The sequence below is a fragment of the Schistocerca gregaria genome, chromosome X, assembly GCF_023897955.1.
Source record: "Schistocerca gregaria isolate iqSchGreg1 chromosome X, iqSchGreg1.2, whole genome shotgun sequence".
In the NCBI taxonomy this organism is placed as follows: domain Eukaryota; kingdom Metazoa; phylum Arthropoda; class Insecta; order Orthoptera; family Acrididae; genus Schistocerca; species Schistocerca gregaria.
In genome coordinates, this window is record NC_064931.1 from 786332782 (window position 1) to 786476960 (window position 144179).

Below are 144179 nucleotides of genomic sequence, written 5' to 3' on the forward strand. Positions count from 1 at the left end.
TCTATCCTGTGCAAGCTGCTTCATCTCCCAGTACCTACTGCAACCTACATCCTTCTGAATCTGCTTAGTGTACTCATCTCTCGGTCTCCCTCTACGATTTTTACCCTCCACACTGCCCTCCAATGCTAAATTTGTGATCCCTTGATGCCTCAAAACATGTCCTACCAACCGATCCCTTCTTCTAGTCAAGTTGTGCCACAAACTTCTCTTCTCCCCAATCCTATTCAATACCTCCTCATTAGTTACGTGCTCTATCCACCTTATCTTCAGTATTCTTCTGTAGCACCACATTTCGAAAGCTTCTATTCTCTTCTTGTCCAAACTAGTTATCGTCCATGTTTCACTTCCATACATGGCTACACTCCAAACAAATACTTTCAGAAACGACTTCCTGATACATAAATCGATATTCGATGTTAACAAATTTCTCTTCTTCAGAAACGCTTTCCTTGCCATTGCCAGTCTACATTTTATATCCTCTCTACTTCGACCATCATCAGTTATTTTACTTCCTAAATAGCAAAACTCCTTTACTACTTTAAGTGTCTCATTTCCTAGTCTAATTCCCTCAGCATCACCCGATTTAATTTGACTACATTCCATTATTCTCGTTTTGCTTTTGTTAATGTTCATCTTATATCCTCCTTTCAAGACACTGTCCATTCCATTCAACTGCTCTTCCAAGTCCTTTGCCGTCTCTGACAGAATTACAATGTCATCGGCGAACCTCAAAGTTTTTACTTCGTCTCCATGAATTTTAATACCTACTCCAAATTTTTCTTTCGTTTCCTTTACTGCTTGCTCAATATACAGATTGAATAACATCGGGGAGAGGCTACAACCCTGTCTCACTCCTTTCCCAACCACTGCTTCCCTTTCATGCCCCTCGACTCTTATGACTGCCATCTGGTTTCTGTACAAATTATAAATAGCCTTTCGCTCCCTGTATTTTACCCCTGCCACCTTTAGAATTTGAAAAAGAGTATTCCAGTCAACATTGTCAAAAGCTTTCTCTAAGTCTACAAATGCTAGAAACGTAGGTTTGCCTTTTCTTAATCTTTCTTCTAAGATAAGTCGTAAGGTCAGTATTGCCTCACGTGTTCCAACATTTCGACGGAATCCAAACTGATCCTCCCCGAGGTCTGCATCTACCAGTTTTTCCATTCGTCTGTAAAGAATTCGCGTTAGTATTTTGCAGCCGTGGCTTATTAAACTGATAGTTCGGTAATTTTCACATCTGTCAGCACCTGCTTTCTTTGGGATTGGAATTATTATATTCTTCTTGAAGTCTGAGGGTATTTCGCTTGTCTCATACATCTTGCTCACCAGCTGATAGAGTTTTGTCAGGACTGGTTGTCCCAAGGCCGTCAGTAGTTCTAATGGAATGTTGTCTACTCCGGGGGCCTTGTTTCGACTCAGGTCTTTCAGTGCTCTGTCAAACTCTTCACGCAGTATCGTATCTCCCATTTCGTCTTCATCTACATCCTCTTCCATTTCCATAATATTGTCCTCAAGTACATCGCCCTTGTATAAACCTTCTATATACTCCTTCCACCTTTCTGCCTTCCCTTCTTTGCTTAGAACTGGGCTGCCATCTGAGCTCTTGATATTCATACACGTGGTTCTCTTCTCTCCAAAGGTCTCTTTAATTTTCCTGTAGGCAGTATCTATCTTACCCCTAGTGAGATAAGCTTCTACATCCTTACATTTGTCCTCTAGCCATCCCTGTTTAGCCAATTTGCACTTCCTGTCGATCTCATTTTTGAGACGTTTGTATTCCTTTTTGCCTGCTTCATTTACTGCATTTTTATATTTTCTCCTTTCATCAATTAAATTCAATATTTCTTCTGTTACCCAAGGATTTCTAGCAGCCCTCGTCTTTGTACCTACTTTATCCTCTGCTGCCTTCACTACTACATCCCTCAGAGCTACCCATTCTTCTTCTACTGTATTTTTTTTCCCCTGTTCCTGTCAATTGTTCCCTTATGCTCTCCCTGAAACTCTGTACAACCTCTGGTTCTTTCAGTTTATCCAGGTCCCATCTCCTTAATTTCCCACATTTTTGCAGTTTTTTCAGTTTTAATCTACAGGTCATAACCAATAGATTGTGGTCAGAGTCCACATCTGCCCCTGGAAATGTCTTACAACTTAAAACCTGGTTCCTAAATCTCTGTCTTACCATTATATAATCTATCTGATACCTTTTAGTATCTCCAGGGTTCTTCCACGTATACAACCTTCTTTCATGATTCTTAAACCAAGTGTTAGCTATGATTAAGTTGTGCTCTGTGCAAAATTCTACTAGGCGGCTTCCTCTTTCATTTCTTAGCCCCAATCCATATTCACCTACTATGTTTCCTTCTCTCCCTTTTCCTACACTCGAATTCCAGTCACCCATTACTATTAAATTTTCGTCTCCCTTCACTATCTGAATAATTTCTTTTATTTCATCGTACATTTCTTCAATTTCTTCATCATCTGCAGAGCTAGTTGGCATATAAACTTGTACTACTGTAGTAGGTGTGGGCTTCGTATCTATCTTGGCCACAATAATGCGTTCACTATGCTGTTTATAGTAACTTACCCGCATTCCTATTTTGCTATTCATTATTAAACCTACTCCTGCATTACCCCTATTTGATTTTGTGTTTATAACCCTGTAGTCACCTGACCAGCAGTCTTGTTCCTCCTGCCACCGAACTTCACTAATTCCCACTATATCTAACTTTAACCTATCCATTTCCCTTTTTAAATTTTCTAACCTACCTGCCCGATTAAGGGATCTGACATTCCACGCTCCGATCCGTAGAACGCCAGTTTTCTTTCTCCTGATAACGACATCCTCCTGAGTAGTCCCCGCCCGGAGATCCGAATGGGGGACTATTTTACCTCCGGAATATTTTACCCAAGAGGATGCCATCATCATTTAATCATACAGTAAAGCTGCATGTCCTCGGGAAAAATTACGGCTGTAGTTTCCCCTTGCTTTCAGCCGTTCGCAGTACCAGCACAGCAAGGCCGTTTTGGTTAATGTTGCAAGGCCAGATCAGTCAATCATCCAGACTGTTGCCCCTGCAACTACTGAAAAGGCTGCTGCCCCTCTTCAGGAACCACACGTTTGTCTGGCCTCTCAACAGATACCCCTCCGTTGTGGTTGCACCTACGGTACGGCCATCTGTATCGCTGAGGCACGCAAGCCTCCCCACCAACGGCAAGGTCCATGGTTCATGGGGGGGGGGGGTTTATTTACTAGCGAAAATATGTAAATGCAAATACATCAAACAATACTTATAAGGAAATAAAATCTCTGTTTAACTTATTCATTATGTTTTTTCATAGATAACTAATAGTGTTATAAATAACTGTATTTTTCTCCTTCATTAGAGCTGACTTTTTTCCTCAAAATGTTATTTAATGAAAATTGTTTCAACAACATGTGTTGTTATTAATATATAGTGTAGGCATCAGCTCTGTTCTGTTATTCTAAAACGAAATTTTTCTCTTTTCTGTACCTGATCCCATTTATGAAACAACACTCGATGGAAAAAATATCCACATCCTCATGGAACATTTGCAGTTTGCCACAAAGGCAAAGCACAATAATAAAATGAATAGGATAGAGGGCTATTGACTCATAACATACAATTTCAAATCATTGACTTAATGTAAAAGAGACTCATCAAAACACAAAAACTAGTTTACAATTTTTCTTATAATATCGTTAATACACTGAAGCGTGAAAGAAACTGGTATAGACATACGTATTCAAATACAGAAATTCCAAGATGCTACACCAGGCGGGTGTAAAATGAATGTGCACAACGGAAAATACTGAATGCAAAAATGAAGATTTGGCCCTGTCTGACAACCCCCTGAAGCAGATTTTAGGCTCTCTTAGTGGTGATATTATTTCCCCCTTCTTGCTCTTTAACATATAAATTACATCACAAACATAAATGAATGATTAAGGGAACTAGTAATAATGATAATGTTGTTTCCGCTTATACTTTCATGGTAGTTTAAAACCGCTTTATATATTATAAATCTTTATGTATCAATGTCCAATGGGCATAAAGATTTATAAATGAATTTGCTAACTATTCTTACTGATCAATTGCCCAGATCTGTCCCTTTTTATGGCTACGCTATCTAGTATAAATAACACAAGATGACTGACATCTTCTATGTACCAAACACTAGAAAACAATACTTTCACAGATGATCTACAGTGGTGTGCAACCTGAGTGGAAATAAAACTTATGTGTTCACAACTATTTAGCTTTATAGCCCCAATAAACCGAAGCAATTAGCAGTATCGTCATATGTACTGCATCTGGTGCGTCAGGGTGATGGTTCTCATACATGTCTGGGACAATGAAAAAACTCCAGCCACAAAATAAAAACTCATTCAAACACCAGGATGGCAGAAGGTGGTCCTCTTACTAGTATAATCTAATACTACCTTCTCCTCTCTGTGTTCTACAGAGGAGAAACGATGACTCCCAGCCACAAGGGGGGAGCTCAGATAACGTCTCAACTTGAGTATAGGCAGAAGAAATGCTCTCAATCAGTGAACACTGCATACTCAATGACGACTCTCTACCCAGAGGCGAAGTCCAGAATCTTGTAAGTTAGCAACAGTACAATGCCTAAACGTTCTAACTATTAAATCCATTGAGAGCAAAGACAGCAAGTCCGTCTGTACCAACAAATGCTGATACTGAGCGACCGTCAAACACGGGCGCTGAAAACAGAAGACCTCTTTCTATTCACCACTGGCTTCCCAGCAAAACTTGGCTCCCCTCCCTCATAAATGCAGAAGGCGAATCATATTCTCGAAACCACACAATATTCTCCCTCTCTACAGATTCTTCCGAAAGCCGACCAATTATATTTTAGTCTTTTGTCGTCCAATGCGGAAAGATTGCGAAGAAATACCTTTCCTCATTAATTAGGAATCTGTACAATGGTACGCTTCTCAGAGTAAAAGTCTTCGGAAATAACCCAGCCAGCGTGATTTCCGAGGTACCACTTCCTTGTTCCTCTCTGCTGCATCCAAGATTTTCAGAGTTTCTGAAGTATTATCTGGTTATCCTTCCAGTCCCACTACAATACTGGCCGGCCGCCGCTGTATTGTTCTTCAGCACTCAGGTGCCCCGTCTGTCTGTCTTGGCTACTTCCTGTTTCAAGCAGGACCAACACACCTGTGCAGGCTTTTCCACCCAGGGAGTGAGTTATGCCTGCCATTTCATTTCCACAGGCGTTCCAACCTCTTTTAGTATAGACAATCATTCATTATAACGTTTTGATAGTAAAGACATTCCATCACCTTTCATGCAATCAGCATTAACAACAGTTTACAAGGTGTACATGACAACGTCAGTCTTCTTAAAATATTCACGTATACGATGTACAACCTATCAAATGATACCTAATTACGCTTGTAAATTATGGCAAAGTATGTAAGTGGGTGCTTGTAAGGTGCGAAATTATAGCCACCTTACAAGTTATGTAAACAGCCAGAATGCTGTGCTGCAGTCAGCTACGCTTATATAAGACAACAAGCGTCTGGTGCAGTTACAGGTTGGTTACTGCTGCTACAATGGCAGGTTATCAAGATTTAAGTGAGTTTGAACAAGGTGTTATAGTTGGCGCATGAGTGATGGGAGAATGCATCTCCGAGGTAGCAATGAAGTGGGAATTTTCCTGTACAACCATTTCACTAGTTTACCACAAATATCAGGAATCCGATGAAACATCAAATCTCCGACATCGCTGCAGCCAGAAAAAGATCCTGCAAGAACAGGCCCAACGACGACTGAAGAGAATCATTCAACATGACAGAAGTGCAACCCTTCCACAAACTGCTGCTAATTCACTGCTGGGCCGTGAACAAGTGTCTGTGTGTGAACCATTCAATAAAACATCATAGATATGGGCTTTTGGAGCTGAAAGCCCAATTGTGTACTATTGATAGCTGCATGACACAAAGCTTAACACCTTTCCTGGGCCTGTCAACACCAACATTAGATGATTGATGACTGAAAACATGTTGCCTGTTCAGAACAGTCTCATTTCAAATTGCATCGAGCAGATGGACATGTACGGGTTTGGAGACAATCTCATGAATCCATGGACCCTGCATGTCAACAGAAGACTGTTCAAGCTGCTGGAAGCTCTGTAATGGTGTGGGGCATGTGCAATTGGAGTGATATGGGACCTTTTATACGTCTAGATACGACTCTGACAGTTGACACGTATGTAAGTATCCTGTCCGATCATCTGCATCCATTCATGTCCATTGTACATTCCGACAGACTCGAGCACTTCCAGCAGCACAATTCAATACCCCACACGTCCAGAATTGCTACAGAGTGGCTTCAGGAACACTCTTCTGAGTTTAAACACTTCCGCTGACCACCAAATTCCCCAACATGAACATTATTGAGGATATATCAGATGCCTTGCGGCGTGCTGTTGATAAGAGATCTCCTGCCCCTCGTACTCTTACAGATTTATGGACAGAATTGCAAGATTCATGGTGTCAGTTCCCTCCAACACTACTTCAGACATTATTCAAATCCATGCCACATTGTGTTGTGGCACTTCTGGATGCTCGTGGGAGCACTATACGATATTAGGCAGGTGTACCAGTTTCTTTGGCTCTTCAGTGTATAATTTGCTGTACAATATAATTAACAAATTAAGCAATTAGTAATTGGTCTTAGAAAATAAGAACCTTTTAAAACTTAAAAGTCCTAAGTACTTGCTACGAAAGGGTATCAGATAGATTATATAATGGTAAGACAGAGATTTAGGAACCAGGTTTTAAATTGTAAGGCATTTCCACGGGAAGATGTGGACTCTGATCACAATCTATTGGTTATGAACTGTAGATTAAAACTGAAGAAACTGCAAAAAGGTGGGAATTTAAGTAGATGGGACCTGGATAAACTGACTAAACCAGAGGTTGTACAGGGAGAGCATAAGGGAACAATTGACAGGAATGGGGGAAAGAAATACAGTAGAAGAAGAATGGGTAGCTCTGAGGGATGAAGTAGTGAAGGCAGCAGAGGATCAAGTACGTAAAAAGACGAGGGCTAGTAGAAATCCTTGGGTAACAGAAGAAATATTGAATTTAATTGATGAAGCGTATCACACTAGGTGTAAGATAGGTACTGCCTACAGGAAAATTAGAGAGACCTTTTGAGAAAAGAGAGCCACTTGTATGAATATCAAAAGCTCAGATGGAAACCCAGTTCTAAGCAAAGAAGGGAAAGTAGAAAGGTGGAAGGAGTATATAGAGGGCAATGTTCTTGAGTACAATATTATGGAAATGGAAGAGGATGTAGATGAAGATGAAATGGGAGATACGATACTGCGTGAAGAGTTGGACAGAGCACTGAAAGACCTGAGTCTAAACAAGGCTCCGGGAGTAGACAATATTCCATTAGAACTACTGACGGCCTTGGAAGAGCCAGTCCTGACAAAACTCTACCATCTGGTGATCAAGATGTATGAGACAGGCGGAATACCCTCAGACTTCAAGAAGAATATAATAATTCCAATTCCAAAGAAAACAGGTGTTGACAGATTTGAAAATTACCGAACTATCAGTTTAATATGCCACAGATGCAAAATATTAACGCGAATTCTTTACACGCAAATGGAAAAACTGGTAGAAGCAGACGTCGGGGAAGATCAGTTTGGATTCTATAGGAATATTGGAACACGTGAGGCAATACTGACCTTACGACTTATCTTAGAAGCTAGATTAAGGAAAGGCAAACCTACGTTTCTAGCATTTGTAGACCTAGAGAAAGCTTTTGACAATGTTGACTGGAATTCTCTCTTTCAAATTCTAAAGGTGGCAGGGTTAAAATACAGGGAGCGAAATGCTATTTACAATGTGTCCAGAAACCAGATGGCAGTTATAAGAGTCGAGGGGCATGAAAGGGAAGCAGTGGTTGGGAAGGGAGTGAGATAGAGTTGTAGCCTATGTATGTAATAGAGGTGGGCCAAACGGTTATTCTGGAGTAACCGTTATCACAGTTCCAGTTATTCTCTGATAACCGTTATTGTTAATGGGTATTAATAACTGCCAAGTTATTTTTCGCTAGCGAGTACCGAATACTCCGAGAGTTAAATAACGACAAAGTTAGAAACCATCATTTTAGTTATCAGTATAACTGTGAGTAGTGTGAAATGGCAGGAATGTCGTATAAATCGTGTCATAACCTTAGCTTATTAACTCCGAGTACATTTTAGTTGATGTTAGAACGATTATTAGTGTTTCATATTATATGTTTATAGGTTATCGGTCGCTATTAGAAATATTATCTTCGCAGCTGCAACAGAAAGTACGTGGAACTTCGCCACAGCACTGTTTAAGTAAAATGTTAACAATGTGCGTTTTTAAGTGTGAAGTAATATGTAAACTGAGTACTGTAGGTTGAATTCGAAGCTTAGTTTCTTGTGCTGCACAAATAATAGAATAAAGTGTACAGCCTTGTAATACAACAAAAAGTGTACGTAATGTGACAGATTCGTTTACTCCTGTGCTGTAAAAGGTAGTGAGGAATGTGTGAGTACGCTAATCCAAGTTTTATGTGAGATTTGGAAACTGCTCGATTTCTCCAGATACAGCATGTTTATAACATATGAAGACATGCTGATCGAAAAGGCTGACAGTGTTAAATTTCTGGGACTACAACTCGATAATAAATTCAGTTTGGAAGGGCATACCACATTTTTTCACTCTATTATTTTATAAGGGAGCATATTCTGTGGTAACTGATTAAACGCAGCAAAAGTTTTTTTGCATGTAAAGTTGTGTAATAAAAATCGTTTGTGGTATACATTCAAGAACATCATGTAGGAACCTGTTCAAGGAACTTTGTATTCTAACCACTGCTTCCTAGTGTATTTATTCCTTAATGAAATTTGTTAGAAGTATTTCCAACCAATAGCTCAATACATAATATCAGTACCGTACTAGAAATAGGAACAGCAATCTACATAAAGACCTAAAATCACTTACCTTGGTCCAAAAGGAGTCCAATATTCAGGAACATGCATTTTCATCAACTGCCAGTGTCGCCCTAACCGCCGTCTGCTTCACGTCTGCTGTGCAGCGAGCTACCTTAATTTAAGTATTAACATTATTTTTTCTTGTCACTTCTTCTTCCGTGTGTTTTTGCTTTTAGGAAGCTTTAATTGTCGAGTGCTAGTAATAGTGTTCCATAGATTTCGTGTTTGTTTTGAATACAATCAGAGAGAGCCCCTCTAGTCAGCCTCAGTGCCAGTAGTGCTAGTGTTTGTTTTCAATACAGTCCAGAGACAGGTAGTGCTATTTTCATTGTTTTCTAAAAGAAGTGGTTAGCAATCACAGTTTAGTCAATAATCAGCCGCCTTTAGTGAATTAGCAGTCTAGTTAAAAGTTGATTAAGTCTCTTCAGTAAATTGATTCCTTAAGATGGATAGGATGTGTGACTGCTGTGTACGGACGCAGGAGGAGCTGGCCACTCTTCGCGAACAGCTGAGCGTGTTGATGGCCGCGGTCAGCCGTCTTCAGGCTGCTGCCTCGGAGTGTGGCGGCAGTGGGGAGTCTGGTGCGTCGCAAGGTACACCCTAGGTGTTACATGCTTCACCCACTGTCCCTGCTGTCGAGACATCTTCGCGGGTACCGGGCGCGGTTGGGCCACCCTCTCCCCAAGGGGAGTGGCGGGTTCAGCGGCGTTCGCGGCGCACGAGGCAGAGGGTCAATGTGGAGGCTGGCCGTGTGGCATCGCCCGCTCTGCCTGTGAGTGGACATGTGGCTGCTCCTTCAGCAAGATCCGAGCAGGCACACGGGTGGAGGGGTTTATTAGTTATTGGGAGCTCCAACGTTAGGCAGGTGATGGAGCCCCTTAGGGAAATAGCGGAATGGTCGGGGAAGAAGGCCAGTGTTCACTCTGCTTGCCGGAGGGTCTCATCCGAGATGTGGAGGAGGCCCTACCGGCGGCGATAGAGAGCACTGGGTACACCCGACTGCAAATTTTTGCTCATGTCGGCACCAATGACTCCTGCCGTCTGGGTTCAGAGGTCATCCTCAGTTCGTACAGGCGGTTGGCGGAGTTGGTGAAGGCGGAAAGCCTCGCTCGCGGGGTGGAATCAGAGCTAACTACTGTAGTATCGTTCCCAGAACCGATCGCGGTCCTCTGGTTTGGAGCCGAGTGGAAGGCTTAAACCAGAGGCTCAGACGATTCTGCGGAGAGCTGGGGTGCAAATTTCTCGACCTCCGCTATCGGGTGGAGAAATGTAGGGTCCCCCTGAATAGGTCAGGCGTGCACTACACGCGGGAAGCGGCTACGAGGGTAGCGGAGTACGTGTGGAGTACACATGGGGTTTTTTTTAGGTTAGAGAATTCCCTCCCTAGGCCCGTCAAGACGCCTCCTGAGACGCGGCAAGGCAGGAGTTGGCAAAATGCAACAGGGAATAACAATATTAATGTGCTAATAGTAAATTGCAGGAGCGTCTATAGAAAGGTCCCAGAACTGCTCTCATTAATAAACGGTCACAACGCCCATATAGTACTAGTGACAGAAAGTTGGCTGAAACCAGATGTAAACAGTAATGATATCCTAAACTCAGATTGGAATGTATACCGCAGAGACAGGCTGGACAGTGAAGGGGGAGGCGTGTTTATAGCGATAAGAAGTGCAATAGTATCGAAGGAAGTTGACGGAGATTCGAATTGTGAAATGATTTGGGTGAAGGTCACTGTTAAAGCAGGCTCAGACATGGTAATTGGATGTCTCTATATGCCCCCGGGCTCAGCAGCTGTTGTGGCTCAGCACCTGAAGAATAATTTGGAAAATATTTCGAGTAGATTTCCCCACCATGTTATAGTTCTGGGTGGAGATTTTAATTTGCCGGATATAGACTGGGAGACTCAAATGTTCATAACGGGTGGCAGGGACAAAGAATCCAGTGAAATATTTTTAAGTGCTTTATTTGAAAACTACCTTGAGCAGTTAAACAGAGAACCGACTCGTGGCGATAACATATTAGACCTTCTGGTGACAAACAGACCCGAACTATTTGAATCAGTTAATGCAGAACAGGGAATCAGCGATCATAAAGCGGTTACTGCATCGATGATTTCAGCCGTAAATAGAAATATTAAAAAAGGTAGGAAGATTTTTCTGTTTAGCAAAAGTGACAAAAAGCAGATTACAGAGTACCTGACGGCACAACACAAAAGTTTTGTCTCAAGTACAGATAGTGTTGAGGATCAGTGGACAAAGTTCAAAACCATCGTACAATATGCGTTAGATGAGTATGTGCCAAGCAAGATCGTAAGAGATGGAAAAGAGCCACCGTTGTACAACAACCGAGCTAGAAAACTGCCGCAGAAGCAAAGGGAACTTCACAGCAAACATAAACATAGCCAAAGCCTTGCAGACAAACAAAAAATAACGCGAAGCAAAATGTAGTGTGAGGAGGGTTATGCGAGAGGCTTTCAGTGAATTCGAAAGTAAAGTTCTATGTACTGACATGGCAGAAAATCCTAAGAAATTTTGGTCCTATGTCAAAGCGGTAGGTGGATCAAAACAAAATGTCCAGACACTCTGTGACCAAAATGGTACTGAAACAGAGGATGACAGACTAAAGGCCGAAATACTAAATGTCTTCTTCCAAAGCTGTTTCACAGAGGAAGACTGCACTGTGCTTCCTTCTCTAGATTGTCGCACAGTTGACAAAATGGTTGATATCGAAATAGACGACAGAGGGATAGAGAAACAATTAAAATCGCTCAAAAGAGGAAAGGCTGCTGGTCCTGATGGGATACCAGTTCGATTTTACACAGAGTACGCGAAGGAACTTGCCCCCCTTCTTGCAGCGGTGTACCGTAGGTCTCTAGAAGAACGAAGCGTTCCAAAGGATTGGAAAAGGGCACAGGTCATCCCCGTTTTCAAGAAGGGACGTCGAACAGATGTGCAGAACTATAGAGACCTATATCTCTAACGTCGATCAGTTGTAGAATTTTGGAACACGTATTATGTTCGAGTATAATGTCTTTTCTGGAGACTAGAAATCTACTCTGTAGGAATCAGCACGGGTTTCGAAAAAGACGGTCGTGTGAAACCCAGCTCGCGCCATTCGTCCACGAGACTCAGAGGGCCTTAGACACGGGTTCACAGGTAGATGCCGTGTTTCTTGACTTCCGCAAGGCGTTTGACACAGTTCTCCACAGTAGTTTAATGAACAAAGTAAGAGCATACGGACTATCAGATCAATTGTGTGATTGGATTGAGGAGTTCCTAGATAACAGAAAGCAGCATGTCATTCTCAATGGAGAGAAGTCTTCCGAAGTAAGAGTGATTTCAGGTGTGCCGTAGGGGAGTGTCATAGGACCGTTGCTATTCACAATATACATAAATGACCTGGTGGATGACATCGGAAGTTCACTGAGGCTTTTTGCAGATGATGCTGTGGTGTATCGAGAGGTTGCAACAATGGAAAATTGTACTGAAATGCAGGAGGATCTGCAGCGAATTGACGCATGGTGCACGGAATGGCAATTGAATCTTAATGTAGACAAGTGTAATGTTATGCGAATACATAGGAAGATAGGTCCCTTATCATTTAGCTACAAAATAGCAGGTCAGCAACTGGAAGCAGTTAATTCCATAAATTATCTGGGAGTACGCATTAGGAGTGATTTAAAATGGAATGATCATATAAAGTTGATCGTCGGTAAAGCAGATACCAGACTCAGATTCATTGGAAGAATCCTAAGGAAATGCAATCCGACAACAAAGGAAGTAGGTTACAATACGCTTGTTCGCCCACTGCTTGAATACTGCTCAGCAGTGTGGGATCCGCACCAGATAGGGTTGATAGAAGAGATAGAGAAGATCCAACGGAGAGCAGCGCGCTTCGTTACAGGATCATTTAGTAATCGCGAAAGCGTTACGGAGATGATAAACTCCAGTGGAAGACTCTGCAAGAGAGACGCTCAGTAGCTCGGTACAGGCTTTTGTTAAAGTTTCGAGAACATACCTTCACCGAAGAGTCAGGCAGTATATTGCTCCCTCCTACGTATATCTCGCGAAGAGACAATGAGAATAAAATCAGAGAAATTAGAGCCCACACAGAAGCATACCGACAATCCTTCTTTCCACGTACAATACGAGACTGGAATAGAACGAAGAACCGATAGAGGTACGCAGGGTACCCTCCGCCACACACCGACAGGTGGCTTGCGGAGTATGGCTGTAGATGTAGATGTAGATGCCAGCAAGTCAGCAACCAATAAAAACTTGGTTTCAGATAAAGCACGGTTTACAGTGTGTTTGAAAGACTTTTTGATACAGAAATGCCTGATTCCACCCATCATCAATATGCCAGAAATGGCTATTTTAAGTGTGTCCATGACGTCAATGGACACATACACATGGCAACAAACACGAAGACACATACAAATAATACAATAACAGCAACCACCAAAAACCAACGGGACAACTTCGGGAAGCTGGTGGTTTTAGTAAAAAAAAAAACACCATGATCCCAAAACACAAAATGAAGAACGAAAGAAAAAAAGTATAGCATTTTGCTACATCAACAAAAATCTTCCCTTCAACACTATAGGTCAACCATAGGTGACCATACCAAAACACAAATACCCACAACTAAAAGCACGAAAATTGGAATAGGACATTTCCCTTGACCTACATAGGTAAACCTCAGATGACGATAGCAAAACATCAACACGTACAACTATGAAAATGGGAATCGGTCATTTCTGGTGACCTATATAGGTCCTCCACAGCTACTGATGCCAAAAAACCAACACCTACAACTGCAAAAAATAAAACCACAATCCCAAAAGTCTACAAATCAATCATCCCTACATAAATTAAATCGCATTCAATACTCCATAAATACACAAAACATCACAGCTAGAAAAAAAAATTAATTACAACCAGCAAATTCCGGCACTGCAAACCAGATAGGCCAGCTGCCCCCCCCCCCCCCGCCCACACACACACACAAATCAACTCATAAACACTGTGCTATAATGACATTCACACACCACAACACCTTTTTATGTCGAAGCAGGTTAGTGGAATCGGACGCTTCCATTGACCCCTTCTTCTACTCTGTAGAGGAATATCGTAACAGAGATTGAAAGACCAGGTTAGGTAAAAATTCTGCTATATTTCAGTTTTGACAGCACTTGGTTGCAACTGTCAAGATCGGGTATTCTGTGTATGATAAATTTATTAAAAGTGCGTAACTGTGTTTTATTCTCACAGTGTATCAATTCTGTAAATATTGGCAGTTACTGTAATATATTCACATATTTTGACAATCTCCTGACAAATGATGAGGATAATAATTATTATATTCAACTGTATTAGGTTATTCTTCCTGACATGTTATTTGTCATTCGCGATGGCCAGCGGCTATTTCCGAAGAAGTACATGAATATTTGTTCGCTCCAGTAACTATCGCCTCTGAAATATCACCGGGGTCTAAGACTGGAATCACTGTGTCAGGAACACAGACACACAGTTATTCCGTTACCCACTTCCAGGTTACCTGTAATGGTAGCCCGATAACTGCCAGAGAGCGAGAACTGTGAGCCAATAACGTTAACTGCCAGAGGAAAATACCGATCTCTGACAGTTATTTCCATAGTCGCTGGAATTCCTTATGGTACCTCTCTTCATACTGTCCGTCCAAGCTAAATTGACGTATGAGGCGGTGGCTTAAGGGAAAGACCGTACTGAACTGCAGCTCCTATCAGCCACCGCTCGGATATTAACTTTATTTAATTGTTTGTGCTAAAAGTAACGAAGACGCACGATATAGTACACAGTTCTTATCAGCAGATTGCGCGCAGTCTCACAGTTATTCCCATGGCCTATAGAACGCCAACCAAATGGTCTACCCTCCCCCTAGTTCCTACCCAGATCTCCAATGAGTTGACGGGAAACCGTAGTACGATCTTCGCTCAACAGATGGGGCGAGGCACTGTTGAAATTAGACAGTTATTGAAATAACTGCCTGTATCAAAGGAACGGTTATCGCAGTAACCGTTACTTCTCAGTAACCGGTTATTTCTATCAGTTACGTTATTTTTTGCCACCTCTATAGTGATGGGCTAAACTGCGATTTTCCGATATCAGTGATTTCTGTGAATGCTACTTTTCAGTATCTGCTATTCTTAACTGTGATTTGTCGCAGTTAAAGAGACGCAGTTAAGGAACGTAGGTCGCGTATCCCTCCGCCGCTGCTATTTCTGCGATTTCTGCTACTTCCTTGATTTCTGTGACTTCTGCTACTTCTGCGATTTCTGTGACTTCTGCGACTTACCACTGTATGAAAAAGTTACATCTGCCCACACAGAAAATTGCATCTCAACAAATCTGTCATTGGTAAGTAAGTTTTACGTTTGTTCTTCCGTTGGCTTTAATTATGTATTAAAGAAACAACCGTGAAAATATTAATAGTGTAATTAATATGTAAGTAGCCATACAGTAGCGTAATAGTTCGTGTTTAGAAAAAGAATTCTAACATATTGTTATGTTCACAGGCACCCACACTACATTTCAGTCACTCAGTAAATTGATAACTCAAAATATCATTGTCAACAGATCTGGAGAAATTGCCACTGCGTCTTTAGACCGTTTTCGTCAGACGAGAGGTTAGTTTCTAAGTGTTTCGATGGACTTAATTACTTCAGTGAGATCGTTCTTGCAAATGTGAAATATACCCCATTGAGTGGATTTCATAACAGCAAATATTAGCAATCTACTCTGTCAATTATATTGCTTGTAATTAGTGACAGAAATAATTGTTTAATAATCCTTGTGATTTTGCAGACACAGTTCTGACTCTTGATTACTGGTTGCTGTATGTATCTATCCACATCAAGGCTATTGAGAGAGACTCGTGAAGATTCAAGACAGCTCTTAGAGGATTTGCAGTTTAAAAGTGACAGAATTGTGAAATAAGTGTGCAGATGAGTGATTAAACTGTGTTTTATTGAAGTTGTTATGCGATTTTAAAGGAATAATGAATCTTAAATACAGTGATTGAATAATGAAAATCTCATTTTCCACATGTTTAAGCCGTCCTATACCCGTAATTTTCCGCCACATATTTACTGGTAAACACTAGTTGAAGAGTGACTTGCCGCCGCCCCCCCCCCCCCCCTCCTCCACAATCTTAGTGTGACACCGACCTGTAACATAGCCCGAGGTATAGAATATGCATTTTGAGGCTGTTGATATGAAAGTGGGAAGTACAGATCTTCCAGTTAAATCAGGAATAGCTTAAGTGCAGTACTTGAAAGTAACACAGGAAAAGCTTACTTATGTAGGTGGTTCGTGTGTGTGAAGTTGCCATGTAGAACACCAGGGGCAAAACTTTTATCCTGAGTCTTGAACTGTGCCGGAATAAAAGTGAGGCATTCATATGACTCAATAATGCTGTTTTCATTTCACTACACTTATACAGATGTCTGAGTTCTGCTGTGTTAACATTGCAAAGTCCTGTAGACATGTGGAGTATTAACCAAAATTGTCATATTGGAAGCAGAATCACATTTGTTACGTTACTTGATATTTTGAGGAGAAAAAGGCAATGTTGCTTCTTATTAATATAATACATTCAGAATCACAGCTGTGTTTGACCAATCATAACTGATGCTGAATGTGCATGTCGTCATATAATGTGAAGGGCTTATTTCAATAGTGGTACAAGTCCATTACCTCCACTTTTCTGTCTATAATGCTTCTGAAAATAATGATTCAAACAAACATTAATAAAGGTTCATTTCTAGCAAGAAGCCATATGCTTGAATATTTCTGGTATCTCAACTGTAGATTTTCAGCACTCATTTAACTTTACGACTCCGTATCTCAAAATGGACAAAAATGGACTTGTACCACTAATGAAATAAGTCTTTCATATGCACACACATCACACCGATCTCGTGAGGCACAAGGCTCTTATAACGAAGTACGTACGTCGTTCAACAGATGGCACTAGGAAAAGAATGTTAACTGCGCTTTTTAGTTGCTACTTATGACTCTTAGTTGCGATTTGTCACTGAAATCGCAGTTTGACTCGGTAGCGAATAGCATAGTATGAGCTTTGCTCAACAGATGGCACTGCTAACTGCGCTTTTTAGTTGCTACTTGCGACTCTTAGTTGCGACTTGTCACAGAAATCGCAGTTAAGACTCGATAGTGTGTTGCAGAGATGAGCTTAGTACGAACTTTGGCCAACAGATGGCTCTGTTAACCGCGCTTTTTAGTTGCTACTTGCGACTCTTAGTTGCGATTTGTCACTGAAATCGCAGAAAGCAGTATGGAATTCGGCCAATAGATGGCTCACGGCGTTTATTGTGAAATGCTACTTGCGACTGCTAACTGTGACTGAAATCGCAGTTAGATTTTGTAAAGTTGTTACTGTGATATCTGTGACTTCTCAATCACTGTGATTTCTAACAGATACGCGATTTCCTGCGCACCACTACACCTCTATTATGTAAGAGAACGCTCTTGTGATGATCGGAAAAGTGGCAGAACAAGGAAGATATATGAAGAAGGAAATGAAGAACGACTTACTAGACGCGGTGAGTGAAATAAGAAAATGTTTAGAATCTTTGAAAAACAAAACAAAAGCAAATAAGGTGGAGAATAGTAATCCTACAAGAGAGGTTAGGAACATCCAACAAGAGATGAGCGCGAGAGAAGACAGCTGCACTAGTGGACAACTAGCGACATCTATTGGAGAAACTCAGGAAACAGCACATAGCGGACAGTGGCCTGCTGGGCACCTACCGCCATCTATTGGCGAAACTCAGGAAACAGCACATAGCAGACAGAGACACCTACAGTATCTGAGAAGAACTTCAACGGAGACATCGGTATGGGCAGCTTTCTGCAAAAAGCAAAAAAAGACGGAAATGGGAGAACTGAGGCATAAAGTGGAGGAGATAACTGATTTCCTAAAAAACCAACTAGGGATATTAATACAAGGGCAAAGAAAGAAAACTCTAGAAAAGGAAAGCCACCTAGACGCAGAGAAAACCAAAACTGATGGAAACAACATACAAACTAAATACAACAACAAAGTTAAACCAGAGGGAACAACAATATACAGAAATCCTCTGCTCCAGCAACAAAATCATCTACAAGTCCAAATCAATGGTCATGAGGAACATAATAAAACCCGAAATCAGGTTAATGAACTAGAGAAACCGACTTGGAGTACTGTGGCAAGGAGGAGCTGGTACAGAAGAAACCAGAGTAATTATAAAACCATAATGGGTACCAAAAAAGACGAAGAAATGCAAGCAGCAGAAACAACAGCGTGGCTATACATTGGTAACTTAAAGAGAACCACCACAACTGCTACAGTAGTGAAATACCTTAACAAGAACGGAATACTAAGATAACTAGAATGTGAAGAACTGCGCACACTGGGCGACAAAAAAGCTTTCAAAGTAGGCACTCCGTTTGAAAAGGTACAAATTACACAAGAACCAGAATTCTGGCCAGAAAACATAAAAGTACGTCGATTTCGTTTCCCAAGACGATCAATGGAAGAGGGAGCAGATCTCAACTAAACTAAGAAGAAAACCAGAAGAGCAAGAAATAAAAGCAGTCATGTGGAATACAGAGGGAGTAAAAAGTGCTCTTAACCTAACACCAACATACATTCTGCAAAACTTGGATCTTGCAATTCTATCAGAAACCTTCCTGATAGACAGCTGGCAACATAAAGATTTCTAAAATTATCACCTAATGGCAAAGAAGGGAGAAAGAGGACGACCCATGGGAGGAATGTCTATCCTACTGAAGCCCTGGATGACGCCCACCAAAAAATTCATAAAACAAGAAAATAGTATGCTAATAGAAGGGGCAAACATAAATATAATTGCAGCTTATTTTAAACCCCACACAAATGCTGTAGAAATAATTGACGAATTAGTCACACTCATCAAACAATGCGACAGCAAACACACCATTATTGCAGGCGATCTCAACTGAAGAATAAACACAGAAAACTATGAAACAAAACTAGTCATTGAACCCTAGAAGAAGATGGTTTCACCCTACTTAACGACAGACAGATACCTACTACATACATTTGCCACAATGGGAAGAGCACCATTGATATCACATTAACAAGAGGACACATAGAAGGAAGTATTCAACCAATATGGCATGAGTCCATTACTCCTATACGAAAGCACATTCCAATGGAGATAAAAATAAATATCGTCACGTCACCGCCAGCAAGAAAGACCCACCAAATCACACAAAGAAAAATTGATATAGAAAAATTAACAAACTAGCAAGAACAATTAACACAAATAGAAACTTTCATAGAGGAAGGAGACCTTGAAAAAGCAACAGACCAAATAGGAGACCTCCAAAAAAATTCAGTGATACAAACAATCCCCAAAACAAGGACGGCCAAAAGATGGTTCGTTGCTGAATGCTACAGCAAAAGGATCACTGTTCTAAGAACCCTCCACAGACTAAGAAACCAGGCTGTACGCAGTAGAGAGGAGAATCTACAAAAAACTAACAGAAGAGAAGAAAAAAGAATACATAGACAGAGAAGCAAAAAGAGAAGTGGATGAAGCAGAGAAAGACCCATACATAGCAGCAAGACCAAGAAAAATGGCTCATACACCAAATATAGACCTGAAGGAATGGGAAGACCACTTCAGTAAGATACTAAACAAATCAGGACTCAAAACACCCCCAAAGAAAGAGAAACAACATCAAACTAAGGAAAAAGACAATACATGGGAACCCCTAAATGAAGATGACGTGAAAGAAGTAATAAAAGCTCTGAAGAACAAGAAAGCAGCAGCATCTGATAATATATATAATGAACATATAAAAGATGCAAAAGAGGCCCTCCAACACATATGAACCAAACTGTTTAACAAATGCCTGGAACTTGGAAGAATTCCGACACAATGGAGACACTCGACAATAAAAGTTCTCTACAAAGGTAGAGGAGAACCAATGGACCCAAACAAGTACAGAGGCATAGCCCTGGAAAATACTCAATTCAAGATGTTTTCAAAGACAATAACACAAAAAATCCAAGCCTCTGTGGACAGTCATCTCCCAGAACGACAAGTGGGTTTCAGATCTGGAAGATCAACACTTACAGCAGTCAGGCTTCTTCTAAACAGCATCGATGATGCGCTACAAAAGAAACAAATGTTCTACACAGTCTTCATAGACTTCACCAAAGCCTTTGACCTATTGGAGAGAAAGCTCATAGTCCGAAAACTGGAAAACACAATGGGAGAAGATAGTGTATGGGCAAGAATAATCAAGTCAATCCTCGATTACAACTTAATTACAATATCAGACAACCTCTCTTTTTCGAACCCCATTCTGCAATCGAACGGAGTCTTACATGGTGACCCAATGAGCCCTTTGCTGTACATTCTTGCCACTGAAGAAATACTCCGAATTGGAGAAAATAAAGAAGATGTGTATGTATATACATACACTGACTACATAGCCGTAGGTTCAACAGATATACAGAAGCTGCAGAGAACCATTGAGAAAATAGACAGATGGTGCAGTGAACACAAACTACACATAAACATAATAAAGAGAGAAATGGTAATTTTCAGAAAAGGAGGCAAAACACCCAAGAATGCGGAAATCAGTATCAGAAGACAAAAAATAAAAAATCTCATCAGACTTTAAATACCTGGGAGTGACATTGCAACCAACAGCCAAATGCTTAACAAAGCATACAACAGAACGTGCAGCCCAAGCAATAATAGCAATACAGGACATCAAAAACATCCACCTAGTCAGTCTAGAAACAGCCATGAAATTATTCAACACAAAAATCTTGCCAATCCTGGCCTATGGGATCGAGGTTATATGGGACCACCTGACAGAAAAAATCTAGAAACACTAGAAAAGGTAAAATCGACATATCTAAAAAGAGCACTAGGTCTCTCAAAGACAACAAGATCTAGACTAGTGTACCTGCTAGCGAGAGAGACATTCCTAATTGAAGACATCAGACTTCAATATTTGATGCCACACATCAACTCAAAGCAACTCAAGGTCATGGAGGACAAATGAGAAAAAAATGGCCAGAGTTTTATGGCACCAAAGCAATGACGAACCGCTCATGGACAGCACCAAACTTCGAACAGCAACATGTCGTAACTAGACTTTCTATTCACGGCTTTCATCATCTAATCTGCAAAAACCAAACTTATCACGACCTAACTGCAACACGTGTATGTGAACTGTGTTACGAAGCCTGTGAACGATATCACAGAGAACTGTGCAGTAAAAGAGTGAAATCGATAAATGAATATGCAAAAATGTAAAATGTAAATGTAAAATGTTAAGCAAAGTAACTGTATATGGCTATTTGGCTGCAATTTTATTAAATAAAACAGATGGCAGTTGTAAGAGTCGAGGGGCATGAAAGGGAAGCAGTGGTTGGGAAGGGAGTGAGATAGGGTTGTAGCCTATCCCTGATGTTTTTCAATCTGTATATTGAGCAAGCAGTCAGGGAAACAAAAGAAAAATTCGCAGAAGGAATTAAAATCCACAGAGAAGAAATAAAACTTTGAGGTTTGCCGGCAACATTGTAATTCTGTCAGAGACAGCAAAGGACTTGGAAGAGCAGTTGAACAGAATGGACAGTGTCTTGAAAGGAGGATATAAGATGAACATCAACAAAAGCAAAACGAGGATAATGGAATGTAGTCGAATTAAGTCACGTGATGCTGAGGGAATTAGATTAGGAAATCAGACACTTAAAGTAGTAAAGAAGTTTTGCTATTTGGGGAGCAAAATAACTGATGATGGTCGAAGTAGAGAGGATATAAAATGTAGACTGGCAATGGCAAGGAAAGTGTTTCTGAAGAAGAGAAATTTGTTAACATCGAGTATAGATTTAAGTGTCAGGAAGTTGTTTCTGAAAGTATTTGTATGGAGTGTAGCCATGTATGGAAGTGAAATATGGATGATAAATAGTTTGGACAAGAAGAGAATAGAAGCTTTCGAAGCTCCCTGGAAATCCTGGTTTCTGTGCCTGATCTGCATATCATTTAATTTTACTTGTTTTGCTTTAAACTACCTTAACTGAGTCTTTTCCGTCTTTAATTTTAACCCATTTAAACCAAACGACTCTGCCTTATTTAATCTATGATTGAATAAGTTCATATTTTCTGTTCTGAACTCTCGTTTGGTATAGGTTCCTTTCGGGCAAGGTTATATTGTTTTTGGTAATTCCATAAATAGAGCACAATGATCAGAAAGTCCTAAATGTAAACGAAACTCATTTGCCTCATTATAAGTTTAATTGGCTAAAGTAGTATCTACACATGTTGCTGACATTTCGTTTACTTGAGTAAAATCAGTGAAATTAGCACGGAAAGCCGATATTTCAATCATATCATTGAATTTTGTTGAGTTTCTGCCTCCACTGGTAAATCTATGATGAAATCAGCAGTAATTGTGACTCTTTTCTTGGTTTATTTTTGAAATTTATGTAATAGGTACTGGAATTTCGACAAAAAATATGTAGTTATTTCTGCACCTGGAGTTATATGCACAGATAAAATATCAATATTTTGGCCTAATTCTATACAGCAGCTTTCAAATATACATTCTTCATTAAGGGAATCGAAATCGAATCTTGCTTTATAACTCACTGATCGTTCCACAAGTTTGCGTGATCCCCCTTGAGTTAAATTACTCTCACAAAATCTACAGACAACAAGAGAATTACCAAGGTTATTTAAGATTTTGATACTGTCCTTTGTAAAGCAGTGTTCATTCATTTATAAGACCTTGACATTTGATATCTCTGACAAAATGATTAGCAAATAGTTAAGTTTTATTTCTCTGCCATTTTTTAGTTTGAATTTAACCCATTTATGTTCAAGTGCATTAAGAACATATTGTTACTTCTCTGAATATTCTTAACAGGGTCTGTTTTGAAACGCTATTTGTGTATTTTCGTTACAACTTCGCTATCAATTTTGACATCTACATCTCTGCATACAAGTTTCCCAAAATAAGTATGGTCTTTAGACACTGGACTAGCATTCGGGAGGACGACGGTTCAATCCCGCGTCCGGCCATCCTGATTTAGGTTTTCCGTGATTTCCCTAAATCGTTCCAGGTAAATGCCGGGATGGTTCCTTTCAAAGGTCACGGCCGACTTCCTTCTGCGTCCTTCCCTAATCCAATGAGATCGATGACCTCACTGTCTGGTCTCCTTCCCCAAACAACCCAAAAGTATGGTCTTACGAATATCGTAGTACATATTGCTGAATGTAGCCGATCCTATCCAGTTTAGATGCAGCCCATATTTATCACTAATAAATTTATTCGAAATCATGAAAACTGCACCAAGTCGGTGGCACTGCTCTCCGATTCGATTGTTTATCCTGCCTATGTATTTATCACTAACCGATTTTCTGTGTAGGATAGTACTTAAAATTATCTTTGATGCTGGGTACTCGTTTTTCGCTGTCTGGATTAGATTCAGTGCTTCGTTTACCATCTCTTCTTCACTACTGTTTCGTAGCGAGTTCGTCCCAGGTGGATGAAAACTACTTTAAAGTTTTCATTCTGATATATCTGCGAGAACGCATTATGTTTCATTGTCACCTTGTTCTTGAAGTGTTTGTTCATCCCTGGGCGGACATCAGTCTTATTATACACTACTGCAACGTCTTTAGTTAGTGAGTCGCCAATTATTAAGAAGTCATTTCCTGCCCTTTGTTTGTCACTTCCGTGATGCTTTCTTCCTTTCTCTTTTTACGTTACTGCAACCCACTTCTATTTATTTCTAGGTCTGGCATATTTTGTATTTCTTTCTCCACGATCTTCGTCATTATTAACACTTTTTCGGTTTGCGTATCTCTTTTAACACTTTGAATTTGACTGTTTTTTGGCCATTTTCCATCACTGATTCACTATTTTCACGAATCCACAAATTTTTTCATTTAATTATTTCGCGTTTTCTTGTTTCAAGATTACTATTTATTTTCTGGGAGTCTCAGTGTCACTACTCAGAAGCTCGATAATTTCGTCTTTCGAATTTATCATATTCAGAAGATCTTCGCGTTCATCACTAACACAGTTACATGACCACCGTCCACCTAATATCGTCATTTACGACTTAATTCACATTCTACCTATTTTCATGTAGCCAGAACTTATATTTCACACAGAGGATGCCTTTTATAACACTTTTTTGCATTTTTTACACGCTGAGTTGTTATGAAATTGCGTTTTAGTAGAGACTGAAGTGTCCCTGCACTGCCTTCCGGCATTAAGAAGATACAAAAGGCCAAAGTCCAATACTGTAACATGCGTACGTGTCGCGAAAGTCGGTTAACTTCCAATGTTCGCAGAAGACGCGTAGGTAAAAAATTTCTGTTCCCAGAAACACTGACGTCTGGTGGTCCGTTGACTGTAGTCTGAATTATATCATTTGAAATTCTTTGTTTAATGTTTTGACGTGACGTAACTTGACGTGACGGCCAGTATAAATTGGCCTTAATTGCAAAACTTCTTCATGTACCATTCTCTAAGTAATTCCATGTGTGGTAAATCCAAATCATTGTATATTATAGGATACAACAATCCTAAAAATGAATTTCCTGTGTTTTATGAGTTACGAGTATGCTAATAGTGAGCTCAAGACCTACGTAATTAATGCTTCTATTTGCAATTCAACGTAGTTTCTTACGGAAAAATCTTGTTAATATTCAACCTATGTCAGTACCAATAAGCTGTCTACAGAAAGAGACTGTAGATTATAACCTCCTCCAAGCAGATAAGAGTAAAAATACCTACTTGGTCCATGAAGGTTCGACTCTAACCTCCTTGCCAATATCTAATCTCCTTGCTCCCTGGCCTGCTGGAAGTTTACTTGTGCGATTATATCTTTGAAGAAAGCGACTGCTGTCGACGTCCAATCAAATTCGACCAGGTTGTGTTGTTCACGTAGCCGAAGAGGAAAGAAAAGACAGTCTGACCGTCGTGAAACATGGTGGCGGCAGGGTTGAGGTGGCTGTGCGTGGTGTTTGTCCTATTGTTGACGTCTGAGACTTTTGGGAATAATCGATTCAGGAGATTTGAATATAAATATAGTTTCAAGCCTCCATATTTGGCTCAGAAGGATGGATCTGTCCCGTTTTGGGAGTACGGCGGAAGTAAGTCAATAGGTTAAATTCGGTTGTAATGTGCGGTGTCTTCGGTTTTTTGAAACTTTCGATGAATAATTCATTTTGCCGCAAATAATACTTGTGTGCAGTGCAGCGATTGCATTACTACGTAAAAGAACCGGTTTCCATGGAAATGTCTTTCTGCTGTAATTGAAAAACATATGACAGCTGGGATGTTGCCGATTGTTGTATATTGTTTTTGTAGTTAGTTACATTCTAATTTTGGCAGGTTTCATTTTAACTATTTTAATATGAATTTACCTGTTTTGATTTCTGCTCTATTCCGTTACTTTGTAACAATTTTCGGAGCTGTATACCATTATACCGGTTGGGTAAACATTGTACGTCATTTCACTAATTTGAATTTTATTCAGAATGGCTTTTCATCGTATTGTTACGTAGCTATTTTGAAACATGGAATTAAGGTTAAGAACTAACTGACAGATGACAAATTTTGAGTGTTAACGCCGGAATTAAGTGACATGCACGTGACCATAGTACCTACGTGTTAATGTACGTTTATGTAGTTACAATTAAAAAGGTTTCATTAAAACTTTGGGAAAAAGTGTTTTTGCCAATAATTGTGGGCAGAAGATGGTGATACCAAGAAGTTGATATCCGTGTTCTCTTGAGACCTTACACAAAGAGTTGTCATTATTAACATGCTATTAAGTCTACAGTTACATTGTTTTGGTAACATTCTAGTTTAACTTAAATGACGAAAGTTCATAGTTTTTCTTGTGTGGATACGAGGATCTTTCCTTGTCTATGTTGATACTCTGATTTATTACTTGTGTTGTAAAATCTTGTCAATATACGTGAACATGATAGCGTTTGTATTACCTATTCGACAATACATTTTCTAGCATATGCTTTATACATCGATACAATTTTCTAGTTCTGTTACATTAGTCATATCTTTTACCTGTAATCAAAGTCAGAGCAAGTGCAGGTCTTTGACACTTGAGTAGTACATATGAAAGTGTGAAATTCTCATTCTTTAATTTTGAAAAGTGCTGTTTCTGGTCTTTTGGTATTTAAACATCACCATACGAACTGCTCTGTAATTTGGGACATTGCTCTTAAGGGAAAGTTTATCCTATGGACTAGGATGAAAACACTGGGCAGGCCAATTTCCTTCCCCATCGTTGACCCATCAGGGTTTGTCCTCCTCATCAGATAACCTTGTTGTTAGTGGGATATGAAACATTAATCATCCATCCTTTTAGAACCACAATGTTTTCATTTATTCATTTGGTGCTTCATACCATCATTTGTGAAATTTGTGGGGTAACTGATTTTGCACGTTAAATTTCTTTTGGGGTGTGCATGTGCTGTTCTGTAAACAGTATTTTTAAAAATACTAGGGCATGGTGATCATGATGCTATTGATATGCCAGCATCATATTCAGACTGTCTAGATAATAATTGAAGAGAGCAGTTGTTGGACTTCATTGGGATCTTTCCTTATTGCACCATATGTTGTTTGTCAACATTATTTCTGAAGATTATTTTCTCATTGGTTTCATCTTTTCTTTGCTTGCTACTGATGAAAATGCTTGGACACTCCATTTGATTTCAGTTAACAGTTCCTTAGTATTGTTTACCTGTTTCTTATTCTCTGATTACACTATTTATACCTTGGTTGATATGTGGTCTTTTACTAAGCACAATTTGTGCAGCAAATAAAGAGAAGAGTGAACAAAAACTTATTTGTTAATATTTTTAGACTTTTAAGCTATTTTAACCCCTTAACACATTGATTTATGTTCCAAAAAATATTTGTATGAAAAGCATCCTGTACAGAATGACATTACATATAGACATGTAAAGCTAGCTTTTAAAGCTCAAAATAATGAGTTTAAAATTTTGAAAATCACTAATAATCAAATCCTGAGTATATATTGCACTGGTCTGTGACTAAAATATCTTGAAACTGGAAGTCATTTTTTAGTTTCTATGTAGCTATGAAGTCCAGCCATGTATTTCATAAGTTTCTGATGAATATAAATCTTGACGGAGCTGGTTGGAACACAGTAAATGTATTTATCTTGTATTGCTGACAAGCAATTTTCACTCCTTTCGTCCTTTCAATCTCTACTGAAATCACTTTCTTAGCCACTAAATTGTCATACTCAGTCATTACACAAATTTTTTTAAAGCATTGCATAAACAGTAATACAAGAGAGGGACTGAAAGTATGTATCTTGTATCCAAAGTTGCACACAGTAAAGATGGTATCTGGTGGAACCCTCTCAACCAAAACATGGCAGTCGGGCTACAAATGTAATCCCAGGTGGTCTCAAGTGGCCAAACACTTAACTATCTGTGCTGAAATGTATATATGTGGGGTTTTAAATTTTTTGAGGCCTATTCTTAAGTTTCCCTAGTATACCAGGGACTTTGCCGAAGTAATAACAACTAGATAAGTTGGGGTTTTATGTTAAGGGGTTTATGACCTAATACTACATTCTTACTAATTTTTCTAAACAAATTTATTGCAGATGCCATTGCCAGTTCAGAAAATGTCAGAATAGCTCCATCAATGAAAAGTCAAAAAGGTAAGTCCATTTGAGACACATCTGTTAGTAATTAGTGTCAGACACACACTCATTTTTTCCTTTTTTTCACAGGAGCAATATGGACTAAATCAAAAACAAATTTTGATTGGTGGGAAGTAGATATTGTTTTCCGCATCACAGGAAGAGGTAGACTGGGTGCTGATGGGCTGGTAGGATGTTGTACTGTTTTTATACTCGTGCTGTTTAGTAATTGTTAAGTTACCTTTAATGAAGTGAAAAATCTGCAATTTCGTTTACTGTAAACCATATTAAATATGTAAACTGATGGTGTGGTTATTTTTATAAAACAGATAATGCATTTTCTATTCTTTCCTTGCAGGCTTTCTGGTTCACAGAGTCAAAAGGTGCCTATGATGGACCAGTTTTTGGCAGTTCTGATAAATGGGTTGGACTTGGTGTGTTCTTTGATTCATTTGACAATGATAATAAACACAATAACCCCTTCATTATGGGTGTACTCAATGATGGTACAAAGGAATTTGATCATCCTCAGTAAGTTTTATACTTCAGCTGTTGTAAACCTGCTGGTTCATAAAATTGATTAAATAACTAATAATGTTTATGTAATAAATGTGACAAGAAACAATTTGTGTAGCACCTCCAGAATAGTATGATAATGCAAACCGTTGGTTTTTCTACTTGGAGCACCCTTCCCTCACCACTGATGAGAAGTTACTTTAACTTTTGTTAGTTATCGTGTGCACAATATAAATTACCAGAGAAGTTGGACTAAAATAAGAAATTATATGAGTGAATGTGTTAATTGCTTTGTTTGAGAAATGGAAACTTAACTTGAATTTTGTGTTACATATAGCTGTAGGGCTTCAAAATTTAAACAGGGCATTATAGCTATTGAGGTCACTTTGTACAAGATAGACTGGAAGTCAAATTTGTTAAAAATTCTTTCAAGAATAGTGAGCATCCAGATAACAAGAAAGCACAGGTATATGTATAGAAGTGTTAATTTGTTTTTTCCTCATTTGCAGTGATGGAGCAACTCAGATGTTGAATGGATGTATGAGAGATTTCCGCAACAAGCCTTACCCGACAAGAGCTCGAATAGAGTATTACCTCAACTCACTCACTGTAAGTTTCTAATGCAGAAAACAGAGAAGCTGTTTCATTTCAGGTAACAAGAGTTGTCGTATTTTGAGAAGAATATTGCACATACTTCCAAGACAAATTTTGTAAATTTATGGAATTGCTACAGTTAAAACTGGTGTAAGAGACAAAAATATACATAAAAAGCTGGAACTCTCCAAAGCTATTATTGAGGGTTTAGATTTGACACCGACTTGTAACTTAGACATTCTTATACTCTCAATCTATTAAGTTCAGCATTTTCTCTTTGGATTTTGAATTTATTTGGCTACACTGCTGCTATTGGGGAACTCTGTACATGTGGTAACAGTAGTTTTGTTTTGTTCAATTTTACGGCCAAACTATATGCTTAACTAAAGATATTGCTTTGCACTTCATTTGACATTTGCTGGAGTGTATTTTATTTTCCTTACGCTTTGTGGAAGTAATCTGCTTGGTTCCAGAAGCCAGGGTTGTAGCCTGTACATTGCAATTATTTGAACAGGCACATACCCCTCTTCTCATGAAATATTGGTCTATTTACTTCTACTGTATGCCAAGACAAGGCTTACTCTTAGTTGCTTGAATTTTTTTTATGGAAGTGGTGGTATGAAGTAGTTAGTATATGTTCTGGAATGTATGCCTTTTTTCCTACACTTACAAGCTGTGGTTTAAAATTTAAACCCATCTGTGAAATGGAGATAACATTTCAGAGTTGTGAAATGAAGGTAATAGCATTACACACTTGAAAAGATGGCAACGACTTCTTAAGTAAATTTCTAGTTGGAGAATTCACAAAAGATGTAAAGTTGTATTGGGTCAGTTAAGAAATTTATCTACAACGTAATGCACAAAGGAGATCTCTGCAGAAGTTAACATAAACTTCAGTTCTACACCGTGGATGAATTACCCTTATTTGTTTGGGTGTTGCTGTATGTCATTAATGTGATTATAATCCATGGGATTAAGTAGCAAAGTGGTCTATTTGTACCTAAGGCTAAAACACTTTGTCCGGAAGTTCATGTATGAGAACCAGTGCTACAATGCAGAAGTTCACAATTGTTCTGTAGGATTTTACTGTCTATTAGTAGTACCTGAATTAATTCTTTAAAAGGCTCCAGAGACTAAATATTGTGAAGATTCGAGATAAGTGTTAACTATCTTAGATTACATTTTAAGTGTAAATTCTTAACTTTGTTCAGTACAGTAGTTACATATTTTAATCAGTCTCCAATGAGTTTTGTCTGAATTTCATTTACAACATGTCATGAATAAATAAGTGCTAAGGTGATGTCAGTTGGAGGCCCTGAAGGTTTTATAGACATATTGTCATAATATAGCAGAGAGTGGAATCCTAGCCTGCTCTGCTCATCTTCATTGTGCTGAGATGATTGAGCAGTCTTTAAACCAGAAAACTGTTGAAGTAATGATTAAACAGTGTTGTAAACAAAAATGCAAGTGGCTAGAGATAGAATTTCTATGCTGAAACACTGTTCTGTGGAAACTATTATTGTGGATAGTGCATAGTTTTATACATATATATTTTTTGCAGTTATGATTACAATATGCATGACATTACAATTCTGTGAATATAAATAAGTCCCACAAGCATGGTTTTTCTACTTCTTTTCTATATATTTAAATTCTGATATGTTCTTTGCAGGTCCTGATCCATAGTGGTATGACAAACAATGAACAGGAAATGGAAATCTGTTTCAGAGCCGATAATGTAGTCCTTCCCAAAAATGGTTACTTTGGTCTGTCTGCTGCAACAGGAGGGTTAGCAGGTACATTAGTTCATTATTTTATTGTCAGGTGTGGCACTTAATACTAAATACAAATGTAGCCTTGAATCTTTGCAAGAAATGATTTATTAAAGTGCACTGACTTAAAGATTTACCTAATAAGTGTGGAAGTTAGATTGCAAGGTGATGGGCAATAAAGTAAGTGTTGCCAGTGACTGTCAATCATAACTAAAAGTAAACTTCATTGTGGAGTGGGTTTAAAACTGTAGATCAGCCAAACTGTTATTGCTTGTAATAAATTAAAATGCTGCAGTTTCCATCCAAGTAGTAGGTTCCACATAGGCTGTGAACCACGTAAAAAGCAGTGACATGAGCAATATTGCAGTAGCAGCATTTCATAAGTATTTTGTGTGTTCAAGGAAATCACACTGAATTTACCCATTTATTTAACATTTGAAACAGTATATTCCAGTTTAAAACAGAATGTTTTCAATGTGCTTTACACTGGAGCAAGTATGATTCTCGAATGAGACATCGGATGTCATTGTGAACACGCCACAATATTTTGTCGGTGCAACTGGCTGAGATCTTCATGTGCAGTGAACCTGAACCACACCTGAAGATGTAGGTCAGTTGCACTAATGAAATATTGTGGAGTTTTCATGATGACATGAGATGAGATGTCTCACCGGAGAAACATATTAGCAACTAATCTGTCGGGAAAGCCTCAGGCAACAGTATGACAATCATTCACTATGTAGCTTGATTTTGAGAAAATCTTCTCACAAGGCAACAATGCTGCTGATGAGGTATATGTATAATGCGTGAATCCGGCTCGCTCAGCTCTCCCCTGTCGGAGGTCAGAGTCCTCCCGTGTGTGTGTGTGTGTGTGTGTGTGTGTGTGTGTGTGTGTGTGTGTGTGTTTTATGCTTAGCATGTTAGTTTAAGTTCGATTAAGTAGTGTGTAAGGCTAGGGACCGATGACCTCAGCAGTGCCCCATAGTCCCTTAGTGCAATTTTCCAATTTTTCTTGACAGTGATGTATCACAATGCTAGTACAGAAACAATGGTTTTTCATCCTTGTGAAGGTAGTCCTCCTCCAGATTGCAATCTTTTGTACAATGGCAGTAAATTTTCATAGGCCGAATGTATTATCAAAACATGTCTTAACAAAACTAAAATTTTTATTATAAGTACACTAAAAAAATCAGATTTGGTTTCAACAGTCATAAGATTCCAGGTCAGGTTTATTTCCTTAAGTTGAATTTCTCTTGGTATACCTAATGTCACACTGTTCTAATACGCAGTACATGTGAAACTTAAGACAACTGTCATATAGATTTACCTCAATATACCCTCGTGCTTTTATATGAGAGTTGTCATTGGTTTGACATGTATTGAATTTTATAATTGTGTATGACACTGGGTGTAGCAGAAAAATATTCAGCTTAAGAATCTGTGCTTCACTGGTTGCATGAAGTAACTTACTCTTTTGAAGTGCCTAAGATGGGGGAAAATACCTTGGATATCAGATGCAACATGCATTGTGCATAGAGCAGCAAGCCGCTCATATTAGAGTGTTATCATGTGTGTATGATTTGGAAAGTCATATGCTGAATTAATTTCCATTCTCACTATTTGCTGAAGAGGTGTTACTTTGCATCCATCTGAAGTGTGTATGGAGCAAAGTATCATTACTTGGTGGGGGGTGGCTGGAGCTGTAGGTCACCATAGGAACTGAATTGATCCAGTCTATTTTTATACTCTTTGGACTTCAGAAACACCGAAAATACCTTCAATGATCAGGTTTCACAATATTTTTACCGAGCACTGTTATTTGACATTAGTAGACTCCACTTAGTCAAAGCAAGAAGATAGAATCTGTCACCTGCTTACTAGTTATCTCAGGTATTGTCTTCTTGCTTTTTCAGTCTATGGCCTTGAGTTTGTTAATGTGGCTGTTGATTATGTGTATCCAGAAAAAGTGGAGGGTGGCTCATTTGCTATCGGCTATTGATTAGGTGTATCTAGAAAAGGTGGAGCTTGTGAGAACATAAAGGAAATTCTAGTTCTCCTGTGAAGGTGCGGAGAATTCTTTGTTAGCCACCAAGATGTTTTGGGAAATAAATGAATTGTTTGAGCTGGGAAAGCTGTCTGTATGGAACAAACTATAGCACAGTATGAAGTTTCCTTGCATTTGTTCTTCACTTTACATCCATTTGGGTGCTTAAAAGAAGTGTGGGTCATGGATTTGTAGAATTTGCATAGTATGCAGACTTCTCTCTAAACTATTAATGGGTACTAACACAGTTATTTTGTAGTAAGCAATTATCCAAAAACACTTGTTTGATGTATTATATGATACTTTCTTGCATATCATGCTTTGTGATTTTATCACATAGACATTGTTGCATATGGTGTTGATCACGTAGGTACAGTCACATAGGTACTTGGCCTAATAAAAAACAACAACCACCACCACCACTACTTTGCTCTCAGCATGTTATGTAGCTACAAACTCCAGATGGTTTCTTTCTTGCCTCTTCTTATTCGTTTCTTTTTGTGCTGCTTTCTTTCACTTTCAAGCAAGCTAAGGTATAGGATGGAATAACAACAATGGGAGAAGAATAGATTGCCCCTCGCCATAGAGGCTGTTATTAACTGTTGGATTGGAAGCATGGCGGTATTCCTGCCTGTCACAAGAGGCGACTAAAAGGAGTCTCAAACGTTTCAGCCTATATGTGATGGTCCCCTCTCGGATTTGACCTCCATATTTCCAAATTCTTCCGAAGAGCGAGCCAATTGGGGAAGGGCGCCTTACATGGTGCTGTGTGTTCATTGTGCATAGAGACCTTTAGCCAGCTTTCTCATCGTCGCATTGCTGTCCCGCTCATTCTCCATCTCTTAGGCGAGGATGCATTCCGGTGTGTGATTTCCACCATGCACTGTGCAGTGTTGCTTTTTGTGGAGATGACAACGATGGACTTCCTTGCACCTAATGTCCAGCACAGTAGCCAGTCCGTTTTGGTGGGGCTGCCATGTACCCTGTTTGTTGTAGCCCCCTGACAACACAGGGATCGCTCTGCTGATGCCTGCACCGTTAACTCCCCATGTATGCCAAGGAGTAGATGCCTATCTCCCTGGGGCATCGGTACTCGCGGCAATGGCCATCCTGCCAGCGGCAATGGCCATCCTGCCAGATGGCCCTTCCTGAGGCTGAGCGGCACTCGTGGGTAGGACCCTTGGTCAGGGTGGGTGGCATCAGGATGGATGACTCTCAATGAAGCGTGGTATATCATCTCTTGCTGGTGGCTAGCCACCAGCAGTCTCGAAGTGTTCTCGGGCTCAATTCTATGCTCAGAAATACGATCCCAAATCGTTCCCCTCCCTGGCCACACTGTGGGAGGAACGTAAGGCTCAGGATGGCAGTGGTTCCTAGTTTGTACGAGAGCTGATGGGGAGTCTTTCACGTCAACAATGCCTCAGTTCTTCATAGAGTATTTAGAGGACAAGTTTGGTTAGGTGGAGGGCTTGTCCAAAATGTGCTCTGAGGCAGTATTGATGATGGCATCCTCTACCCAGGTTACTTGCTTGTGACAAGTTGGGGGGGGGGGGTTGTTTGTTACTATCAGACCTCGAAGAGTTTAAATATGGTCCACGGTATTATTTTCCATAGGGACCTTCTTTTGCAGTCTGATGATGAGCTGCGTGCCAATTTAGTGTCGAGGTGTTCATTTCATCCGGACTGTTCATTGGGGTCCGATGGATAATCAGATTGCTACCGGTGCCTTCATCTTGGCCTCCAAGGGTGATACATTACTGGAGAAGGTCAAGGTGATGGTCTACCACTGTGATGTCGAGCCCTATATCCCTCCCCTGATGCAGTGCTGGAAGTTTGGACGTATGTCCTCCCACTGTACTTCCAGCCTCACATGCAGAGATTACGGACGGCCATAACATCCCAATACTCCATGTGCCCCGCCTCCCATCTGTGTCAACTGTGGAGAGTATCATTCACCTTGCTCGCCAGACTGCAGTATCTTACAGAAACAGCAGAAAATCATGGAATATAAGATCCTGGACAGATGGACCTATACTGAGGCTAAGAGGAAATACGAATGACTCCATCCTGTGCAAATGACTTCCTCATATGCTGCCGCTACAACCACCATGATAGCCCCACCAGTTAAGTGAATTTCAGTCGTCTCACCGAGCCGTACAACTCCACATGCCCCCTTGGCCAAGGGGCTCCTGCGCCACATACCTCGGGAGCAACACCCCCTCCCCACACCGCTCCCCACCCCACCCATCAGGGGGGTCCGTCCCAGCTTCTAAGCCGGAGAAGGGTCCAACTTCTAGAGCTCCTCTCCCTCGCAAGGGGTCTCTTGGGTCCCTCCCTTCCCAGGTTTCCACAAGTGGGAAGGATTACGCCCAGCAGTGGCATAAATGCTCACAAGCAGCTGGTCGTAGGGCTTCGTGATCCTCCTCCGTCCTGGACTCTGAATCAGTGAAACCCAAGGAGCAGCAAGAAAAGTCCAAGAAGAAGACCTCTAAGACGAAGGAACTTGCAGTGGCACCCACCCCACTGCAACCTACAAGCTCTGTGTCTGAGGGCGAGGTAGAGATTCTGGCATCCGCCGAGGACCTAGATCTTGCTGGACTTTCGGACACAATGGATGTCACTCGAACAGATACTCAATCGGTGGCAGCAGGTGACCTAGTGGTGTAATCTGCCTCCTCGGTCCCTTCACGCCTTTCTCACCCATGGAAAGTGTCATCGTCCAGTGGAACTGCAGCTGTTTTTTTCCACCATCTTGCTGAGCTCCGACAACTTCTCAGCCTTCACCCTTTCCTCTGAATTGCTCTTCAGGAAACTTGGTTTCCAGCTATGCGAACCCCCCCCCCCCCCCCCCCCCCTCGGTGGCTATCGGGGTTATTATAAGAACCGGGCAGCTTATTAGAGGGTTTCTGGTGGTGTCTGCATCTACATCCTTCACTCCCTTCACAGTGAGTCTGTCCTTCTACAAACACCTTCAGAGGCTGTAGCTGTTCGGGTGTGGACGCCTCAGGCTGTTACTGTATGCAGTCTCTATCTTCCACTGGGTGGTGGTGTCCTGCAACATGTCCTGGCTGCACTGATAGCCCAATTCCCACCACCTTTTCTGTTATTGGGCGACTTCAACAACTATAACAGAACACAGCATGTCATTCTCAATGGAGAGAAGTCTTCTGAAATAAGTGTGTTTTCAGGTGTGCCGCAGGGGAGTGTCATGGGACCGTTGCTATTCACAATATACATAAATGACCTGGTGGATGACATCGGAAGTTCACTGAGGCTTTTTGCAGATGATGCTGTGGTGTATCAAGAGGTTGCAACAATGAAAAATTCTACTGAAATGCAGGAGGATCTGCAGCGAATTGACGCATGGTGCAGGGAATGGCAATTGAATCTCAATGTAGACAAGTGTAATGTGCTGTGAATACATAGAAAGATAGATCCCTTATCATTTAGCTACAAAATAGCAGGTCAGCAACTGGAAGCAGTTAATTCCATAAATTATCTGGGAGTACGCATTCGGAGTGATTTCAAATGGAATGATCATCGGTAAAGCAGATGTCAGACTGAGATTCATTGGAAGAATCCTAAGGAAATGCAATCCGAAAACAAAGGAAGTAGGTTACAGTACCCTTGTTCGCCTACTGCTTGAATACTGCTCAGCAGTGTGGGATCCGTTCCAGATAGGGTTGATAGAAGAGATCGAGAAGATCCAACGGAGAGCAGCGCGCTTCGTTACAGGATCATTTAGTAATCGCGAAAGCGTTACGGAGATGATAGATAAACTCCAGTGGAAGACTCTGCAGGAGAGACGCTCAGTAGCTCGGTACGGACTGCTGTTAAAGTTTCGAGAACATACCTTCACCGAAGAGTCAAGCAGTATATTGCTCCCTCCTACGTATATCTCGCGAAAAGACCATGAGGATAAAATTAGAGATTAGAGCCCACACAGAAGCATACCGACAATCCTTCTTTCCATGAACAATAAGAGACTGGAATAGAAGGGAGAAGCGATAGAATTACTAAGGGTACCCTCCGCCACACACCGTCAGGTGTCTTGCGGAGTATGGATGTAGATGTAGATAACCCTATGTGGGGTGGATTGATGGCAACAGGCTGAGGTAGCATCGTTGAGCAAGTATTGGCACAGCTCAACCTTTCTCTTTTAAATAATGGTGCCTTCCCACATTTCAGTGTGGCACATGGCACGTACTCAGCCATCGGCCTTTTGAGTTGCAGGCGTAGCCTATTACTATCTGTCCAATGGAGTGTGCATGATGATTTGTATGGTAGTCACCACTTTCCGATCTTTCTGTCACTGCCACAACGTCACTCTTCTGGGTGCCCCTGCAGATGGGCTATGAATAAGGCTGACTGGGACTTGTTCACCTCCATTGCCACTATTGAGCCTCTTTCTAATGACACCATTGATGTGGTAGTTCACTCGGTCACCACCAGCATCATTACTGCTGCAGATTCTGCCATTCCCTGTTCTTCTGGGTCTCCTTGGTGGAGGACTGTGCCTTAGTGATTAAAGATCGCAGGCAGGCACTCCAGTGTCAAAAGTGGCATCCCTCTTTGGAACACCTCATCACCTTTAAACGGCTCCATGCGCGAGCCCGCCGCCTCATTTGCCAATGCAAGCAGGAGTGCTGGGAAAGGTATGTCTCCACCATTGGCCTCTGTACCTCTCCATCACAGCTTTGGGCCAAGATTAGGCAACTCTATTTCTATCGGACCCCTGTCAGTGTACCTGCACTTTCACTGAATGGAGCAGTCTGTACTGACTGACACAATTGCAAACTGCCCTGTGGAGCATTTTGCTCAGAGTTCTGCTTCTGCGAATTACCCACTGGCCTTCCGCTCCCTGAGAGAGCATTTGGAACGTCAGAGCCTTTCATTACACACGTGCCATCCTGAATCGTACAATGCTCCGTTCAGTGGGTGGGAATTCCAAAGTGCCCTAGCCGCTTGCCCTGATACGGCTCCAAAGCCAGATCGCACCCACTGTCAGATGCTCAAACACCTCTCAGTTGACTTCCATCGATGCCTCCTAGACGTTTTCAACCATATCTGGGTTGAGAGTGAGTTCCTGTCACAATCGCGGGAAAGCGTCGTAATCCCCGTGTTGAAACCTGGCAAGAGCCCACTGGAGGTGAACAGCTACCACCCCATTAGCCTCACCAATGTTCTTTGCAAGTTGCTCGAACGCATGGTGAGACGGAGGTTGACCGCGAACCTCTTGCTGTGGTGGAGACGCATCGGTTATTGGGATTGGTTTTCGATACCCAGTTGACTTGGCTGCCTTGTATTTGGCAGCTTAAACAAATGTGCTGGCGGCATCTTAACGCTCTTCGTTGCTTGAGTCACACCAGCTGAGGTGCTGATTGGTCTACCCTTCTACAGCTGTACCAGGTGTTAATCCAGTCCCGTCTAAATTATGAGAGCCTGGCTTACGGTTCGGCATCCCCTTCTGCTTTGCGGTTGCTTGACCGCATTCTTCACAGTGGAATCACTCTCCACTGGAGCTTTCCACACAAGCCCTGTCACTAGCATAATTGTGGAGGCTTGTGTCCCTCCATTGCGGATTCAGTGCCAAAAATTACTGGCCGCTACCCTGCTCATGTTTGTAGCTCGCCTGAGCATCCCAATTACCATCTGCTGTTCCCCAACTTCGTCGTCCATCTGCCAGAGCAGCAGCCCCGATCAGGGTGTACGATCTCAGTTCGTGTCTGGGCTCTTCTCTCTGGGTTTGAGGTTTTTCATGTTCCACCTCTTTTCCAGGCGCCTCTGCGTATATCCCAGTGGTGTGTGCCCCGCTCATGCCTTCGGCTTGATTTGCCACTGGGCACGAAGGACTCAATCCCTCCTGAGGCCCTCCACCACCACTTTATTTCAATCCTTGCCTCATTTCAAGGTTCTGATGTCTATACTGACGGTTCGATGGTTGCTGGCCATGTCGGTTACGCTCTTACTCTAGGGGGATCGTTATGAACAACACTCATTGCTGGCTGGCAGTGTTTTCAGTGCCGAGCTGGTCACCATCTCTCGCACCCTAGAGTATATCTGCTCCTGCTCAGGTGAGACCTTCGTTATCTGTAGTGACTCCGTGATCTTTGTGTGGACCCCGGGTCATGTAGGCATCCCGGGAAATGAACGTGTTGATACGCTGGCCAAATAGGCTGTTGGTGCACCAGCCTTGGAGGTTGGCTTTTCGGAGAGTGACCTGAGGTCAGTTTTGCGGCAGAAGGTACTTTGCACCTGGGGTGAAGAATGGTGTGCCCTTCCTTCATCCAACAGACTTCGGGCCATCAAGGAGGCTACCGGTGCATGGCGCTCCTCCTTGTGGGTCTCTCGCAAGGACTCTGTTGTCCTTTGCCAGCTGCTCATTGGCCACACCTGGATGACACACAGCTATTTATTGTGCTGCGAGAACCCAACTTTGTCGCTGTGAGTCAGCTTTGATAGTGGTCCACATCTTGTTAGACTGCCCGCTTTTAACTCCACCCAGGCAGACATTTGCGCTGCCTGATACGCTTCCTGCACTTTTATCAAATGACGTTGCGATGGCAGGTTTAGAGTTTTATATATTTATTTATTTTTCTCCTATGGTCAGCCAACCACTGTCTCACTCCGTGTGATTTTTATTTCCTTTTGTCTGGTCTCTGTCTGTGTCTTTCTTGTCCTGTGTTGTCTCTTGTCATCTCCATTGTTTGTTTTTATTCCTTGTGGGTGTTTAAAGTTCATGGAAAAAGGGACTGATGACCCTAGTAGTCTGGTCCCTTCAATGCCACAGACCAACCAGCTTGAAGCATGTCCGATTCAGAAGGTGACAAGGAAACATGGGGAAGCAGAGAAAGAAAACAATGTATACTGAGTAATGTAATGCAAGCAGTATAGCCTGATAGCTAAATATGTAGCAGTACAGTTAAATCCCTTTTTAATGAATATCTGAGGATCCAAAATTTTTTTTCCTTTAAATAGGGATTTTCCTTAACTGGAGGTTTTGTGAGGGTACATAGTGACAGTCATAATTCAAGCATGTTTAAGTGATATAAGTGCTATTTAATTACAGAATTACTAATATTATGTGATACTAATTTAAATGCAGTAAATACACAATTATTACAGTTTTCACAGAACACATTTTTCATTTTAAATATATGGTGTGTGGCTAGGGCCTACCGTCGGGTAGACTACTCGCCTGCTGCAAGTCTTTCTATTTGACACCACTTTGGCTACTTGCGCATCGATGGGGATGAAATGATGATTAGGACAACACCACCCAATCCCTGAGCGGAGGAAATCTCCGACTCAGCTGGGAATTGAATCCGGGCCCTTAGGATTGACAGTCTGTCGCGCTGACCACTCAGATACCGGGGGCAGACTTTCATTTTTTAAAAAAGCAGGAAGCCTTGTTTTGCCATTCCAGAACACTCTAATAACAGAAGTTGTTGCTCCAGTGTGTTGATAAGTTAAAATCGATTAATTTACATTGAAAGAGAAAAATACTTACCTGATAATATCAGTTCCTTGCACAGCAAGAGTGAAACTTTATGCAGTGCTCTCATTTGCCTCCTCATCCTCCCCCTCATTTCCAGGTGCTACTTGTGTTCCATTATAAGCATTTCATTTGCAGCAGTCTCAGGTACATGAGTCAGACCACCACAACAACAACAATGTTCTGGAATATTGCATTTTCAAAAATAGCAGTTTGTTTTTACTTCCTTCTGAAACAATGTCGTCTTGAAGCAATTGATGTACCATAGCCAGCCTTTGTGAAACAGTTTAACATAGTTTGTTACAGAGACAAACTTACACGCAGTCTGCACAAGGCTGAGCCTCATGGCTTCCTTCCTCTCAAAGAATTTCATTGATTTCTGAACAACTGCTACTCTGTATTTGGCTTTATTAGCGTGTATTATGCCCAGGTCCAGAGGCTGCAGATGACTTGTACAGTTTGGAGGAGGAGCACAACATTTCTTCAGCATAATGCAAATATTTATCTTAAAGATTGACATTGACATTGACATTGCGAATGATAGTCATCTTCTGCTGAACTGTAAACTTTCAACATTTGCAGTCTATAACTCCAAAAAAGTAAAATTGAAAACTGTCACTTGAGTAAACAAATAAACTACCCCTCCCTGCCCTCATGCCTGCTGCTGTTGCTTGCAGTGTGGCTTCGGCAGCTAGAGGCTGCAGTCGTGTGTGTGTGTGTGTGTGTGTGTGTGTGTGTGTGTGTGTGTGTGTGTGTGTGTGTGTGTGTGTGTGTGTGTGTGTCCCCGACAAAGGCCATGATTTCAGGCTCATTAAGCACATGTGCCGGTATAGCTAGAAGGCAAGTAGAGTTACATATGATGATTTACATGCATGTTGGCTGGTTGAATTTACCACCATTTACTGTGCCACATGACAAGAAATGACTTGTGTGAAATGAAATGGAAGGAAATCAAACTCTCACTTGAACGTATTGGGAATTGCACATAAACTGAATTTGAATTTGCAAAAGATTTCATGTTTATTCTTCAAAATTGAACATTTTCTGAAAATGGGGTTCACTGAAAGTGGGGAGAAATAGCATTGTTCTTATAGGAGTTTTACCAGGACCAATGGAAATATTCTTTAAAAGCAGAATTTCCTTAAAAGTGGCTTCATTAATTTAGGGTTTTACTAAATTTTATCTGTCTGCCTCTCAATGCTGCTTCTATGTAGCAGTTCTCATATCATTTGTTCCTTTCGCGTTCTTTTACATTAAAGAAATCTGTTACCTGTGATCCTCAACTAATTACTGAAATACTCAGGCAGTGAAGATGGCAATAAGCACCGCTTGGCTGTAGCCGCAACTAGACATTTACAAAACCTGCCACAGTGTGCAGTTCAGAAAACATCAGGTAAAAGTGTAAGACTGATCAACCCGGTATCTATAGTGCTCTTGAGAGAGAGAGAGAGAGAGAGAGAGAGAGAGAGAGAGAGAGAGAGAGAGAGAATGTTAATTGGGGAGATGTATAAAATGAGCCAAATGTTAATGATAAATGGAACGCATTTCTTTATAAATTTATAATCTCTCTTTTTGAACATTGTTGTCCCAAAAAATTACTAAATGCAACACCAAATAATTTTCGAAGAACATTGGCTGAATATAGGTTTTAAAATGTCTTCAGAAAGAAAAATAAATTTGTATGAGACAGCAAAGATTAGTAAAGACCCAGAAGTAATTTTACACTATAAAAATTATTGAACATTCTGTGAAAAGTTGTCAGAAAATTAAAAACAAATGAAAAATGTATATTCATAAGTGAAATTAACAACTCGGGCAATAAAATCAAATTAATATGGAATGTTGTTAGAAGAAAGACAGGAAAAGTAACCACTGGGTTAGGTAGTATTACTACTAAAGATGAGACCAACTTAACCAATAATACACAAATAGCTAATGTATTTAACAACCATTTCTTAAGTGTAAGTGGAAAAAATTTGAGAGAATAGTTCAAAAGAAAAAGCCAAGCAATACATGGAAAAGTCAGTTCTGAAAATTCCTTGTCAGATTTACATCAAACAACCTGTTGTGAAATAAGGTAAATCATTAAATCTTTGAAAAATAAATGTTACATGTACATGACATCTCTGACAAGATATGAAAACAATGTGGAGCAGTTACAGCTGATGTTTTGAGTCACATCTGTAATGCATCACTAACTCAAGGTATTTTCCCAGACAAGCTAAAATATGCCATTCCCAAACCTCTCTACAAAAAAGGGGACACCACAGATGTCAATAATTACCAGCCAGTTTCTTTGCTTACAGCATTTTAAAAAATCACCAAGAAAGTAATCTACTAAAGAGTGGTTAGCCATCTCAACAGTAGTGGGATACTTAGTAAATCACAGTTTGGATTTCAAAAATCCTGTTCTACTGAAACAGCAATATAAAATTATGCTGCCCACATAATAGTATCTAAATAGTAAAATGTCATCAATTTTCTGTGGCTTATCCAAAGTATTTGTCCGTGTGAACCTTGACATTATGGTACAGAAATTACAATTCTACAGTATAAATGGAACAGCATATGAGTGGTTTAAGTCACATCTACGGAATACGAAGTAAAAAATTTCTTTGTGGTTTAAGTGATTTAAGTTTCAGTTGCCCACTTTATCTAACTGCGGTAAAATTACATTAGGTGTTCCACAGGGGTTGATCATGGGTCCGCTTATGTTCTTGATGTATATGAATGACCTCCTTTTTTATCTGAAACAAGAAGCTGAATTGATACTGTTTGCTGATGATACAAGCATCATTATTAATCCAGTAAAAGAAGCTCCAATAGAAAATTATAGAAATAATGTCTTTGGAAAAGTTTTCTGCTTCTGAGTTTGCTCTGAGCTTCGAAAAAACACAATACATCCAATTTTCTACTGCAAAGAGTACAGTTCCTTCAAAAAAAATGTAACACGTCAACAGAAGTCAGTAGCCAGGATAGAGCATATTATGTTTTTGGGTGTGTGTATGTAGATGAGAATTGTAAGTGGAAAATTCATATTTTGGATCTCCTAAAGTGACTAGGTTCAGCAACTTTTGCAATCAGAATAATTGCTAATGTTGAGGATATAGAAATTAGCAAGCTAGAATACTCTGCATACTTTCACTCTCTTATATCATACAGAATATTATTTTGGGGTAACTCAACTCTTAGGCAAAAAGTATCCACTGCTCAAAAGAAAGTGGTTAGAATAATGTGTGGGACTCATAGTCGCACATCTTTTAGGCATCTGTTTAAAAGGTTAGGAATTCTTACAACAGCCTCACAGTGCATCTACTCGGTAGTGAAATATATTCTCAACATGGACCAGTTTAAAAGCAACAATGGCATTCATGATGACTTAACATTATCCTCTGCATAACGTATCTTTGGCACTGGAAGGGGTAAAATATGCTGCTGTAAAACTTTTCAATAAATTACCAGATGAAATAAAATGTCTGACAGATAGCAGTAATAGTTTAAAAAATAAATTGAAATCATATCTCCTTGACAACTCCTTCTATACCATAGATAAATTCTTGAATAGGAATTATAAGTGAATGGAGTAGGTTACTGTGAGATTGATCAGTGAAACATGTAACTAACTAGGTAACTTGTCCCCATATTTTACAATGCCCTGTGGTAACGTTTGAGGAGGTATTAAACGTAGTCCTAACCCCAGTTTGATCCTCCAGTAACCTTTGACAATGCCTTGCAGTCTTCATCATTTTTAAAACCACATCTACCCTTGGAAAATTAATGCAAGTCACTAACACATTTCTTACTCTCATATTAATTAATTTTATTTTTGCAGAAGTGCATTATGCCACTTTTATTACAAGACTAGTGACCTGCCCTGGCTCATGTCTGGCTTAGTAGTAATAAATTAGACAGACCGACCTTCCTCCTGAATCACTCCATTAGTGAAAACCATGTTAAAATCAGTGCAGTAGTTCCTAAGATTAGCCTTCACATAAAGACATAAAAGTGCAGTGGAAATTTAAATTTATAGTACGTATATAACAGCACACAACACATTAACAAGACTGACATCCTGAGCCAAGCCAACAGTACAGATGCAGTAGTTAATTAGGTTTATGTGTACAATAATCATAGTTATCTTCAGTTTTGTATCAGGCTTTACACCAAACGAAGTGGCACAGTAGTTAAAGCACAAGAAAACCATTTTACAAATAGGGATTCAAACCTCTACCCAGCCATTTATCTGTGGTTTTCTGATTCCTTAAGGCAAATGATAGGATGACCCCTTTGAAAAGAGCATGGCCGATTTCCTTCACTGTTCGTATCCAAACCAAACTTGATAGTTATTGGCTTTCTTGTGTCATTCAGCATTTCACTATCTTCATTCTGTTAAAGTTTCTTAAGACTCAGCTGCATGTATATACATATTTGTCATGATAGGGGAAACTGAAGAATATTGCTGAAGAACGGCATCTTTTGACCAACAGTATAAATTATCCAGAATGCATCAAAGCAAAAAAGGAATTGGGAAAGATTGCTTTCAGATTTTTTACTAACATCAATGGTTTACGTAAAATACATATGGCAACACTGGCGGTTACTCATTCCTCAGTTTCTAAAATTCCTTACTTTTTACTGTTTCGTGAAAATCCTTGTAAAAATATAAGTACTTGAGGATTAAAGGGAACTACTCACCGGCACATAGAAAAGATGGAAAAACTTGGTAGCTTTCAGAGTTCACACACACACACACACACACACACACACACACACACACACACACACAATCGTGCATGTGTGCCTGTGTCACGTCTCCCCCCCCCCCCCCCCCCCCTTCCCCCTCTTGCATGTTGCTGGGTAGACTTGGTAACATCAATGCCCTTTTTTGGTGGCATCAGTGTTGTTTTTCAGAGTGCGGACTGGTTGCGACGAGGGTAGTGTCGGGTGGGTTGGGTAGAGGGAGGTGAGTGACTGGGGGAGTGTGGCTAGCGGCTTGGAGGGAGGTGCCCTGTTTGCAGGCTAGGAATATGGACAAGTGTAATGTGCTGCGAATACATTGAAAGATAGATCCCTTATCATTTAGCTACAAAATAGCAGGTCAGCAACTTGAAGCAGTTAATTCCATAAATTATCTGGGAGTACGCATTAGGGGTGGTTTAAAATGGAATGATCATATAAAGTTGATTGTTGGTAAAGCAGATGCCAGACTGAGATTCATTGGAAGAATCCTAAGGAAATGCAATCTGAAAACAAAGGAAGTAGGTTACAGTACGCTTGTTTGCCCACTGCTTGAATACTGCTCAACAGTGTGGGATCCGTTCCAGATATGGTTGATAGAAGAGAGAGAGAAGATACAATGGAGAGCAGCGCGCTTCGTTACAGGATCATTTAGTAATCACGAAAGCGTTACGGAGATGACAGATAAACTCCAGTGGAAGACTCTGCAGGAGAGACGCTCAGTAGCTCGGTATGGGCTTTTGTTTGTTTAGAGAACATACCTTCACTGAGGAGTCAAGCAGTATATTGCTCCCTCCTACGTATATCTCGCGAAGAGACCATGAGGATAAAATCAGAGAGATCAGTCCACACATAAGCATACCGACAATCCTTCTTTCCACGAACACTGAGACTGGAATAGAAGGGAGAACCGATAGAGGTACTCAAGGTACCCTCCGCCACACACTGTCAGGTGGCTTGTGGAGTATGGATGTAGATGTACATAGGGGGCAGATATATGGGCTGGCATGATTTAGCTGATGGTGAGAAGAAACACATGCTGAAGGCGATGTGAATTAGGAGGGGTGACAGGATGGAAGAAGGGGACTGTTGGATGGAGGGTGCAGAGTCAGTGGGCTATCTGATACAGAGGCTAGGCTGATTACAGGAGCAGATGATGTGTTGTAAGGATAACCCATCTGCATAGTTCAGAGAATCTGGAGGGAAGGATCCATCTGGCTTGGGATGTGAATCAGCCATTGAAATGAAGCAAGTTGTGCTCAACTGCCTGTTGAGACACTGGGTGGTAAACTTCGTTCTTGACAACAGTTCGATAGTGACCATTCATCCTGGTGGATAGCTGGTCGATAGTCAAACCAACATAAAAGGCTGTGCACTGTTTCAGCAGAGTTGGTATATGACGTGGCTGCTTTCGTAAATGACCAGGGCTCTGCTGGTGTAGGACAAGCCTGTGACAGATGGTGCTGGGTGGGTGGTTTGGGCATGCCTTGCACCTTGGTGTGCCACAGGAATATGGTCCTTGTGAGGAGGAGTTGGGAACTAGTTTCATTGGGATGGACTATGATGTTGGTGGATGGCAGAACACCACTTTAGGAGGGGTGGGAAGGATCTTAGGTAGAGTGTCCCTCAGAGATATTGGGTGATGAGGGGGGGGGGGGGTGCTTCTTTGTAGCTGATTCTTGTGTGGTGGGAGGATTGGGGCTGTGTGGGAGGAAGGGATGACAGTTTTTCGAATACAGGTGACATGGTCATGCATGGCTTCTGTGACACCCTGGAGCTCCAGTTGCAACCATTACGGCTACGATGCACCATGTTCTGTGTAACACCTGTCTACAAGGTCAGTTAAACCACCTTCCAACAACCAACCAGTACATTTAAACTCTGAATTCATTTGTCCCACCTCACCAGTTCCTCCTGTCAGAACTTTCTTTCCTTCTTCATTCTCGCGTGTGATGGTATCTTACACACTTCCAACTACTGTCACGCCACAAAAGTCTTATTGCTCCTAGCACTACTTCTTCTGTCCTTTCCACTTGATGAACTCTTGCTATATTATCCAGTTCTCATTATAACCACCTTACACTTTCACTTGCCCGTTTCGCATGTAATTTCCCATTTCGGATCATCCATACCCCAATGGATCCCTTCTCCGTCTTCCTGCACCACTTCTGAAAAATATCTTTTTCCCTGGCTAAAACCCAGTCCAACACGTGTTTCAATCCCCAAGTGGCCTAACCATAAAAATCCCCTACGCTGGATGCAATCCCTCCTTTCGTAATGAACTTCGCCTTTTCAGGTTCTACCAGTCGCTATCCCTAGTGGAACTAGTACTCCAAAAATACCTCTCCTTGGCACAGATACCCTAGAACCACCTCTGTTTGCTTCACAAGATACTTTTATTGTACAGTCCTCACTACGTACACCTCAGCTTCGAAATAGAAACCCTTGCACTCCGAAACCTGGAGGACCATTCCAGATACCAACTCCATAAATTGTCCAATCCATTGACATCCTCCTCCTGTTATAGGGTATCACTATCCATAAACACCCATCCGTCTCACTGTGCGCTCCCTTTTTAGCCCTTCAAAGCACCCAGACCCAGCATGGTAGACTTGTTAAAATTAACCACATCTCCCAAAACTCCCTCCTAAAAACCCAGAACCCAAGCAAACCCAAAATACTGTTGCTAACATCTCCACCAAAAACTTGTCTTGACAAGTAGCTGCTCTCCTCCTCCCGATCTCTAAGGTGGAAACACTTATTTTTCACCAGTCTCTCTGACCAAAGCAAACCTAATGCCAACATTGAACAGTGTCTCACAGTTCATACCACCATTCAAGTGGGACCCTCCCCCCACCCCTCCCCTAACCATCCCATTCCTTACCTCCAACTTGGCCTCACCAACCATCTCTAGATGCATTTTGAAGAACACTGATCTTTCAGCAGAAGGAAAGACAAGCATACACAGCCTGAAAAGAGATCCAGACCTAATCATCATCCCTGACTTCCTGAACAAAATAATCTCAAATCGTTACTGAAATCCACAGGTCATTTCCAGAAGCTCTCACCTGAGTCCATCTCCCTCCTCACCACAACAATACCCCACACACCCACCTTCTACATGCTCCCCAAAATTCACAAACTCATCAGTCATGGATGCCCCATTGTATTGGGCTATTGTGCTCCCACTGAAAGAATTTCCACTATTTACCAACACCTCACCCAATTGCCTGAAACCTAGCCTCCCATGTCAAAGATAATGGCCACTTTCTTCACCAACTTTCCACCATCCCCACCCATTTACCTTCTGGATCCTTACTTGTCACTGTTGATGCCACATCTATATACCAACATCCTTTATACCGATGGACTTGCCACTACAGGACACTGCCTCTTTCAACATCCTTCAGTCTCTAAGGTGTTCCCTCGTGCCTTATACACCTTACCAATTATATCTTGACCCACTACTACTTTTCCTTTGAAGAGAAGGTTTACAAACAAATCTGTGACACAGTCATGGTTGCTCACGTGGCACCCTGCTATGTCAACCTGTTTTTGGGCCATCTAGGGAAAATCTTCCTAGTCTTCCAATAATCCCAACCTCTTGTTTGATTAAAGTTCATTGATGATATCTTCGTGATATGGACTCAGGGCCAAGGCACTCTATCTACATTGCTTCACATCAACACTTTTTCTCCCATCTGTTTGGCCAAGTTCTCCTCTACTGAACGTGCCACCTCACTGAACACTGACCTCCACCTCTCTGATGACTCAGTCCACACCTCTTTACATGAAACTCACTAACCACCAACAGTACCTGCATTTCGACAGCTGCCATCCATTCCACACCAAAAAATCCCTTTCGTACAACCTAGCCACCCATGGACGACACATCTACAGTGACAAGATCTCCCTTTTCCAGTATGCTGAAGGCTTCACAAAGGCCTTTAGACAGCCAATACCATCCCAACCTAGTCCACAACAAATTTCGCATGCCGTATCCTCTCACACCACCAATCCTCTCACCTCCCCCAATAATCAGCTACAAAGGAGTGCCCCCCTCATCACCTAGTATCACCCTGGACTGGAACAATTTAACTGGGGCTTTGATTATATCTCGTCCTGCCCTGAAATGAGGGACAGACTACCTGAGATCCTTACTACCTCCCCTACGGTGGTGTTCTGTTACCCACCCAACGAACGTACATGTCGTCTTAGTCCAGGGATGGGCAACCTTTGGTGACCTGTGGGCCTGATTGACATGCTCACCTAAGTTTGTGGGCCACCTCATCACATGACATGACAAATGTACTGCTAGTGCACAGTCAAAACTATAGTGACAGTGAAGTTAGTTTATGGAGCAATGCACTGATATGAATGGCACCCATTTCCCGACGCAGAAACAAATTATGCACTTTCGAAGGTATTTCCATTTTATGTTTAGTCCATCTTCAGATGTTCACCTTTATTTATGCATCAAGAACATCTTTTCTTATCTTAGGTTGTTTTACAATAGTAGTCTTACATATTTCTTTCCCAGAATTCTGTAATGCCGTTAGTAAAGAAACAATGTTCATGACCTGTAAATAAATATAAACATTTGAAGAATAGTTTTGATAACTGATCACTTGGGACCAGGCAAATTCGCGTTTTGTGATAAACATGAAATAGATACGAATTTTGCCTGAAAATGCGAAATTACTTAATAGACGCTGTTTCATAGTGAATTGATCCAGATGATCTATTTATCAGGGATAGTTTGAAATCGCTGTATTTTCTGCATACAGTATCGAAAATGTAAACATTTACTGGCATTGTACATCATCTGGCAAAGCCCAGTTTCGAAAGATAATGTGTGCAAGAACTTACTTGCAAAATACAGTGTATGAAAGCAACGATGTACCATTGTGCTCAATGATCTGGTGCCATTGCAGTATAGATGGTTGAATGGTCTGTTTAAGGTACATGTCGCACAATGCAACGTACTGCTCAGCCATGAGACCTAGCATTTTATAAGAAAGAAATGCCTTTGTTTGGTAGCTAAAGTTCAAAAGATGTTATAAAGCAGACAGTTTTAACATAGAAAATTAGGTGATGGATGTTTTGAACTGTAGTTGTATCTAATAGTGTTAGACGCCGAATCTGAACTAAGTTGTTAACAATAATCTTCTAACTTAAACAAGCAATTGGGTGTTAGCTGTCCCTGGATAATGCTTTGTGCTGTGCATTGCCCTTTTCATCTCTCTTTTTTTTAAATAAGTGTAGCTGCCAATCCTGGTCCATCACATATTTAGATTACGACCCTTACAACACCAGAAGAGTTCAGTGATCCCTGTGACAATGTGTTGATTCTGATGACAATGTGTTCTGATGTAGGCTGCTGCTCAGTGAAATAGGAGCAGGGTTGGGTTTGTTTCCCTGCACCGCTCCTTTCTCTGTGGTGGTTAAAATTGTAGTCTATTTAAGCTTGCGGCCATCTGCAGTGGTTGCCTATAGGGCCCTCCATCTGCTCTATAGGGATAGGAAAACCAAATCTGTAACATTTTTCAATGGCACCAAAATTCTTCCTCTAACGTTAAAATTGAGTTGCTGTAAGTTTGGTTCTACTTCTGTGCTAAGTGCCTTGTCGGTTCTACCTCTAGCATTATCAAGCATGGGTCGCAGGGCTATGAATGCCCACAAAAAGTCAAAATTAATAGTCTGCAAACTTTTTAATCTTCAGATTGGGTGGAAAAAGACAGTGTCCAGAAACACCTCATGTCAGAGACACATTCACTCAACTGGTGGAAAAATGCTGCTGCTTTTCAACAGAACAATCATTTTTGAAAGCTTAAATGCAGCCAAACGAAGAAAGTAAAGGCAATTTTGGAAAAAAAGTACTGAAATTTTTGTAAAAGCAAACATTCCAGTTAAAAACCAGCACTTCAACAGTCATTTTCAAAGAACTAATAATTTGTTCGTCTCCACTAGTGCAGTGTGACAATCTTTTAAATTTGTGCTTCTAGTCGTTTACAAACAAAGAAAATAGATGCTACATTTTCAAGTCCCCACTGATAACATAGGCACGGGTTATTTCTGTAAATCTTAAGAAAGAAGGTATCATTTTTATTAATTTTAAAAAGTTTAAAATTTCAAATTGTTTGAACGTAGCACATACCACCTGTATTACATAGAAGTGAAACTAAGAAAATGTGATCAACATAAGGATGGATTGTCAGATCGATAATGCTTGCCCTCATGCACTTAGTACCTATTTGTAATAGTGAGACTATTTTGGTTGGCATCAATCTTGTTTGTCAGTGTTTCCACTATTGACATATGAGAATACGCGCCCTGAGACTGTCATATTCACATATTGACAGTAATACTGAATATGTGAAGCACTGTTGACTTCCATGTGACATTTCTGTGTTCTGGGCGGAGTACAGTGGAAGCATTTTTGTTTTTCTTCCATGTGTTTCTTCTGTGGGCGACACTGAAACCAATCGCGGGCTGGATCTGGCCCGCAGAAGAGAGGTGGCCCACCTGTCTCCTAGTTCATCCCTGTACCCCTCCCACTCCCTGAAGCAGACTAATGTGCAAGACCTGCCCAATCTACTCACCCAACACCTCGTACTCCAGCCCTTTCACAGGCTTGTCCTACTTGATCAGATGCCATCACTTGTGAAAGCAGTCATGTCATATACCAACTCTGCTGTAGACACTGCTCAGCCTTTTATGTTTCTATGGCTACCAACTAGGAATGGCCACTGCCAAACTGTTGCCACGAACAAAGTTGTCAAACATGCTCAGTTTCAGTGGCTGCTTCACAACACGAGTCATCTGGATCCTTCTGTCCTCCACCAGCTTCTCAGAATATGCAGATGAGGGAGTTATCCTTACAATACAACCTCTGTTCCTGTGATTGTCCTGGCCTCAATCTTAAGTAACCCATTGCCCTTGTACCCTCCACCCAGTCTCCTCCCCCCCCCCCTTCCCCTCTTACACGAACACTAACACACTCCTAGCTGGCAATCCAGATGCCTCCCTCGGAGCTGTCAGGGCATTTTGTGTGTGTGTGTGTGTGTGTGTGTGTGTGTGTGTGTGTGTGTGTGTGTGTGTACACATTCTAACTTATGCTCAGTGTGAGTTCTCCTGTATTTTTCCTACCTTTATTTTGATGTCTAAAAACAATGAATTCATACTGTCCATACAGCACAGTACAATTACATTCTAAATTATGTAAAAGAACTTGTCAAAAATGTTCAAATAGTAACTTTAATCACACCTGCAATTCTTTATCTGTTTCTAATTAATTTCAACATCTTAATCTTATCCAAATAGTTTCATTCTTGATATCCCATAATTCATTCATCTACAAAAGTATTCACAAACTGAAACTGCAGGTGCTGGTCTTTTCCATGTATCATTGGAAGCAACTGTGGACAAGGTAGCTTCTGGAAGGAGGTCGTCCCTAATTGCCTTCTATGGGATTTTAACATCTACCCTCAGTAGGATGAACTTAACATTTGATGTATAACAATCCGAACTCATTCTGGAAGTTTCTCTCACTATTAGCCTATTGGCAGTGACTTGCAGCCATGGATGTGTCACCATAATTTTGTTCTTACAACCTGAAAGCAAAAGACAGGACCTAAGCATTCCAGGCTTGATTCTGAGATCAAAACATCTTGCTATTTTATTACAACCATTCCATAAGTGTTTAGAAAGTTACTCTGCCTGTATCATTCTGATCATAAGGCGGCTAGTTGAAAGGGCTGCCATGAATTCATTTTCATCATGCGGTGGTTTCTATGCAAGTAACTCGCTCATCTAATGTCCTTTGATATACAGATCATGCATATTGTGCTGTGCCCAAAAGTTTAATATTGTGGAAATATATGTATTTCATTAGCAGTTTGTTAATGATCTTGGATGCATTTTAGTAGTACAAATTGTACACATTGTTATAATGTTTGCTAATAACACTGAAATTTGTTTATATAGATGATCACGATGTTCTCCACTTCCTGACCACAAGCTTGCATCCTCCTGGGCAAGCACCTCCACCGCCCTCTCCAGCACGGGTCACTGACGAGGAGCAGAAGAAACTCAGTCAGGAATATGCAGATTATCAGAAGAAGTTGGAACAGCAGAAAGAAGAGTAAGTGTCTAAAAAAATGACTAGTAGTGTTTTAAGTCCATTACAGCATTTCGTGTTGTAGTTATAAGAGCAGTGTTTATTACTCTCATTATTTCACATGACTCTTGTTAAATTATAAAAACATTTGACAGTTGTGGAAATTGCCATACCTGAAGAAGCTGAAAGAATTGTACTAGCTCTCCCCATTCTTTTGAGTCTATACATTGTAAGTCCCAGAGCATTGCAGCCTTTCTTCTCTTCCTGTCCTGCAACACTATCCTATATTTATCACTTAAACGTCCAATGGATACTCTAGTCGATGTTGACTCAGCCTTGCCCCTCAGTCTCTGCTTTCGTAACTCTATTTTGCCTTTTGCTAATGACACACCCATTTTGGTTCATTTAACAAATGTCCTGTTATAAAGCTTGACCACCACATTAATTTTAAAATTTCTCTGTAAGTCACCCAGTACACAGTAGATGGTTGATGGGGGTTGGGGGTTATCAGGTTATCCCTGTGGTAGCCACCTGATTACAGGGAATATGCTGCTGGTGTATCTCCTCATCCTTCACAATGAATGCCCAGGGGTCTATTTTAAATGGAACATGGGACCAACTCTCGACAACTTCCATGCCAGGTGACCGTAGCTATAGAGGGATGACACCTAGTGGAAGACAGACCTTCCCTTCACACTTCACACCCCTCCCCAAGTGAGGTAGTGGTTGGCACCCTGACAGAATAGTTATAGTTAAGAGAATAAAGCTAAACCATGCTAGTGGTCATATTGCACCAGCAATTTCATCAGATAAATTTACCCTCATTAGCTATGAATCGAAATGAAAATCTACCAGACAAACAAGCAAAGACACGTGCTTAAACTCCCAAGACTGGTGGGCAGTCCTTCAGATCCCAAACCCTTATTTTTTGTAGAGAATTGATGTCAAATATGGTGAGGTCACTTCAATGTGGAAGGGATGCATGCTGATTAAAGCACCCTTCTCCTTTCCAGTCACGGGCATTGTTACGCTGCAACAAACTTCACGATATTACTTTATCTCCCCCCCCCCCCCCCCCCGCACACCCCCCTCCCCCCAAGAACAAAAATAATGAATGAACAAGGGTATAATATTCCTAGGGACCTTATATTTCAAACTAGTGAGAAATTATGTGCAGATTCGGAAAGTCAGTGTCCACTCTATCAGTTTTCTCTGATAAGGGCCCGAGGATAAGAATGTTGACAATGAAGAATTTATCATGGGTTTTGAGGGTGACTTTGTTACTGGAAAACGTTAAGATTATGGTCTAGCAGTGTGATTTAACGCCCATTGTACCCTCTACAATGAGGTGCTTAAAGTGTTTGAAATTGGGCCACATGTTCATTGAATAAACCAGTGTGGACAGAATGTCAGACAACCACAACATGAGGGTACCCTTTATGTAAAACCATCTCATTGCTCAGTTGCAGGGAGGATCACTCCCACCAATCACCAACCTGCCCTGTCACTGGAGGGGAACATAAAGTCAAAGAATTAAAGATCTTTGATTGTTTGACTATCTTAATTCATCCATTCATGTGAGGGAGAGGACTCTCCCCCTTTCCTTTACTGAGGTTCTCCTCAACCCATGTGATAAAGGGCAACCTACTCCCCCTGCCCATTCCAACCTTAACAGATGTTTGCTCCTTCCTTGTCCTGCTGCCTTAATTGCTGCAACCTCATACCCTAATGACAGGGACTTCAAATAGTGCAGATATTGGGCCACATGACAGGTTGGTCTACATCTGTTCATGACTCTTACCTCGATACTCCTACCGAAACCAAGTACTATAAGGAGGGCATGAAACCACAGATGATTGTGGGTCCAGCAGCCTCAATTGCCCTGAATCCTTCCTTCTGTAGTATCAAAATTGTAGAAGCAGATATCAACTGACAGGTGGTACTATCCCAAAATGATTCATTATTAAAAATTGGTATTTGACACACATGCAAACACAATCAAATGGAAATTTGATTGTTATTGTTGCCACCCTGTTGAATGGAAACAATCGCTCAGCCCATGATGGGGTGTGTAGACTGGTCTTTGAGCCATTTATAGTGACCAAATACCATGATGGGAGCTGTGGTGGTACAATATATAAAGGGCAGTCACATGAGAATGAGAAAGACAAAAAGTAACAGAACTTTTTATTATTTCAACAGTAATTACCATAACTGTGATGTTTATCGCACTTAGATACAAGAGACACTGTTTTCATCTGAAACAAATCAGTGGCCACAAATGTCTTTCCTCAGGGCTCCAAAATTATGGCAATTGCATTAAAAAAAAAAAAAATCAGTGCCTGGTCATATGTTGCCATGGTTGCTTAGAGTACCGTGCATAAGTTTCTCTGGTGAGCCCTTACACATGCTCCACCCAGTCCCGATCTCTTCCCATGAAAATTCCATAATTTGGAGCCCTGAGAAAAGACATTCATGGCTATGAAGTTGCTTCACATGAAGAGTTGCGTGCCTGGGTATAGTCACGGTCCCGTAGGCAGCCACTAACATTTTTCCATAAAGGCATTGACTGTCATGTCTCACAGTGGGAGAAACGTATTAACAATTATGACAGTTACATTTGAAATAAGTTTCCTTAAATGTGGTGGAAACTTTTGATAGATTGTAAATACTTTTGGATTAACCCTGTCACTGCTACAGATATTATCTTTGCATTCATTCTGAGGTGGCTTTTGTTATGGCTGTACTGATTGGCAAATGCCGGTGTCTGTGCTGATATACAGAATTCTGGCCAGTATGAAATGCTTATCATCCAGTTTTTCAAAAACTATTAGCTGAGAAAAATAATTTTTTGCCCATTCTACAGTCTGATGTCTTTACCTAATAAAGAACTGATATTCTTTCAGTTATCCATCATACTTCGTATGCTGCGTCAGACTGATAAAAAATTTACTCACAGTCGCGTTAGAGCTGCCCAGTAAACTGTAATTTGCTTTAATGTCAGCCCACAAAAGAAACTGGTGGTAGCTGGGAGATTACATTTATCTCACAGCACACCACCTCTCCCTATCACAGGAGACAGTTGTGAAGGGTGAATTCTTTCTCAACCTGAGAAATTGGTGGTAGCGTAGCTTTATCGGCTGCTACGACATCCTGAATCGTACTGATCTAGTATTTGCACTACATGCTTAAATTATGGATCTGACTGTTTCTAAATATGTTCTCTAAGTCTGACACGAGTTAAATTGTACTCAATTGCATCACACAGCAGAACATCTGAAAATAAAGCACATATGCACGTTTAAATTTGCATTTCCTCTACGTACCCTGCAAATCTGTTATCCAATTGCAATACATTAGCTCTGACCTTTCCTTGCAACGAAGGAATTGGTACCTAGCTGCCACCACATTATCTTTCTGGTCATAATACTTAGTAAATCTGCAACCTGATCTTTGGAATGTTCACTCAGAGTGGTGTCAGGAAATAATTTCTGAATGAGGTGAAACTGTGCACTTTCTACTGTTGACAAAAAGGAATGTAGTTTCACAGTACTTGGTACGTTGTGAGCAATTATGTGTGCTTCATACTGTTACAACCACTCGAGTCAGTCCCCATCTTTTTTTTATAACTGGCGAAAGGCGGTACGACACTTGGAGCTACAGTTGTTGTAGTTCGCACAGCATTAGTATCAGTTCACCAATAGCTGCTGTTCAGTATTGAGCAGAGATGCAATTTGTTGTGTCTGGAACTGAAACATTTGTGTTAGCTACGTTGCATCTATCGGCTCCAGCTGAGGCACCTGAGCATGGGGTGAGAGAGGTGGGTTGTTCATTTTGGAAGAGACAAATGCGATAAACGGACAAGGCAAGCAATAAAAATAAGCACACAAGCAAAGAAAATTTCTGCAATTCCCACCTGAAAACACTAAATAGAAAAGACACATTAAAATATGTAGACATGTCCCTGCTAAGAAAAGTCAAGGTAGAACTAAGGCGCCAGCAAAACACACAAGCCCACGACAAACCGAAAATGCTGTGGTGGCTCTGAAGCATTAACATATTGTTGCTATGGGAACAGTCCAACTTCGTGGCACCAAACGTTAAATACTGCCTAGTCGTTGAATATGGGGTGTCTAGGGAACCTACTTTCTTGGATCACCAGACAACAATTTAAGCAAATCGTATTAATGAGTTTTATTACAAAATGAGTAATTACAATACTTTAACTTCGTGTTAGATAGATGTGTCACAAGCAAAGAGCGACATGCAAAATAGACAAGCTTCTTCAGTATATAAAATTCCTAAGTCACTGCTATACAAGTGTCTAATCTTGATGCTGCTGTTCAACTGGCCACGAGCAGTCAGGCGCGGCCCTTACGTCCTCTCCACTTAGGGGTCACTGCCGTCACGTTGTTGTCCTGGAGAAGAGTCGGTTAGTGTGCTGTTGGCAGACCTCTTCTCACAGCCATCTCTTCTCTCTTGTTCCTGACTGGTGTGTCTGCACTTCACTTTACGCTGCAAGAAAATGACTTACTGGCTGTAGATTGCTTTGATTAGTCTTGGGGGATGTGTCTATCGCAGTCAACCATGTCACTGGAACTGCTATTCCCGTTCCACAGGACCATTCTGCTGTCAGCCAGTGTTATGGTGGACCAAAGACATTGCAACAGCTATTCAGAATTGTTGAAGGGCCCTGCAACATCTTCACAGATTACACTTGTAAGCTTCAATTGGTTTCATGCTGAGGCTTGCTGTCTAATTAAACACAACATGAAGGAATGCTGGATGCACTGCATCCCTTCCTTCGAAACACATGCCTCTTTATTCCAGGTTTGGAACACCAAACATCTCCTGTGTCTCCATCATAGTAGTATTTCTCCTCTTACTTGGCATGTTTTGAATGCACAAATGACTAGTTGAAGACATCTATCCTCTACCCCAGTCATGCTGAATTATGCAATGAAACTTTGTGACTGGGAAATGTTTTAGGCTCCTGACTTATCACATGGTATGGCCCCAGGCCCTGATTGAATTCATAATCATGTGACCCAACATCTTAATGTTACTCGGACTCCATCGCCTCAGTCTTTAGCTGTATTTGACTAGAAGTTAGATGAGGATAGTATCGTTATCCTAATCCTTAAACCAGGCAAAAATCCAATTCCCATATGTTTGCTGACAGATTAATCTCGCTAACATGCTCAGCAAACTTCTTGAAAGCATAGTAGCCCAACGATTGTGCTGGGACCTTGAATTGCATAGCCTTGTATGCCCCCATCAGCATGCCTTACAAGAGGGATAGAGGGATGATCCTCAACTGACCACCTGATTAGGTTGAAAACCGAAGTCTGACATGCCTCTTTTAAAATGCCAACAACTCACTGCAATCGTTCTTGACCTACATATGGCATACACCACCACTTGACGCCATCACATTTAACCTGCCTTTCATGACTAGGACTTCAGAGGCAACCTATCGATTTTTCTTCATTGCTTTTTATCTCACCAGTCATTTCGGATTAGAGCTGGTAAATCACATAGCTTTCCATGACTCCAAGAGAATGGCATTCTACAGAGGTCCATACTGAGTGTTACTCTTCCTCATTGCTGTCAATTATGTAGTTACCTCTTGCCGGACCACTGGCCACCCCTGCACTGTGTGTCAGCAACTTTTACATTCGGTATAGCTCCTAATCTGTAGCATTGACTGAATGGCAGCTCCTAGATGCCATCCAAACGGTCTCTGCTTGGGCCCTTTCTCAGGGTTTCCAATTCTTTCCCAAGAAAATGCGAGTCTTGCATTTCTATCGTTGTACCATGGCCCATCCTTACCCAAAACTGTAATTGGGTGCCCAGCACTTAGACGTTGTTGCAGAGTCCCAATTGTTGGGACTTCTCTTGGATAAAATAGTGACAGGGCTCCTCCATATTCGTCAGCTAAAGACTAGTTGCATGCAAAAGCTTAAAGCTTCCTTGCCTACACGTGTAGTGAATCTCGCTACTCTCCTCCATATTTACTGTGCATTGGTCTCGCCTCAGTCGGACTTTGGGCACCATGTTTATGGCTCAGTGGCACTTTAAGCTTTGAAATTGAGGGACCCTGTCCATCATAATGGTGTCTTCTAGACTAGCCCCATAGACAGGCTCCTTGCTGAAGCGGGAATCATCCTTCAGTTCCGGTGGTACCAACTTTTGCTCACCTATGCAGTCATCAGTCAGCAATATCCAAGTCATCCAATTTAGGAAATTCTTTTTGCATGCAAAGGGCATCGGCCCCCTGACACCCACTCTCAAGCAGGATTACCAGTAGGAATGACTTCAAAGCCCCTGCCAGGGAATCTGCCTAACCACATTTTAAATGTGCTGCTGGTAATTCCTGTAGAACATCCCGCCTCCGCTCCCCTTTGGTTAGTACCTGAACCATGATTTAGGACTGATTTAGTTCAAGAACATAATGTTACTGTCGCGTCGTGCATGACCTTCCAGTGTTTGCTCCTCTCAGTTCTTCAGAAGTTACCAACATGTTTTCATAATTTACACTGACTGCTTTAGAACTGTGGATGGAGCGAGATATACTTTCAAATCTCTCACTTTTCAGAACACCATTTGTTGATGGAATGTGTTGTGTGGCACTAATAGTAATTAAGAGCCCTACATTTTTATTAAGCACACTTCCTTAGACACGTTTTTACTTCGAAGTGACTTAATGAACAGTCTCATTGTAACCATGTGGTATTTGCTATTCATGACTTTCTCTCTGACTTTAGTCACACTGCCTGTTCAGTTGTCTTTCCTTGGGTTCCAAATCTTAGAGTACTACAGGGAGGGAACTGGCCAACCATTTGAATGGAGAAACAGTTACTCACCCTACATTTGCTTTCAGGGTGTATACGACCCGGGACAACCGGGAGATCCGGGAAAAATCCGTGAATTTTTTCATCCGGGAGAAAACCGGGAAAAACCTTGGATTATTTTAGAATTCCGGGAAGTTTTCATTGTTTTTGTTCTCAATTAAATTTTTATTATTTTGACTGGCAAGGACTGATACTCTAACAAAGGATATTACTGTATACCGCTATTTCAGAAAAATACTGCAACAATAAAATGTGAATGAGAGAAAAAACTAAAATGAAACTTAAATTGCAAAGGAAATGCTCCATATACAGCAACAAAACACAGTGCTCATACAAGCGACTACCAACAGCAATATGTGTCAAAGGTTTTAGGAAGACTATGCAATGTTCCGTAACAACAGATTGCCTTTGAGTGTGACGTCACAACTGTTTGCATTAGATTCGTTTTAGTAGTTAAGAGTGGGATCATGCACATGTGCAGTTGAGTAGTACCTTCTCCCGCTTCTGGCTACAGAAATGTCTGTTGGCTGTGTAAGCAGTCACAGCAAACTGCTAGATGCTACCGGGAAAAATTTTACTGGAGCGCCCAAGCTGACATATTATTGCATGCGCAGCAGGCCCAGTTCTAGGAGGCGGGGGGGTCAAATTCATGCTACTGAGGGGGGGGAAAAAAACATTGTTTCACAAAGCGACTAGCATCCAGCGCATGTTAGTCTATCGATTATTCATATGACTTTGAAATGCCCCCCCTGTCGGTTTTTGAACACATTCTAAGTTGATTTATGAATGAATTGTAAGTTGATACGTGAATGCGTGCATAATGTACATGATGTCTCCGTCGGGGGAATCCTTGTCGCATGTAGAAACAAACTTTCGTATAGACAAAAGGGGCTATACGAGCTGAGCGGAGTAAGGCCGAACCGATGAATGCCAACTGCTGTCTGATTGGGTTTGCGAATGATGAGCGTTGTTATAATTACTAGCTAACTCCATAGATTCAGACTACAGGAGTGGAAATAAACAAATAACAGGTAAGAAAGATTACGTATTGCCTTCACGGTGTGTCTAAGAAAATGAAATTTTGACAGAAATTTTTTGGCCAGATCGCTATTCTAGTAAGGGCCAGTTGTACAGTCCCCGGGTAGCAGCCGCTTTAAATTTTATTCTGGAAGAAGCACGGAAAACGCTTTGCACGAATATGTAGCAATGCCTAACCGGAGAATAATCGTGGGATAACTAAACCGGTGATTCTGGCAGAGTTAGTAGAGTTAACAAGCGAATAAGCCTTAACATTGGCAGGAATAGTTACAGAATTAGTGATAACAAGACTGTCTGTTAGAACGAGGAAGAAGAAGAGATGGGGACGTCACATAAATTATGGAACAATAGGACGATTCCAAATTTGTAGAAAAATTTCGTACTACTACTACTTTTCGATCTCGTACTTGAGAAACTGGAGCGTATGAATGAAATGTGAAACTATTTCCTAACGTAAGGCTTTCAGCTTGTAGTAGGCCTAATAGGCATTTGATACTTGTACTTTGTGAATTATATTCTGTTGTTACAAAAAAGATTGTCGGCCTGCTTAACTGGGAATATGGACATACAAATGTGAACTTCAAATGTGCACATTTTAGTATGAGTCTCGAAATTGATACTCTTGGAGTATCCTCTTATGTCTTCTTTCTTGTATGACGTAATGTACAATCTTTTAATGTTTTACAGTCGGCCGCAGTGGCCGAGCTGTTCTAGGCGCTTCAGTCTGGAAACGTGCGACTGCTACGGTCGCAGGTTCGATTCCTACCTCGGGAATGGATGTGTGTGATGTCATTAGGTTAGTTAGGTTTAAGTAGTTCTAAGTTCTAGGGGACTGATGACCACAGATGTTAAGTCCCATAGTGCTCAGAGCCATTTGAACCATTTAATGTTTTACACGTGCGCACCCTACGACATCGTAGCTGCGCAAGCGCGGTGACGCCTGTCATCTGGCGCTCTCTGGCAGCTGCAGAAACGAACCTATTTCTAACAGGTCACGGGAAAATATTCGGAATGGTGGTTTGAAAAGTGTTACCATCAATGTGCCATTCTGGCAGTTACAACAGAGCTATGTGTGATAATTTACGATGAATTTCTTAAATCAAAGAGCGTTTGACTGTCATTTAAAAATCAACTCCTTGATGACAAGTCATTTAGATGAATTTCGAGCCCAGAAGATCAGACAGTTAAGTCATTATTAAAAATTTTAAGATCACATTTGTGTGATATATCTTAAATTGTAATACGCGCATAAAAGACCAACAGTGTATGTGAAAGCTTAGCTTCTCTTGCAGCGTATTAATCTTACAGACCAATATTATATGTGGAAGCTTTGCGTTTCGTGTAGAAATACAATGTATATTAATTTAAACCTTTAACTTTTTTCTGATTGTGTGTTCGCGTTACTTAAGTGACGTTGCTATTGGCTGACATCATCATGTGTCCTAAGCTCTGAATACCCGCTGTCATCAGCTGGTGAGATCATGTGACACGAGATATGTCTGGCCTACAAAAGTGCATTGCAATCTCTATTTCATTGCTTCAGAAAGTAACATGCGGTGTTTGGTGGAATTTGAATTTATACTTTTGTAACACGAAAATATGCAGCGTGCATGTTGCTGCACATCAAAGATCTTTCCAAAACGAGTTTGTTTCCCTGTGTTTAGTTTTATAAAGCACCGGGAAATTCTACTCCTGCGTATAAAACCATAATCATTCAAAGGACTTGCACAGTTTTGAGAGAAAATATACTGTCAGTTAACAGGGAAAAGTATGTTTTCACCCGGGAGAACGTGTATTTTTAACCGGGAAATCCAGGAATTTATTTTCCTTGTCCATGTATACACCCTGGCTTTGACAATGCCAGGTGCGCATTCCTCTTGTATCACCTCCACATTGTCATATCAGATTAAACTAGTTTTATATTGTGTAATGAACCACCCAATGGCTGTGGTTGTGGAGCCTTACAGGCTGTAGCTCGCACCATCACAAAAAAGATCCCTGTGGTTACTGGTGTCAGAGGGGCACCTTTTTTAACTTGGAATCAGGAGTCGGGCACCCTGTTTTGAAAGAAGTCAAGATAACAGAAGAGCTCCACATAATGCTTGAGAATGCACATAAAAGTAAGATTACTGTAGTTCATCAAAATGTTTAGGAATTGAGAGAAAAGTAACATTTGCTTATTTCATCAAAATATTAGAGGATTGAGTAATAAAGTAGAATAGCTTTTTGTCTTTTTGGAAAATTTGAGAGAGCTCTGTAAAAGGTACATATGGTGTGACTGCCTGAGCACCACATAACTGCAGAGTTAGGTAAGCTACATAAGAAATATTACACTCCAGCAGCTTACTCATGTAGAAAATATATGGGAAAAAGGAGGAATTATTTATATTTAGACAGAATAAAAGTTACAAAACATTGAGACAAGTAGATTTTGTTTTGATGAGCACATAGAAGTGTGTGCTTGTGAATTAATACTGAAAAATAATTCACTTTAAATTGTTGTAGATCCTCACTGGGAAATTGTGAGCTGTTTGAGGAATCTGGAATCCTTACTGTGCTACCTGTCAGACAGCAGCAAACAGTTGTCTGTGTTGACTTCAGTGTAGATTTTCTAAAGGATTGTGATAGGAAAAATGCTGTGGAAACCTTATCTGGATCCTGCAATTTGATCTCGGTAATTACTTTCCAACATAGGTGAACAGACAGTGGATATCTAATTGGTAATGTTCTCAGTGATGAAGCTTAAAGCAAGAAAATGACTGTTTGCTCATTAACAAATGCTGTTTCTGATTCTGATGTGCAGTTAGCTAGGATAAAAGCATAGTGCCTTACAATGTGGATACTCATCAGTGGAAACCAGTTAGAATAATTGACACCAGAACAGATGTGTTCAGAATAATTAAAAGATCATCTGGGACAAAATTTATAATGAATGAAATGCTAACATAAAATTTCACCCTTTGGTGGGCGCACCTTTCATACTTCCATAAGTGATCGCGTTGCGCCTTTTACATCGCAAATAGTATTAGATTTTTAACCCAGGAAAAATAATATTTTATATAATTGCCAGTTGTATATATCACTTAATTGAACTGATTCACATGAAAAGAAAGTAACAAGGAACACATTATGAAATGCAGCATTCATAAACTCCCACTCCTGTTTATGATTGTGAATAAATTAGTCAACTTCCATCTGCAGCTCACTTTCACATTGCACACATTTTGTATCTGACACTTTGTCTATTGCATTTCATACATAGTGTTTTGATTCTGTTGTTTTTATGCCTCCCACATATGCAACAAATTCCAGGTTTTGTTGGCTTCTTGGTCTTCAATCTTCGTGCCTAAACTTGATCAGGAAAGTGTGAATATAGTTGGCAAGTGTCTCAAGTAATGCTCGTTGATTCAAATGTTCTTCCATTAAGTCCAGAGCATGATGTTTAAAAAAAGTTGGTCTTCTCTCTTTATTACCAGGATTGTTGAATTTGAAAATGTGTGCATTTATCTCAGCAATGTCTAGTTGTTTGTAGAAAGGTGCAAGTAGCCATCGCCGCGTTATTCTGGAAGTACTGTAGGATGAGCACATCTGATCTACAGTGTCTACTCCACCTTTGGTAGCATTGTAGTCCAAATTCACTCTCAATTTCTTAGACTCTTGACGTATTTAATTTGTGCTGTACATTGTCGATAGTCACAGCTTTGTTCTTTTTAGGAACAGTTGAGACCATACAAAAATCAGTCTTGAAAACTGAAGAGACATGACTGGACTTCTCGAGTGTTATTTGCTTGGAATATATGAGGTATTTCCTTCTTTTTTTCCATGGTTTCCAAGAAAGTCAAACCTTTCCTGAGATTTTCAGCCAGAAGGTAGCTACTGTAGTAATTATCAGTTGTAAGATTTCTGTTTGTTTTCTCAATTGGCGTCACTAATGTTTGCACAATGTCATCAGGCTTGTTAAACTTCAGGTAGGGTCCTGGCATCTGCTTACCACAGTAAATTTCAAAGTTCAGGGTGTAAAATCACACAAGGCATAAATCTTGAGCCCATATTTTGCAGGCTTATTAGGGATATACTGTACATATCTCCAGCATCCTCTGTAAGGATGCAACATCTTGTCAATAGTGACAAACTCGCTGGCATTGTAGTGAGCAAGGCAGTTCTTCACAAACTCATGATGGAAGTCCCGAATAGGTGTTAGTCACTTTTTTCTTTCATTCCGGGTACCCAGGTCGTCAAACCTAAGAGTTTGAAGCAGAAAGCAAAAGTGCAGCTTGTAAAATAATTTTTCCTGTACCATCTGCATCCTACAGTTCACAGCAATTTGTGTGTCCTTTCTTTATACCTACTAGATATAATGCACCTAAAAGAGCCTTTATCTCTGGTTTTGTGATGTCTCTGCAGTCTCATTCTCTTGAATATTGAACTTAAGCTCTTTTACTATTCTGGATGTATTGGTTTGTATTTCCCACAATGTTGTCAATCATCCCATCAGTAATAAATAGGTAAAATGCATCAATTTCTTTTTCTGTAATTTCAGCACTTGCTTTTGGACCTGGCCTCCTCTCTCGGCCTTGGTTTTAGAAGAAGGAAGCAGTTCACTTATCCAGATAGTTTCTTTGTCTTTTCCTACATAAAACCGATAATCACCTGTTTGTTTTCTCCCATCTTCAACCAGATAGTCATCTGTTTCCTCTGTTGATTGTACATTCACAGCTGTGGTTTCCTTCAATAACTTCCTCTTCCCACTCAGATTTACATGAATTTGACAATCTTGTAATTAGTTTTCTGACAATTCTCGCAATACTTTTTCATAGTCTTCAGGCCGTACAATTAGACGATGCCTGTCAGATGCCTTCTTTTTCTCCATTTCCACACTTTTGAGACCTAATGAGACACATGTTTTTATAAAAGTAATATATTCTTGAAAGCCAATATCAAAGATTGTAAAAAGTAATGAAAATTGCATATTGGAACTTCGAGTCGATTCGAATGTACATTATAAACTAATATAAAAGAAAGGTTGCCTTGAGGCGAAAGAAAACACGTGTAGAAATGTAGTAAGTGGTGACATCTGTTGAGAATAACAAATAAGTATCCAGATGTGGACACAACTGTAACGCTATATGTGATACTAACAGAAAACTAAATCTCAGGCTAACTGCCACAGTCGCTCCCACCGAAGGATTAATCTATTCTCTGATACACACATCATTATTTGGAAATAGCTTTCTGCATAAGTTAATCAAAAGGACATTAATTAGCCATGTAAAAAAGATGGACCACTAGAGGGATTAAACTATCTTTGTGAAAGGAAAAGGGGAATGTATCTTTTGGCAAGAACAAGTAGAGATACTGCAGTAGTTGCACACTATAAAAACTACTAAAGATTATTAAAAATCAAGGAAGATGCACGTCAGAAATCAGTAATTCTGACAACATACTTCAGGCTATATGGAATGGAGTGAAATGACAGGACAACCAGCCACAGAACAGCAGGGCAACATGACAATTGGATTAAATGGAAGGGCTATAAATGTAGTAGAAAACAAAGGGACAAACACTCAAAGACAAAAATCAGAACAGTATGTTGACGATGTAACTCCCATAAAATTCAATCTCATGAATGTATCGTCAACTTCTCCTTCTGAAATTTAGAACGTTATACAGTCTCTCAAAAATAAGTTCATTTGGTTTTGATGGGTGTTTTCAAGAAAATACTAAAGATCTGTTACCTTATAAGACCAGTCATATCTGAAATATGTAATACATCACTAACTCAAGGCATTTTTCTAGAGACTGAAATATGCCACTGATAAAGCCCTCTATAAGAAAGGTGATAGGAGATATGTCAATAACTGCAGACCTGTTTCACTACTGACACCATTTCCCAAAATTTTTAAGATAGAGATGTATTGTAGATTAGTATTTCACCTTAGCAACAATAATACCATCATTGAATCATAGTTGGGGTTTCAGAAAAGGTGCTATATTAAGAATGCCATTTACATGTTCACTCACCAAATTTTAGAAGCATTAAATAATAAAACAGTGCTAGTTGGCATTTTCTGTGACTCATCTGAGGCATTTGATTGTGTCACAGAATTTTTCTAAGGAAATTGAAGTTCTATGGGATTGGTGGTATAGCCAACCATTGGATAATGTCATATCTGACCAAAAGAATGCAAAAGTTGTACTTACTAATTCACACAATATAGTCTGGTGACGTAAGGATGACTGGGGAGAAATCACATACGAGGTTCCCCGAGGCACAATCTTAGGTCCACTATAGTTCCTCATATGTGTAAACGATCTTCTAATATACAAGAAGCAGATTTATTTCTTTTTGCAGAGGACACAAGTACTGTAATCAGACCATATGTACAAGAAACAAAAGAAATGGTAAACAATGTTTGTAAAAGTATCATTGAATGGTCTCACCCTCAATTTTAAAGGAGCAACATACCCAGGTCTGCCCACCTAGGGGTACTGCACCATTAAGTCCAGCACAGGGTGAGGAAATAACAAATAATATAGAAACTTCAAAATTCTTAGGTGTACATATTAACGAAAATTTAAACTGGAAAAAACACATTTTATAATTCTGAAAACAACTTAGCTCAGCAATTTTTGTATGTAAGAATGTTACAAATCTTGATCAGAGACAAATCAGCAACTTGACATAGGTTGCTTATTTTTATTCATTAATGTCATAGGGATTAATGTTTTGGGGTTCCTCAGCTTTAAAAAGTCTTCATTGCTCACAAAATACTGTAAGAATAATATGTAGTGCCCACACAAGATTATCTTGTGCTATCTGTTTGAGGAGCTGGGCATTGTGACTACTGCTTCAGAGTTACTTACTCAATCATTAAGTTTGTTGTAAATAATCCACTGCAGTTCAAAAGGAACACCAATTTATATAATTACGAGGGGTCACTCCAGAAATGCACACTATTTTTGTAAAAATACAGTTTTTGTTCTGCATGTGTGAAAGTTTTACAGTGTGTAGATACATCCTTCCCGCTTGTTTTCAAACTTGGTTCAACTTGTTCCCATTAGTGGCTCCATCACAGCATGTCTTCAAGATGGCTGCTACATTTGATGTTCATCAGAAGCAACATGTTGTCACAGAATTCCTGTGCTGTGAAAACGAGACAGTGGTAAATATCCACAAGAGGTTGAAAAAGGTGTATGGAGATGCTGCTGCCGATCGCAGTACAGTTAGTCAGTGGGCAAGCATGTTACGTGATGAAAGCGGGCACGGCAATATTGAGGATTGCCCTCGCGGGGGCAGGCCTCGTACTGCATACACTCCAGACAATGTGCAGAGAGTTAACGAATTGGTGACTGCTGACAGACGAATCACAGTGAATGAATTGTCATGATACGTTTTGATAGGGGAAGGAAATGTTTGTAGAATACTGGAAGTGTTGGTGTTTAAAAAAAGGTTTGTGCCAGGTGGGTTCCCAGAATGTTGACAGTGGCTAACAAAGAAACAAGAAAAATGGTAGGCAGCGAACTTTTGGAATGGTATGAGAATGGTGGAAATGAGTATCTTGGAAGAATTGTGACAGATGAAGAAACATGGCTCCATTTTTCACCAGAGACAAAGAGGCAATCAGTGTAGTGGCATCATGCAAATTCACCCAAGAAAAGAAATTCAGAACCACACCTTCTGCTGTAAAAGGTATGTCTATAGTGTTTTTCAGTTCTGAAGGACTCTTGCATGTGGACATGATGCCAAGTGGAACCACCATAAATTCTGATGCCTATGTGACGACACAGAAGAAACTTCAAGCTCGACTAAGTTGTTTGACCACATCTGCAAAAGCAGGATGTTTTGCTGTTGCATGACAATGTACGGCCACATGTCAGTCAAACCATGGAAGTGATGACAAAACTCAGATGGACAACACTGAAACACCCACCTTACAGTCATGACCTGGCTCCAAGTGGCTATCATCTCTTTGGGAAACTGAAAGACTCTCTTTGTGGAACAAGGTTTGAAGATGATGACTCCCTTGTGTACACTGCCAAACAGTGGCTCCAACAGGTTGGTCCAGAATTTTACCGTGTGGGTATACAGGTGCTGGTTCCAAGATGGTGTAAAGCAGTTGAGAGGGATGGAAATTATGTGGAGAAATGAAAATATTGTTCCTAAAGGATGCATCTACAAACTGTAGAACTTTCAAACATGTAGAATAAAAGATGAATTAAAAAAAGTGTGCATTTCGTTTGGAGTGACCTTTGTAAATACCAGAAGGAAAAATGAGATTCATTACTCAACATTAAGGTTGTCTGTAGCACAAAAAGGGGAGTACAGTGCTGCAACAAAAATTTTTCATCAATTACTCAGTGACATGTCTGACACAGTAAAGTAATGACAACTCCCTCTAAGTCTGCCGAAGAATTTCTGTCATTCTGTTCTGCTGGATAGGAATTACTGACTCACATGTGTATATTTGAATTTCATTAAAAACACCTTTAGAAATATTGTGCATGGAACCATGCATAGAAATTAATTTGCACTGTTAATTTAAGATGACTCTTTGCACATAATTATTATTTATCATGCAAACTAATCCACAGAACATGAAAAAATGAACAGCAGTCAACAGCTGGCTGTGGTGGTCTTGCGGTTCTAGGCGCTGCAGTCCGGAACCGCGGGGCTGCTACGGTCGCAGGTTCGCATCCTGCCTCGGGCATGGATGTTTGTGATGTCCTTAGGTTAGTTAGGTTTAAGTAGTTCTAAGTTCTAGGGGACTGATGACCTAAGATGTTAAGTCCCATAGTGCTCAGAGCCATTTGAACTATTTAGCAGTCAACAATGTTGGATTACTGCTACTGAATGGCAAAAGTCAACTAACATCACTCTGTGTGAAGTGTATAAGCTACTCTACATTTTCATCCTTTTTCCTTAACGTACTTCATAGACAAACAGTTCTCATAAAGGAAATGTACTAGTAATAACACTTCCTCGTTATTACCCATAAGATGATTTAAGAATTAAGGACACAAGCATTTGTTGGTTCCAGATTAATCATGAAATAATTTTTTCAATAAATCTTTTTTTACTCTGTATACTTTAAAATTAATGTTTTCCAGGTATCGCCGTGAGCACCCTGATGCAGTCAAGGACCGTGATCAATTCTCTGATGAGTGGTTTGAATCTGATAGCCAACGGGAATTGAGACAGATATTTGCAGGACAGAGCAAAATGTCTGAAATGATTCATGAGCTGAGTCGAAAACTGGATGAGGTGGTTGGCAGACAGGAAAGAGTTATGAGCCTTCTCTCTGGTATATCAACTGGCAAGTAACACTGATACCATTCCCTGTAATACTAGATATTAACACTACAATTGATACTTACATTTTCATTTGTGAGCAAATTAGGATGAACATTCCACTTATCTGGAACATTCTAACTTAATGTTGATGCTGATGATTATGTTGTAAAATTGGAGAATACATTGTAACTTAAGCACACTCCAGTGTCGTAGTTATATAAAATTTTTAAATGTTTGTTCATAGGAGGACAGGTGGCAGGGGGACAGCCACTACAAATAACTGACACTATCCGCCGCCATGAGGTGGATGCTGTCCTGTCCAATCAGAATACTATCATCAATGCTGCTCGGGAAATAAGGTAGGTGTGAAATGTGGATCTGTAGAAAAAGAAAGGATATGAGCATAATATGGTATTTTTTGACCTAGGATATAGGCAGCATAGGAAAGTTTTATAAAATATTTGATGTAAGAAACTTATTAGTAACAGACTATTTGATATATCCTAAAACACTTAAGCTTCAATATCAGAGGTATAGAATCTGTGATAGGAGGTGGTCAATTTTGACGAATATTTTACTTGCTTGTAGCTTTCCCATTAAAAAAAAAAAAGTCGCTGGAGGGACATGGCTAAATTGCAGTAAGAGGTTAGTGGTACCCATTATTCCAAATATCTTAGGAACTCCATATTTTGTTATCCAGTAGATCACCTTCATATTCTCATGGTTCCCTGCTAATTGATTCTGTATTGAACCAGTGATTGAACCGGAGTATATTGCACTGGAAGGATGTGCAAGAAAAAGTTCATGTAAGGGTCACTTAAGTAGGCAAAACATGAGAGAGGCAGTCCTTAGGACTCCCATGGTGTCTACAAAGTCTCAGTGCAAAGCAATATATGGCACCAAAGTATTGCAGTTCTTCTCAAGGTTGTAGGGTGGCCTTCAAAGAATGGCAAGTATTCAAAGATAAGATCATCCACAAACAACTGCAATGAAAGACAGTTCTCACTTTTTTGTTTTTGGACCACCAGCACAGATAACAGAATTAATCTGGGTTGCAGCAAGCCTTGATAATGTAACAGGATGCGGAATATTGACCTGATGTTTCCACACTAATTGCATTGGAGGTTACTTCTATGTACAGAGGTGCATGGTATGCGACCCATAAAGTTCACAATTGTGCCTATACACAAACTATCTCTCTTATTTGTTAGTGGGAGAGTTTTCAAAATGGTAACTGCCCCTCAAGAACATTTCAGAGACCTAGTTGTACCCACACCCCAATCATATTGACACATTTCTACTTGAGGAGGGGATTATTATTCATGACTAAACATTCTGTGCCTTAACAGTAGATGGGTTCTGCGAGTTGCATGTCTTTTAAAACTTCAATTTATGGTATCCTCAGCCATGGCTGGATAATTTGAGTTAATGTGTCCTAGTTACCTGGGGATGTTGGGCATGATGAGCGGATAAATGTGACAAAATGAGTCTGTGGCAAGGACTGCCAAGTTAAAACTCCACACTGTGTGACATTGGTGCTCCTGATAGCACAAAAATTGGCCATAGATTAGAATTAAAGTCCATTATCTGCATGATATGACAACACTGTGCAGATGTGTCTGGGGGAAGTGTTGTGCTCCACTCGCTCTATTGCAATGCTGCATCTGCCCATCATCTAGTGGTAAACATTGTAGACACAACTTCGTGAGTTCCAGTCCACTCATTCCTTTATTTTTTAACTTCATTTTGACTTTCTGCTAAAGGTATCAGTCTGATGGAACCTCAGAGATAACCTGCTTCACTTTCTAACCCACCGGTAATTGTAAAACTTTGCGAAAGAGCTCATGATTGTGCCAAGTTCAGAACAGTTTATGCTAGTGTTTCCTCTCCCTACAGCGGCTATTGGCAGCTGCCATCTGACCCCATGAATATGTCACGGTGCATCTTGGGCACGTTTATGCTCTCACACTGGCAAGCATAAAATTGTTTATTATTGTAGTTAGATTTTCTGCATAAAATCACTTAGATAGGTGAAGTAAATGCCGTGAAGTTATATAAAATGGTAAGTTATTGTGAGTATGTTTTATCAGTTGTAGTTTTCTTATAATCCTGTCAACAATCTTTAAGTGTTATAAAGTAGTCGCAAGTGGAAAAGGCCCAACATTTGTGACAATAACAGCTCCAATTTTTTCCCCTTGCAAATTAGTCACGCCCAACCTGTTAAACTGGTCACTTCTCAACGTAATCTTCCCGCAGTCATTACATTATTTTTCACAATGTTGACAGCATGATTCCATGGCTGTTGCAAATGCTTCTTTACGAGTCTAATTTGGTCACTGAAAAATCACTGATGCAGTAGTTTCACAACTACGGAATGTGTGGTAACTAGGGTGTATACGCCTCAGGAAATCCAGGAAAAATCTAGGGATTTTTTCATCCATGAGAAACCCAGGAAAAATGTGGGAATTTTTTAGAATTCCTGGAATATTTCATTGTTTTAGTTTCCAGTTATTTTTCAAATTGTGTGTGATTAGAACTGATAATCTAATAAAGAATTTCGCTTTAGCGCACTACTTCAGAATAATACTGCAGCAATAAAACATAAGTGAGAGAATAACACCGAAATAAAACTTCAATTGCAAAGAACTGCTTTCGATGCTTGTTTTTGTGAGCCTTGTTTCGATGACTGTGATGAAGACTATGCAATACAATAAACTGTTCTCAATGAGCATGACATCACAGTTGTTCACATTTCTAACAGGTCATGGGAATATATTCCGGATGGTGGTTTGGGAAGTGTTATTTAAAGCTAAATTTCTTTTTACTCAAGATGAATTATGTTACTTGCGAGAATGTGTGATGAATTTCTCAAATCGCACGCCCTTAGAATCTCATTCAAAACTAAACACTGAGGACCAGTTTCTTAGAAAAATTTTGGTTCCACAAGACCAGCCATTTATGCCATTATGTAAAATTTACTGGCACGTTTGTATTTGATATATTTTAAAGGTTGTTGTTGTTGTTGTTGTTGTGGTCTTCAGTCCTGAGACTGGTTTGATGCAGCTCTCCATGCTACTCTATCCTGTGCAAGCTTCTTCATCTCCCAGTACCTACTGCAACCTACATCCTTCAGAATCTGCTTAGTGTATTCATCTCTTGGTCTCCCTCTACAATTTTTACCCTCCATGCTGCCCTCCAGTGCAAAATTGGTGATCCCGTGATGCCTCAGAACATGTCCTACCAACCGATCCCTTCTTCTGGTCAAGTTGTGCCACAAACTTCTCTTCTCCCCAATCCTATTCAGTACTTCCTCATTAGTTACGTGATCCACCCATCTAATCTTCAGCATTCTTCTGTAGCACCACATTTCGAAAGCTTCTATTCTCTTCTTGTCCAAACTATTTATCGTCCATGTTTCACTTCCATACATGGCTACACTCCATACAAATACCTTCAGAAAGGACTTCCTGACACTTAAATCTATGCTCAATCTAACAAATTTCTTTTCTTCAGAAACACTTTCCTTGCCATTGCCAGTCTACATTTTATATCCTCTCTACTTCGACCATTGTCAGTTACTTTGCTCCCCAAATAGCAAAACTCCTTTACTACTTTAAGTGTCACATTTCCTAATCTAATTCCCTCAGCACCTCTCGACTTAATTCAACTACATTCCACTATCCTCGTTTTGCTTTTGTTGATGTTCATCTTATACCCTCCTTCCAAGACACTGTCTATTCCATTCAACTGCTCTTCCAAGTCCTCGGCAAACCTCAAAGTTTTTATTTCTTCTCCATGGGTTTTAATACCTACTCCGTTTTTTTCTTTTGTTTCCTTCACTGCTTGCTCAATATACAGATTGAATAAGATCAGGGAGAGACTACAACCCTGTCTCACTCCCTTCCCAACCACTGCTTCCCTTTCATGCCCCTCGACTCTTATAACTGCCATCTGGTTTCTGTACAAATTGTAAATAGCCTTTTGCTCCCTGTATTTTACCCCTGCCACCTTTAGAATTTGAAGGAGAGTATTCCAGTCAACGTTGTCAAAAGCTTTCTCTAAGTATACAAATGCTAGAAACGTAGGTTTTTTGTTGCTTAATCTAGCTTCTAAGGTAAGTCATAGGGTCAGTATTGCCTTAAGTGTTCCAACATTTCTACGGAATCCAAACTGATCTTCCCCGAGGTCGGCTTCTACTAGTTTTTCCATTCGTCTGTAAAGAATTCGCGTTAGTATTTTGCAGCTATGACTTATTAAACTGATAGTTCGGTAATTTTCACATCTGTCAACACCTGCTTTCTTTGGGATTGGAATTATTATATTCTTCTTGATGTGTGAGGGAATTTAACCTGTCTCATACATCTTACTCACCAGATGGTAGAGTTTTGTCAGGACTGGCTCTCCCAAGGCTGTCAGTAGTTCCAATGGAATGTTGTCTACTCCCGGGGCCTTGTTTCGACTCAGGTCTTTCAGTGCTCTGTCAAACTCTTCATGCAGTATCGTATCTCCCATTTCATCTTCACCTACATACTCCTCCATTTCCATAGTATTGTCCTCAGGAACATCGCCCTTGTACAGACCCTCTATATACTCCTTCCACCTTTCTGCTTTTTGCTTAGAACTGGGTTTCCATCTGAGCTCTTGATGTTCACACAAGTGGTTCTCTTATCTCCAAAGGTCTCTCTAATTTTCCTGTAGGCAGAATCTATCTTACCCCTAGTGAGATAAGCCTCTACATCCTTACATTTGTCCTCTAGCCATTCCTGCTTAGCCATTTTTCAGTTCCTGTCGATCTCATTTTTGAGACATTTGTATTCCTTTTTGCCTGCTTCACTTACTGCATTTTTATATTTTCTCCTTTCATCAATTAAATTCAATATTTCTTCTGTTACCCAAGGATTTCTACTATCCCTCGTCCTTTTCCCTACTTGATCCTCTGCTGCCTTCACTACTTCATCCCTCAAAGCTACCCATTCTTCTTCTACTGTATTTCTCTCCCCCATTCCTGTCAATTGTTGCCTTATGCTCTCCCTGAAACTCTGTACAACCTCTGGTTCTTTCAGTTTATCCACTTCCCATCTCCACAAATTCCCACCTTTTTGCATTTTTTCCAGTTTTAATCTACAGTTCATAACCAATAGATTGTGATCAGAGTCCACATCTGCCCCTGGAAATGTCTTACAATTTAAAACCTGGTTCCTAAATCTCTGTCTTACCATTATATAATCTATCTGAAACCTGTCAGTATCTCCAGGCTTCTTCCATGTATACAGACTTCTTTTATGATTCTTGAACCAAGTGTTAGCTATGATTAAGTTGTGCTCTGTGCAAAATTCTACCAGGCGGCTTCCTCTTTCATTTCTTTTCCCCAATCCATATTCACCTACAATGTTTCCTTCTCTGCCTTTTCTTACTACCGAATTCCATTTTAAAGGGTAACACATACCAAAAAGAGCATTTTCAAGGTTAGTGTTTCATATTTATTTTAATTCTTCAACGGATTACAAATTATACACTAATAATGGCAAAAGTATAATTATCCTTAAAAAAAGGCTAAGTGAGTTGTTGAGCAATTTCACACGTGATAGACTTTCCTGTTCTGTGGAAAAGTAAGTGCTTGACGGAACGTGTATTCAGCCAGGTAACCCACAAAATGTTCAATAAACAGCAGTGAAATTTATGATTGTGCTTGTCGGAAATATTCAGCTGCTGCAATTTAAGCTGTGCTCTTAGGATTCTGTCTAACCACATTGTTAGAAAAACTGCAATAACTTTTTGACTTATTTGTTAAAGTGTAGCTTTTGTTACAGTTCTACAGTATGTATATTACTTTAAACCATTAACTTTTCTTGTTTGTATGTTGGCACTACTTAACACTGATGTTTCTATCACCTAACGCCATCACATGATTTGTGCTCTGAGTATCTGCTGTCAGTGGCTGGTGATATCACATGACATGAGCTGTAATTGGCTGACAAAATCGTGCTGCAGTCCCTATTTAAGTGCTTCGCATTCTGCTGTGCTGTATTTGGCACAATCTGTGTTTACAATTTCATAGTATAAAAACATGCAGTGTAAATGTTGTCATGCATCAAAGACCTTTACAAAACATTTATTTATTTTGAGAGTTTAGTTTCCTAAAGTGTCTGGAACTTCTATCCCGGTGAATAAAACCTTGACTATTCAAAGAATTTATATCTTTTACAGCTCTGAAGGAAAGTATGTCGTCACTTAAAACTTGGAAAAAATGTTCTTTCACTTGGGAAAAATGGAATTTCACCAGGGAAAAAGTGTATTTTTAACCAGGAAATGTGGGAAAAATATGGAAATTTTTTTGCCTTATCTGCCTATACCTCCTGGGCAGCTGAATGTGTCTTTCATCATTGGAAATGGCCAAAAGTGCTTAAAGCCAGGTGAGATGCATAGGGTGGATGAGAAATAATTTCAAAGTTGTTGCTGCAAATAAACTGCACTGTCATGTTCGCCCAATGCTCTGATGCATCGTTATGGTGAAGGACGACACTTGCAGTCTTTTCTGGCTATTCTTCATGCAGTGCTGTAAGGGGCTTGTTCTTCAAAACATCTTGCCACCATAGTGCCCTTCAGAACAATATGAGTATACTCTGATTAAAATTACTTGATAGATGACATGTCATTTGCCACTACAGTGTTACCACATCCGCTGCCCGCTACCACTCAGTTATAGACAACACATGAAGATGGCAGGTCTCCTAACAAATGCTGTTAATGTGTAATGTGGAGCAATGTTGGAAGGGGCCCCTGTAAGGTATGAAAGAAATGCAAGTTGATCTGTAGACTGCTAGTTTTAAGTGACCAATGACTGAACGGCAACACACGAATTTGTAGTCCAGAATTTAAACTCGTATCCTAACTAACCACAATCTCGTGATGTGCACTGCATCTGAGATGAGTCATCAACAGTCTGTTGCAGAACTAAAATCACAATCATTTTGCCCACAGCATTTAAGGCTAACCTGTACAAGCAAACCAAGACAGAAAAATTTCGTAATATGTTTGTTTTCGTAGCCTTCTTCCGCAGAAAAATTTTAAGTTTTAGAGGTAGAATTCTCATTGGCTAAACAGAATGTTGTGTTACCAACCTATTAGCAGTCTTGGTTGACACTCGTTTGCAGATTATAGGCAACACAAGCAAATTCTAAATGAAGGAAGAAACATAGGAAGAAAAATGAGAGCAAATAAAAAAAATCAATATGAAAATGAAAATGATGTGACAAAATATTAGAAATAAAAAAATACTTTTAAACCAATTAATTAAATAAAAACAATGATCAAAGACTGTTTACATGTAAAATAAAAAAGTTCACTGCATGCAACGAGATTCAAACCTTCAATTTTCTACATGTCTAGTTTATACAAGGTGTGTTCAAAAGCTAAGGTAACTCCATATTTTTTACAAAAAAATATTTATTTATTCATCAATATTCATGCTGTCCCCTTAAATGTAATCCCCCCTCAGATAAAATACGCTTGTGACAACTCTTCTTCCAACCCTGGAAGCACTTCTCATAAGCACTTTTTGATACAGCCTCGAGTACTTACAGCAATGCAGGTTTTATTTCCTCAATTGTTGAAAATTTTTGTCCTTTCGCAGGTCTCTTGAGTTTTGGGAACAAGAAAAATCATAGGGGGACAAATCTGCTGAATATGGTGGCCGAGGCATGATTGTTGTGTTGTTTTTGGCCAAAAAGTCTCACAAGCAATGATGAATGAGCAGGTGCATTGTCATGATGCAAAAGCCATGAACTGTTTTTCCACAATTCTGGACTTTTTTGCTTGCTACTTCTTGCAAATAGTGTGTAACGTCAAGTTAATAACTCTTTATTGGCTGTACAACCTTGAGACAAAAATTCATGATCCACTATGCCACAGTAACTGCGGGGGAAAAAAATGAGCAGGATTTTGACATTTAATCAAACTTTATTTCAGTCTTGGCTCTCCGCAATGCTTCCATTGGGATGATTGGGCTTTGATTTCGACATCATAATGGTAAACCCATGTTTCATCACCAGTTATGACCCTTTTGAGCAAATCAGGATCATGATTGACATCATTCAAGAGCTCCTGAGTGATGCTCATTCAACAGTTCTCCTGATCAAAATTGAGAAGTTTTGGAACAAACTTCATTGACACATGTTCGTGCTCAAAACATGACATGAGCCAACCGATAACCTCAGCAACTTCTTGTATGGTAATTCGACAATTTTCCAAAACAATTTTCTTCCCAGCTTAAATATTATCATCTGTTGTTGTGCTGGGTCATCCAGAGTGAGGTTTGTCATTGGCGTCTTCTCAGATATCTTGGACGAGCTTGTACCATTTGTAAACATTTTTTTTTTTTTTACTTAGTGCAGACTCACTGTATGCCACTGTCAAAATTTCAGTGTTTTATAGCACTTGGTTCCATTTTTTCACACAAAATTTGATGCAAATTCTTTGCTCAATTTTTTTTTTGTAATCAAAAATCGCCGAGCACACGAAAACATGTCTAACATTTCTAGCTGTCAAAAACAAATGAAGTATCCTGTTCACTTGAAACTGTGAACATGTTCAGGACATTACTTTTTGAACTGCCCTTGTCCACTATCCACTAAGCTATGCCATTGCATTTGAATATCTATGATACTGGTGTCCCAGCTGCAACAATGGACAGCCTTCAAAAACTTAGCTTCACGTAATCTCGTGCAAAGCTTATGTAAAGTAAACCAGTATCTGCAGTTACAAAACTGTATAAAAGGTGCTGAATCACACATCTTGTTGGAGGATCCAGTAGTATTCAGTATGTATGAAACTTGTGTGTGCGAAGTTATCATTTGATGAAATATGAAACAAAAGGCCCATAAACAGAATTTTGGATACAAATATCTCAAGGAAGAAAGTCAGACAAGGAACTGGAAGTAACTAATTGTTGTCACAGTTAGGCAATGGTTAACATTTTGGGCATGGTGTTAAGCACTGTGATTGAAGGAAACCAACTTCAAAGCAGGAAGTTTCAATAATTGGAGTATTACACTATCTTTATTGTACAACATGTCCACCATTACGCCATTATTTTTCCAACAGTGGTACTTACCAGAAAATTTTTGGTGGCGCTGAGTAGGTGTGCTTCCGTTTAGCTGACTGACATTCTGTTTCAGGATTGAAAGATGGCATCTATGACTCGTGCATTGTCGCAGTTGATGAAAATTCACAATCGTGCTGTCATCGCATGTCAGTATTGCCAGGCAACATGCCCCAAGTGCAGCTTTGTTGTTGTCCATGAGCATTTGTGCACAGATCCCATGGAAATACCAACTTTTGAGGTGATGTGTTCCACACTCATTCGGCGATCCTCCAAAGCAACTTTCTCCACTCTCTTGATTGTGTCATCAGACTGCTTTTTGCGAGGCCAAAATGGCCATACTTTGTCACATGGTGTTCTACCTTCTTTGAACTGACACACCCATGAACACACATTAGACATGTCCATGACACAGTCATCACCTGTGTAATTCAACAGACGATGAATTTAGATTGCTGTTACACCACACAAATGTAGACAACAAAAGATTACTTGCTGTTTTTGTAATGAAAATGTCACCGTTTTAAGTATCAAAACGTTTCTCTCACTGCTGCCGCTAGAGTTCAGTGTCCCGCACATTGCTACCATTTTTATTATGCATTCACAAGTGCACATGTATTTTAAAATAAACTGCATGTTTCTATCTATTTCCACTCCAGTGGTGTTAATAACAAGACATCTTGACCAAAGGGCAGTGTGAATAGATAATATTTTGCATCTGGTGGTACGAAAAGTGTTATGCACTATAGATTCCTCCCCAGGTGTGTGTTCATCGCAGATAGCATTTGTTGCCAACATCTGAGACCCCTTTCAGTTCCAATGTAAGAAAAACAGCCCACAAAACTGTGTTACGTATTGCTCTTACAGTGTAACATATTCCGCTGATCTCGCAAACTAAATTATTCAGGAAGTCATTCACTTGCACACTTATTCTTTTGATGTTGTGCCCTCAGGTGTTTTTTTTCCACTCCTTCTTGAACACCCATCATGAAAATTTCTTTCCAGATGAAATGTACTTCAAACCTGGCCTGATGACACCTTTAACTCTGAACAAATAGGTCTCTATAGTATATTCTCAAACATTGACTAAAACAATTTGACAGTGCTTGGGTAGTTTACCAATATCAAGCCTATAGGAACCTACTCTTTAGGCCAGGTTGGAAGTGCATTTTCATCCAGAAAGAAATTTTCTTGATGGCCGTTTAACAAGCAACATTTCGTGCACTTTTGCTGGTCATTTTTCTTATATTGCATCCAAAAGGTTTCTTAGTTGTAGACAACAAATGCCAGCTGTGATGGACACACTCTTGGGAAACAGTATGTTGTGCACAAGACCCTTGTTGTGCCACCATATGGAAAATATAATCTGTTCCTTTGCTCAAGGATATGCCTTTTGTTAGGGCCCAGCTATTAATTTCTCCTTAAGAATTTAATCGAGAGGAATCACAACTCATCACCAGTAACAGTATTGCATAGGGCTCGGAGAGCTGTTCGATGAGCAAAATGATGACATTCATAAAAAATGCAATTATAGTCAACCCCCTTCCCCCTTTTTGAAATTACAGTGTGCAGTACTCAAACACCCAACTTCTCAACTGTGCCTATTGAATGCAAAAGTAGCACGAAGGTTAAATTGTCACCATTCATCACATATGTCAATTATCAAGACTTCTGAAAGTGAAAAAAACCCCATGCCAAAACGATCTTTCTTTGCATATGTCCAAATCTTCATATTGCCAGTAATTTTCTTGGCTGCATGGTGTGATAGTACTTTCCAAGTTAATCTTGCCTGCTGTGTCCCTGCCCCCCCCCCCCCCCCCCCTGTTTTTTAAAAACGTGTTATGAGTGGAGGCAATGAGAATTTGCTGCTGTCTGTAAACAGCTGGAAGCTCTGTTGGCCCTGATCAACAGGCTTCTGGCTAATGCTCAAAGCTGTTGTGACATCAGTGTGTTGGTGAAGAGACCTGAAACACCTTTGGTGCCATTGGGATCCTTTAGTGACATGGGTGTTGCTCTGTCATCTGATGTGCAACATTTGACCAGTCTGTTGTCACTGTAGAGTGGGTGGTGGGTTCCTGTGTCACTAGGGTGAAGGTGAAAGGGGAACATACTGCTGGCACATTACACATTATTAACCAGTACAAGATGCTATCCAGTCGTAATAATACTTGTGAACCAGCATGGTACGCCTCTCCTGTTGTGGCAGCAGCAGATTTTCCTGCCCAGTCTGGACAAGTGCGGAGGGTGGGTATGCTAGTCATTGGGAGTTCCAACATTAAACAGGTGATAGAGCCCCCAGGGAAATAGCTTGCAGGGCGTGAAAGAATGGCAGTGTGCACTTGGTGTGTTTGCTGGAAGGGTCTTGTCTGTGACATCGAGAAGGTCCTGTCAGTGGCTATCAAGTGTACTAGGTTCAACCGGCTGCAAGTAATAGCACTTATTGGCATCAGTGATACCTGCCGTGTGGGTTTTGAGGCCATCCTCGGCTCCTTTGACAGATGACTGACTTGGTGAAGGCCAACTAACATTGCACACAGGCTGGGTGGAGAATTGTAGGGTTCCCCTTACTAGATGAGGCATGCACTACATGCAAGAAGCAGCTACTAGGGTAGCAGAGCACGTGTGGTGTGCACATGGGTGTGTGTTAAGTTGCTGAACCCCCATCCCATGGGATCAGAGACAAATAGCCTGCCAAAATAAAAAGTCACATCAACCACAAGGTTCTCAGAGAATGCTTGTCCTCACATATTGGGTAGATAAATGTTTAGTATGATATAGTAAACTGCAGGAGCATCCAAGGAAAGGTCCCAGAATCTCTCATTGAAAGTTATAATGCCCAGATATTATTAGGAACAGGAAATTGGTTGTTAACAGGAATTGAATAGCAATGAAATTCTAAATTCAGATTGGAATATTTATTGTAAGGATAGATTAGTTGCCAGTGGTGGCAGCATATTTATTGCAGTAAAGAACTCGATAATATCTAATGAGATTATCATGGGTCCCAAATGTGAATTAATCTGGCTGAAGTTGAGCATTAAAGGTCAGTCAAAAATGGTAATTGGATGTGTTCATAGATGGTGTGGGTCAGGGGCTGTAGTAGTAAAACAGATCGGAGAGAACTTCCAGAATATCGTTAATTATTTTCTTGAGTATTCTTTTGTAATGGGACGTTTATTCAACTTCCCAGGTACAGATTGAGTGAGCCGAGCTATCAAAACTGATGCCAGAGACAGGGGTTCGTGTGACGTTATTCTGAATGTCTTGTTCAAAATTAGCTGGCAGATAGTTAAAGAACCAGCTCAGGAAGGTAACACTTAAGACCTCATATCAACAAACAGACATGAACTTACCAAATCAGTTAATGTAGAGGAAGGGATAGGTAATGACAAGACTCTTAACAGCAATTATGACTACAGGTTTTGCAAGGAATATTAAAGAATGGTAGGAAGATATTTTTGCTGAGCAAGCACAACAAGATAGAAGTTCCAGAGTATCTGAGTAGTCAGCATCAAACATTCATTGATGAGGATGACAATGTGGAGCACAAATGGAAAAAATTCAAAAGTGCTGTCCAATATGTCTTTGACAAGTATGTTCCAAGCAAGGTCTTGTGGTATGGGAAAGACCTACCAAGGTTTAATAGCCATGTTAGGAAACTGCTGTGTAAACACAGATAGCTTCATCTCATGTCAAAGAGAAGTCAAAACCTAGCTGACCAACAAAAGCTGGACAGCACGAAAATGAGCATAAGGATAATAATGAGAGAAGTGTTCAATGACTTAGAAGGTGAAACTTGGTCAACCAATCCAAGTAAAAACTTGGTAGCTTCTGTAAAATCGGTAAGCAGTTAGAAATCGTCTAGTCATTCACTTGGAGACTGTACTGGAACCAAAATGGAAGATAATTGATAAAAGACGGAAATACTGAATTTTGTCTTCAGAAATTGTTTCACCATGAAAGATCATAACACAGTCCTACCTTTCAATCATAATATGAATTTCAAAATGGTAGATAATGAGGTAGCCAGTTGTGAAGTAGAAAAACAAATACAATCACGTAGTAGTGGAAGGCATTGGCACCAGATGACATACCTGTAAGATTCTACAGAGATTGTGTGAAAGAACTTGCTCCCCTTCTAGCAGCAGTTCGTCGTAGGTTGCTGGAGCAATGAAGGGTATCTAGTGACTGGGGAAACTAGTGCACATCATTTCTGGTTTCAAGAAGGGATGTTAGACACATGCATACAATTGTAAACCTATATTTTTGATATCAGTGTGTTGCAGAATTATGGAACATGTTTTATGCTCAAGAATTAGGACTTTTTGGAGAATGAAAATCATGCAAAACTCGGCTCACTCTGTTCCTCCGTGAGATCCACAGTGCTGTAGTTAATGGTGCTGAAGTCGATGCCATGTTCCTTGACTTCAGGAAGGCATTTGACACCATTTGACATTGTTGTGTGGTGGAAAAAAGAGATAATTGAGTATTGGACTAGATTTGCAACTGAATTCAATACTTCCTTGCAGATAGAACTCAACACTTTGCTCTTACCAGAACAAAATTGACAGGTGTGAAGGTAATTACTGGAGTACCCCAAGGAAATGGGACACTATCATTACTATTCACAATGTATATAAATTATCTACTAGAAAGTGTCAGATGCTTTTGAAGACTGTTCACTGATGATACGGTTGTCTATAATAAAGTAGCAATGTCGGAAGACTGTATCAAAAATTGCAGAATGATCTGCAGGCTATGGCAGTTGGCCCTTACAACCTCCCTCCAGTTTTGCAGCGAACTTTATTATTCGCGTACTCTGAAGATGAAGTTATATTTAACTAATTTAGCATAATTAGGTAATAGCTCCTTTTCATGAAACTCATTGTCGTGCCCTTCTGTTCTTGTGAAATCTTAAGAGAAACTACTAAATGATAACATCTCCTTTCACAAATACTGGATTTTATTAATTAAAACACCCTTTCATAAACCAAAATTCATAAACACTCAACAGAAATCAAAGGCTGTGTGCCATTACGCCAACATTTTGCCACTAATCTTCAGCCTCATTACCGAGCAACCATCTGTAGCCTCTCGCACACCCGACTTCCACTCACGGACTCCAACACTAGACTCTCGCTAACCCACTTGCACATTGTTGACTGCTTTATTTTATGATCACTGCACAGTGCACGATCGATACCATGTAGGGGTACTGTACCCTTACAGCCGGGATGTAAATAAGTGTAACATATTGCCCATACACAAGAAAAGAAAGCCACTACTGTAAAAATACAGTGTTGATGAGAAGCTGCAAGAAACAGTACCTACTGTAAAATATCGGAGAGTAGCTATCCAGAGCAATGGTAAGTGGGAAGACCGCATAAAATAAATAGTAGGAAAAGCAGATGCCGAACAGATTCAGAGGAAGAGTCTTGAGGAAATGTAACTCATACATAAAGGAAGTGTCTTACAAGGCAATTGTTGGACTGAATCTGGAGTATTGTTCATCAATATGGGATACTTACTAGGTAAGAATGATAGAAGAAATGTGGAAGATCCAATGAAGAGTGATGCATTTCATCACAGGATCATTTAATCAGTGCCAAAGTGTTACTGAGGTGCTAAACAAACTCTATTGGCAGACATTACATGAGAGGAGTTGTGCACTACAAAGAGATTTACTGTTGAAATTATGAGAGATCACTTTCTGGGAAGAGTTTGACAACAGATTACTTCATCCCACATATTTTTTCATATGATGCCCATGACAAGAAAATTTGAGAAATCAGAGCCAACGCAGTGTCTCAGTCTTTCTTTGTGTGCACAGTTCGTGAGTGGAACAGGCTCTGTGTGTGTGTGTGTGTGTGTGTGTGTGTGTGTGTGTGTGTGTGTGTGTGTGTCTGGTCGTGTATTTTTGACAGAGGCCTTGTTGTTGGTCGAAATTTGTATTTTGTTGTGCTTATCTGTAACTCGGCATCTCTGGTATATGGTGAGTAGCAACTATCCTTTTCATAATATAGTTACTTTTCTAGTATGCCTTACTTGATAGCACACATCCCACACACAACACATACGTTTATAGTTGCCTCCACTGCATTTACCTCTCAATCAAACTGAAAATTATCAAAGTGTCACAAATGTCAGATCTCTCTCACTTGCAACTCTTTTGTATAATCCTTAAACAATGTTCACAGGATTCAAGTATACAAAATACAGTTTGTTACTGCAAGACAAGTCTTAAGACATGGAATAAGAAAATAACTAATACATACTCATAGTAACCAACACATGTTGAGTAACTACAGTGTTCACATTGTTTATTGAAGTTATTTCATGTGGAATATAAAACTACAATAAGAAATAATTTTAAGCTTACCAGAGTGAGAGCAGAAACAAGCCCAACATGCATCACATTCACCTGGTTGTTTGAGGGCCTGTGGTGGCTATCCGTTTGTCCGTGATTGCTGCAGGGTGAGGAAACACTCAAGCATGTATTGTTCTGATCCTGACACATCCATGAGCTCTTCCACAGAAGGTTTTGCTATTATTGGTAGATTAGAAAGTGAAGAAAATTATCTTTGGTGTTCCAATCAGACTGACACCTTTAGAAAACGGCCAAAATGAAGTTAAAAAATAAAGGAATGAATTCGCAGACAGCTGAAGGTGCTTTTGGCTAGTCAGCCACCTTCAGCCTGCTGCCTCAGAGTGTAGCAAAGAATCTTGTGCAGTGCATGGGACATCTCAGGTGCTGTTTGTTTTACTCATTGGCTCTGCTTCCGAGGCACCTCAAAGTGTAATCAAAGCGGTGGATCCGTCCTTATACCAGGGGAATGGTGGGTGGTAATGTGTTTGTGTCACTCAACGCGGAGGGCCAATGTGGAGACTGGCTGGCTGGCTTAGCCTATGCACCCTGTGAGTGAGCAGGTCGCCATTCCTTCAGCAGGGTTCGAGCAGGCACACGTGGCAAAGGGTTTATTTATTGAGAGCTCCAAAGTTAGGTTTGTTATGGAGCCGCTTAGGGAGATAGCATTCAGGGCTGAAAAGAAAGCCAATGTGCACTTGGTGTGTCTGCCTGGTAGCCTCATCTGAGATGTGGAGGCAGCCTTGTTTCTGGGTATCAAGTGTTTAGAGTGCAGTCATCTGCAAGTTGGGCTCAAGTCATCACAGACAACCCCTGTCACATGGGTTCTGAGGTCACCCTCAGTTCATACAAGTGGCTGGTGGAGGCGATGAAGACATCTGGCCTCACATGTGGGATGCAAGTAGGGATTGCAATTTGCAGCATTGTTCCCGGAGTTGCAGCATTGTTCCCGGAGTTGATGTGTGTCCTGTGATATGGTGCCAAGTGGAGGGGTCTCAACCAATGGCTTCGTCAACTCTTCGGGGGTCTTGGTAGCAGATTTATGGACCTGCATTATGAAGTGGGGAATTGGAGGAGTGCCCTTGATAGGCCACATGTGCAGTACACAAAGGAAGCAGCTACTAGGGTCGTGGAGTACATATGACGTGCACTTAATATAATTTTTTTAAAGGCGACAGTTAGTAGTCGTGCGTGGCTCATGGTCTTGCAGTAGTGTTCTCGCTTCCCGCACACAGGATCCCGGATTCAATTCCTGGTGGGGTCAGGGATTTTCTCTGCCTCGAGATGACTGGGTGTTGTATGTCTTTCATCCTCATTCACTTGCAAGTCGCCGAAGTGGCATTAAAAAACTTGTGGAGCGGCAGCCGAACTGCCCCGCGAGAGGTCTCCCAACCACCAATGCCGTACGCTTTTCATCATCATCATCATCATAATTATTATTATTATTATTATTATTATTATTATTATTATTATTATTATTATTATTATTATTAGAAATTAGACCACATTCAAAGTAAAGGCACTTTGTCTTTCAAAATTTTATCAGTAAATTGTCGAAGTATTTGTAACAAAATTCCTGAATTTGCTGACCTTCAGGAAAGTTCTTGCACTCAAATTATTCTTGGGACCAAGAGCTATCTGAAACCTGAAGTAGAAAGTGCTGAGATATTTAGCAAGTCACGGAGCATGTATCAGAAAGACAGATTAGATACCATAGTACGGGGGAGTGTTTATTAAAGTTGACAAAAATATTCTCGCTGTTGAGGTCAACGTTGAGTGTGACAGTGAAGTTATCTGCTCGTATATAAGGGATCAAGGTGAAACAAAGTTAAGGGAAACAGTTCAGTGAATTTCCTATTGTTGATCCAACTAATGTTGGTACACTTCCCTCAAAAATTATTTGCTCATATCAAACCAAATTTGTAACATGTATAATTTGTTATATTTTCTCGAAATTGTGTTACTTACAACAGTAGCATTGTTAACACTGTAAAAATTCTAGAAAAGATACGACCTAAAATATTGGCATTTGAAAAAAGAAAACTAAATGTTTGTCAAACCTTTTATTTAATTGCCACAATCCTAGTACATCATAATTGCAGTGAAATAATTGATCTATGTTCAAAGTTTCATTGAGATAGATTTATCAGTTTCAGAGAGAATTATACCTAAAGCTAAAACTTCCATACTTTCAGGAAAATGCATTTGAAGTTTTTGATACAACCTATTAACCAGCATTCGAAACTGAAACTCACCAGCTCTGTAGCTGTCATAGTTGAGTGTTCCTGTATCCCCATCTTGGGTTTGGAGACCCTCTTTGCGGTTCTGACCTCTCTTGCCATTTGTAGGGCACATTTTTTGGCATCTCGGACCCTCAGCTGGTCAGTTGACAGAAGCACATTCTTCATGTTCATCCTAGGTTCTCTGCTCATTGCACTGAAAACTTTCAGCCTGCTGACTGGCCCATCATTGAAACATAATACTGCATTCACGACACAAGTTTTTAGGATTTTGAGGCCTGAAAATATTGTTTTAGGAAGGCATCTCCGCACACAGTTAATGAAACTTTCATTGGGAATTTGAGTTCTCCCCTGTTGACATTGTTACGGGATGGTTAGGTCTATACTCGTAACCAGTTACACTAGCTCTCTGATACTTACACCATGTTGAGTCAGGACCCTTTTGACAGGGAGAATGACAGGGGTCCACTACTACAGTAAACCTTATTCCTACTGTTAAAATTGCTTATCCTGCCCTTATTTACTATTTGCATGGATAGAATATAACTATCAACACAACAAAATTACTTCCTGAAATCAAGTATTGTTTCAAATCACTTTGAATAAAATCCCCCACCCCCCATGAACCATGGACCTTACCACTGGTGGGGAGGCTTGCATGCCTCAGCGATACAGATAGCCGTACCGTAGGTGCAACCACAACGGAGGGGTATCTGTTGAGAGGCCATACAAACATGTGGTTCCTGAAGAGGGGCAGCAGCCTTTTCAGTAGTTGCAGTGGCAACAGTCTGGATGATTGACTGACCTGGCCTTGTAACAGTAACCAAAACGGCCTTGCTGTGCTGGTACTGCAAATGGCTGGAAGAAAGGGGAAACTACGGCTGTAATTTTTCCCGAGGGCATGCAGCTTTACTGTATGACTAAATGATGGTGGTGTCCTCTAGGGTAAAATATTCCGGAGGTAAAATAGTCCCCCATTCGGATCTCCGGGCGGGGACTACTCAAGAGGATGTCGTTATCAGGAGAAAAAAAACTGGCGTTCTACGGATCAGAGCATGGAATGTCAGATCCCTTGATCGGGCAGGTAGGTTAGAAAATTTAAAAAAGGAAATGGATAGGTTAAAGTTAGATATAGTGGGAATTAGTGAAGTTCGGTGGCAGGAGGAACAAGACTTCTGGTCAGGTGACTACAGGGCTATAAACACAAAATCAAATAGGAGTAATGCAGGAGTAGGTTTAATAATGAATAGGAAAATAGGAATGCAAGTAAGCTACTACAAACAGCATAGTGAATGCATTATTGTGGCCAAGATAGATACGAAGCCCACACCTACTACAGTAGTACAAGTTTATATGCCAACTAGCCTTGCAGATGATGAATAAATTGAAGAAATGTATGATGAAATAAATGATTCAGATGGTGAAGGGAGACAAAAATTTAATAGTCATGGGTGACTGAAATTTGGCAGTAGGAAAAGGGAGAGAAGGAAACATAGTAGGTGAATATGGATTGGGGCTAAGAAATGAAAGAGGAAGCCGCCTGGTAGAATTTTGCACAGAGCACAACTTAATCATAGCTAACACTTGGTTCAAGAATTGTGAAAGAAGGTTGTATACATGGAAGAACCCTGGAGATACTAGAAGGTTTCAAATAGATTATACAGGGTGATTGAAAAAAAAATACCACAACTTTAGGAATTTAAAACTCTGCAACGACAAAAGGCAGAGCTAAGCACTATCTGTCGGCGAATTAAGGGAGCTATAAAGTTTCATTTAGTTGTACATTTGTTCGCTTGAGGCGCTGTTGACTAGGCGTCAGCGTCAGTTGATGCTAAGATGGCGACCGCTCAACAGAAAGCTTTTTGTGTTATTGAGTACGGCAGAAGTGAATCGACGACAGTTGTTCAGTGTGCATTTCGAACGAAGTATGGTGTTAAACCTCCTGATAGGTGGTGTATTAAACGTTGGTATAAACAGTTTACAGCGAATGGGTTTTAGTGCAAAGGGAAAAGATCTGGACGGCCGAGAACGAGTGATGAGAAAGTGTAGCACGCATCCAGCAAGCATTTGTTCGCAGCCCAGGAAAATAGACTCGCAAGCTAGCAGAGAGCTGCAAATTCCACAATCAACTGTATGGAGAGTCCTACGAAAAAGGTTATTTATGAAACCTTATCGTCTGAAATTGGTTCAAGCACTGTCTGCAGCTGATAAGATTCAAAGAATCGATTTCTGTGATTTTATCCTTGCTCAAATGGAAACAGATGAATCTTTCATTTCAAAGATTGTGTTTAGTGATGAAGCAACTTTCCACACTAACGGGAAAGTCAATCGTCACAATGTCTGTATATGGGGCACTGAGATTCCGCGGGAAACAAATCAGTATGAACGTGACTCGCCTAAGGTGAAAGTTTTCTGTGCCATTTCAGCCAATAAAGTTTTTGGTCCCTTTTTCTTCGAAGATGCTACTGTAACTGGACTACAGTATCTGGAGATGTTAGAGAATTGGCTCTTCCCTCAGCTCGAACAAGAAGCACAGTAATTCATATTTCAGCAGGATGGAGCGCCACCACATTGGCACTTATCTGTCCGTAACTACCTGAACGTCAACTACCCGAGGCGATGGATCGGCCGCCATACAGCCCGTGACAAAGCACTTATCACTGGCCTCCAAGAAGCCCTGATCTTACCCTCTGCGATTTTTTTCTTATGGGGGTATGTTAAGTATATGGTGTTTCGGCCACCTCTCCCAGCCACCATTGATGATTTGAAACGAGAAATAACAGCAGCTATCCAAACTGTTATGCCTGATATGCTACAGAGAGTGTGGAACGAGTTGGAGTATCAGGTTGATATTGATGGAGTGTCTGGAGGGGGCCCATATTGAACATCTCTGAACTTGTTTTTGAGTGAAAAAAAAACCTTTTTAAATACTCTTTGTAATGATGTATAACAGAAGGTTATATTATGTTTCTTTCATTAAATACACATTTTTAAAGTTGGGGTATTCTTTTTGAATCACCCTGTATAATAGTAAGACAGAGATTTAGGAATCAAATTTTAAATTGTAAGACATTTCCAGGGGCAGATGTGGACTCTGACCACAATCTATTGGTTATGTCCTGTAGATTAAAACTGAAGACAATGCAAGAAGGTGGCAATTTAAGGAGATGGGACCTGGATAAACTGAAAGAACCAGAGGTTGTACAGAGTTTCAGGGAGAGCATAAGGCAACAATTGACAGGAATGGGGGAGAGAAATAAAGAAGAAGAAGAAAGGGTAGCGTTGAGGGATGAAGTAGTGAAGGCAGCAGAGGATCAAGTAGGTAAAAAGACGAGGGCTAGTAGAAATCCTTGGGTAACAGAAGAAATATTGAATTTAATTGATGAAAGGAGAAAATATAAAAATGCAGTAAGTGAAGCAGGCAAAAAGGAATACAAATGTCTCAAAAATGAGATCGACAGGAACTGAAAAATGGCTAAGCAGGGATGGCTAGAGGACAAATGTAAGGATGTAGAGGCTTATCTCACTAGGGGTAAGATAGATACTGCCTACAGGAAAATTAGAGACACCTTTGGAGATAAGAGAACCACTTGTATGAACATCAAGAGCTCAGATGGAAACCCAGTTCTAAGCAAAAAGCAGAAAGGTGGAAGGAGTATATAGAGGGTCTGTACAAGGGCGATGTTCCTGAGGACAATATTATGGAAATGGAGGAGTATGTAGGTGAAGACGAAATGGGAGATAAGATACTGTGTGAAGAGTTTGACAGAGCACTGAAAGACCTGAGTCGAAACAAGGCCCCGGGAGTAGACAACATTCCATTGGAACTACTGACGGCCTTGGGAGAGCCAGTCCTGACAAAACTCTACCATCTGGTGAGCAAGATGTATGAAACAGGCAAAATACCCTCAGACTTCAAGAAGAATATACTAATTCCCATCCCAAAGAAAGGACGTGTTGACAGAGGTGAAAACACCCAACTAGAAGTTTAATAAGCCATGGCTCCAAAATACTAACACAAATACTTTACAGACGAATGGAAAAACTAGTAGAAGCCGACCTAGGGGAAGATCAGTTTGGATTCCGTAGAAATGTTGGAACACGTGAGGCAATACTGACCCTACGACTTACCTTAGAAGCTAGATTAAAGAACGGAAAACCTACGTTTCTAGCATTTATATACTTAGAGAAAGCTTTTGACAATGTTGACTGGAATACTCTCCTTCAAATTCTAAAGGTGGCAGGGGTAAAATAGAGGGAGCGAAAGGCTATTTACAATTTGTACAGAAACCAGATGGCAGTTATAAGAGTCGAGGGGCATGAAAGGGAAGCAGTGGTTGGGAAGGGAGTGAGACAGGGTTGTTGCCTATCCCCGATGTTATTCAATCTGTATATTGAGCAAGCACTAAAGGAAACAAAAGGAAAAATTTGGAGTAGGTATTAAAATCCATGGAGAAGAAATAAAAACTGAGGTTCGCCGATGACATTGTAATTCTGTCAGAGACGGCAAAGGACTTGGAAGAGCAGTTGAATGGAATGGATAGCGTCTTGAAAGATGGATATAAGATGAACATCATCAAAAGCAAAACGAGGGTAATGGCATGTAATCGAATTGAGTTGGGTGATGCTGAGGGAATTAGAATAGGAAATGAGAGGCTTAAACTAGTAAAGGGGTTTTTCTATTTGGGGAGCAAAATAACTGATGGTGGTCTAAGTAGAGAAGATATAAAATGTAGACTGGCAATGGCAAGGAAAGCGTTTCTGAGGAAGAGAAGTTTAACATCGAGTATAGATTTAAGTGTCAGGAAGTCCTTTCTGAAAGTATTTGTATGGAGTGTAGCCATGTATGGATGTGAAACATGGACGATAAATAGTTTGGACAAGAAGAGAATAGAAGCTTTCGAAATGTGGCGCTGCAGAAGAATGCTGAAGATTAGATGGGTAGATCACATAAATAATGAGGAAGTATTGAATAGGATTGGGGAGACGAGAAGTCTGTGGCACAACTTGACCAGAAGAAGGGATAGGTTGGTAGGACATGTTCTGAGGCATCAAGGGATCACCAATTTAGTATTGGAGTGCAGCGTGGAGGGTAAAAATCGTAGAGACAAAGAGATGAATACACCAAGCAGATTCTGAAGGATGTAGATTGCAGTAGGTACTGGGAGATGAAGAATCTTGCACAGCATAGAGTAGCATGGAGAGCTGCATCAAACCAGTCTCAGGACTGAAGACCACCACCACCACAACAACAACAACATAAGTAAAATCAAAACAGAACACTTGAACTAATGTTCAACTGTTACCTACACTCCATTCACTCACCACCAAGCTGACAAACTTGCAAAGTAATGGTTAAACAATAAATAGTATAAATACAAAAAGTCTCTTGCCGCTAAATAAACAGCTCATTTGACAGCACGCAGGAGGGAGTGTGCGTCATTGTATAGAAAATCCTCCCCCTCCCCCCCCCCCCCCCCCCCCCCCCACACACACACACACAATTAAAATGCGTCAGACATACACCCCACAGGCAAGAATTAACAGGTGAAATTGTAAATGACGTTTTTCAGAAAATCATTAAGTGGTTCTCTGCAAATGAGCTCTCATTAAACTTTGACAAACCACAGTATATACAGTTCCACACAGTTATGGGAATGACACCATTAATAAATATAGACTTTGATCAGAAATTGGTAGCTAAGGTAGAATATTCAAAATTTCTAGGTGTATGCATTGATGAGGGGTTGAACTGGAAAAAACACACTGAAGATCTGCTGAAGCATTTGAGTTCAGCTACGTATGCTATTAGGATCATTGCAAATTTTGGCAATACACGTCTCACTAAATTAGCTTACCACTCCAATTTTCATTCTCTGCTTTCGTATGTCGGCATATTCTGGGGCAACTCATCATTGAGTAAAAGAGTGTTCATTGCACAGAAGCGTGTAATCAGAATAATTGCTGGCGCTTATCCAAGATCATCCTGCAGACACTTACTTAAAGAGCTAGAGATTTTGTCTAATGTAATATCTTGTATAGACACCTTTTATTAACCTGACATGTTCCACATCATTACGAAGTGTTGTATTCATGATCTATGGAAGAAGTACTAATCTAATCTAATACACTAATTGTACATATTATGATTCAGGAAGGACCGTCATGTAACTTAACAAAATAAAAAGAAATGATTATTTCAACAGATTTTTGGTTCCTGGTCCTCTTAATTTTTGGATGATTTTACCTGCTGCCTGATTCCGCTGTGACAGTCCTAGTGTCATTCAAAGAAAGTATACGGTCAGTAGCCCGTAAATATCCAGATCATACTAAATTAGTTGGAGGTGACTTTAACCTATTGAGTATAGATAAAGTCTTGTAAAGTACTTCTTAACACAGTTATCCTAAAACTGCCTTCAGCATCTTGTTCAGCAGCCCATATGCAATCAGAATGTCATAGACCTTTTACGTACACACAGACCAGGTTTATAGACAATGAGAGTATAGATCCAGGGATTAGTGATTATGATATCAGATATCGTCACAGCAACTACTATAATGAAAGTTAACAAATTGATCAAGAAAACTAGGGAGAACAAATATAGTTGTTAGACAGTAAATTGACATATAGTTTTAGTAAGACTGACGTAGAAGAATTATGGGGGAAGTTTAAATCGTGGTCTGGAGAAGTACCTGCCTAGTAAGTGGATTAAGTTCGGAAAATACAAACTATGGTTAAACAACAAAACTGGGAAAATTATGAGGAAACAGAGGCTGTTGCACTCACAGTGCATAAGAGAACATGCAAATGCTGATAGGCAAACATTAGTAGAGTTTTTTGCATGTGTCAAAAATATGCTCGAAGCATACGCCAGTTACCAGTTGTATTGCAGCAAAAGATCTGGCCAAGAACCCAAGGAAATTCAGGTCCTTCGTGAAATTGCTAATCCAGTCACTTGTGGACCTGTCTGATGTGACTGTTGAAGACAGCAGAATGGAAGCTGAAATTTTAAATTTTGCAGTTAATATAATGTTCATGCAGTAGTATTCCATCATTTGTTCATTGAATTTACTCCCATATGAATGACACAGTGACAACAACTGGAAGACTTGAAAACAAATAAGTTGCCAGGTCTGGATGGAATCCCAATTCAGTTTTTATAAAGAGTACTCTATGGCATTGCCCCCCCCCCCCCCCCTTACGTAGCTTGCATTTATCATGAAACTCTCGACCACTGCAAAATCCCAAACAAGTGGAAATAAAGTGCAGGTGACTCCTGTGTATAAGAAGAGTGAAGAAATGGATCTGCAAAATTAGTCTAATTTCCATAACATTGGTTTGCTGCTAAGTTCTGGAACATATTCTCAGTCCGAATATAATACATTTTCTTGAGACCGAGAAGCTTGCATCTACAAATCACCACAGTTATAGAAAGCATCTCTCACGCGAAACTCGGCGTGCTGTTTTCTCAAATGATACACTGTCAACTATAGCTAAAATACAATAGGCAGATTCCATATTTCTAGATTTCTGAAAAGCATTTGACACAGTGACCCACTGCAGATTGTTAACAAAGGTACAAGCACATAAGAATAGATTCCCAGATATGTTAGTGGCTTGAAGACCTCTTAAGTAATAGATCTCATTACATTGTCTTCAATGGCAAGTGTTCATCAGAGACGGGGTACGTCATGAGTGCCCCAGGGAAATTTGATATGCATTATTATTTTCCGTGTACATACATTACTTGGCAACCAGGCTGAGCAGCAATATGTAATGTTTGATGATTATGCTGTTTTGTATGGAAAGGTGTCACCATTGAGTGACTAGGAGGATAAGAGATCACTCCGACAAAATTTCTAGTTGGTGTGATGAATAGAAGGTAGAAAAATGTAAGCTAATGCACATGAATAGGAAAAACAAACCTGTAATGTTCAGATACAGCATTAGTTGTGTCCCACTTGACACAGTGTTATCATTTAAATATCTGGTCATAATACTGCAAAGCAGTATGAAATGGAAGTAGCATGTGAGGATTGTGGTAAGGAAGGCAAATGATTGACCTGGTTTTATTGGGAGAATTTTGGAGAAGTGTAGTTCATCTGTAAAAGAGACTGCATATAGAATCCTACTGCAATCTATTTATGAGTTCTTCTTGAGTGTTAAGGATCCCCACAAAGTCAGACTGAAGGAAGACATCAAAACAATTCGGAAGTGGGCTGCTTTAATTCACTGTGCTTCCAGAAATTATAAATGATTGGAAAATATATTTTTCTACACTTGTTGACCAAAACTCTTCTGGAAGTATGTTGATCTAGGACATAGGGATCTTTAGTCCTTTCGGTAAATCTACCTGTGGTAACTCAATTGTAGAATAGTACAAGAAAATCCTCAACAGTATAACACCAGCATCGATCTATAGCATGTTGATGACTTGAATTTATTTGTGACAGGGGATGTTATTGTTCGGAGCACAGTTTGTAAATGGCATTAATAGCAGTTATTTGTTTGACAGGAATTCAGGTGTTCCCATGTGCAAATAGGTTTCGCTGTATTAAGTGGAAGTTGAAACTGCCTATTGTATGATATGTATGCAGCTTCATCAATTATGTCATTCTGTGTCATTTTTTTCTTTCATTTTTGTCTAAGGCAATGTATGCAAATATGTTTTGTGGTTGCAGAATCTCATTGACATCACTGATTATGTAGGTGTATATTGAACTCAAATCCTAAGGGGCAAAATCTTTACCTAGTTTCTGTAAACAGACTGACTACAGGTCTTCCTTTTGAGCAGAAGATAACCAATCTTTTATGTGTTTATACTCATCTTAATCTTGAATAATCTAATAGTTTAGAAATTACGTACTTTGTTTGGTCATGACTGATGTGGAATATGGAACTTTCAATTTCTTTTGTTCGTCCAGTAATATTTCTTGAAGAAATATCATGTCCAGAAAGATTAGGACCTATTACCATTATTGTCAGTTGTATGATTGTACTGCTTAGTTTCCAATGTATTTCATACTAAGAGATGACACTTTACAAACATTTGATACATCTCAATTGAAAAATGGCTAGTGTTATCAGTCCCCCTCTGTTAACTGAGCATTTAGCATATATGGCTCGTAAGAAGTACTTGCTCTCAGTCCCTTACTATGTGTAATTGTCACAGACAACATTGAACAGTTATTCATAAATAATGAGCTCCTCAGTTTTAGAATTGAATACTGTATGAGATACGTGGATGATAAGCACACGTTGTGAGGTGGTATAACTCATCAATTTAATGCATGGTTATTTATAACACTTCAGATTGTGAGCCTAGGATCTGAATCATAGTTATACTGTTAACTTCAGCGTGTATTCATAGAAAACCTTTTTTAAAGCTTGTAGCTTATTTCCACTGCATGTGAGTTGTAGAATTAGTGACTTTATTGCTCTCATCTGTCTACAGATAACATTTGAATCAACAAATGTTAAGTGTGCAGTTCTATCTTCATTGGCTGATGTAATACTTGAAGTTCTGTTAGTATCCTGTTTGTGATAGCTTTCCTGGAAGGAAAGACTTAATGTACGGGAACATACTTGTGATTTTCAGCAACAAACCATGAATGTACTTACAGTATTGCATTGATACAGATAAAAGCGTGAGGCTGCTGCACCACTTTTAAATATTATTTTCGGACATGTTTTTTGTTCGTTTTCTTAAAGCTGTAGTATAATTTTTGCTAGATTTTTGATGCAACAATTTTTTTCAGGTCTACTTTACATGAGGTCCATTCACGAGCAGACACTATTTTGCAAACTCAATCAAAACAGTCAACAGGACAAGTTGCATCTGTCAGCTATGAGGCTGTTGGCTTAGGGAATGAAGTGCGTGATGCACTTAATTCACTCAAGCGTGAAATGGCACAGAAAGTTGTGCCATCTTGTCCGAGTGTATCATGTGTTTCATTGACCATGGTGCTGGTCATTGTTGCTGGGCAGATGCTTGTCCTACTCCTGTATGTTTACTACAGGTAAGCAGTGTAAATACTTTCATACATTTGATCATATAGGTAGTCATAATTTATTGTGTATAAGTATTAACTCAACTTTTTTTAAGATGTTTGGTAATGCTTCTTAATTTAGCAGGATGATTCAACTGCAAAAAAGTCATATTTTCTTGCCTATTTCTTTTGGGGCCAAGTGCATGTATTGATTTCTGCTAATCATTTGTGCTCCCATTAGATGAATTGTAGTAGTACTTTTCATTATCAGTGAAACTGGGAATTTCAATTACACAAGTCCTATGTATTTTTTACATCATTATCTGCTGTAATCACTTAAATATTAATCTGTCAACAAACAGTTAATTAAAGCTAATAAAATAATGGTAAGTTTTACTCTATAATCAAAATGTTAAATTTGTTACTGCTACATCCAGACACCTAATAAGTTTAATCAGGAATCACTTATTCCTTCCTCTATTCTCAGAAATTGACTTTCATGACTGATATATTAAACCTGTGTTGATAGACATTTTTATTAACAGCGAGTACACAGTTTCCTGCACACCAAAGTATTGTGTACTATTCATATTATTGAAAGTAATTATTTTATTTGTTTAAATAGCGTATGTATTGAAAATAGAAATTACATTCTTAACATCTGCTACAACACTGTTAAACCTCTGTTACACATAATATTAAACTTCCTGCAGTTCATTTTTGTGATGGTCTGGTGGGTAAAGTTCCTGGAGTTCCTGGGTTCAGTCCCAGGCCAGAGCAGCAGGGAATTTTCCTCATTCCATTCCCTGTAGGATGGTCCCAGAGGCTCTCAGCTTGGAATCAGACTACCAAGGATACTATATTTAGAGCAGTATAAGATGACCCCTATTTTTTTAAGAAGCTTCTGGAGAAAAATTTATTTTTAAAGCCCCTGTTACACGATGTGCGTAAACTGTACACCTATGCATCAGCGCCCCAAGCATCCGTATCTGTAACTACAGGCTGATTCACATAGACCTATTACACCATCCATGCGGCATATATCCAGTGCATATGTGTAGTAGACTGTGATAACACGCGAAATGCAGATAGAGCCATCTGACCTCTTGTAAAGTCGTTCATTCTAACAGTTCATTCTAACATATTGGAATGTTATTTGTTCAAATTATTTGTCAGCTCAAGGTTTCTATTTAATAAGAAATTGTTTTTTATTGTCATGTATTAAGTAATTGTTATTCTATTATGTAGGTTGCTACTGGCCTGAATTACAAACTCAACAGTTAGTTTTATATTATGACACTTGGTTACACAGGTACATGTATATTTAAATTTAAATTTTGCACATGGGGGACCTACTTGTCTTTGGAGGTATTGCCCTGGCACTGACAGTAAACCTTTGGATTAGGGCAGAATGATGACGAAAATGGAAAGCTAGATGTGGTTGAGTTCGACCCTGCCTGGAAAGAAGGAACAAAGGCAGAGCATTATGTTGCTTATGAAAGAACTGAGGCTTGAAGATCTGCAAGAGTTTCGGAACTTCGCGAGGGTGGACATATCCGATTTAGAGAAGCTGCTATCTATGTTAGAAGATGGACTAACCATGTGTGACACAGTCATGAGGGGACACTATCTCACCATCTCGAAAATAAGAATTAAATCATATGTTTGTTTTTAGTGGTCATACCAACCTAGATCACTTATAAAATACCAGTACATGCCCTGTTAGGTTGCAGGCTAGTTGTAACATTACGTTTCCTGGCAACTGGGGAATCTTTTAAGAGTCTGGTTTTTAGCCACAGAACAGCACAGACCACCATGTCAAAAGTTGTTGTGAGTGTATGCACTGCAATTTGCAACACTTTAAAGGACCAATACTTAAAGGTGCACTTGCGTTGTTTCTCCAAGTTTGGAAAATGGAATGCTATGCGCTACTCAATCTTTTGCAATCATTGTCTGTTGCACAAGGCGAAACTGTGCAGACACTCTCGCCGTCACTGCCAGTTTTTCATTCCTGACATGCTGAAATAAAGCAAGAGATGCAGTCAAATCAAACATTAACTTTCATAAGCTGAGGCATTAAGATACAAATCAAAAGTCTCCATGTAATGTTATACACATATTACTCAGAAAGAAACAATTGCTGACATACCATATTATGATACAGCGGGTCATATAGACACCTTTCGTCACTGTATGCTTGAATTAACTCACTTAACGCCTCTCTGGTCCATTCTATTTATGTAATATGAAATAATCAAAAGAAAAAAATGATTTCACAAACACCTAGTATAAAAGAAAGTCAATTGGCAGAAAAACTTTTTTTTCTACATTTATGAAAACCTATGTACTGAGAAAAACGTGGAAAATCCCCAATGTGGAAACTGAAATTGGCTGCTAGCCACCGAACAATAAGCAAATAACAAGCAGAAAGCACTGAGGAACCCTCTTCTGCGCATGCACAAGTTATTGGTACCTGGTGTGCATTCGGGGATTGATGGGAGTTTAGAACTGCTGTCTATCTTGGCGCACGGATAATGTGTTTGCTAATTTTTGTAGTTTTGCTCATTCTACCGCTAGATGGCTATCGCACTATACCAGTACCATTCACGTCTGATCGTCGTGTAATATCCACTTAATATATGCTGACTGATAAAAGTTAGAAACTTTTGTTGATGTAAGGTATCTGCCTAAAAAGTTAACATTACACCTATTCTCAGCTTATGCCATTTATTGATTGCCTGCGTTGATAGTACAACAAGAAATAGTGTACACAATAAGAAATTGTCTACATTAATTTTTATCTTCACTGCCTTCTTTGTTTATCCTGTCATCTGTGTTCCCACTATTTTTAATCATCACCATCATCCTAACAGGACAGCTGTGAAACTAATATATTAGTTGCCACAAATATTTTTCTTTTTCATTTGAAAAGTTGAGACTTCACCCTCCAGCGGCAACATTGCTGCATGATACATGTAAGTATGCTACTGGCCCCAGTGTAGACTTTCAGCATCTCCTGCAGAAACATGTAATGTTGAGTATTTGCCCAATTTTATAGTAAGTTGGATTCAGAGTACAAATGGATTGAGACAAACTGCAGTTAAAACATCGTAGTTTTTTTGTAGAAAGCCAAAGTATGCAGTATATAGTCTCATGGTTGGCAGCAAGACTTAACGTGCTGCCTGCTCACCACTCCCCACCCCACGCACAATATTGTTCTCAGCCAAGCTGTTGTCATAGGTCCCCCGCTAAGCCTTCTTTAGTGCTGTGCTGGAACAACTGTGAAACATGGACTGCAATATCTTCTGAAGTGGAGGCCATATGTAACAACAGCAACTAATACAGAAATAAATGATCACACCGACCAATCTGTCCAATTCTCGAACTTTAGCTTGTCCCATGATCTAGTGATGTCTGCTGGTACTATCTCCGCAACCGTCTTTCTGCTGTAATTTATTTTTGCAACAACAATTGCAGTCAGTTTAATGTGACTTGTTTCATTCGTTAGACATTTAATTCTGGATCTATTTTCTTTCGCGTTTCATCTGAATGTCGCCATCGGATTTTAAAGCTGATTAAGAGATGGTAAAGTCTTTCTCCGGTATTCTAATATGTGAACAGTGACAAAATTTCTCAGATGCAACCCACTTTGCAAATCTTTAGTTTCTCATAACCAAATAAAATGTTGTCTTGGGTTCAGAATCAACTAATGGTTTTTGAAAGACAAGAATTTAACCTTTGAATGTTGCCTTTACTTAAAAAGCAGCATAAACTCTTTGTATGCAGTATCCATACATGAATGAGAACTTTTATTGCAAACCTGTTCAAAGAAAACAGATGTCTGTAAGTTGATCAAATATGATGCTGTTCCCTCTTGGGTTTCACAAAATTGTCAGTCTTTTTAAGCATAGCATTAGGTTGTTGTAGCAGCTAGTTCATAGTTTCTCGCTTATCCATTGTGTTAGTGCTGCAAGTCAAATACCACATGATTGTTCAAGCAAGATTGATACTGTATTGAGCACTTTAGCGTATTGGAAAATCTCCTGCCTATTCTAACAAAAGTTATTGTCTGCTAATCCCTACCCTTCAGAATACTAAAAGGTAAATTCATACGGAACCTCAATAGCCAAAGCTTCTTTTGTAGATGTAAGACAACCCCTATATTAATTTAATCAGTGAATGCAAGATGACCCCTTATTTTTAGACTTTGGAAAAAAAACTTCATTATTTGGTAAGCACAGTATATTCATGTAGGAGGGGACTATGGACTTTACCTCCTTCATGCTCTTGTGTTGCACTGGAATATAAGAAGTATTTTAAACACAGAGTTCACTGTCACAATATGTGTCTATGTTTGTATAACAAGGCCTTCTTATTTCGGCTGGCTCACGCTCGTGCTACAGCAGTGAGCCACCAGCCGGTTCATGGTGACAAATTGTGGGGAAAGGGGGTGGGGGTAGGCATGAGAAATCAGAACATAAGTTTCCCCATGGTAGATTATGTATGTAACACATCATAAAGGTATCTCTTCACAGTGGCTCATTTATGCATTTTGTGACAAACAGTACTTTTCTAAGACTATTACATTAATGAAAACGCCAGTGAAATGAAATTTACATCTATCTATGAAACAAATAACGTATGGCAGCTAAGTACCAGACTTTTCAAAATCCTGGTAACAAATCTGATTTGTGGAAGAGATCAATGAGTATATTTTGATAGTGTTCAAAATTTGGCTGTGCTCCCATTTTCCAGCTGTCTTTGTCACAGTGTGTTTTATCTTAAAGCCCTCAATGCAGTCATACATCTCTGGAATTAAAATGTTTTTACCGCACAGTACTGTATTTATATGGTGCGTAATATCAGAGGAATGCTAAGTCTGCTATCCACCATTAATTTTTCAATTCTGCAACAGGCTTAAGACTGGTTTCCAACAATATATGTATTTCATTGCGAAGTTCAAAAATTTCTCAAGTGCTTTACCTTGACTCGACCACCATATTTCGCTGTCACATATGATTCATCATAACTGCTTTCCAAGTTTTCCAAAAGGCTTTGAACTAGTGATGTCTGAGAGCACAATGGCAGATGAAATTAGTGGTAAGTCACCTCATTCAGCACTTCCTTTACATTCAAGCTCCTTAGAACATAAGTTCTTGTGGTGGAGAATGCAGTGAGAATACAGTGTGTTGAAAAATATATCATGTGGAGCAGATAATGATTTTCGCATTTCTCAAAGTGCCATAAAACTGAGATTTTGACCAGCCATAGCCACTGCACTATCTGTAGCCAAAGAAGTGACGCCTCATTGCAGAACCATACTGTCAACACTTTCGTGCACATACACAAAATCTGTGTCCCTGTTGCAGTGTCCTTCAATGGAACCAAGTCCTCCTATGAACATGAGACCAACTATCTAATGTAAATCACCATCTGAGCAATATCGGAAACATCTGTTCACTCCCAAGTGTCAAAAAAATGTAGTAACATGTTTTGCAAGAACCATTAGCTCATCTATTTTTTTTATTGTGTGCTGAACTGTAGAATGAAGCAGATTGCCTGAAACACTTATTCTCTCAGGAGCTATATACTCAGCTGCAGATATTAAACATGGCTTCATAAACTCTCCTTCAATAAAACAGCATACTGCTTTGGCAGTCTGAAAAACAATATGGTAACTTGTAAGAAATTGTGGATGAATTTGCTGAGTTTTCCTCCTGAAATCAAAAAACTTACTTTCTGCCAAATCCCTTTAACACTTCCTTTTATTTTTGCACCCCAATTCTCACTCTTTGCCTTCCAAGTGTCCATAATCTTTTGCATATCTTTGCATAATCTTAGGCCTACACTAAGCATACCAAGACACTACACGTACCATAAACACACAGGCATTGTGCACAGACATATTGTAAAATGATTTTGGTGCATATGACCTTCGCTTTCAAATTCTTAACCCAGCCATTATTGTACTTTGTATCAGTTTTAAAAGAGCTGCAACATATGTGTATACACTTGTGCCTAAGGCTCTGCTGTGTAAGAATGACAAGTTATTTTCAGTGTATTGTTTGCACACCCCCAGAGCTACATAATGACATCTGTCAACCCCATTTTACAACATTACAACAAGCACTCACTGCCAAGTAAGCAAGTGACTGAGTGTTCACCTACCTGCCTTATACACAGGTATGATACATTCAATTTAAGGTTCAGAAGTACTGCTTAAAAACATTGTTTTCAGGAGTACTGATACTGTGGCTTTTCCCAATGGCCATGCTAAGTGAGAAGGGTGGGGCCAGTGTGAAGTGCACGAAGTGAAGAACCATCTCTTGGCAGATGCATACTGTTCAGTGAATAGTTTAAGAAAAACTTAATATGCAGTGGGGTACATTGAGTAGGTCTACACTTATGTGATGGGCAGTGGCAACACAATAGACTCCTGTTGAGGACGACGAGGGTTCAAATTCCCATTTGGCCATCCGGGTTTGTTTTCCAAAGTTTCCCTAAATTTTGTAAGGTGATACCAAAATGGTTCCTTTCGAAAGAAACACACTAAAAAGTCTTATTGTAATTTTGAATGCGATTTATTTGTAAAGGGAAACTGATAGTAATTATTGACACCTGTATTGTTCTTTTAAGTACACAAACAATTTAAAAAAGTGTATTCTTTCCTCACGATCGGCACTGTTGTGCCCTCAAGTATACATGTTGTTTCAGGAGGCAGGGAAATTATGCTGCGTAATATCCCTGCCATAAACCATTCAAATACCTTGTCAAAGTGGTGGCTAAATGTCCCTTATGGAGAGTTCAAAGAGTCAGACATACAGCTTTATGTTTACTGACAATATCACACACAGCAGTATCGAAATGCTGGTAACTGAAATGAATGTGATAGTATCTTGGTGTACAAATTGGTATACTTGAGACAGCTTACATACTTAATATGTTCCAAAACATGTGTAGAAACAGGATTGCCTGGTGGTTATACCACAGGTTCATTGTGGTACAAAGGAAGGGGTCAAGTGTTTTGGGTAGCCCTTAGCCGAGGGATCATTCATATACCCAACAGAATGATCGTTGTAGTTTCAGTATCCTACATATTTGGTCAGTATGAATATTACACACTTCCTCCTCCTTAGGCAAAGGGAGCAAAGCGGATGGTTCTTTATGCATTTGGTATGGTCCATGGTGGACTTGGTGGGGCTTACGGAAGCACCATTAATTCATTGAAAGTTCCTTGGAAAACCCCACAAATTAGTTTTCACTATATTTTCATCATCACCACCAGGTCAAAACCCAGCCTCGATTCTGAGATGGCTATGCATAGCAAATGGCTGTAAGTTTTGTTTTATTATATGTTCCAAAGACCCCAATCTCAAACTTTCTTGTAAGATTTCTTTATCCCTTTTCGGGATACAGAGGTTCAAAATTACCCCACCTGTTCTTGTAAAATATGGACATAAAACCCAGTCTGAGGCAAAAATGTAGTTTATAAAGTGACATGGCACAGAGAAATGTGCTGTTAAGTGTAACTGTTATCATAAGAAGAGTTCTGGGGCCCCCATGTTGTTGTACTGAAGCACATGCAATGTTGCTTTGAACATAAAATCTGGTTTGAGCTGTAAAATTAGTTTTGTATTATTTCAGTTTCACTTCAGTAAACTATATAAATTTTACTGGCAAATACATTTCTTTGTGTATGAGTTAGATGGCGAAGAAATGCGAATGTGTTCCTGTTTATTTAAAATACTCTGAGTGAAAATTGGGGTACCAGCTACCACATTCTACCTTCCTCAGCACTTTCAAAAATTCTCCCAATAATGTTGGCATGCCAACATATTGACACTTTTTTATGCAGAGAGAGAAGACACAGTGGCAGTGGCAAAGAGATGAAAAAAGCAGCAAGTACTGGAAGATGGTAGACAGTGGTTGTGTTATAGAAAGAATTAAGAAGACAATGAAAGTGGTAGAGATTAAGAGAGGGACACACTGGCAGTGGAGCTTATTGGACAGTGACAGAACAGTGAATGGAAAATAGTGAAGAAGACAGTGCCAGAGGGAGGAATAAAGAGAAACAGAAAGTGGAAGTGGATGACATAAGCCATGAAACATATTTTTCTCTATAGTTAGTTTTACAGTTCTTCTACAACATGGCTAACAAGGAATACCCTCTCAACTCTGTGGTGTAGTCGTCGTCGTCGTCGTCATCATTGATTTCTGCTCTGGTACAGCTTTTCTCTCTCAGCTGCATTCCATGTTACTCCTCTCCTACTGAAATCTTCATTAACCTCATCTGCCCATCCCTTCCTGGGCCACCCAGTCAGTCTTCCTCCTGATACTTCAATCACCAAATACTGACATGAAGTTAGGCAGGTGCATGTGCTTCACATGACCTAACCACTTCAATCTTGCAGCACTTATTCTTTCCTCCATGGTTAAGGTTACCTATAGATATCTCCTTACATACACACATTAAAAAAAGTTATGCATCACCCCAGTTCCCAGAACTCCTTAAGATATACACTGACTATGGACATTATACCACAGACACAGTCCTTTTGACTGTTCAGAAATGTCACTAAACCTGCCCAAAGATGTAAACAATGCTGCATGAGCAGCACCTGTTAGACGGAGCAGGTCGGACAACCGACCAGTTCCAGTCATTCCACTAGGAAGGAGGTACACGGCTTGTGTTTATAGTTCAACCATGCCAGATGGTCAATACCACGGTTTGATCACATCCGCAATTGTTACTTTGTGCCGGGAAGGGCTCTCAACAAGAAAAGTGTCCAGGCATCTCGGAGTGAATCAAAGCAATGTTGTTTGGACATGGAGGAGATAGAGAGACAGGAACTGTCGATGACATGTCTCACTCAGGCTGCCCAAGGGCTACTACTGCAGTGGATGACTGCTACCTGTGGCTTGGAGGAACCTTAACAACCACCTCACCATGTTGAATAATGTTTTGTGTGCAGCCACAGGACGTCGTGTTGTAACACAAACTGTGCACAATAGGCTGCATGATGTCCAACTTAACTCCGAACTTCTATGGCGAGGTCCATCTTTGCAACCACACCACACAGCGTGGTACAGATGGGTGCAACAACATGCCGAATGGACCTTTCAGGGTCGACATCACTTTCTCTTCACAGATGAGTGTCGCATATGCCTTCAACGAGATGATCGTCAGAGACTTGTTTGGAGGCAACCCGGTCAGGCTGAACGTCTTAGACGCACTGTCCAGCGAGTATTGCAAGGTGGGGGTTCCCTGCTGTTTTGGGATGGCATTGTGTGGGGCCCATGTACGCTACTGGCGGTCATGGAAGGCGGCATAATGGCTGTAGATACATGAATGCCATCCTCCGACTGATAGTGCAACCATATCGGCAGCATATTGGCGAAGGATTCATCTTCATGGACGACAATTAGAGGCCCCATTGTGCGCTTCTTCTGAATGACTTCCTTCTGGATAATGACATCACTCGACTAGTGGCCAGCATGTTTTCAGACATGAACCCTATTGAACATGCCTGGGATAGATTGAAAATGGCTGTTCATGGATGATGTGACCCACTGACCACTCTGAGGGATATACACCGAATGGCTGTTGAGGAGAGGGACAATCTGGACCAGCAGTACCTTGATGAATTTAAGGATAGTATGCCATTACGAATACAGGCATGCATCATTGCAAGAGGATGTGTTTCTATGTATTAGAGGTACCGGTGTGTACAGCAACCTGGACCACCATCTCTGAAGGTCACGCTGTATGGTGCTACAACATAATCCAGTCTCTCTGAACCTCCATTTCTGTCTCTCCCCAAATGGTGATGTCATCTGCAAAAGCAAAAGCATTGAGATCTAAATTTTCTACTTCCTTGATGTCTTTCTGGATTGTGTCCATCAGTGTAATGAAGAGTAACAAGGAAAAGGAACTGCTTTGCTGAACAGCTCTTTGCCTTAAAATCCCACTTTCACAACCTTCATACAATATGCGAGTTTTTTTCATTAATGGCCTTTAATTGTTCTTGCAATATCTGTCACTAGTTGCCTTCGCTACACTACTCTATTTAAATGCTTCTGCAATGAATGCAGTTAACTATTTATACTTGCCAGTTGTCAAAAAGTATACTGTAACACCAGAGTCCATAACATTAACTCCATGAGTGAGTAACACGACCATCACCTCCATTCTAAATTCTGCACAAGTATTTAATACAAACATTCTACCATGACTCTTTTGCATGTGAACAATCCATTGTTTAAGTATCACTTTCCCTTCCTTATATTTCTCAGTTGATCACTTCGAAGTCCCTCATGGTTCAGAAATCACAAGTACTGTGTTTGTGTAAACGAGACCCTGTGTCTTCTGTAGTGGAACCTGTTTCAGGAAAGTGTTAGTAGGGTCTTGAGAGTCCATTCTGTGTCACCTACAGGCTTCTCTCTTTAGCACATATCAATTTATAGACATACTTCTGTGTTTCCTTTTTACCATTGCAGAGCATTGTTTGTTTCACCAAATAGAAACTATTTTTAAAGTACCTTATATTGATTTTTATGACAATTATCAGCTATTCTTTTGGATATTAGTGTTAGTTCCAGAATATGCTTGATAAGTCTCCATATGTGGGCTGTAGTAGTCAATCAGATTTACCTTGACAAACTTCAGAGTTAGTGTACGGTTTCACAGTATCATCCTACCAGTTAGAAAACTGTGATTAATAAAAATGAGTATGGTTCGCTAAATTGTAGCACAAGCCCATCAAATGCATCTCAGCGTTTCAGTTTTCAAATGTCTCCAACTACACTATGTGATCAAAAGTATCCGGACACCTGGCTGAAAATGACGAAGTTTGTGGCGCCCTCCATCGGTAATGGTGGAATTCAGTATGGTGTTGGCCCACCCTTAGCCTTGATGACAGCTTCCTCTCCTGTAGGCATATGTTCAGTCAGGTGCTGGAAGGTTTCTTGGGGAATGTCAACCCTTTCTTCATGGAGTGCTGCACTGAGGAGAGGTATTGATGTCGGTCAGTGAGGCCTGGCACAAAGTCTGTGTTCGAAAACACCCCAGAGGTGTTCTGTAGGATTCAGGTTAGGACTCTGCAGGCCAGTCCATTACAGGGATGTTATTGTCATGTAACCACTCTGACAAAGCCAGTGCGTTATGAACTGGTGCTCGATCATGTTGAGAGATGGTCACCATCCCCGAATCGCTCTTAAACAGTGGGAAGCAAGAAGGTGCTTAAAACATCAATGTAGGCCTGTGCTGTGACAGTGCCATGCAAAAGAACAAGGTATGCAAGCCCCCTTCATTGAAAACATAACCACACCATAACATCACCGCCTCCAACTTTTACTGTTGGCACTACACATGCTGACAGATGATTTTCACTAGGCATTTGCCATACCCACACCATGCCAACAGATCGCCACATAGCGTACCATGATTAGTCACTCCACAGAACATTTTTCCACTGTTCAATCATCCAATGTTTATGCTCCTGACACCAAGTGAGGCGTCATTTGGCATTTATTGGCGTGATGTGTGGCTTCTGAGCAGCCGCTCGACCAAAAAATCCAGGTTTTCTCACCTCTTGCCTAACTGTCATAGTACTGGCAATGGAACCTGATGCAGTTTGGAGTTCCTGTGTGATGGTCTGGATAGATGCCTGGCTATTAGACATTACGACCCTCTTCAACTGTCTGTTGTCTGTCAGTCAACAGACGAGGTCGGGCTGTATGCTATTGTACTGTACGTGTCCCTTCACTCTTCCACTTCATTATGGCACCAGAAACAGTGGACCTGGGGATGTTTGCGAGTGTGGAACTCTCGCATACATACTTGCGTACAGTTTGGGTGGGGAAGGGGGTCGGTGTTTTGTGGACAGAAATTGGGGGGGGGGGGGGGGGGGGTGAATAGACATTTTGAGGAAAGTGTAGTTTAGGACATATTCAGTTCCCATATATTTTTAACAGTTGCAAAGTATTGCCGGGTTCGCTTGTGGTGCTGTAATTGCAAGTGCTGTTTATTACTGGCTTGTGAATTAAAACTTCCCATGTCCCTTTTTAATTATGACTTGTAAAGGCAATGTCATTGTATATGTTCAATAATTCCTGTCTTTTATTTATTGAATGTGGTAGCTATTTGTTGATTGTCCATTCTGCTACCTGTAATTTGCGGCTTCTGCAGTTCTCATCTGCCGTTGGCATTTCATTACAACTTTTATCTTAATGTTTCCTGCTTTCTTTACTTTCCTAAGAAAGAATCATTTCGTGCAACAGTTAACTTTATTTTGGTGACAGATGAACTCAGTTTCAAAATTGTATCAACCTGATACTGTCATGCGAATAAACGTTTTTTCCTGTTTCCATGTGGTTGTGGTGTTCATCAGTAATATTTAGCAAACATGTATAAAGTGTCATGGTAAACAGTTACTCAGAAGAATCCATACATCTTACAATAATTGATGTACATATAAATATTTATGTATGTTCTACATCTCCTCCTAAACCACTTGACTCTCCTGTCATTTACTCTTTGGAAAGGATCGCTGTAGGGTTAGGAAACACCTATGTATCAAAAGGGAGGAGGTGACAGAGCAGTGTAGCCCACAATGTGCAAATGTCCATAATTTAGTCACGCAGTATTTGAGAATTGGAGCACTTAGTGACTTGCAACAAATTTTACACACAATTTCAAACCTTTGTGAAACTTTTTCTCACTGTCAGCCCCAACAAAATGCATTTCCACTGTTCATGCAGTAAAACTGCCGCGTAAAGCACAATCTTTTAATTTGTTATTACTTCTTTACTACTACATGTATTCATGATACACATTGCAGACAGTATTTACAAATACCATTGAATGTACTAGAAAAGTTGAATCACTCTACAACACACAGTTCAGGAGATAAGTCATAAATATTGAACAGCATGAAAATGAAAACTGAAGGGCGAACTTTCCTACAAATACAGGTGAAATTTGATAGATAAATGTGAAATGTACCTGTCATGTGCATACACAGGTGAAGCCACTCGTAAAACACCAATTCTAAACCTTTGTGAAACCTCCTATTGGGATAAATGTGATAACATGGAGAAAGAAGAGGGGAGGAGGAGATGGACAGACAGGGAGTGGGGAGGAGGACGTAGGTGTAGGGGGAAGGTAGACAGAGAGAGGGTGAGGAGGAAATGGGGAGAGGAGAAAATACAGAGTAAGGAAAGAGGAGGAGATGGGCAGAGAGGAGCAGTAGGAGGAGGGGATGGACAGAGGAAGGAGGAGGAGGTCAAAGAGGAGATACTCTAATAGAAGATTGGAATAAATACATTAGTGTGCAACACTTGGTACTCAGCTAGAATATTTTTATTTCCCACACTGTCTTGTATTATTTGCCCCTTTCTCATGTCAGTTAAATTGCCATACATCTTGTTTCATGTGGTAACCAATTATTTCTGTTAAATGAGTGTCCATATGATCAGAGCTGTTACAACTTTATTGTTTAAATTGATGTATTTCCCTGCTTTGATTCTGTAAATTTATTTTCAGGGACAACAAAGAAGCACAGGCAAAGAAGTTCTTTTAACTTCTGTGATTTGTGCTCGACAGAAGGCTTCCAAAGAAGTGGAGAAACTGTAGTGGTGGCAATGTTGTGTTCATGAAGTAACTGAGGATGGGACCTGTGATAATAAAGAGTAAAAGGCTGTTAAGTTTGAACACTAAATAGTATCTAGGCTATTACATTTGTTCCATTATTGACAGAAGCTTTTTTAAAATGATTGTAATTCATCCCATGACAGACAATAGACAGTTCTGTTTCTGCTGTTTTCTTTTTTACCCAAATTCATCTTAACTCCCGTATCGTAAGAGGCAAAATAAGATCAATATTTCAAACACCATTGGTAATAAAGAATTCTTTGTTCTCTGAACACTGTACCTGTTACTGAGACTGCTCAGAGCAATATGGAATGAGCCCTGTAAATGTGTGTGAAATTTACTCTAGGCCTTCTACATAACAAAATTAAACTTACATTATTGGCTGACTGTAGTCATCACAGATAATCGTGTGTGTGCGCGCGTGCACTCTTCGAAGTTCGCATTGTAAAGATATGTTTTGAGCTGTAAAACATAAATGTGTTACAGTACAGAATCCAAGGCCATGTTTCTCACTCAGAGGAAGCTTCTGAAAAAGACACAATTATCACAGTTTTAGTTTTAAGTATGTGGACATTCAAGAAAAGGTGCCAATTTTCAGGCAGTATACGCAGATTTGTGCATGGTCTCCACATTCGGGAAGACATACCTCTCTTAAGTTATGTGGTTGTGATGCTCTAGTGTTTCAAAGAAAACTTGTGCTCTTCTGACATAGTTGTTCTGGAAAAGAATTATAAATGAGTGTGAACTTTTAATTCAAGAACCTGTGTGTGTTTATGATTGACATGTAATAGCCCACTGAGAGAAGCTTTGGAATTGGAAAGAGTTAATCAGTGGGAGTAATCATAAGATTCTTTCATTGCTTTGGGCAGTCCTTAAGTTTTTGCAGACATTCCAACATAAATAAATGCATATATTTTTGCATTTTTCTGAGCTGTGGCAAATTTGTAATGCTGTTGTAGTACTGAGTGATTATATTTTAACAGATGCATTTCATAGGGCCTGGTGTACATAAATTTAATTATTAAAAGGTGTAACAGAATTGTATGTTAGTGGATATTATTCTCCAGTTTGAAAAAATTGTGTGTGTGTGTGTGTGTGTGTGTGTGTGTGTGTGTGTGTGTGTGTGTGTGTGTGTGTTCATAAAGTAATTTCTTGGTTTTTCTCATTATTTGGTGAGGAAGCACTGGAGCACAGTTGGTCTGTTTTTCACTTAATTAGGGCTAAATGAATTTAAGGTAACAGTGTGTTACCATTTGAACATTGTCTTGGTATTAGTTGTAGCAGCAACTGTATGGTCAGTAATTTATTTTTGAAACTTACTTTCGTCATTACTGTAAGTTTGTGTTCCGTTGTTCAAAAGTGACTTTTCCTCTGACCAAAATTGTTTGCTTCCTCTGCCATTACATGCATTTGAATTTGTTTCCATCCATTTTGCGTTTTCTGTTTGTTCTTAGTTTTTTCTGTTGTAGAATTTGTTTGTTTTGTGACAATTTTCTTTGCATTTTTCTTGTGGTTGTCTCTTCATGTTTCTGATATTTAGTTGTCTTGTATGTAAGTCTTATGATAATTTTCCAAAACTGTAATGTTTTCAGAGTTTAATTGATGATTGTGATTTGTGGCAGTTTGTTTTTGAACATAGTTTCCACAGCAAGTCATGTTAAAATGTGAAAGCAGCAATACATGTAAAAAATTTTTTTCAAATTTGTGACATACACAGCAATCGTAGTGAAGCTTTAGTCTTTAACAATTTCCAACCTGTTATCCTCTCCTACCCTGTTATGTTGTGCATGAATTTTTCCTGTTTGGCAATCTTTAAAATGCTGTCTCTGTTCCTTCTTATTTTCTTGTAAGGAGTTGTATATAAACACTGTTAATTGGGTTATTGTACAGTGGGAGATAAAGTGCAATGCTTTGGGTGTTACTCTCGTATGGACCAGATTGTTCCTGCTAGAAAATTATTTCATACTAATTTTTTGTTAGTTATAATTTACTTGTCACATTGAAGACCATTTATTCATCCTGCAGCTAAAAATGAATAAAACATGAGATTTACACACATTAACATGCATGGAAATTCTAGAAACTTTTTATGTATCTATAATGTAGCCCTTGATCAGAGTTACTACTACAGTGTGAATTTGTTTTCGAAGGGTGTTACAATAGTTGTCACAAAGTTATGGGGTAAATGATGATCTTTTGGGCTTTGGTGTGTAAGGATCTAAAATTTTTGTACTTACTCAGAATTACTATATTTTCTGAACACTATTTTAACCCAAAGAAAAATTAAGATGGTAGCATCTGGCATACCCATTCATACACTGCCACATAGTCAAAAATGTGTGTTTATTATTGTTTGATGAAGACTGCTGTGTATTGCACAAAACTAGCAAATGTGGTTTGTAAATGAATGTGTTGTGGGTTATTACATCTTAATTTTTTTTTAGTAGTACCATGTCTAACAAAATTCATTTTGTGGTATTCATTTTATATCTCATTTATTGTATCTCTTTTCTTATGGCAAAATACATCGTAGGTAGCTACTTTCCACAAAGAGAAATTTCCAGTAAATGCAGTTTTTCTGTCAGACAGATGAAAGTAAAAATTAAGTGATGTTATGTAAACAGTGCTGTAGGCATTGGAACCTCACCATTTGTTCATTGAGTCTCAGGTAGACTGTTGTAAACAGAAGTGAACAAACAGTCAAATAAAATTGGCGTGCAATATTTGTTAAAGGACTTTTTTATTTACACTCACCTTCTTCCATTCCAAGACTTGTGCATGTAGATACTTCCCAATTAATAAATTTCTCTGCTTATTATTTGTCAGTGTAAAACTTCATAATATTTATGCCATACCTTTCCACATTTGAGACTTATTTGCTAAAGATAAAGCTGCCTTCAACCAGAAGATAAATTTGAATACCACAGTACTTGACCAGGTATCGTCCTATTAAAGGTGATACGCTCTTGCTTTGATATGACCATTGAAGTGATTTACCCAGCTAGTTATAGAAAAATGTACCATTTAACAGGAATTCTTAACATTGGTGCAACTTGGTATCCTTCACATAACAAACCATTACAAGAGGTGAAAGAAGTGATAAATGACAAAACAAATGTTGTTGGTGACAATTTTTAATTCAAAGCTTCAGGTTCGTAGTCCTACATTTACTCACTTAGGCAGCAGTCCACATGTTGGGAAACACATATGTAAATGTAATATACTGCTTAGAAAAGCAGTTTCCTCTATTTGATACCTTTCAAGGAGTATACACAAATCACCAAGTTTCAGATGCTTCCTTTCCAATGCGAAATAAGCTTTATGAATGTCTTGTTGTCTGAGATGAATCAATTCTTTGGGACACTAGATTCTGCAAACCTCTTTCTCTTTAGTTCAAACAGTGTGAATTGTTACACATCTTGGAGTTACGTAATAATCTGTAACAACATCCTTTTTGTTATGAAGTGTTGAGCAGGATGACAATCCATTCGGCATGTGAGTATAATTAGCTGAAGCACCCATTGTTTTTTCATACATGTGGTGCTACGAGTGTGCCATTGAAAAATCTTTGGAATGTTTCTACTGTGGAATTTAATAGTTTTTGGATGTCCACATTCCCACAGTCAAATTTAGATAATGAGCAGTTAACATCTTTCCACTTCTCGTCAGTTTTGCTTCAAATCACTTCTTGGCTGTTTCATCCTTGGTGCAGATTTCTCATTCTTGCTATCCATTCTTTCTTTTTCTTTTTAGTTCTATTGCTCCTCACAGTAAACCTGAGTGTCGTAATCTCTGTGTAGCCACTGCTGTCACCTATACTGAAATAGTAAAGAATATAGAATATTTATAAATACTCCAACATGAAGCATCACACAGTAGCTCTTCTAGTTGGATAGTCATTCAGACTGCGATATGTAGCATCTATTTTCTTGTAACTTCAAATCTTCCTGAGACCTATATTCACTGTGTGTAAACACAGATATTCACACTTAAGGTTTATGAAATATTGCCAGTAATAGCCAACTTATAATGCAGGAATACTTTTCTCAGACTATTTGGCAAATAATGTGTGGGTTACAGTTTGTACAGATGCTTGCAGCACACATACTTGTACCCGTGGTTTTAGGGGTCAAAACACTGAACATGGTAGTTTTAATTAGTGTAGAGATTCATTCAGCCTGTACACTGAATCTGATTGTGTAATATAAAGTAAAGATTTTGAACCACAGTATTAGCACATTATGGAGGTCGTGTTCCCTATTGATTTTGTTGCCATAACACACTCCACACTCATGTTTCACTTATTCTTCATAGCATGTTCAATGGACATCCTGTGGCTGACCATCTGGTACTAATTCTATTGAGCACCTCTCCATCGTAGTCTGTTGCCAACTCATTACACTGTTCTCTAACAATGATATCCCTACTTGTGAACACATTTACGACATTCAGGTAATGTTGCTGGCTGTGGCTGCTTCATTAAACAAAACTATTGTTGGCATATAGAGAAGTTTCCTCTGGCCTTCCTCTTGAAAGTTGAGTAAATCAGGCTGATACTTCGATGATTTTTCGAGACTACATACGAATTCATCTCTCGAAATGGACCATAAGAGAGATGGAAAATGGTGTTACCACTTAATTGAACATTGTAAACATAAATAATATTCAAAGTGTGCTGGTTGTGGTACTCTTCAAAAAAGCTCAGATTGTGCTAAATGAGCTTGAAAAGGAGTGCACAATTACAAAAGGTGAATCAAATCTAGAGGTTAAAAAAAAGCCTTGGCCCATATTAAACTTAGTGTATGCTTAAGTCCTGACACATTCTTTTTCTCACTTTGAGTTCCTACAGTGTTTCAGCATTTTACTTTGGTTTTCCTTTACAGTATCACAGAGGTGCTTAATATTGTCAAGCTACAGGCCATGGAGCAGTACAGGTTCAGGAAAAACCAACTGTGTGAAACACACGATTTTCTCGCACTCAACATATTGCAAATAGTACCTGGATGAACATGCAGATTCAGTATTCTTGTATTTCTGGAAGACTTTTGTTATGTGAAGTATCTTCATAAATACGTGATTCTCTTGGAGAATTTTTAGGTGATACGACGTAATACTGATTCTTTGATGAATGCTCACCGGTCAGCAGAGAGTAAAATCTGATCATGTGGGAAGTAGAGGCACTGAAGTCATAAAGATTTTAATGGTAAATTGCCAAAGCATTTGTAACAAACTCATCTAACTTACTGCCCTACAGGAAAGCGGATACCTAAAATTATACTTTGAGCTGAGAGGTGGTTGAACCCCAACTAAAAAGCTCCAGAATATTTAACAAGGCGTGAAATGTATATCACAGAGACAGGTCAAAATTGTAATCTACTTAAGTATTATGTCCATCAAGGCCAAAATTTAATCTGAATGTGAACTAACCAGATACATATAACTAGTATAAGTAAACTTTAATTTAACAAAAAGTTTTTTATCATCCAGCCGATTCCACTGTATCAATTGAGGAATCATTGAAACAGCCTACACTTTGTAGAGTAGAAGTACCCAGATCGTACACTGTCCGTTGGACATGACTTTTAACCTATCTAGTATAGACTGGGATGTCTGTCAATTTGTTGCAGAGGTCGTGGACAGTCTTGCAAAGAAATTCTGAACACTTTATCTGAAACATGTCTTCAACAACTAGTGGGACAACCAACATGTGATGGAAGTATTTTAGACCTCAAAGCTACAGACAGGCCTGACCTTATTAACAATGTCAGTATGGAGACAGGAATCAGTGATCATGATGTTACCATAGCTGCAATGGTTACGAACGTTAATAAATCTTTCTAGATGGGTAAGAGTGATTTTGTACTGGAACAACGCTGAAGTCACTGATGACAGTGCCACTAAAGCAGAGTTATTAAACATGGTTTTCTGAAACTCCTTCACCAAAGATGAAGTAAATATTCCTGAATTCCAATCAAGAGCAACTGCCAAGATGAGAAACATAGAAATAGATATCCTCGGTGTATCAAAGCAGCTTTAACCACTTAGTAAGGGCAAGGCCTCCAGTCCAGATTGTACACCAATCATGTTCCTCTGAGTATGCTGATAAAATAGCTCCATATTTAGCAATTATATTCAACTGCTTGCTTACAGAAAGATCTGTACCTAAAGACTGGAAAATTGCTCAAGTCACACCAATACCCAAAAAGGGAAGTAGGAGTAATCCACTGAATTACAAGCCTATATCACTAACGTCTGCAGTAGGGTTTTAGAACATATACTGTATTTGAACATTATGAAGTACCTTGAAGAAAACGATTTATTGACGTATAGTCAGCACAAGATTTATAAAATATTGTTCTTGTGAAACACGACTAGCTCTTTATAGTCATGAAGTAATAAGTGCTGTCGACAGGAGATGTCAAATTGATTCCATGTTTTTATATTTCCAGAAGGCTTTTGACACCGTTCCTCACAAGCATCTTCTAATCAAACTGCGTGCCTACAGAGTATCGCCTAAGTTGTATGATGGGAATTGTGATTTCCTGTCAGAAAGGTCACAGTTCGTAGTAATAGATAGAAAGTCATCGAAGTAATATCCTGCGTTCCCCACAGAAGTGTTATAGGACCTCTATTGTTCCTGATCTATATTAGTGACATAGCAGACAATCTGAGTAGCCGTCTTAGATTGTTTGCAGATGATGCTGTCATTTACTGTCTTGTAAAGTCATCAGATGATCCAAATGACTTGTAAAATTATTTAGATAAGATATATGTATGCTGCAAAAAGTGGCAACTGACCCTGAATAAAGAAAAGTGTGGAGTTATTCACATGAGTACTAAAAGATATCAGCTAAATTTTAATTACACGATAAGTCGTACAAATCTGAGGGCTGTAAATTCAACTAAATGCTTAGCAATTACAGTTACAAATAACCTAAATTGAAACGATAACGTAGATAATATTGTGGGTAGTGCAAACTAAAGACTGCATTTCATTGGCAGAACACTTAGAAGGTGCAACAGGTCTACCAAAGAGACTGCTTACACCACACTCGTCCGCCTTGTTCTGGAGTACTGCTGTGCGGTGTGGGATCCGCATCAGGTGGGACTGACAGATGACATCGAAAAAGTACAAAGAAGGGCAGCTCGTTTTGTGTTAATGCAAAATAGGCAATCTTTAAAACAAAAGCATTTCTCATCGCGCTGGGATCTTCTCATGAAATTTCAATCACCAGTTTTCTCCTCCAGTTGCGAAAACCTTCTGTTGGCGCCCACCTACTTAGGGAGAAATGATCGTCACGATAAAATAAGAGAAATCAGGACTCGCACAGAAAAATTTAAGTGCTCATTTTTCCCGCGTGCCATTAGAGAGTGGAACAGTAGAGAGACAGCATGTAGGTGGTTCATTGAACCCTTTACGAGGCACTTTATTGTGAATAGCAGAGTAATCATGTAGATGTAGAACAGATAAGCGGTTGTTAGTATTCTACATAGACAATGAATGGACATAATTTAGTTTCAGTGAGATGGATGTAGACTAATTATGGGCAAAGTATAAACTGAATAAATTGCCCTCTGGAGAAGTATGTGCCAAGTAAGGAGATTGGGGATGGAAAAGACACAGTGTAGTTTAATAATATGATCCAATTAATACAATTACAGACCAGTATCCTTAATGTCAATTTGCCACAGAATTCTTGAGAATGTAATTTTTATAAGTTTTTGCGGTGGAGAAAGTTTTCTATCCACAAATAAATGCAGATAAAGGAAGGAAAAAAAAATCACTTGTGCAAAACTCGACTTGCCTGTTCATTGGACAATACCCTGTGAACCATGGATGGAGGGCAACAGACAAATTCCACATTCCTAGATTTCTGGAAAGTGTTTAACACTGTGCCACACTGCAGTCTGTTAAGAAAAGTCCAGGCATATGGAATAGGTTCTCAGATATGTGACTCGAAGACTTTTTAAGTAATCAAACCCAGCACACTGTTGTGACAGGTGAATGTTACCAGAGACAAAGGGATAATCAGGAGTGCCCCAGGGAAGTGTTCTAGGACCACCCTTGGTCCCTGCTTTCATGAATGGTCTGGTGGATAGGATGTGCAGGAATATACATGTTAACGGATGATGCTGTAGCATACAGAATTCTGTCACCTTTAAGTGACTGTAAGAGTGTACAGGGTGATTTGGACAGAATTTCTATGCATCATGATGAATGGCAGAGTGCTCTAAATGTGGGAAAATTTAAATTAATCCAGAACAGTAGGAAAAATAATCCTATGACGTTCAAATACAATATTAGTGGTTTGCTGCTTGACCCAGTCACATCAATTAAATGTATAGGAATAACGTTTTAAATCGAATGGGAACAAGCGTGTGAGATCAGTTACAGGAAAGACAAATGATCAACTTCATTTTATTGAGAGAATTTTAGCAAAGTGCAGCTCATCTATATGGAAGACAATGTACAGGACACTTGTCGATCCATTCTTGTGCTCATGTACTTGGTATCCCCAACAGATCAAATTAAGAGAAGACATAAAAGCAATCCAGAGGTGTTTTGTTAGATTTTTTAATGGTAGATTCAGCTAACATGCAATTATTATAGAAAATTTATGTGAACTAGAACGGGAATCCCTGTGGGGAAGAGGACTTTTTTTGTAATCACAATGTATTAAGGGCAGTACTGAGAGATGATTAGGACATGCAGAATGAATGTGACGGAATGCAGCTCACTTACATGGATAAATGGCAGATAATGGTTATAATATACAGAAATAACCAGTTGGTACCTGACTAGAACGTTAGTGCTCAACTTTTGTAGCCTGTAATATTGTCTAAATATGTAATTCTAATGATAATAAACAATATGAAATGGTACAGATGTGTGAAATTAGCAGTAGACAAGCAGTACTAAAGATTCGTGGAGATTCTCAGGGAACTGAAATGGGGATCTCTGGAAGGAATGTGGCAGTCTCACAAATAATTCTAAATTTAAAAACCTAGTGTCTGAGCTATACAGTTTAATAGTTTTGGTCTCTCCGTTCTATTTCTCATGTAGAGATCATTATAATAAAATAACAGTTGTAAGTGTATTAACCTGGTTGTAGATTAAATTTCCTCAGCAGTGCACCCTGATATGAGGTCCCATAATCAGAAATTCGTTTTTATGATAGTCGTACAGTTCAGTGATGAACAAAACATATTTGACTGAAATTTTTCTTGATGCCAGAGTTATTCAAATTAGACCTTTTCATATGAGTGATGACCAGTTTATCTTCACTTCTGTTTATATTCTGTTAACACCACACTTGCAGTTTTCTTCATAATTTCAGTGGCAAAAAATTTGGTCAACATCAATCTGACAGATTACAGTTCTTCAGACAACACCTAATAATGCATAGTTCTTAGAATAAGCTATCAGATTTTCCACATGGCAACTGTAAAAACACAAATATAAGGTGCAGATTGGCAGATACAGTTCACCTACATGAGTAGTGCCAAAGGAGAGTTTATGAAGATGTTCACTAAGCTCGACTTCTACAAGTGATTTTACAGAGAGATGGTGACGGTAGTAGCTAGGTGCGGCCTTTTTAACTCAGATATGTTGATTGTATGACTCCTGGTGCCACACTACTACATTTTATGACATGATGTGAACTGAACTTTGACAAAGGTGTTGACTCATCTGCTCTTGGGCAGTGGAATGAATTTTTTGGGGTGTGGTAGGATATAAAGACTGACATAATGATATTTTGTAACCTTAATAACCACATTATAGTTTCTGAAACTGCAAGGGGGGAAATTAAATAGAGTAGGTGATCTATAGGTTACAGGAATGATTTGGTTTAACTAAAATGTAGCTTGTTAGAAAACTATAAAAGTTCACAGTTCTATTTGACTGCCATACTGTATGCTTACATTGTTTATTATCTATGTAAAAGTAAAGTTGCCATGTTTGAAATTTTGTTAATTTACAAAAATTATGAATTAAAGACAATGTTGAATAATGAAGAGTGTTATCCAGTTCAGAAAAATTAGGGCTGTAACGTAATCGTGGACTGTTAAATGCCAAATATGACATAAACCTACAGTATAGTGTTACCCTCTGGGAGCAGTTTTGAAATTGACCATGTATTAATGTAATGGACAGAGGGTATCAAACCTGAATTTCATACTATGGCAATTAGTAGAAAGCGGGACTTTATTGCTTTATTTGCTTACAAAATTAAAGTTCCCTTAAATGAAACAATGAACAGTTGCCAGCCTAATTAGGCATAATAATGTGAAAACATTACTTTTAGTTGATTTAAATATACTTTTGCAAAAGGGACTTCGATAAATTCTGTCTTAGTAAAGTGCAATGAACACACACCAGGTTAAATGCACACTGGATAGCAGTAGCTATTAATAGCATAGGTTAACAATCACAGAAATGTAAAAAGAGACTTTACTCCTCTTAACTATAATTACTACCTCAGCCATTAATTAATTCAGCACCAAATGTTCTCAAAGGCCCCAAGAGATAAGTGGTGGCCCTTAAACTGTCCCTTCCTGTATAAGCAACTATGCACGCATTTCAGAAACAAATTGTATCACATAAATGCTGAACTACAACCCCACTTAAGATTATTTAGCCCACAATGCTGTAGAACAATTTACATTAGCAATATTCTCATTTAGTTTCGGAAATAAATTCAAGTTAAGTTTTCAGTAGGTTCAAGATTATGTGCCTCTTTTACTACTTGTGAAGCAAGTAGTTTTAACTAACAACATTATACCCTTTAGCACTAACCTTTGACATAATCAAAGTAGTGGCAATTCAAGGGAAAAAAATCTTTTTCACAAGTTTAAAATAATGTGCCTCTCTCTTTATCTATGAAACAAATGATTTAACTAGCAACTTTTATATTCTTTAAAACTGAAAGTTAGGCACATTTAAATAGAAACAAATTTGCATTTCTTCATAAACAGGATGCTTGGTCTTTAGCACTTTTAGGATAGGACCCTGCTTGGTATCATGAAGAGGACAGTTTCAAAGTTCAAACACAAATTTTTAAACGCTTGATTTATTATTGCAAAAGCACACACAAGCTCAGTGTCATACTGGCATACATATCTGTTTTCCAAATTAGGTGAAGCAGTGGTGCAATAGAGGTGGCAAGCTCGTGGTGGCTATCAGGTCTCCTCCTGGCAGTTTTAAGCTCTATGTAATTCTTTTTGACAAAGTATTAATCATCTTTAGAGCCTTTTCAAATTTGAGAGCGCTATTTTACAACCAGAACCACATCTGAGGCCATTCAATCATAGATTTGGTTTCAGAATGCCTCACTTGGCACCTGCGGTGTTGACTATGTGACTGCTGGCCACTGACTGCCTAACGTGCTCTCTCTCTCTCTCTCTCTCTCTCTCTCTCTCTCTCTCTCTCTCTCTCTCTCTCTCTCTCTCTCTCTCTCTGTCTTGCTGCCCAGATTGACCGCCACTTTCACCTTTTCTTGTGTGCCAAGCCCCTTCCATAGCGGAGGGGGTTCCCTATGTCTTTTCTATTTCAGAATACAAGATCCCTAAGTATGAACCAGTTTTCTACATACAATTTTGGTTTTGCAAACAGCCATATTTTTATCAAATTCCATTATTTAAATGCACCATTAAATATTTACAAAGTATACATCATAAATTTCCACTTTCCACCAACAATTCAAAGATCTTAGCTCATACAGAATAAACAAATCATAATAAAATTACACTGTACCAATTACTCACAATTGATAATGATGTTACAGGGCAACAAAAATATAAAGTCAAATCCTGGAAGCATAATGGCTCAATTAGCAAAAGTTAATTTGTGTGTGACCAATATTTAATTACAAATACCTTTTAAGTTAAATAATTTTGTGAAAAAAAAAAACAGATTACTGGAAAGAATGACATGAGGACTTTCTAATGACTGTTGTCAATTCTCTTAGAACTACTGATTCATTCCCAGCGATATTCATATAGCAAGTTGTTGTAATGACTTTGATTAGTAATTTCTCTGAATTAACAAGGTTGCCAATGAAATTAAGTTAGTTAGTGCATCCTGAAACAAATTATGAAAATGCTACATAAATAAAAAACCAATCAGGTTGAGTATATATTTAGCATATATCCTACTTATAAAGCTGAAAGACAAGGAAAAAAATGTTGATAAAGTGAGTAGAACAATAGCACTTGGAATAGTTTCATCTTGCTATGTTTCAAGGTGCATACAGAAGCATGAAGGATGTTAGATTTTCCCATGTTTGATATGTTAGTGGAATTGGACAAAGTAGATTATAAACACAATGTACCCTCCAACATATACTGTACTCTGGCTTGCAGTGAATGTTGTTGTAAGCCGAGAGTGAGTAAAAAAACTGAACGCCACATAATGTGGGAAGATTTATTGAACAGGATTAGCAAATACACTGATCAAAAGAAGTTTTGCACCACCTGTATGCCTGTGAACATGTTTAAGCTTAGTTTCAAGGTGAACAGGAAAAGAGAAAAGAAGCCTTGTGAAATTACGAAAGTGATTTATGTGAAATAAAAACAAACAACATCCAAAATAAAGGTAGTTTGTTAAAAAGTGCTCATCTGTGAAAGCAAAATCTGCTGTTGGGTAACATATGAGTTCTGCATTACTCAGTCTAGTGTACTGCAACATGATTATATCCTCCTAGGCATGCTGTCCACAAGTGTGTCAAGATTTTGCTGCTCAAGCATGTGTCACTCTTTGACTGTTTCACTCCAGAGATCATCCAATGTGTGAGCATGTTTCCTGTGCTGATCCCCTATAATTTTCAAATGGTCTCATACATGCTCAGCCATGTTCATATCAGCAGACACCACAGGCCATTCCATTCGGTTGACTCTTTCCTCCTGGATGTTGGTGTTTATGAGGTAAGTTCAATGTACTTGTGCATTATTGTTTTGAAAGATGGACCCATAATCAAATTGGTGACTGTAGGACTTGACAGTAAGTTGGAAGATTCTGCCTAAGTACTCAACAACCCTCAAATTACCATTGGTAGTGAAGAGAGGCTTTTGACGAATGTAAGTGATACGGGCCCAAAATGCGAGTGACACACATCACTGCTAAACTTGTGGGACAGTGTGCCTGAGACATGCATTGGTGTCTGACCATCTCCACATTCTCCTGTGATCAGGCATCAGAAAAATCCTGCACTCAGTGAAGAAAGTATGAACCCATTACTCCAAATTTAATTCCAGGTGTTCACTCGCTTGCCTTCTTCCCACACCACAGTGCTGGAGAATGTGTACTACTGTTCTTAATCTTAATGGATTTGTATAGGTTAAATTGACCACATGGACATATTTTTTTACTACCACGGTCAACTTGGCCCGTGTAGTTGCATCCAGACAGACAGCTCAGCCATAATTTTTAGGTAGTGGTTATTAGACGTGCCAAACATAATAACTTGCTGTGGTCAGAAGAGTACTGAGATATACATTGGAAAACTGTATAAGTCAAAATTGCAGTGCAAAACATTTTTTGAGCAGTTTTTATCACAAGATGCCTTTACAGCATTGCAGAATATCTCTGACGTAAGAGAAAGATTACAATTGAAGCATTTCTATTATTTGAAAGCAATTGAACATGCTGTGTGCAGAAAATACTTTCAGAAAATTAATCTACATCTACGTACACTAGGAAATGAAGCTTTGTTATATTACTAGACCACAAAATTTGTTCAAACGATTGAGAAATTTGTGTTACAAACTCATTAATAACAATTTTAAGGAAAGTAATAAAAAACAGAGTGGAAACTAATTTTAGGACCCGAGAAGAACAATGCAGTTTCACATCTGGTAGATCATGTCTAGATTATGTTTTTGAAAAAACATAAAGAACAATCAAAATTGTGGGATTAGTTTTCATAGATTTCAAAATGGCATATTAAAACCATTCCAAAGAAATTGGTTTGGAAAGCATTATGTATGGCAGACATAGGATCTCTTAAAATAACACAAGAAGTGTGTAATGATAATTTATGCCAAATAAAAACTGGTAATATACTTTTACAAAAGTTTAGAGCAAGCAGGGGCCTGTTATAAGACAGCCACGTCACCAGTGCCATTCAAAATGTGTATTGATATTAGTCTTGGGGAAATGGGCTTGTAAATGTAAGAGAATTGGGTTAGAGACTGAAGATTGAATATTTCTGCACCATTTACTATTAGCTGATGAAAAAGTTATCACAGTGCAAGATGGGGGGGGGGGGGGGGGGGGATTCAAATTATATATGCTAGCAATGGAATATAAAAACTGAAGTTTACAAATTAATTATCAAAAAGCAGAATATCTTACTATTGAACTGCACATGAGGGTGAAATCAAAAAGTCAACAAAGGGGGAAATACAAATTTAGAAATTAATAAAAGAATTTTTTCAGTAAAAATCCTCTGTGACAAGTAGAATGGCCACCAGAGTGCATTAGTACTGCTTATGTTTAGTGCTGTTACTTGGCTTGATGGGTTGTATGAGGGATGCGAACAGTGTCAGATGTTGAGTGAGCACTGTGAAGGGCACTGAGATACCATATACTAGAGATGAGAAATGAACTCTGTATACTCACTTTAAACTCACCAGTGACCCCTGTGATGTCATCTCGAATCTCAGCATCTCAATGTACCTGCAGACTCATCTCGTGAGTTTTTGCCAATTCCTCCCTCAATTTCCTTTCTCCCCCAGTACCAGTTTTGGTAATTTTGTTCCCACTGTTTTTCTTACAGACCTGTATTACTGTAATTTTCTTCAATCCATCAACATCACATATTCCACCTCCATTATCCTTGTCAATTCAGTGTTCCTTAGGTTGCCTTTCCTTTGTATTCTTGTTGATCTAGAAATCTATCTCTAATACTTTCAGCTTGTTTATATGCCTTGTCCAGATTTATGCTCCATACAGGACTGTACTTTCTAATATTGACTATAATAGGTGTCCTTTTCTTCTATCCATCATTCTCCTGTTCCATAAAATTGATCTGAAAATCAAAATGACCATGCTGCCACCACTAAAAATTCTTTTATTAATTTCTAAATTTGTATTTCCCCCTTTGTTGACTTTTTGATCTCACCCTCATGTGCAGTTCAATAGTAAGATATTCTGCTTTTTGATAATTTATCTGCAAACTTCAGTTTTTATATTCCATTGAAATAAGTGAATATTATTCTGCTTATACAGACATTTACACTGAGGTGACAACTCATCTGCTACTGTAAATGTCTTGTTTCCTAATATAGTTCCCTCAGCATCACCTTATTTCATTTGACTACATTCCATTATCATTGTTTTGCTTCTGTTAATGTTCATCTTATATCCTCCTTTCTAGTAGCTGTCCATTCCATTCAACTGCTCTTCCATGTCCTTTGCTGTCTCAGAGAGAATTATACTCCAGATTTTTGTTTTACTTCCTTTACTGCTTGCTCAGTGTAGAGATTGAATAACATCGGGGATAGGCTACAACCCCGTCTCTCATCCATTCTCAACCACGGCTTCCTTTTCGTGTCCCTTGATTCTTATATCCACTGTCTGGTTTCTGTACAAGTTGTAAATTGTTTTTTGCTCGCTGTTTTTACCCCTACTATCTTCAGAATTTCAAAGAGAGTGTTCCATTCAGCATTGTCAAAAGCTTTCTCTAAGTTTAAAAATGCCATAAACATATGTTTGCCTTTCCTTAACTTATCTTCTAAGACAAATCACAGTGTCAGTATTGCCTCACAAGTTCCTAAATTTCTCTGGAATCCAAACTGATCTTACCCAAGGTCAGCTTCTATCAGTTTCTTCATTCTTCTGTAAAGAATTTGTGTTAACATTTTGCAACCCTGACTTTTAAACTGATAGTTCATTAATTTTCACTTCTGTTAGCAACTGCTCTCTTTCCAATTGAAATTACTACATTCTTCTTGAAGTCTGGGGGCATTTTGCTTGTCTCATAAATCTTGCACATCAGATGGAAGAGTTTTGTCTTGGCTGGCTCCCACAAGGCTATCTGCAGTTCTTACAGAATGTCTTCTGCTCCCAGTATCTTGTTTCAACTTAGGTCTCTCAGTGCTCTATCACATTCTTCTCACAGAATCTCATGTTCATCTATGTCCTCTTCCATTTCTATAAAATTTCATTCAAGTTCATCTCTCTTGCATAGACTCTTTATATACTCCTTCTACCTTTGAGCTTTCCCTTCTTTGCTTAGGGTTGGTTTTCAATCTGAACTCTTGATATTCATAAAGCTGTTTCCCTTTTCTGCTAAGGCCTTTTTAATTTTCCTGTAGGCAGTATCTACCTTTCCCCTAGTGAACTATGCTTCTAAATCCTCACATTTTTCCTCTAGCCATTCCTGCTTAGCCATTTTGCTCTCTCTGTCAGTCTCACGTTTTGGGTTTTTATATTCCCTTTTGCCTGATTCATTTGTTGCATTCTTATATTTTCTCCTTTCATCAGTTAAATTAAGTATCTCCTGTGTTACCCAAGGATTTCAATTAGACCTTGTCTTGTTTATCTATTTGATACTCTCCTGCCATCATTATTTCATCTCTTAAAGCTGTTCATTCATCTTATACTGCATTCCTTTCCCCTGTGCTAGTCATCCAGTGCCTAACGGTCCCTCTGAAACTCTCAGCAATATCTGCTTCTTTCAACTTATCCAGGTCTCATCTTCTTAATTTCCTATCTTTTTGCAATTTCTTCAGTTCATAACCAATAAATTGTGGTCAGAGTCCACATCTGCCTCTGGAAATGTCTTACAGTTTAAAATTTTATGTAATCAGTCTGAAACCTTATGGTGTCTCCAGGTACTTTCCCTTCTTTCATAACTTACAAAAAGTGTTAGTGATGATTAAATTATGCACTGTGCAAAATTCTACCAGGTGGCTTCGTCTTTCATTCCTTTTCTGCAATACATGTTCATCTACTACTTTTCCTTCTCTTTCTTTTCCTGCTATTGAATTCCAGTCCTCCATCACAATTAAATTTTCATCTCCCTTAACTATCTGAATAATTTCTTTCAGCCCATCATACATTCCTTCAGTCTCTTCATCAACTGCAGAGATAGTTGGCTTATAAACGTGTGCTACTGTTGTGTGTCTATCTCGGCTATGATAATGCATTCACTGTGCTGTCCATAGTAGCTTACCCACATTCCTATATTCTTATTCATTATTAAAACTATTCTTGCATTACCCTTATTTGACTTCATATTTATAACCCTGTGTTTCCTTCTGCCACCAGACTTCACTCATTCACTCCATAACCATATACACCATTGAATATTTCATTCTGGAGGAGAATATACAGTTTCGTTACTTTTTCTAATTGCGTGTTTTCTGTTCCAGTATTTTTACAATTCCATATTTTGGATGCTGTTGTATGCTGGTTGTCCTTCTGTAACCCTTCAGACATCCATTTCAAAAATGTGGTCCGCTTTTCAATTACAGTTAACTTACAGATGCAAGTATACGCAGTATGATTTACGCTTTGACCCAAATACATATTTTTCAAGGAGGCAATAGGCATAACTTCCTTTCTTTAAAGGATAACATCAGATAATCTGGATTTTAAAAAAGTTGAACTTTTCTAAAAATGTAAATAGCACCTATAAAGAACTGTACAGAAAATGAAGAGAGCTTTGTACTGAATCTCAGTCCATTCATACTCTCCTTTATCAGTAAAATAACAAAACTCAGTATGGTCTGTTACTGGGAGTGCACAGATAACTTCATTTTTATTTCTTGTTTATTTGAATAAGTTTGCAGACAGTCACACTGTGACTATGAGCTTCCATCATTTGTTGAATGTGAATCAATCACCACCTATTGGGAACAGAGATTACGTATCTCCCCAAGTCTGAAACAGCATTAGCAGTTTATGTGGCTTTGGCAAAACATTCCAGGAAGAATCCAGTGATATGGTATCCTTCCTTGATCATTGTCCAGCTGCACTTGGCCTTACAGAGGTATAGGTTGTCACAAAACTTAAGTGTTGAACTTTTACTGAGGATAGGTGATCCTAAATAGAGTATTTCGAGATAAGAACCAGTGGTCTGAAATGAATGTTTTGTGCAGTGCAAGGTCTTGAATTAGCAATGCATGTGAGACATGTATTTGTACAATGCATATGTTTCATAACAAACACCACTTGCCATATTGATGTTACTGCTGCTCTCTTTACAAAAGATACAAAATCACATGTGATGGAAGAAATTTCTTGCTGAGTGTGGTTACTTACAAGAAAGTGGGCCATTCAAGCAACGGGGAGCTGACCAAAGTCCTTGACAAAGAATTGTTCACATTGTGGAATTTGAGGTGGTGGTGTTGGATCATATGGGAGAAGATTTATCTATAAGAGCACAAAATGAATACTTTGATGAATACGCTTTTGGAGAGTTCTGGCAGAGCTGCAATTACACCATTATCACAAAAAATGTGTGCAATCTATGGGGTGAAATGATTTTGAACCGTAAGTTCATTTCTGTCAGTGGGTTACTCTGCACAAAACTGCAGTACCAAGCTTCCTATAGTTTGTGTCGTACCCACTGAACAGTTGGTATGAGCTCATGTTGTTGCAATAAGCTGTTAGTTGTTTGTCAACAAAAAACTAAATATTCATTCACAGCTTTTAACTTCTGTTATGTTCACCAAAGGTAGGTGCCCATCATAAAGGTATCATGAATTGAACCCCCATGCCGCAGAAATCCATAGCTAAATCAAAGTGGCCTTCCTGTACAAGCTACAGTCTCTTTACAGAGCAATATTTCTATAACAAAATCAGTTGAAAGTTCTGCAAGTAAGATAACACTCTAACTATTTAATCTAATTGAAGTTCAATATGGATCGAGTTTAAGTTAAGTCTCTCAATAGGCAAACACTTTCACTACCCTTTGAATAATGTTATACACTTAGTGTAAACAACCCACAATGACTAGACTGGTTGGCACTGTAGGGAAATGTAAAACTGAAGAACTGCTGGGACTGGGTGATTAATGCTGGAACTGACCAGTAACTGCTGTGGAACTGACTAAGTATCAGCACGCAGTCATCTAAATCATGCACTCAGCTTATGAATGTTATCCAGTGACTATTTGGTGGATTCATCAAATAAGAAGCTTCGTGGCTGATTAAAACTGTGTGCCGGACCGAGACTCAAACTCAGGACCTTTGCCTTTCGCGGGCAAGTGCTCTACCATCTGAGCTACCCAAGCACGACTCACGCCCTATCCTCACAGCTTCTGTAAAGTTTGGAAGGTGGGAGGTGAGGTACTGGCAGAAGTGAAGCTGTGAGGACGGGGCGTGAGTCGTGCTTGGGTAGCTCAGATGGTCAAGCACTTGCCCACGAAAGGCAAAGGTCCAGAGTTTGAGTCTCGGTTTGGCACACAGTTTTAATCTACCAGGAAGTTTCATATCAGTGCACACTCTGCTGCAGAGTAAAAATCTCATTCTGGATTCATCAAATAGTTCCTGGTTTCACCACTCTTTTTGGTAGCAGTTGTAAATCTTGGTGGATGAATGGCCTATCTGAATGTCTTGAGCAGGAACGCATTTTCTGGTCTGCGCACCATCTAGGAGGTGACTGTACTATGTCACCAAGCTGAGACTGCCTGTAATGTGTCGCCCCAGATTCTACCACTGTGTGCCATGGTTGATGGAGATACACATCTCTCCTCAGCCTCCATTTCTCCATGGGGTTGGCAGGTGGGGGTGAGGGGGGGGGGGGGGAAGCCAAGGGAAGCCAATCCAATGAAGTTGGCTTTATTAACTGCATGCTTCCTCACATGCCTCACTTATTCTCATGATCAGCCAGCCATGGTCATGTGCTCTCTTGTTTTAATTCCTTATACCTGTTTCTTACACCTCTCTCTGGTTTTCCTGCCCTATTTTGTTCACTGTAGTGTTTGTTGACCTTCTGTTGTTCTTGTAGTTTTTTCCTGTCTCCCAGTTTTGTGCTGTGAGTGTCATTTTTATTTTATTGTTATTATTATTCTTTCTCTTGTGGAATTATTTTAATAGGAGGATGGCCTAGCAGTCTGGTCCCTTCCCCCCTCTTTAAACCAACCAAGCAACTTGCCAATGTGTGAATGTCATGGGTGCACACATGTTGCTCCATCTGGCATTTGCACATGACACCATGAAAAACCACAGTGAGGGAGTTTTTGGTTAAAAGTTGGCCAAGTCCAGGTCCAAAGGCTCATCTGTAGGGTGATGTTCCTTTCACAAAGAAGTTTGAATTCGTGAGAAGAAAATTGAGAACTGTTTTCAGTAACTATTGTTTTCGGCAGTTCTTCATTGGAGAAGATCCTTGACAAAACCTATTTGTTTTCACAGAGGTAATTGATGACATTTGGATCGCAAAAGCAAATATTAAAAATGCATTGATGACAATGAACCAGTAGCTTCCAAAAAATGGTCCAGCAAAGTTGATGTGCAAATGTGACCAAGATTGCGATCCCTGTGTATTTTTGACATAATTGGCATTTGGCCAGCATCACTTCTATGTCTTTATCTAAATTTTTCTAGTAGCAATGTTTTCTGGCAGTGGCTTTGGTACTCACTATGTCTCAGCGGCATTGATCTAGCACTGGAAGTACTTTGGCTTGAAGTACCCTGGGAATAACTGCTCACGTCTTTCCTGATTTTGAATGTACCAGAATGGCAAGAACTAATTTCTGGTTGCTGAATTAACTTCTTATCTCTAGACTACTCCATCTGAATGTAGTGTTCAATCTTAGATAAAACTGGTTCCTTTGGCACATGCTTTGAAGTTAAATTACAGTTCAGTGAGAAATTTTCCACAGTGTCATCATTGAAGAAAAACATCTATCTACTAAAGACTCAAAATATTTATTCTACCCTGTTGGCAGCCGTGAAAACAAATCTGGATTCATATGTTTTGCTGTGGAACTGAAAATTTTTCCATCGTCATAATCGGACAAGAGCAGCATCAAGTGTTGAAATTGTTGAGCTGTCCTGGAAGGATCAGTATTATTTGGTCGAAAGACAGCCACCAAAGGCTTGTGTTTCACAAGCAGCATGAATCTATGGCCATAAATATGTTCAAGAACTTTCTTAACAGCAAAAATAATGGCAAGTGCTTCTTTGTCAATTTAACTGTCGTCCCTCTGAGCAACTGTCAATGTTTTTATGTGAGTGCTATTGACCATTCAAAAACCTGTTGTCAGATTAGATTTACTTTCATTCCAAATGATCCATAGTGAGGAGGTACTCCAGGATGTAAGACATCTCAGAAAAACAACAATACATTACAAATATTTACAACTAAAACAAATAAGCTAATGTACCATTTCACAGGTCCCAAGTGGAAAGATCGTTATTTTTTAATGAATATTATATGAAAGAATCATTTTACAAATACTAATGCACTGAATTTAAAATAAAAACGTTTTTTATTTATTTATAAGGTAATAAATGTGTAATACAACTATTATAATACTTATTTACAATGAACACACCCTCTTACTTAAAACCCCCATCCTTTCATCTTTCCCTCTCCTTCCCTCTTTCCTGAGAAGCAACCTTGGGTTGTGAAATCTTGAAATTTGTGTGTATGTTTGTGTGTTTATTGTATCTATCAACATACCAACGCTTTCATTTGGTAAGTTACAGCGTTTTTGATACATATGGCAAGTTATTGAAAATGTGTGTTCCTTCATAAGGCACACCTTTTTGTACAAGACTAAGTGACTTTAAATCCTTGTGAAGATTATTCTTATTTCTAGTATTGATTCCATGAATGGAGCTGTTAGTTTGAAAAAGTGATATATTTTAATGACAAATTTCATTAAGGAATAAATATATTGGGAAGCAGTAGTTAGTATTCTTAGTTCCCTAAACAGGCTTCTGCGGGATGTTCTTCAGTTCACACTAGATATAACTTTTACTGCACGTTTTGTACCCGGAAAACTTTAGCTTGTCTTAATGAATTACCCCAAAAAATAATCCCATATGACATTATGGAATGAAAGTAAGCATAGTACACCAGCTTTTTCATTTTTATATCCCCTATGTCTGACACAATTCACATTGCAAATAGAGATTTGTTAAGACGCTTCAGCAGTTCTGTTGTGTGCTCCTCCCAGGTGAATTTATTATCAAGCTGTAATCCCAAGAACTTAACACTGTCCACTTCTTCTATCTGTTTGTCATTGTATGTTAGGCATATACTCGTGGGACATCTCTTACAAGTTCTGAACTGCATGTAGTGTGTTATTTCAATGTTTAGTGACAAAGAATTGGCTTGGAACCAGTGATTAATGTCCACAAATATTTCATTAGCTGATCTTTCTAAGACTACACTTGATTTGCTATTTATTGCAATGTTTGTATTATCGGCAAACAAAACGAACTTGGCATCTGCTAATGTTACCGATGAAAGGTCATTTATATTCACTAGAAAAGGTAAGGGCCCCAAAATGGAACGTTGTGGGACCCCACATGTAATTAGTTCCCAGTTAGATGATGCCTGATAGCTTGATACATGTCTCTTTCCAAATAACACCCTTTGTTTCCTGCCAGAGATATAAGATTTGAACCATCTTGCAGCATTTACTGTTACACTATAATATTCTAATTTATTTAAAAGGATATTGTGATTTACACAGTCAAATGCCTTTGACAGATCACAAAATATAGCAGTTGCCTGCAATTTTTTGTCCAATGAATTAAGCACATTTTCACTGTAAGTGTAGATAGCCTTCTCAATATCAGGACCCTTTAGAAATCCAAACTGTGACCTTGCTAGTATGTTATCTGAGATAAGGTGGTTATAAAGCCAATTGCACATTACTTTTTCTAAAATTTTTGAGAATGCTGGCAACAGTGAAATTGGACAGAAATTTGATGCTATTTCTTTATCTACCTCTTAAACAGTGGCTTAACTTCAGCATATTTCAACCATTCAGGAAATATTCCACTGATAAACGACTGGTTACACAGATAGCTTAATATGTTACTTAGGTCAGAATCACATTCTTTAATTAACTTTGTTGATATTTCATCATACCCACTAGATGTTTTTGATTTTAAGGATTTTATGATGGACATTATTTCTGCTGGGGTAGTGAGGGTCAAATTCATATTAAAGAAGTTACTCGAAATGTCTGGTCTGAGGTATTCCATAGCAGCATCTACCGAGCCTGACAATCCCATCTTTTCAGTAACAGTTATAAAATGTTTGTTAAAAAGTTCTTCAACACTATACACATCTGTCACCAATGTATCATTTACTCTTAATGCTATTTGTTCCTCTTCATGTCTGGTTCTACCAGTCTCCTCCTTCACTATATCCCATATTATCTTTATTTTGTTATCTGGTATGTCTATCTTTTCCTTGTAATATATTTGCTTTGATGTCCATATTACAGTCTTTCATATTTTTCAGTATTTCTTGTAATGTGCTATAGCATCAACATCGGAACTGTTGCGGATTGACAGATTTATTTTTGGTTTACAAGATACCCCTATTCCTTGAGTACTCCATGGCTTCTTTGTAAACTTTGATCTAACCTTGGTAAGTTTTGGGGGAAAACAGTGTTTGAATAAGGTAAGCACTTTATTAGCAGAAGTGTTACATTTTTCATTCATGCCATGAGCACTGTAAGTATCAGTCCAGTGAATGTCTCTGAGGAGTGTCCTAAAATAATTAATTTTTGGCTTATTGATTACCCTCTTGAGCTCACATTTAACAGATATTATATCCTGTTCAGTTGTAACATTTAACAGAAGGAACTGCATGTCATGGTCTGAGAGGCCATTGACTATTGGTTTTGTAGTATAATTTTGTTCATTGGACTTTTCTATAAAGATATTATCAATAGCTGTTTGTGAGCAATTGGCTACCCTAGTGGGGAACTTTACTGTGTGAATTAAGATGAATGATAGTGTTACTAACTCAAATAAGTTCTTATTGGGAGAGTCTTTAAGGAAATCTACATTGAAATCACCAGCAACCACTATTTCTTTGTTTTTGGTTGTTAAATGGGCCAGTACAGCTTCAAGGTGGTTTACGAACAGATTAAAGTTACCTGCAGGTGCTCGATACACACTTAATATTATGAAGGATTTTTTTGTGAAATTCTACTTCTGTTGCACAAGCTTCCATATGCTGTTCTAGGCAAAATTTATGAATGTCTATGTTCTTAAATTTATGACAGTTCCTAATGAATGTGGCAACTCCTCCTTTCTCCATTTCTGATCTACTAAAGTGAGATACAAACCTAAACCCTGTAACATTTAAAAGTTCTATACCAGTGGTCATATGATGTTCAGAGAGGCAGATTATGTCAGATAGGTTTGAAGACTCTAATTCATCTATGCAGATAGTTAATCCATTAATTTTATTTCTCAGTCCTCAAATACTTTGATGCAATAAAGATAGCTGACAGTACACATTGGCTGAGTTAAAAGTGGGTAGAGTTAAAATATATGCCAACTGTTGAAAATTCTTAACCAATGCTGATGTAATAAGCTAGAATTATCTTTTTTGGTTCCTTTCTCAAACTGAAGGTTTGTCTCAGTTCTAACCTCTCTTAAAATTTGGTTTCTTTCTGTCCTCCCTACCTTAAAAAAGGGTCTTTTCTGAACCCTATAACCACTGGTATTTTACCACTCATGACAGTGCCTCCCCCCTTTAACTTTCCTGCTATTTTCCCAGCCAATTTACCCTTCCCTTTTCTGTTGAGGTGAAGGCTATGCCTAGTATAATCCCACCTATTGAGAGAATCAACAGGAACCACACCAATGTGTGACCCTGCACCCGACATAATCAGCCGTTCCTGCTCCAAATTAACTCTCTTGACAGAAGAGTTCAAATGAGATTGGTCATGGTGCCCAAGAACAGATACAAACACTAGTATGCTTCGATCCTGATGCAATCTTTGCCAGGTCACACTCTATACTGTACCCAGGATCTCTGTCAATACTGTTACCTGCCGCACCCACTATAACCACACTGTCTTCCTTAGTGAAATCTTTGCAAATTAATCCTAAATCCTCTGTCACCTGCTCCAGACCAGCACTAGGTTTAAAAAAATTAATGACCTGGTATTCTGATCCTAGTTCATTGTGAAAAAGTTGACCAACACCTCTTCCATGGGAACTACCTAACAACAACACTTTCTTTCTCTTTACTGATTTCCCTACATTTTTACTTTTCAATTTGCTGCTGAAAGTTTGTTGTGCCCTGTCTACACATTCAACTGCTTGAGGCTCACCAGCTTGTAACTGAAGCAACAGGTCAAATCTATTTTCCACATTCACCATGAAGCTGTCGGACAAAGTTCTAGACCTGTTCCTCCTGTTGCCTGTAGCCATTTCCCACATCTCTTTACCCTTCTCCCTCCTTAACCTGTCAAGATCTCCCCTGGCCTTGTCTAACTCAGCCTGAAGGGCGGCAATTTTCCCCTCCTGTTCTAGTATCTTCCTATCTCTACTACAAACCCTACAAAACCACTGATAAGTCTCATTTACTTCCCCTATTCCCATGCCACTACAGTCACCCACATGGAAAAAACTACAGCACCCATCACACCAAAGCCTCGACCTAACAATCCTATGGCAAGTCAAGCACTTTTTACTCATGATAAACATACTAGTTTATCAAGAATAAGTCAGTTAAATTACAGATAAACACGAAAATATGGTTCCACAAATTTGGCCTACACGCAACTGTGTGTAAAAAAAAGCAACAGTGCAAAGTTTCTGAAACAACACTTAAACTTTACACTACTTTCCTGAAATGCTAGTTAAATAATCAAGAGGTATGCTAAGTTAAATTGCTGGAGAGAGCAAAGAACAACTAAGCGAAATTCTATACATTTGCTACGGCAAAACATAAACAGAAAATACGACTGTAAGATCTTTTCGCGTTTTCTGCTATATTACGTAAAGAAAAATGAAAACTTTAATGGTACACTTAAAAGGCTTACTAATACACCTATTTAACACGTAGTCAGTGCTAAACTATATGTTTTATAATCTAAAATGACTTATCTTTACGAGAACACCAAAACGCGCACTAGTCGCCTTCTTGTGTTCCATTGTATCAATAGACCATTCATGTGATAATATGGTGCTGATACCATATTCTGACACATTAGCTGCAATTGTCAACATTTTATGTTGGTCATGTGCCATTAGACATTTGGCATCTAACAAATTTTGTTTTAATTTGTTGAATGTACATTAGCGTTCATTATTTGAATTCCATGTTGTGTTTTTGTATAATAATTTGTGAAGCAGTTGTCTTACATATGTAGCATGTAGGATAAACTTGCTACAGTAATTTATTTGTCCTAATACAATGTGAAATCACTTGTAGTCTTTTGGAGTTGGAAGGTTTTTAATTGTTTCAGTTTGTTGTGACATTGGTCTGATGCCATTTTCAGACAGGGTGTGCCCTAAATATTGTACTTTGCTCTGGAAGAATATGCAATCATTTTTATTATGTTTAAGATTTACCGCAACCAAAATCTTGAAAACAGCCTCAAAATTATGTAACAGTTCATCTGAAGTTCTTCCTGGGACGATGATGTCATCCAGCTGGTTTGCAGTGATCTTTATTGTTGTAAATAACCATGGAACAATCCTGTAGCACTGACAATCCCAAATGGTAGCCTCTTGTATTGGTATTGACTGGATGGAGTATTTATGACTGTCAACCTTTGTCTGTCAGCATACAAAGTTATTTGTTATGGGCCTACTTGACATCATGTTTTGTAGAGGTAGACACTGCCACAACCACACAAGGTGGCGAATGGCTGTCTTACAAAATTCCTGGGGCTGCAATTTTAAACAGTTCTACATGTACAGCTAGACATCATTGTCCGAGGTGAATTGTTTGCCCCTCAGAGCCTTTTTAAGGGGACCAAAAATGGTGTAATCACAGGGAGAGAGGTCCAGACTGTATGGAGGGTGGCAAAGAACCTCCCATTTGAATTTCTGCAGGATTGCGTGACTGTGTTGGCCGTATGAGGCTTTGCATTGTCGTGGAGCAGAATGACCACATGGGTGAGATTGCCTGGTCGTTTTGATTTGATTGCTTGGCAAAGGGTGGTCAAGGTTTACGAGTAACGTTGGGCATTTACTGTTGTCCAGTGCTGCAGGAAGTGAATCAGAAGGGGCCCATCTTGGTCCCCTTAAAAAGGCTCTGAGGGACAAACGATTCACCTCGGATGATGACATCCAGCTGTACGTGTGGAACTGCAGTAAAGGATTTTGAAAAGGAATCCTAGTTTAAGGAGCAGAAAAAAGACACTTAAGGTTTACCAAATACATTGTCATTCTGTCCTCCAAGGCTGTGGCTAAACCATGTTTCAGCTGTTTTTTTGTTCTCTTTCTTGTTGAATATAGAGAGATGTACAAGCTGAATTGCAACTGTCGTGTCACTTATTTACAGTTCGCACCTGATAACCAATTAAGTTAGACTGTTATCATGATGCGTAAGGGCCCAGTTTCTAACCTCGATGACACACAGTTTTAATCTTATAGATGTTGTTGTTGTGGCCTTCAGTGCAGAGACTGGTTTGATGCAGCTCTCCATGCCACTCTATCCTGTGCAAGCTTCTTCATCTCCCAGCACCTACTGCAACCTACATCCTTCTGAATCTGTTTAGTGTATTCATCTCTTGGTCACCCTCTACGATTTTTACCCTCCACGCTGCCCGCCAATACTAAACTGGTGATCCCTTGATGCCTCAGAATATGCCCTACCAACCGATCCCTTCTTCTAGCCAAGTTGTGCCACAAACTTCTCTTCTCCCCAATCCTATTCAATACTTCCTCATTAGTTACGTGATCCACCCATCTAATCTTCAGCATTCTTCTGTAGCACCACATTTCGAAAGCTTCTATTCTCTTCTTGTCTAAACTATTTATCGTCTACGTTTCACTTACATACATGGCTACACTCCAAACAAATACTTTCAGAAACGACTTCCTGACACTTAAATCTATACTTGATGTTAACAAATTTTACTTCTTCAGAAACGCTTTCCTTGCCATTGCCAGTCTACATTTTATATCCTCTCGACTTCCACCATCATCAGTTATTTTTCTCCCCAAATATCAAAACTCATTTATTTCTTTAAGCTTCTCATTTCCTAATCTGATGCCCACAGCATCACCCGATTTAGTTCGACTACATTCCATTATCCTCATTTTGCTTCTGTTGATGATCATCTTATATCCTCCTTTCAAGACACTGTCCATTTCGTTCAACTGCTCTTCCAGGTCCTTTGCTGTCTCTGACAGAATCACAATGTCATCAGCAAACCCAAATGTTTTTATTTCTCCTTCATGGATGTTAATTCCTACTCCGAATTTTTTTTCTTTTTGTTTCCTTTACTGCTTGCTCAATATACAGATTGAATAACATTGGGGATAGGCTACAACCCTGTCTCACTCCCTTTCCAACCACTACTTCCCTTTCATACCCCTTGACTCTTATAACTGCCATCTGGTTTCTGTACAAATTGTAAGTAGCCTTTCGCTCCCTGTATTTTACCCCTGCCACCTTCAGAATTTGAAAGAGAGTATTCCAGTCAACATTGTCAAAGGCTTTCTCTAAATCTACAAATGCTATAAACGTAGGTTTACCTTTACTTAATCTATTTTCTAAGATAAGAAGTAGGGTCAGTATTGCCTCGTGTGTTCCAACATTCCTACAGAATCCAAACTGATATTCCCCGAGGTCGGCTTCTACCAGTTTTTGCATTCTTCTGTAAAGAATTTGTATTAGTATTTTGCAGCCATAGCTTATTAAACTGATAGTTCGGTATCTCCTATTTCTTCTTCATCTACATTCTCTTCCATTTCTCCAAACGTCTCTTTAATTTTCCTGTAGACAGTATCTATCTTACCCCTAGCGATAAGCACCTCTACATCCTTACATTTGTCCTTAAGCCATCACTGCTTAGCCATGTTGCATTTCCTGTCCATCTCATTTTTTGAGATGATTGTATTCCTTTTTGCCTGCTTCATTTACTACATTTTTATATTTTCTCCTTTCATCACTTAAATTCAATATCTCTTCTGTTACCCAAGGATCATTTCCTAATGCCCTCCCTGAAGCTCCTTACAACCTCTGGTTCTTTCAGTTTATCCAGGTCCCATCTCCTCAAATTCCCACCTTTTTGCATTTTTTTCAGTTTTAATCTACAGTTCATAACCAATAGATTGTGATCAGAGTCCACATCTGCCCCTGGAAATGTCTTACAATTTAAAACCTGGTTCCTAAATCTCTGTCTTACCATTATATATTCTATCTGAGACCTTCCAGTATCTCCAGGCTTCTTCCATGTATACAACTTTCTTTCATGATTCTTGAACCAAGTGTTAGCTATGATTAAGTTCTGCTCTTTGCAAATTTCTACCAGGCGGCTTCCTCTTTCATTCCTTACTCCCATTCCATATTCACCCACTACGTTTCCTTCTCTTCCTTTTCCTACTATTGAGTTCCAGTCACCCATGACAATTAAATTTTCATCAATCTGTTCATCATCTGTGGAGCTAGTTGGCATATAAACTTTTACTACTGTAGTAGGTGTGGACTTCATATCTATCTTGGCCACAATAATGCATTCACTATGTTGTTTGTAGTAGCTTACCCGCATTATTATTTTCCTATTCAGTATTAAACCTACTCCTGCATTACCCCTATTTGATTTTGTGTTTATAGGCCTGTAGACACCTGACCAGAATTCTTGTTCCTCCTGCCACCGAACTTCACTAATTCCCACTATATCTAACTTTAATCTATCCCCCCCATGAACCACGGACCCGGTGGGGAGGTTTCCGTGCCTCAGCGATACAGGTAACCGTACCATAGCTCAAACCACAATGGAGGGGTATCTGTTGAGAGGCCAGACAAATGCGTGGTTCCTGAAGAGGGGCAGCAGCCTTTTCAGTAGTTGCAGGGCAACAGTCTGGATGATTAACTGATCTGGCCTTGTAACAGTAACCAAAACGGCCTTGCTGAGCTGGTACTGCGAACGGTTGAAAGCAAGGGGAAACTACAGCTGTAATTTTTCCTCAGGGCATGCAGCTTTACTGGATGGTTAATGATGATGGCGTCCTCTTGGGTAAAATATTCTGGAGGTAAAATAGTCCCCCATTCGGATCTCCGGTGGGGACTACTCAAGAGGACATAGTTATTGGGAGAAAGAAAACTCGCATTCTATGGATCGGAGCGCGGAATGTCAGATCCCTTAAGGTAGGTTAGAAAATTTTAAAAGGGAAATGGATAGGTTAAACTTAGATATAGTGGGAATTAGTGAAGTTCGGTGGCAGGAGGAACAAGACTTTTGGTCAGGCGAATACAGGGTTATAAATACAAAGTCAAATAGGTGTAATGCAGGAGTAGGTTTAATAATGAATAAAAAAAATACGAATGCGGGTAAGCTACTACAAACAGCATAGTGAATGCATTATTGTGGCCAAAATAGATACGAAGCCCACGGCTGCTACAGTAGTACAAGTTTATATGCCAACTAGCCTTGCAGATGATGAATAAATTGAAGAAATGTATGATGAAATAAATGATTCAGATAGTGAAGGGAGACAAAAATTTAATAGTCATGGGTGACTGAAATTTGGTAGTAGGAAAAGGGAGAGAAGGAAACATAGTAGGTGAATATGGATTGGGGCTAAGAAATGAAAGAGGAAGCCGCCTGGTAGAACTTTGCACAGAGCACAACTTAATCATAACTAACACTTGGTTCAAGGATCATGAAAGAAGGTTGTATACATGGGAGAACCCTGGAGATACTAAAAGGTATCAGATTATATAATGGTAAGACAGAGATTTAGGAACCAGGTTTTAAATTGTAAGACATTTCCAGGTGTAGATGTGGACTCTGACCACAATCTGTTGGTTATGAACTGTAGATTAAAACTGATGAAACTGCAAAAAAAGGGGAATTTAAGGAGATGGGACCTGGATAAACTGACTAAACGAGAGGTTGTACAGAGTTTCAGGGAGAGCATAAGGGAACAATTGACAGGAATGGGGGAAAGAAATACAGTAGAAGAAGAATGGGTAGCTTTGAGGGATGAAGTAGTGAAGGCAGCAGAGGATCAAGTAGGTAAAAAGACGAGGGCTAGTAGAAATCCTTGGGTAACAGAAGAAATATTGAATTTAATTGATGAAAGGAGAAGATATAAACATTCAGTAAATGAAGCAGGTAAAAAGGAATACAAACGTCTCAGAAATGAGATCGAGAGGAAGTGCAAAATGGCTAAGCATGGATGGCTAGAGGATAAATGTAAGGATGTAGAGGCTTATCTCACTAGGGGTAATATAGATACTTCCTACAGGAAAATTAAAGAGACGTCTGGAGAAAAGAGAACCACTTGTATCAATATCAAGAGCTCAGATGGAAACCCAGTTCTAAGCAAAGAAAGGAAATCAGAAAGGTGGAAGGAGTATATAAAGGGTCTATACAAGGGTGATGTACTTGCGGACAATATTATGGAAATGGAAGAGGATGTAGATGAAGATGAAATAGGAGATATGATACTGTGTGAAGAGTTTGACAGAGCACTGAAAGACCTGAGTTGAAACAAGGCCCCGGGGAGTAGACAACATAACATTAGAACTACTGACAGCCTTGGGAGAGCCAGTCCTGACAAAACTGTAGCATCTGGTGAGAAAGATGTATGAGACAGGTGAAATTCCCTCACCCTTCAAGAAGAATATAATAATTCCAATCCCAAAGAAAGCAGGTGTTGACAGATGTGAAAATTACCGAACTATTAGTTTAATAAGTCACGGTTGCAAAATACTAACGTGAATTCTTTACATACGAATGGAAAACTATTAGAAGCTGACCCTGGGAAAGATCAGTTTGGATTCCATAGAAATATTGGAACAAGTGAGGCAATACTGGCCCTAAGACTTATCTTAGAAGCTAGATTAAGGAAAGGCAAACCTATGTTTCTAGCATTTGTAGTTTTAGAGAAAGCCTTTGACAATGTTGACTGGAATACTCTCTTTCAAATTCTGAAGGTGGCAAGGGTAAAATATAGGGAGCGAAAGACTATTTACAATTTGTATTCAAACCAAATGGCAGTTATAAGAGTTGAGGGACATGAAAGGGAAGCAGCGGTTGGGAAGAGAGTGAGACAGGGTTGTTGCCTATCCCCGGTGTTATTCAGTCTGTGTACTGAGAAAGGATTGAAGGACACAAAAGAAAAATTAGAAGTAGGTATTAAAATCCATGGAGAAGAAATAAAACCTTTGAGGTTCACCGATGACATTGTAATTCTGTCAGAGACAGCAAAGAACTTGGAAGAGCAGTTGAACGGAATGGATAGTGTCTTGAAAGGAGGATATAAGATGAACATCAACAAAAGCAAAACGAGGATAATGGAATGTAATCGAATTAAGTCGGGTGATGCTGAGGGAATTAGAATAGGAAATGAGAGGCTTAAACTAGTAAAGGAGTTTTTCTATTTGGGGAGCAAAATAACTGATGATGCTCGAAGTAGAGAGGATATAAAATGTAGACTGGCAATGGCAAGA

General features: G+C 39.5%; 1 protein-coding gene across 1 annotated transcript; it reads left to right on the top strand.

Annotated features, from left to right (window-relative positions):
- The first annotated feature begins 24961 nt into the window (after positions 1-24961).
- Positions 24962-114339, top strand: LOC126297465 (protein ERGIC-53). Its single transcript, XM_049988341.1, has 11 exons — positions 24962-25246; positions 27763-27819; positions 27892-27989; positions 28160-28332; positions 28827-28926; positions 30584-30707; positions 52946-53102; positions 70079-70284; positions 70507-70621; positions 97726-97986; positions 111500-114339. The coding sequence occupies exons 1-11, from the start codon at positions 25081-25083 to the stop codon at positions 111534-111536; spliced, it is 1494 nt and encodes a 497-aa protein (XP_049844298.1). The 5' UTR covers positions 24962-25080; the 3' UTR covers positions 111537-114339.
- The last annotated feature ends 29840 nt before the right edge of the window (positions 114340-144179 follow it).

Bases quoted from the DNA above. Each gene is read 5' to 3' on its own strand.
- LOC126297465 (XM_049988341.1), top strand. From the start codon at position 25,081: ATGGTGGCGGCAGGGTTGAGGTGGCTGTGCGTGGTGTTTGTCCTATTG. The intron at 25,247-27,762 runs GTAAGTCAATAG...AATTTATTGCAG, and splicing joins GTTTTGGGAGTACGGCGGAA to ATGCCATTGCCAGTTCAGAA. The intron at 70,622-97,725 runs GTAGGTGTGAAA...AATTTTTTTCAG, and splicing joins AATGCTGCTCGGGAAATAAG to GTCTACTTTACATGAGGTCC.